The 144,179-nt window shown below is 36.3% G+C and overlaps 3 protein-coding genes and 1 long non-coding RNA gene across 9 annotated transcripts in view; 2 read left to right on the top strand and 2 right to left on the bottom strand.

Annotated features, from left to right (window-relative positions):
* Positions 1–11,075: 11,075 nt before the first annotated feature.
* Positions 11,076–84,797, bottom strand: LOC133522825 (transcription factor collier). Of its 6 annotated transcripts, none has more exons than XM_061858289.1 (16): positions 82,996–84,784; positions 79,465–79,600; positions 71,464–71,620; positions 67,371–67,434; positions 64,010–64,065; positions 54,882–54,955; positions 52,156–52,224; positions 25,503–25,584; positions 21,122–21,239; positions 15,783–15,940; positions 15,314–15,440; positions 14,270–14,361; positions 13,949–14,123; positions 13,378–13,509; positions 12,441–12,734; positions 11,076–12,087 (listed from the first exon to the last, which is right to left on the bottom strand). In XM_061858289.1, coding segments are annotated over exons 2-16 (1,728 nt in total). In that variant the 5' UTR covers positions 79,593–79,600; positions 82,996–84,784; the 3' UTR covers positions 11,076–12,085. The 6 variants fall into 6 exon arrangements, 5 of the variants coding, with proteins under 5 accessions (XP_061714273.1, XP_061714271.1, XP_061714274.1 ...); XM_061858287.1 differs by having other exon boundaries at positions 21,095–21,239; XM_061858290.1 differs by having other exon boundaries at positions 14,270–14,358; positions 82,996–84,783.
* On the bottom strand, positions 64,769–66,626 carry LOC133522826 (uncharacterized). Its single transcript, XR_009800134.1, has 3 exons — positions 66,513–66,626; positions 65,099–65,234; positions 64,769–65,016 (listed from the first exon to the last, which is right to left on the bottom strand). It is a non-coding gene; the product is annotated as an uncharacterized LOC133522826 (long non-coding RNA).
* A 16,431-nt stretch (positions 84,798–101,228) lies between the features above and the next one.
* LOC133522827 (glutamate receptor ionotropic, kainate 2-like) lies at positions 101,229–124,306 on the top strand. The gene is made up of 18 exons (XM_061858292.1): positions 101,229–101,716; positions 105,294–105,508; positions 106,323–106,511; positions 106,998–107,355; positions 108,219–108,325; positions 108,686–108,856; positions 109,231–109,425; positions 110,097–110,160; positions 111,295–111,407; positions 112,078–112,236; positions 113,112–113,311; positions 113,751–113,952; positions 114,566–114,651; positions 116,510–116,597; positions 116,796–116,844; positions 118,188–118,303; positions 118,579–118,869; positions 119,630–124,306. Exons 1-18 carry the CDS (start codon positions 101,638–101,640, stop codon positions 119,804–119,806), a joined length of 2,859 nt encoding a protein of 952 aa, XP_061714276.1. The 5' UTR covers positions 101,229–101,637; the 3' UTR covers positions 119,807–124,306.
* Positions 124,307–126,905: 2,599 nt separating this feature from the next.
* LOC133523122 (uncharacterized) overlaps positions 126,906–144,179 on the top strand; it is a 32,474-nt gene continuing 15,200 nt past the window's right edge. The window contains exons 1-3 of the mRNA XM_061858632.1: positions 126,906–127,320; positions 138,341–138,503; positions 141,351–141,470. Coding sequence (XP_061714616.1) covers positions 127,220–127,320; positions 138,341–138,503; positions 141,351–141,470 — 384 coding nt within the window. The 5' untranslated portion in view covers positions 126,906–127,219. The remainder of the gene's footprint in view (positions 127,321–138,340; positions 138,504–141,350; positions 141,471–144,179) is intronic.

Genomic DNA, 144,179 nt, shown 5'->3' on the forward strand with positions numbered 1-144,179 from the left:
GCCGTAGAATTGGTAAAATCACAACATTTTTTAAATTCTTATGATTATTTTGTAATAATAATACAAACTTTATTGGGACAGAACTATCATCACCGACAAAACAATACATTACAATAGACCTGACATTACCCTCCACAATAAAGCTGCAAAAACTGTGTATCTCATTGATGTAGCCATACCCAACACACATAACCTCACCCCAACTCACACTGAAAAGATCAGTAAGTACACAGATTTATCAATAGAGATAAAAGCCCAATGGCGAGTGAATACCGTAAAGACTATCCCAATAATAATTTCATCGACCGGTGTTATCCCTCGTACTCTACATGCCAGCCTCAAAACCCTCGACATACATCCACTCACCTACATCCTTCTTCAGAAAGCTGTCATAATGAACACATGTAGGATAGTACGCAAATTTTTAGTTTTAGAAAATTAGGGGAAAATATATCCTTCTATATTCGTTTGGCCAAAAGCCCGCGAATATGGAAGTAAAATCACCTCCATTTGGAGAGAAAAACAAATATTGGAAAATAATAATAATAATAATAATTCAGCCTATATACGTCCCACTGCTGGGCACAGGCCTCCTCTCATGCGCGAGAGGGCTCGGGCTATTTTGTAATAAGCCATATTAAATTTACTTATATTAATATATTGCAGTGTTCAGGAAGCAAAAAACTTCCAAATCATATGAAAATTTCAGGTTTTATAATAATGAAATGTTGTAAATTCAGGTCATTATATAAATAAATAAATATTTGGGGACAATCTTACACAGATCGACTAGCCCCAAACTAAGCAAAGCATGTGCTATGGGTACTAGGCTACAATTTATATAGAGTCTGTTCGGAAAGAGTCGTGGAATGTATTGGGCCCCATACATTTCACGACTCTTCTCTTTCCGCACAGAGTCTAAATGTTAAGTTCTAACATGAGCAGGATCTATTAAGGGGTTATCGAGTTGGCCCAAAAACAATTGATGAGGGGTCTTGCTATACTAGTCAATTCGTTTGCAAGTGTATGCGTTGCCGTAGCGTAGTGCCACAGTGGATTGTTGTCTGGTCAATGGTGGTGAAAACGCGGGAACTATGTTTTTTTGGGAATATATCTAACATTAGTTAGTATATTACTGGTTCGAATAGGCTGAAAATCCATATAGGGAACAGGAATCAATAATGGAAAAAGTTTTCCATCTTGAATTTATTCATTATTGATCTGATCATGTCAAAAATTATAACTGAGACCTAAAGGCCGCTCAATATAAATCCTTATTCAAAATTGGGTCATTAGAATTTCTGGATTTCTGGGCCGATCGTTGAAACTTGATATCTGTTAATCGAACAGGCCACCTGAACATTAAAATAGGCCATCTTCTTGAATGTCTACATTTCTTATTCAATCGCGTTATAAAATTTATTGACACCCTATGAATCCGCTCTATCCTCCAGAGTTCTAGAGGCAATCGTTTTCTTTTTGAATTAGGGAGTTTAGGGACCTATTTAGCGACATTAATAGTTTTTTTAAATGTTAAAACAATACGTGGTCGAAAGACTCATGGCGTTATTCATAAACGCATAACAAGCCTGAATTAGCTATGAATCGTTTGTCTTTATCTGTCATTTTACTTATGTACTTTTCAGAAAGAAAGGGATAAAATATAATTTAATGAATTCAGGCTCGAAATGTTTTAGGAATAAGCTTATTACTTATTATTTGTAGTGTCCTAAATAAGAGCGTGTCATGCGTTTGTGCGAGCTTTGTTGTGAAAACTATTATTGCAGATGACTACACATACTAAGATACTATGTATTGTTTAAAATTAAAATAAAACATATTACTGATAAAAAACCTACAATTGCTTACTGCAAAATTTTGTACACACCATAAAAACCAACTTCACGTCCAAAATTATCCAAATTACGCACTGCAAAATCGTTACTCGTTTCGATATATCGGTAATAGCTAATTAGTGGAAATCCTATAATCGTCCAGGTTAGAAAATTAGCCACGAGGGTCCAATTTGCGGCCACCACGATTAGACCCATAAAACTGGATGCGATCTTGATAAGGTACGCGCGAAAACCGACCAATGGGGTATCTATGTACGATGGGTACTCATTGCGTTGTTGAATTTATAGCTGAAGCGATATCGATACGTGATCATTCCCATTGATACCCCGGGTTCTAACGAGTCTAGTCTGTAGAAAAAACCAGTGTAAAGTGACCGAGATTCGTAAGAACTTCCCGAAGGAAAAGAGCGCTCGTATACTAGTTTTCCCGAGTGATCATCTCATGGGAACTAGGCTAAGGAAATGATCCCTGGAACCAGTCAAACGGAATTGCCTAAAATTGATGTCAAGAAAAGAAAACTTTTCGCGTTTGCGATCCTTGAATTACGGCATCAATTTAGCATTGTTGAAAATTTTGGTTTCTGCATAATATCCGTCTTATAAACTGATATATCAATAATATGTTTAGCTTTAAAAAACGATATTTTGTTTCGCTTAATACGGTACGATTTTGAAATTTGATTTCAGTACCACCTTATCATACTGAGAATAATATGAGATCTCTAACGGATTTCATATTCGATTGTCACTGTGCCACGGTTAAGGTACGAAATGGTACAAATATCAAATTTCTTGGCTGTATCTAACTTGTATCTATCTTGTATGACTATATGTGGATCAGACCTCAGATCATAACCTCAATCACTCAGCATAATTTGAAGCAAGTAACTACATATTACGTAAACTGCGTTTCGCTCCGCAAGTAACCTGCGCCTAAAATGTAAAACACCAGTACATGCCCATGCCCATTTAACATGAATTCCAGACATTCATCTAAATTTAAAATGTTCCCACTACGCTCGTATGATTTTTGAAACTAACTTTTGTCTGCTGGCCGTCCCGTCGAGGCGTTAGTTTAGAAAAGTCCATACCGCAATCAGAGATATGTAAATATATAAGAATGTCAATCTCGATTAAATCAGAGAGATATATTAAAAGCAATGTCATCTATATTGTACTAGACAACTATACGTATATATACGTACATACGTACTTAGAAATTAATTAAAAGGCACCACTAGCGACATCTGCTGTAAGAGTGTTTGTTACACTTCTTAAACGGCTGCCGGAGTTCCAATTCCAAGTCATGTTGGAAATTAACTAGCAACGATGCGCTATCCCATACTAAATAAATTTTGTATCAAGCAGAAATGTCTGCAAAAGGCAGCCAGTATAGACATGAAAGCGCGACGTCACTAAGTAGTAAGTTGTTTACAAGTGTTAAATTAGAAGAAGTTTTGTTTTTATTTCTGTGCTCTAAATCTATATTTCTAATAATAGCATGTTCTATGAAAGTTGAATATGGTGAAAAAGTCCTTACTATTTACCTGTCCCTGTCGCAACGAACTGGGTTTTATTAGCGTCTATCCATATTCAAATAGTCTGTTTTTGTTTCCAACAAGTTATATTCACAACACGACGGGCCTATATTATATTAGTACCTACTAATACCGGGAACCGGGATATTTCGATAATTATTTTTAGAAAAACAACACTTTCACATTATCGTAGCCATATATAGTGCTTTTCATCAGAGAAGGGTCCTTATGCTACATGTGCATATTGAAGACTTTTCTGATGGAAAGCCATACGTCGAAAAGTTGTTAAAAAACCTCGGATTCCAGACACTAAATCGATACTGAGCCCTAGTCTAACGTTGCGCTACTTTGGATGCTGACTGTACCTGTTAAAATCTTAAGGGACCCACTGATTACCAGAGGGCCTACCGCGAACCACGATAGGCTTGTTGCCTCTCTGTCGCAATAGTAAATTCGTACGTAAGTGTGACAGTATGTACCTGTACCTATGTAGTTGTTAGAATAGGAGCGATGTGACATAAAATAGGTAGTAGAAGTAGTTTGGAAGAGCCAAAATGCGCGGGTACTTGTAATCAAATGAAAGTTAGTAACAAATATATAAAAAAGTCGTATTATTTAGTATCTAAATGATATTACGCTACGACCGTTTTACATATTTTCTTATGACTATATGGGCTGTATAGGCTTAGGAATGAGGGAAATTACAATTCGATATGCGTTGACAATTTTCCTATTCAAGTAGTAAAAAAAAATAAAAAATTATAGGACTTTATTACACAAATTGACTAAGTCCCACGGTAAGCTCAATAAGGCTTGTGTTGAGGGTACTTAGTAAGTAACAAATTTCAATCATTATAAGTTAATAAATGAAACATTGTACTATTTTTTCCAATAAAGCATCAATTTCTAATTTGTTTCCTTTTCTATCCGATATCTTAAGAAAACTAGATACATGTCCCAATGGTCTGCTATGCTGACGCTAAATAATCAATCGACAAAATAAAAAATAAAATAAAATATCAAAAAATATTCATACGTACATATGCTCGACGTGCATCAATTCAGCAAGACCACATGACGAGTGAAGTATCAAAACACCCCAACTTGTTATACTTTATTGCGCATGTTCTGTGTGTAGGTATGTGTATGGATCAGACAGTGAGACGCAAAACAAAGTGCTACAATTAAGTCGCGAGCCGCTCGGGCAGAGTTCAACAGTTTTTCCCTCGTAATTCTATTACATTATTAACTTACACCGTGTAAAAGAAGTAGGGGTGGGATGAGTCGATATTTGTTTACCTTTTTTATTAATATTCAATTTTGTAATTTTACATGTAACATAAACCTGGTTTTTCTTTTTAACAAAGCATTTACACTACATTTAGTACACTATTGTGTGTATTTATTGTATTGTTGTAATTTTAAACTATACTTAACGTAAAACCCCCTACTACCATACCTAATGCCAAAAAAATCTATGTCATGCCAAACATGCCTTACATCATTTGATACTCCTCAAACTGCTGCTCCTATTTCTATATCATATATAGCTAAGAACCACCGCAAGGAAACTCGCCTTCACGTAAAAAAAAACGCATCAAAATCGATACATCCATTGGAGAGCCACAGTGCCGCAAACAGAGATATTCGCGTCAACACCCCTCTTTTTGCGTCGGGGGTTAAAAACAGTGAGTACAATCGAATTTTGCGGGTATTTCTTTCGATTCGATCGGAAAGACTGACTGAACTGAGATTTTTTTCACCTTTTACCACTGGGAACAGTGGGAACAACTGAAAAAAAATCCCACTAGTTACCACCAAGGTGTTGGTGGTTGATTGGCTGGGATTTAGTTTTATAATGTTCAATATTGATAAAAAAAAACCTATACAAATAATAAATGCAAAGATTTCACGCAAAATAAATATTTGTCTCTAGTGGGTAAAATAGTAGTATCTTTCATATATAAATTCTTGACTGAACTGTCAAATCGAAGTTCGTTATTTCCATATTATTTATTTGGAATCTCTTTCGTTTTGTACTTGTGTTTTATTGTGATAAGCTTTAGCTTAGCTAATTAGAACTTAAACCTAAATTGTTACAATATAGGTACCTTAAGTAAACATTAGTGAAAAAGTGATGAAGAAAGATTTAATATCTTTCTTGTTGTGTTTTTCCGTCTAAAATATTCTTACTCTTGCGGTAAAAAAATATATTTATTCGTGCTATAAATATATTTTTTTACCGCATCACAATATTAACAACTCGTGCTATTGATTTCCTTGCTACGCTCAAGATTCTAAATCAGATTAATTCGCCACGCATGTGAATCCATTATAGGATATTTTGCTTGCATGGGCCTCAAAATAAGCACACAAAGAAATATCGAACTTTGCCCTCTTGTTGCACTAATAAGTATTTTCTAGAATATCTTACATTCAAAACAAGTTTCCCGAATCTATCGAATACAAATTTATCGAATTCACACCAGCTGTAAACGATGAAAATTTGAATATACCTACTCGTAATCTAACTTATTTGCCTCTACTATAATCAATAAAGATAGGCAGATTAATGTCGGGCGCGTTTTCGGCCTACTATCTCAAAACGTGCAGTACAGAGAGTACTTATCTGGATATCATCACGTTATTTTGATTTTCTGTTGAATAAAGGCGAGTCTGTTAAATTTACCGGGATGAAAAGAATTACTCTGCGCACTTTGTATAAATTAAATAGTTGACGATCGTTATATAAATTCATATATATTAGCGTAAGACTGCATCGTCCGTCCAGTGGCGCCCTCAATAGTAGAATGTGTTTTCTAATAAACCAATCAATTTTTGTTTAATCCAGTATATTAATGTTGTTGTCCTACTCATTACATAATAGCTCATAGAACCTAAATTTTATTAAGTCATACCGTATGGTAAAGTTGCCACGTTTGACGGTACGATATAAAAGCCTTAAACAGGATAAAAATATACAAACGTTTTCTTATTCTATCGATACATTCATCGACACTCCGCCGCCCTAGCGCTGCGGCGGGCGCCGTCTCCGCGCAAAGATCGCTAGCTGAAAACTTTTAATACTTTAACTCGACTCACTCAATTTCGCCAACGCTTCGTTGACACGGTGCGATATCGCTTTAAAACTGTTATACGACTAGCCTAAACTTTATTTCAATACTTTTATAATGTTTTCGACGAATAATTATGAAACTCAACAAGAGCTTAATACTTACTTACATACGTTCCAATGCTGGTGAATAAGATTGACGGGGATTTAGTTTCCTTACGAATCGAAAATTATTATTATTTACTAACTACGTTGTTGAACTCATGCGAATATCATATATCAAGTGTAATTTAGAGCACAGGTCATCATATAATGGACATGTCAACTAACAAAGTTTTAAAATATGTATGTCACTTTATTGCACATAAACAAATTAACATAAAAGAGACAAAAAATATGATATGTACAAAGGCGAACTTATCCCTAAAAGGGATCTATTCCAGCTAACCTTTGAGAAAATGCGAAAGGATCAAACACTAACAGGTGAAAGACAAATCAATATGAACAGCAGCAATATGAGAATATTGGACACACATAAAAGTAGGACGAGAGCAATAAATAGTAAGTAATAAATAAAATAAATATGAAGGCTTTTACAAGCATAACGAATCAACGAGGTCTCAGATGTCAATAGCCGTTGAGACATTTGGCAGACCGTGTCAACGATATAGACAATCAGATATACGAACATCTAAATAGTTATCCAGACCTCTTTATCAATGAAGTAAATTAATAAAATGCGTTAAAAAACTACACGCTTCAAAAACGTTCAAACTTAAAAACCTTGAAAAATGGCAAATGTAGAAACAAAATAAACCCCCATCACGACACGACAAATTGATGTCATCCATCCCTTTCTCGCTAACAGTCGCAACATATCACACGCGCACGTCCTCGACATTTTTCCTCTATATATTATTAATACATAAGTACACTCGGACGTACTACTTCCACTCGCGAAAATAGATCGCGCCATCCTTTTCCATATTGTTGGGTCTAGTTTTCCCAAGCGACCGTGCCCCGAGGGTAAAACTCCCAAGGGTCGGTATTGACTCTACTATAGAAGGAAAGTTATCTGTACACCTATTGTCGGCCACCCCCTGCCTCCTTCCACCCCTTCTTTCTTACGCGTTTTACGTTGTATGTTTGCGAAGGCTCACGGGCTTAAATTAGACGTGTCTGATATCTGTATTGCGATGAACACTTGTTGAACTCAATTCTATTGTTTATAAATTTGATTTAATTCAATAAACGACATGCCCTGTTATATTTTCAGAGACTGAATGTCTTTCTTTGGAGAGTCCCGGCAAACTCGACCGAATTTCGCCCTCCCATACAAACGGAGTTTCGTTCTCATTTTAAAACTACGTTGGATTGTCTTTGCACATACAATGACATGAGGTATAACTAGTCCTAAAAAAAAAATAAAAAAAAAATTGTCCTGTAATTAGTTTATATAGCTTTATTTTATAAAACAAACGAAATATAGCAAAAACAAGTTTTGTATGAAAAACTTAAATTCGCTGTATTGTTTAACTTTGTTATCTGAAGCTACATAAACTAATTATAGGACACAAATTAATTAAATAGGTATAGGTAGGTATAGGATTATCCTATTGTAATACAAAGTTTCAGAGCAATCTAGCTGGTTGTTTTAAAACGCGAGCGTATCTACGTTTGTATGGAGAACCGAGCTTGCTTGAGACCCTAAGTCTACGTTACGAAGTTTTTCTTCACTATTCTACCACCTTACTAAACTATGTTATAACTTTCATTAATGTTAGGAACGTGAAAGAAAATTCTATTAAGAAAAGCTCACCTGAATTTGCTTCATGTTTACATAGTACAAATGAATTCAGAATTCAGATAAATGAAGGGTTCAAATAAACATTCAGATTTTATAAAATTTGATATGTACACCATAATAATCTCTGTGAATCGCACTTCCACTGATATATTTGTGTTAGAGTGTTAAGAGTCTGCAGCACGCTCGGTTCTCCATACAAACGTAGTTAGACTTTCATCTTATAACGACCAGGGATATTGCTCTGAAACTTTGTAAAACAACACGATAAGATATATAAATAGTTTATGTAGCTTCAGTTAAAAAAAAATTAACGAATTGAAGTTTTTGCTCTATTTCTTTTGTTTTATAAGTTGGAGCTATATAAAATAATTACAGGCATAAATAATTAATAACTAGATATACCTCATGTCATTGTATGTGCAAAGTATCATTCATTACAACCCAACACGTAGTTTTGAAATGAGAACGAAACTCCGTTTGTAGGGTGAAATTAGGCCGAGTTTGCTGCGGACTCTTAAAATTAATATTATGTTGAAACTTTATCTTATTTTTCACTCTGAATACCGCGACTAACGGTTTTCATACGGACGTTTTTCAATAATCTATAGATTGTTTGGTAGCAAGCAAGGTAATAATAATTCTTTGTAACGAATGATATCAATTGTTAAAAATTGTTCAACATATTTATATGAATTGTAAAATATACTTCTACTTACCTGCAAACCCTCATAATATTTAATCTCAATATGAAGACCCATCGGCCATCAAATAAAGCTTTACTTTTTATTAAAGTACTCTTGTATTCCAAATGATAAGATTTTTATCCTTAACATCCACCGACATTGTAAAGCTAGTTCCACACCGGACGCTAATTTGGTAATGCGCGACATCGCCACGCGACGGGCACGTGCCGCGGCCACGCGACGCTGACGCTACAGGCCGATTTGTTCACTTTACTTGTTTATCACAAAAGGACAGACAAATATGAACGGGATGACAATCCCGCCCTGTTGTAGTATGATATAGGGCTAGGTACTTTGTTGAACTTATTATTATTGCGATGAGTAACCTCATAACCTGTAGGGCTAAGGGCTGTTGGGGTGGGCTCTTTATCATTTGCCACGTAAGTAAGTAAGTGCGAAAGTGACGGGCATAGTGACAAGCGATAAAAATGGAACCATGCTGCCACTGCTGGAGTGAATCAAAGGACGGTAGACAACGAACGAACAATAATTATTGTTTATTACTTTTCTATAAATGCATCATTTATTGGTGGCCAGTATTAATTGGAGTTTATGAAACCTCTTTACATTGTCTACATAACCTAGTTGTAAAGAAACGGAAAAATTAGCCTCTATGTTAAGTACTTACCTATTTTAGTTAATTTGGTTTTATTTTTAGGTGGTGCGGTAAATTGATTTTGTGTTGAATTGCTCTTTTTAAGAATGTAGTAACCTGAATTATGGTAACGCCATAAGTTCTAACAACAATAAAGAAGAAAACAAGAACTGAATTTATGAATAAGCTAACAATAAGATGACTCCTACCAAATACGCCACAACATCCGGCGCGGCGCGTGCACCACACACGGCGACAAACTACTCATTAACAATATTGTTCCGTAATCTAGTTACATTCCGGCCGGTGTGCGCGTGGCCTTATCGAATTTCAATTAACTTGAAACGTTAATCTATGATTAACTTTTGATTGTGATGGTAGAAAAAATGGGCTTCTATTGCTATCTAATGCCTACCGACCTTTATGACCTTAACAGGTACCATTTTAATAGCCTCTTAAGACTAGTAATAGGTACACTTTTATACAGGTACATACTCACGGAGCTGACCGTTTAAAAATGTTCAATATTTTCCTAATATATTTTAATTCCTTCTGTATCCATTTCACAAAAAAAAAATTGAACGTCCATTTATTTATCACACCCCTAATTCAATGCTAAATTATCATAATTTCTATTTATGAACAAAGAGACTCGGAGCCATTTTAATGCTAATACACAAGTAATACGATCCCCATTCTTTAGTAGTACAATTAGGAGTAGAGATAAACCTGTGCATTATCTAGTTAGAGACACAATGCACCCTTGTGCACAAAAATTGTTAGTATAATATTTCAAGGGGGCCGAATGTACCATATGGGAGATATGCTTTAAAATGACGCGAGACTGTGATGGATGGGTTGGTGTTTTGAATTATATGGGCCATTAAAATTATGTTTTGTTTATAATAATTCTTATTATAAAATGACAACGCTGTCCACCCAGCAAACACCGCTTAAAGAAGAAGAGGAATAGGACTGTTAAATTATAATAATTGAACAGTTCAATCAAATATTTGTAAATACCTACACATAATAAACAAAGAACGCGTTCAGAGTGTCGTTTGACTTGGCCTTGGCTTTGGTCAAACGTAAATTAATCTTACACAATTACCTACAAAATTTGACATTTCTGCAAGCTGACTTGACCTGTCAGTCAAATACCTTTATAACCAATTTGCTAAGCATGATGTAACATAACTAGTGAAGATCCGTGTAAGAAAAGAAACATTTTTTGGCGCGATTTTTTTTCTTTGATGTAGGTCCTCCAAGTCAGCCAACCCTCCATACAAAGGCCAAAAAATTTTCATCTCAAAAAATGCTTTTTCGATTTTTTCCTAATAAGAACTTGATACTGATTATGCCCTACAACGGATCCCCAATATTTTTTTTACACCTATTGCATGGGATGCTTTTAATGATATAATTGTGTGCTACATCTATTTATATGTGTTTGAATAAAACCATTGTGTAAGTATAGATAACTTTAATTTTGTATTTCGTGATAATTTGTCTCCTGAACGATTACAATGTACAAATCTTACTCGATACAGATAAACAATATACGTGACTACTTATTTCTTATTCGGAAAGAAAATCCATGAAAATCTCCCACACTGCAGGAGCTCTAAAGGAAAATTATATTTTTCGTATACATTGTCCTCAACTTAGACTTTTTCGTTGTTTTTTTTTTTTACCGCTCCGTAATTCCATTATGTGGATACATTAGCAAACAGGATATGTTTTGTTTCGATTTATAGATATGATCAACATTCATGTAGGTTTACTCAGTAGACAATTTTTGTTGTATATTTTTTCTCGCAGAATACTTTTTTTTTTAACGACGAGACTGTTTGCATTAATAAACGATTAGAAAAATGTCACGAAATAAACCTACCGAATAGTATTTTAAGATTTACTCACGAAGTCACATTCACAAAACCTAAAGCCATGAATTGAAATTAGTTCTAATAATAAGAAAATTTATACATGGATTACAGCAAAATTTACAACGTTTCTTACAATAAATATATCACAGATGTTACAAAAACAAGACATACGATACAATCTTTCTGGTATTCTGGATGCGGTGCCCGAGACTTGAGCAGGTTATTGACTTAATTTTACTTCGGGCATCTGTTTTTATTTATATAAAATCTACATTGTTTTTTCTGATCTAGCAAAGAAACTAATAAGTGTGAGTTGATTATTCTACTATTTACATATAATATACAATTTTATTTACAAAAGTCCTCGATTGAAATCAATTTACAGATTACTATTTGGGTATAACAAGTACGCGATGTAACAGGCGACGTTACAAATATGGACCATTATTTACGTTACAGGGTGCGTTTTAGTATTACAGGTTGGGTTACTTGGAGGCTAGTTGCGCCTGTTGCGCGTACTGTTGCGCGCTACACGTCGGCAGCGAGAAGGGGTTTACACTAAAAGGCGATGATACTAGACCTCCCATTCCTGTGGACAATAACATAGAATATAAAAATTACCCGAGATATGTATCTAACAACTTATACATGAGTACAACTTATACACATACACTTCCAGACCATCTCTTTAAACAAACCATATTATAAACCTTGATACGGGGGCACACAAATATATTTTATGTTCGCATCAACAACGAAACAGACAAGGTAATTCAACTTGTAACAGATACCCAATTGTGATTAGGTCACACAGGTCTCTTAGAGTACAACCAGAAAAGCATTACAAGATAAGGAAAAACTAATGTAACAAGAGCAAAATAAAAACCAAGCAAACAAATAATACAAGACAAAAAGCGAATAAAATAAAATAAAACTACTAACACTGAACGGCGAGATGTTGCCAGTTCTGATGATGTTGAAAATTGGCGGCGCGCGGCGGACTCTGCCTGACGACCGCAAAGGCGCTCCTTAGCTTAGTCTCTTTACTCTCCTCCCCTTTCATATCGCTCGCGGTGCATTTTGTATGAGTGTTTGCCGGACAGTCAGCCGAGCTTTTTGAATTCTCGTTTCTTTCACTGTAATGCCCGCTATCTTTCGTGTTATACGCGTTATAGTGGTGATGGTCAGATGATAAATGTCCATTCAGGTTCGCCGGATGATACGGGCCCAGGGACACTGGACGGGATAAAAACAGGGGTTAACACAAAGCGTCGTAGTCAAACAAGCGTGCAAGCGTGGCGAATGTGAACTTAAAGGCTGTGTTGACTCAGTGAGCCCTGAATGACACCTTGGCTAGATCTACTATGTGATAAAATAATTCAAACTCATTGTAGGCAACATTTGTGGTAAGAATTAGTTAACCTTATCTTGCACAAATTATATTTACGATAATACATAGGTACTGTACACTGTAGTGTACACTGTATTATTTTTAACATAATTTAACTAGTATGAAATAACAAAAAAAATAGAACAAGAAAAGAAATTAAGAGACTGACATCAAGCAGCAGAGAAAAGTTAGTCACTGACTATACAAATTTACTTAAGTTACTCACCCAAGTGCTGCCTGAAGAATGCAACATGACCAGGCCCATAGACCCTAGTTTTGCAGAGAGGTGAGATCAGTAGAACTTACGTAATATATTAACTATTCGTTGCAGGTGGTGTTGAAGAATAACTTTGGTGACGAAAGGAAAATCATAACCTTTTTGGAGCGTAAATACTCTTGACCTAGGCAGCGCGGTGCAGATCGGTCGTGATGAGAAGTAGCGTTACAACTACGATTGGTGAGAGAGTCATTGCGTCACATGATACTCACTCGAGGTAGTGTTGAAGAGCGACGTCGGCGGTGCGGGGTAGTGCTGAGGGTGCGGGTAGGACGCGGCGTGGGGGGTAGACGCGGCCGAGCAGTACCGTGGAGACACCGACCCGCCGCTCCTCGCGTACTCCTCTAAAAGAAAAAGCCTGGGGTCAACACGAAATTATCGTTAGGCTTCTGTTGTACTCGCCAACGAGGTTAAACAAAATATTAAATATGAATATAATGATATACTAAATTTATAAAGTGGTAGTAGATACCAGGATTTGCTATAAACCATAAGAAGGTAACAGATTTATAGTTTTGAGATTGAGTTGTCATATATTATACGGTATTGTACATAGCAAATCGTCAATAAATGGAAGACTGAAAGACTGAAAACTCAACTAAGGAGCTGGAGGTAACTACTCCAACAAAAGTTACTCCATTACATAGTAAATGTAATTTAGCAAAAATCGCTTCAATTATGCAAGGTTCATATTGAAATCTGATATTACTTTGATTGTGGATTTTTTCATTGCAACCATCTTCACAATGAAAGTTCTAAGTTATATAAAAACCGATTTCTCACCTTCAGTCCACTGCGATGCTGCCGTATCCTGGACGCTAACAGCTAGCTGGCCCGTGTAGGAATTGAAAGGCATGCTGGCTGGTGGCGACCGAGGAGCGCCCAGACCGAGCTGGTTGTTTCTGGGCATGGAGTATAACGCTTCTGCTAAGTCTGCTGCTCTTTTTAGGATTATTTCCTGGGGAAAAATTAGTGTTTAGAGTGCTGATGAAACAATGCAATTTTCTTATTTATTGGAAATGCTCATGTTTTAGACTTTTATTGTGTAATATTCTTCGATAATAAACTTTATAATATTTCCAAAACATGTTTTTGTTAACATACCTTCGGTAACTTCTCCGGGTCGCCAGGATGCCTCGGTATGAGCTTCTGTAGCCTCTGAAACCCGTAATCTATCGTCGGTTCGTTCAGCGCTGCTATGCGGAACAAGAAAAACAGAATCAATCATTAGTTAGCCCACTACCAAATGAAAGCCTAATTGATGGATCGTGCAAGATTGCGTTAGAGTTGCCGAATTACTGTTTTTTGGTGAAGATTTTTGTTTTGCTAAAATTGGGAAAGTATTTATTTGTATGCCGTTGATTGATGGGGCGAAGGTTTGGATGTATACACCGTAGGCTGGTAAGACCCGACAGATTTTAATCACGCATTCTTGAGGCTATAAGGAGCAAAAAAAATTATGTGAGTTTTGGTCAAGTTCTACAATAAAAATGCTGAAAAATATATGTTTTGCGTTTTCTGCTCACGGTATTTCTTTTTACATCTTGGCGAAAAAAACATTAAACAAATAAGTAATGTTTGTTTTTATTTACAGATAAAAATTCCGAGTTTCCTTTACAACGTCACTGTCTGTCAGTAGGTATGTCTAAACCAAGTCACATAGTGGCAGGATCGCAGCCAAAAGGCGTTTTTCACCACGTTATTACAGAAACAATTTTTTACAAGAACTGTCATTATCTTAAAAACAAGACCGATTTCAGAAAAAATTGTATGACATTTAGGTCTCAAAATACAGTCAATAATACACCTTTAAAATCTGGCGGGTTTTACCAGCCTTGTATATTTAGACTGTACAGTACAAGAATATGTTTTCAAGCTTATCGATGCTCGGGATGGATAATATTTTCCTAATATATTTAAATATTTCCTTAAGAACACACAGCTCAATATATTAAGGCTTAACCAGAAGATCTAATGCAGATATATTAAAAGAGTGGAAGTATCCTTAATACCCACAAACTGAAGGAGCTTCAGAATCGACTGATCTTAAGCAAATCTATTAAGTAAAAGGGATATAGTCAGAATAAACAGCACTGATTATATATGTCTAAGCAGGAGATCAGAGGACATAAAGTGTGAATTACTCACAAACATAAACGAATCTTCCCGGCGCCCCCTTACAGAACTGCTTGCTCTTGTACGATAGCGTCACTTCCACGACGCCAGGTATGTGTCTCGGCGGCGTCTGCACCCGGATCGCGTGCGACGTTATTAACTGATGAAGATAATTTTATCGTCAATATTATGGAAAATATAGCTAAGTAGCATCGTAAAAAATGCTTATGATTAGGGGAAGCGATACTGAAGACTTAGCATTAACTAAGAAAATAAAGTACAAGCTTAAACTTATTGGAACTAATATGTTAAATTGTTAATTATGAGGCTTTTCATATTATGTAATATGACATTCATGTGTTCCCCAATGCCTTGTTTTGGTTGCTAACCAATTTTAATAATGGTGAAGAGTTTTTATCTTATAGCGTTAATATTAGGCGTTAAAGTTTCAACGTTACCAAATTTATGCTATGCAACACATTTTAAGGCTAAAAAAGCTCACCTCACTCCAAACCAGCATCGTCCCGAAAACGACCTGCAATCCATCGAAGAAGTTGTCCCCTACGATGATGACCGTTGAGCCGCCTGACGTCCACCCCTCACTGGGTGAAATCGCTTTTATGCACGGAGTCGCCACAGGCAGCGGGGGATATAGACCCGCTGTGGAATAATTATACTTGGTAAATAATAATCAAAATTGTTAAAGTGGGATAAAGTTAAGGTTGGATAGGTATTGATGGAATACTTGGAATGTAAGAAAAAATATTGAAGTTGATCACTTAGTAGTTTTTTTTAGTATTAGGAAGAATGTAAGTGATTTTGTTGTGTATTTTTATAAAAACAAAATACTTTTGAAAAATTAGTCACAGCAAATATGTTACAATTATATTTTGCTTTCATAACATAAGTAATATAAACTTTGTATTAAAGCGATTTTCAATATTAAGACACTTTAAGATTGTTTACGTTTTTCGGTTTTTTCTAATGCTTAAAAAACTAAGTTTATCTATAGATGGTTAACATTTTGTTTCATACCAACATATTTGACAAAGTATTTTATTTAAATATTTTCAAGGCAAGAAAAAAACGAATCTATAAATTATAGTTCTGTATGAATAAATATGTGTAAGTCTCAGATCATAGAAAGTACTAGATGGCTGACGGAGGCGTGGCGCGTGTCGCCGCGACATGGCCACATCGTGGCCATACCGGCCCGCCATAAGACAGTAGCAAATTAGCTGTCATTGAACAATGTGCGCGTCAATTTTATTGAAATGCCGAATTATAGCGTTATTTTGTGTCGAAATAGGAGTGCATCCAAAAACTATAAGTTACATACCACATGTGAGTACATTTTTTTTCACGTATTAGTCAATAAAACCACACATTTTAACAAATAAATCCAGTGACATATGATTTTTCTGAGTCAGACCATGTCGTCATACAAACGCGTGGCAATTTGTCTATGCATTCTACATTGACGCTTTGGCATGGAAAACTATTTTAGTGTCCTAAGCAACGGCGCAATGCATTAAACCGCTAACGATATTCACAGGGGCATTATTGTTTCTTGGTACGACCGCCAACCGCTGCCTTCACTGACGCCGCGAAATAGAGTGGTGCTCGTGCATATAATTGATCTTTGAGCGTTATCGATAAAAATGTTTGGATATAGTGTGTATCAAAGTAATTATTTTTCAAGTAAAATTTAACAATTATTTTATATGCACCTAATGTTTAATTTAATACTTATTAATTTGGATTAAAAATCGAATAAGTACGCCAAAAAATAAACTGATTTAATTAAGTACAATTTATTTATAACATTATAGTTTATACCTATAAGTATATTTTATTTGAAGCGCTGGTGGCCTAGCGGTAAGAGCGTGCGACTTGCAATCCAGAGGTCGCGGGTTCAAACCCCGGCTCGTACCAATGAGTTTTTCGGAACTTATGTACGAAATATCATTTGATATTTACCAGTCGCTTTTCGGTGAAGGAAAACATCGTGAGGAAACCGGACGAATCCCCACAAAGCCTAGTTTTACCCTCTGGGTTGGAAGGTCAGATAGCAGTCGCTTTCGTAAAAACTAGTGCCTACGCCAAATCTTAGGATTAGTTGTCAAGCGGACCCTAGGCTCCCATGAGCCGTGGCAATATGCCGGGACAACGCAAGGAAGAAGGAAGTATATTTTATTCAGGTTCTTAGCTACGATTCGAATAACTGCACTAGGTATAATCAAATATGTTCATGATTGCAATTTTTTTCAGTTTCCCGAAAAATCCGAGTATAAAAAGAAAAATGGATAAATGCTACATGTAGAGGCCCTAACTGGTTTCCAAGCGAGAAAAGTGTTATTTGTTTGGATCATTTTCATTTATATAACGATAGAATATAAATATGTTTAAAATATACTTAGTCGATCCAAAAGTTCTATCAGAAAGATTTTTACTGATAATTATGATTACTCTTTTCTTATTATTCGTACATATGATTTAAAAGCTTATTTTAATGGTGCATTATACTTACAATATAATTTACTATAACTTGCTTTCGCAGTTCTTCATAACTCTATGTAACATGCTGGAATTGCTTTCGATTGGTGACGAAATATGCTATAATAAACTGAAACTATTTTTTTTTAATGAAACACTGATTTTTACTCCGTTTTGTGAAGTAGAATCCAGACGAGCGCTCGCGTCTAACGACAATCCCAAAGTAAACAATTTAAACAAACATTACATCAAATAATGACTAAAATTTAAACCAATTTGATTAGTTTAGCATAAACAAGTTTTCGCATCATGGTACATGTTTTTTTTTTTTTAATTAAAAGCTTTGTATTACATTTTATCAGTAAAAACCTTTGTGAGAGAACTTATGGATTAACTAATATACCTTACACGTACCTTAAAATTCTTAGCTCGCAAATAAGGTCAAAAATTTAAAGGAATATAAATTAAATCTATGGCAATTATTACTTAAAACAAAAATTTCAAAACTCTTAAGGTCATGTTCAGAATATGTAAAATATCGATAGTTCTATCGAATTGTCCTCACTCTAGTGCCGCCGCTCTAGGCTCCTACACCGCGCGGTTTGGCCAATCACAGCGCGTGAGTTGGTTGTCTGGCCACGCCTTTAATGATGTAGTGGGGGACAGTTGGAGACAGCGAGACTCGTTGAAATTATGCTTCGTTATAAATCTCCTTACTTCTTATATCTATGGTGTAAGTATATCAATGATTTAATCCTAATACCATCCGTTTGTGAACAAATTATTGTTAAGTTTTAGAGCCACCCAACACTAGCCTCTTTTGAGTGTTGGCGTCTAGTCAACTCTACGGCCGCTGCTGCTCGCCGCTACGTTGGCGCAACTGCGCAACAAAAAATATTGACCTTAAATATATTTTCAGTATATTTAAGGGAGTAAAAGAAAGCATAAAATTATATACCATTAAAACTACGATCAACCTAACTAACCCTTCCTGAATTTTAGAAACATTTTAAAGTATTTAAACTCCTTTCCAAACTAAGCAGGAGCATAGGCTGAATGTAAGTACTACAGTACGTCTTACAACTTAAAAGTTGAATAAACGCCAGACCACTAAAACTCATTCCGTCCTATTTGAACGTTTATCTTTGACTGTTTCAGAAAAAGGACAATTGCAGACCGTAAAAGTTGGTTTTACACTGTTGACAAGGACTGAGACACGGTGCAGTGATAATTGAAAACAAGATGTAACCCTACGTGTTAAAGTTAAAGATTGCATGTTATTTAATGGTTGTTATGCCATTGTTGACGTTGTAGTTGGAATGCAAGAAGGTTGTTGCGAGGGGGATACGCGCCGTAAGACAAGGGGGAGAAATCTTGCGAACAAAACGGCGCGGTAATAAAGACGAGAAGAGAAAGTGAATTTAAGGGGACGAAAGAAGATTACGCCCGAGGTTCTTTTTTTAATTTGACTAATAATAAAATCTCTATGTACATCACATGTATGTTGTACATAATATTTGGGAAATGGTATGCATTACGAGTATTAAGACGCATTTTCTGGCTACCGTATAAAATTATAGTCGCGTTTATATAAGTAACAGAAATATCTATTATTATTATTTATTATTTTTAATTAATAAATTAAAAATCAATGAAGCGGCAAAATGCACAATGCATGGTTAAGTATTAATAAAACCTTATAAAGATAACTGATTGATAATGTCGGTTTGCGCAAAATGTTCAAACTGATGTTACTTTATTTATAAGTTTGCTTGGCTGGCATGGGCTTTTTACTCTGGTTTACAAAGTTGAAATTCATCAATTGAACAATGTAAAGGTCATTCTAAACTTGATTTTGGTTTAGCTATTCTTACAGGATACTCAAAAGTAGTCCTAGGCGTTAGCCTGCGATGGGACCTTAAACCAAACTCGAACAAAGATCAAATTAGACAGAAAACTGGCAAGTCTTTACCGAATACATTAAAGGGGGAAACAAAGCGTGAAATTCCGAAGGTTCCGTAGTAAAGCTAACAGAAAGTACTTGTGCAAATTTTCTCGTTCGCACCGCGTAATCCCTTCGAGTCGGTTTCACGCCGTCTGGCCTCTTGGAAACTTTACACGCAAACACAACGTGGAGAGGATTCTTTATATCGCTTTCATTAACACATTTTTTATTTGTTTTACGTCTATTCACAATATCAGATGATAAATACATCCCACGATAAATAGAATATTATAGGATAATATGTATGCTCTTAATGATTATTTATGCATTTGCTACATGAATATCCTCTATTACTGTATCATGTTCATATCATATCATCGACAGGAACCAATAACTGACAATTTTATTTTTATCCGAGAAAATAAAGATAGGCAACCGATATGGAGCTGCAGTATTTCCATAAGAAATCAGATTATTTTATCGGATAAAAAATAAGTTTCCTGTAGGTCACTGGTCTCACAACGTTAATTCGTCATCAAATGTACTATTTGAAGTCGAAGGAAATTAATTACTTAAGTAAATAATTTGCTATAGGTACCGTCTAAGAGTTTGTCTTTTTGGGAGTTGGCATGTCGTTTTTGGCCTTAAATATCTAAAATCAGAGACGCAGAAGCTCACAAAACATTTATTTGTTTATCTTTATAAAATAGTCACAAGAAAGTATTATCACATCATAAAAATTATAACATTTATAACTAAAAGAAAAATAACGACATCATTCTTGTTACAATGTTTTCGCAAACCCTAACCTAATTCATTACTCCAAAACGTTGTATCTGAAAGTTTTTTTTTTCAGAGCATAATTCCGCACTAAATTATCCCTACTTGCTTCATGCTCGCTTCAACACCCCTACCTCCTCCCACCAACTTCTTTGCGAAATGTCTACTTTGATTCCTTGCATACAAATGACTAACTTTATATTATGAATTTTACACTGTTCTGTTTGATCGACTGTGAGTTCATTTAAATTACATATTGACTAGGTATAAGGGTCTTTTGTTTCACTTCATGCGTTTTCTAAGCCAAAAAAAATTGTAGACGTTCGGTCTTCATTTCATTTTTAAGAACATGTTATTTTTTTATTATTAGTGATCACTGCACCACGAAAGGATTTTTAAATGAATATTTCGAAAAATCTGCAATGAAATATGATTATAATTTAATATTATTCATTTTTGTACCTATTCTGATAACAACTTTTTAGTATTCACTTTTCCAAAAGCACTATAAAAATATAACTGGCCAGTATTTAAAACTTGGCAGTTTAATTACTGGTCACAAATTAAATAAAAAATAAAAAACAAAAACGTACAAGTGGTGTCGGATGCGGCGTCAATACCTTCAGTCGGGTCGAGCCGCTTGGCGCGCCGGCCGTGCTTGCTGTTGTTGTGGACGAACATGTTGTCCGATATCGCCAGCAGCGGACCGTCGACCATCACTTGCGTTGATATTACCACCTGGAAGAAAATGCTGATTTAATGAAAATACACATATCGTTGGCTAAGAGTGTCAACCAGCCAATTCCATTTTAGAAAACAGAAATTTGTACCTATTTTTATACTCATTAAAATTAAAAATAAATAAATTTCTAAAATAGATTCAGCAGGTTTACACTTTTAACCGACGATGTACACTGTGGGCTGGTAAAATCCGACAGATTTTAACCACACAGCCTGAGGTCATAAGCATCAATAAATGTTATACGAGTTTTGGTCAAATACGGCAAAAAATAAATTGCGTTTTCTGCATAGGACACCAATAAGTAAAGCTTTTTTCTTTACAGATAAAAATTGCGAGCTTTCTTTAAAATTTTAATGTGACAGTATGTATGTGTCTAAACAAAGTCACATAGTGGCAGCGTCATAGTCAAAAAAGTGTTTTTCACTAAGTTATTACAGAAACAAAATTTCACAGAGTTGACATTATCTCTAAAACAAGACCGATTTCAGAAAACTATGTGTGACATTTTAGTCTCTAAATGCGGTCAAGAATACATCTTTAAAATCTGTCGGGTTTTACCAGCCCACGGTGTATAAAAAATAGGTGTATGAAACACTCTTTACAAAAACGGTCAATTAGGTGGGCTTTCAGGGGATATATTCGATATTGTTTATTGAAACCTCGTGACATCGTTCTTTATGATGAAATTTCGAATATTTTAAACATGCCCATTTAAACCTATTTACGACTCAAAAACGTAACCAATTGTTAATTGCGTTGAACTATACGCTAATTGCGTTTCAATTCTTTGATTATAAAATTAACTTGATTATTTCAGATGGACATTACACCAAAGTATACTTATTAATTATGTAAACATTTGCATCTCCCATTCTTATTTTTCTACCAACATTTATTTCAAACTGAAGTTCAAGATCACAAAAACTACAGTGAACCAAAAATAAAACCCTCGATTGAGTGCGACCGTCGTCTATTTATCACACACCTACACACACATACACGCGGGGCCCGAAAGGGAGAGTCCCTTGGGAGGAGGAGCCAGTGTCTCGGGGCCCAAATGGACGAACTCTTCCAATAGATATGCACTTCCTTGCATCGTGAGGCGGTGTGCGTGCGTTTTGATAGACGGCCAATCGATATGTTTATGTAGTGGATTGTATTGGGGAGGCTTTTAAGTTTGGGTAATGGTAGGTTCACATAATATATACTTACCTACACATCGCATTAATTTCATAATGCTTGAAAATTCAGATGAAACCGTTTTAAAAAAGTTCGTTGACATCAGATATACGATTTATAACTGTTACTTTCTAATAAAATTAATACTAAAGGTGGTTTTCAAACATTTTCTTTCCTACCTATATTAACTGCCTAAACGTATAATATGTACACGTTTGTAACTTTTACACATTAGGATTTCATTTCTAACTGGTGCATTTCCATTCTTACCAAAAATACCTTTCCAGTTCCACACATTATATACATGTATTCTAGACAATCTTACCCTTGAAACGTTGGGGTACGACCACTGAATTATTCAATGACACACAGAAAGCCCATATATACACATAACCATCACACTACTACCAACTATATGTGTATTGTAGTAAGTTCTATATTTGTACAAAGTTTCCGAAGAGGGCACGTAAGACAAATATGTCTTAGCGAACTGAAGCAAATTTGTACTCATAAGTAACTGACTGCACCTTCACCGTGCCGCGTTAGGGGTGTCACTAATTAGTTTCTGCAACTTTAAGTTGGTAACTATGAAATATTATGATTTATTTGCTTTAACGCTCTATGCACTCAATTAAAAGTTAGCAACAAAGGATTTTAGAAAGGGTAATAAACAAGCACTCGTGCAAAGAACAAATAACCAATTATAAAAAATAAGCGAGCACGGTCGGGTTGTAAGTAAATAAATAAACTCGTATAAATAAATTTAATTTCATCCCTCCCCCAAATTGGAGCCGCTTCAAATATTCAAGAGTCGTGAACGCAACCCTTCCTACTCGTACAGTTAAGGGCGATGCTATTGTATGTGACAAGTGAAGAGCGGGCGAGTCAGTACCGTCTTGTATCGTGTGGTACACACTGTCAAATTACAAGCGATTAATTAAACAATATATGTTTTAGTTACCTATAAAATAATATTTTTCATCAATGATTCATCAGACAAAAAGATTGCTCTGTTATACCTCACCTTCAAAACTTTATAGACAAAAGAGCATATTCAAAAATTAACGTACATAGTCTATTGTGCTCGGGGCAAGACAAAAAGTATGCGGATGCCATACAAGTGTTTGTCTTGACCAGGTGACAGTCTTACCTCATCTTACATTATAAAAGAAAGCACGTATGTACCTACCACATTACCAATTACGCACCAATTATACTTCCAGGCTAACATAACTCATATTGAACACTTTTCTTCTTTACAGACAGAAAACTAAATCTGGAAATAAAAAGCTACGTTTTATGTTGATATTTATATGGAAACTAAGGCATCGTTAGCAGACAGTAGTCATTTACTTACAACAAATGAGACTTTCGAAGATTTATCAAATCCAAGCCGCGAAAGCTCGTGACTTAAGACGACTCGAAGCAGACAGTCGTGTAGGAACGCGGCAATTTTTCCTGACGTCTGGTAAACAAGCGACCATTTACCCGTCTACCGTGAATAATTATCGCTCCAGACCTTGGAATCGTGCGTGCCGCAAACTTGGAACCTATTTATTCACTATTTTCTCTAGTTCTCTACTTTCACTAAATTTAAAACGTGACCTCATCCTCTGGACAAAAACTGATGAATCCCATGTCAAGTTACCTCTCGATACTAAATGTTAAAGTAAAGATATTATTTAAATACCTACGTTTTATATGGGTAACATTTTTTCATCACTAAACTACATTAAAAGGTTGCATACTGCATCGGTTGTTTTAACTTGTGTAATTGTGTATAGGTGGGTGTATCACTCGCAACTTAAAACAAAAAAAAGGGGCCAAGTGCGAGTCGGACTCGCCCATGAAGGGTTCCGTACATTTATGACGTATTAAAAAAAAATACTTACTAAATCTCGTTCAAACCAATTTTCGGTGGAAGTTTGCATGGTAATGTATATCATATATATTTTTTAGATTTTTCATTCTGTTATTTTAGAAGTTACAGGGGGCGGGACACACATTTTTTCACTTTGGAAGCGTCTCTCGCGCAAACTATTCAGTTTAGAAAAAAATGATATTAGGAACCTAAATATCATTTTTGAAGACCTATCCACACGTATGGGTTTGATAAAAAAAATTTTTTTTAATTTTATGACGTGTTAACAAAAAACTACTTACTAGATCTCGTTCAAACCAATTTTCGGTGAAAGTTTGCATGGTAATGTATATCATATATTTTTTTTAGATTTTTCATTCTGTTATTTTAGAAGTTACAGGGGGGGGGACACAATTTTTTTCACTTTGGAAGCATCTCTCGCGCAAACTATTCAGTTTAGAAAAAAATGGTATTAGAAACCTAAATATCATTTTTGAAGACCTATCCCCTAACCCCACACGTATGGGTTTGATGAAAAAAGATTTTTTGAGTTTCAGTTCTAAGTATGGGGAACCCCCAAAATTTATTGTTTTTTTTCTATTTTTGTGTAAAAATCCTAATGGGGTTCATAGAATACATCTACTTACCAAGTTTGAACAGTATAGCTCTTATAGTTTCGGAAAAAAATGGCGGTGACATAATCGGACAGACAGACGGACATGACGAATCTAAAAGGGTTCCGTTTTTTGCCATTTGGCTACGGAACCCTAAAAAGTATATGAAAAAGAAATTACCCCAATGGGCGCAAATACTTTTTGGTGGCAGTTTACCAAATCGGTAGCTATATTTAGAATCCTGTAAGTCAAAATGGCAAAAACGGAAATCTTATAGTTTCGTCTTGTCTGTCTGTCCGCTCGTCCGTCCATCTGTTTGTAAAACTTTAAGTTATATTTTAATGAAATTTAGAACGTAGATGTATTTTGTAAGTCACTATCCAATACATAGTTCAGCAGTTAAAACTAAAAAAAATGATATTTTTTTTATGTGTACTCCATACATGTTCCTTTTATAGAATTATAGGTCTTTAGAAATAATATTAGGGTTGCTAAGTGCGTTTTTTGATTTAGTGAATATGTGTGAAACGATGATTATGACGAGATGATGATTATGATTATGATGTGTGACGAGGATTATGTAGGTATGATAATTGATAACTTACTTGAAATCTTCTCATATCTCTAGGGTTGCCGGCATTCTTCAAACAATTTTGATTGCACTTTAAAAAAAACTTCAGGAAAAATCTGAAATAAAGGAAATCAAATTAGCAGTTGCACAATTGTGAATAAAATAGTTGAGTAAACGCTGGTGGTTCGGGTTATGGGTATGCAGACCTTGAATAGAATACTACCAAATATTTAGCTAAAAGAATGCCCTTTTATGTTTATTACAAATCAAATTAGTCAAAAACTCAGGATTCATAATTTAATTTTGAAAATTAAATTGTACAGATAATTACTTGCGAGGTAAATTGGCAACTGCAAAAATCGACAACAATTTAGATAAATTATGAAATATTTTAGATTGTTTCCAATCTTAGCCAAACTCGGCGACCGTTGCACAAAGTTCATATATTTTTTTGATCTTCATAATAGCACGTCATGAATAGTTTCTCGGAACACCGGAGGTGCGAAGCGATAAAACTATGTCACCTAATGGCAGCACAGCTGTTTCCACTTTACACCGTACACCCATATTAGGCATTAATTTGTTTCTGCTGTTCACAAATTTGGTTACCGCCTTCCGTTCAGTTTTTGCTCCATTAACACCAATAGTGTCATCTTAATAGCCACTTCAACTGCTTTGTTACTACGAGGAGATTTTAGAATTACGTCCATACACTTGGTTGTTATTTATACACTTAGTTATTGTTTTGCGGCTTGTGACAAGAAATACTTTTATTTTTTGACCCCAGTATTTTGGTTTCGCAAATTTCGGCAATAATAAGTCAGGCGTGCATTTATTTCTGTTTCTTATTTTAATAGCTTCATTCAGTAAATAAAAATAACTCAAGCTAGTACTGATACTGGTATCATCTAGCAGATACACAAGGTTTTTAAAACACCATTACACAATACAAACAGGATTATACAGTCAAAGAACAAACGGAATTTAACTCTCGCCAGTGAAAACTTGGAAACGAAATCAAACAATTTCGATACGAAAGTCGATTGGAACTATCGGCGTATCGGATTACACACAATAGCGGAACTTTACCACATTATATTTAAATTTGATTCACTCGAAAGTACTCCTTATTTGTAAGCAGATAAGGGTGTATGGAGGTGTATTGTTAAGTTTGGTGCGTAACGTTGAGCGTACGATCAGGCAGGCGATCGCGATGAATGCTTCAGCGGAAATATTTTACATGGCCGCGGGCAACGCCGCTGCCGAATATTGTTGTGCCAACAGATGGGTGCATATAGAGCTGGTGCAACGCCTTCGAGTGTGATATTAGCGGCTACTAATTTAATACATTCATGTCCAAATACTTGAGATATTTTCGAGTACTCCCTTTCTCAGGCAGCACTTCAATATTAGATTATAAGGATCACCGCACCTGATGTTTCTGCTATGTTTTAAGTGAATCTTAAAAATCAACCCGTAAAATAAAGTTTTAATTACTGGTAATGTACCTAATCATTTAGCTTCAATTTAAATTACGCAACTTCATATCCTAAACGCGACGCAGATTCCGCAACGTCGTATGTTATATGTATAGGTAAGCGTTTTTGTCACGAGTTTGATCAATATCTTTGTATAAATAACGGGTGGTCATAACTGCTCCTAGTATTCCCCAAAAAACGAACCAGATATGAACCGTGTAGTATTTGCTCCGCCCGCGGCGGCACATCTGTGCGCATTATTTATGTTAAACACCTTATGTCACAATATCGCGAGTTAGAGTTTACGTACTGCGATGACAAGTAAAAATAAAGACTTCGATATATCGAGACGTTCAGTCTCTATGTATACAAAGTTCGTGACAAATGCCGGTATGACGGTAAATTATTATACATCACATCACGTTAAAAACCTCTGTTCTCTATGAATTCGTTCTGACACCTTACCAAATACTATCCAATTATACACCTACATACAATTAAGTATAGTCCAAAAGGTAATATATATGTCTATATATATATATATAATAAATAAATAAATATTATAGGACATTATTACACAAATTGACTAAGTCCCACAGTAAGCTCAATAAGGCTTGTGTTGTGGGTAACTAAGTAAATATTCTTTATTGCACCAACAATTATACATTTTACATACATGTAAAACTACAAATGAATTTTAAAGGAAAATAGAACCAGGTAACAACAGGCGGTCTTATCGCTAAAAAGCGATCTCAACTTACACAACTTACGGCGGTACTTTGACAACGATATATATAATATATAAATAATTATAAATACTTAAATACATAGAAAAAACCGATGACTCAGGAACAAATATCCATGCTCATCACACGAATAAATGCCCTTACCAGGATTTGAACCCGGGACCATCAGCTTCGTAGGCAGGGTCACTACCCACTAGGCCAAACCGGTCGTCAAAATATATTTGTTTAAAGTTTGACAGTAATCACATAGACCCATTGATTATGGAACGGAACCTTTTACAGATCAAAGAAAATCAGATGGTCGTCAGTACGATTCGTGCAACTTCTCATATGAGTTCATATGTTGAAGTTGAAGATTTGAGCAAAACACAAAATATAAGGAGCTACGTCGCTAGATGGTGTGTGGCCGCTTCATCTACCATAAAAACCTCTTTTTTATTTATTTTTTTAGTCTAGAGAATCACGACTACCTAATTTTCTTGCCTTGATTTGACCTCAAATATGGCTATTTGACCCATCGTCGCCGACTTCAGCGCTTGATGTAATTAACTATAACTTATTACTTAGCAGCTTAAAAAAATGCATTTTTTCTTTTCAATTAAAGACATTAGATTCGAAGATAGACAGTTCTTATTACTTCATTGTCTCTAGTACTGTCAAGCGACACCGGCGGAATGAATGGAGATTTTATTTAGAATGTGCGGAGTGAATGAACGGAGTTGAAAAGCGCCGAGCTTTTGAACTGGCTACGATTATCTTTATGTGGAATGTATGAGATTTTCAGGTATATAATGTCAGTATAGATATCGTTTTTTTAACGTAACGCAAAAACCGCTTGTTATGTGTGTCCATCTATAGTACTGTAGGTATTCTTATTGAAACGGTTCTTAAAGAGTACAGTCAGCATCAAAAGTAGCGGATCAAATAACGTTTCATAAGTATCTACCATTCTGTAACAGCTTAATAAAAAGGGATGTCTTTAATATAGAACAACAAAGACTGTAAAAGATATACTATTGAACGCGAATTTTAGAAATTAATCTATATTTGGAAAAGTTATCCAGAATGTCAGATACTTTTGGCGCGTTGTTTCATCCGCTACTTTTGATGCTGACTGTACATACATATTTCTACTTATTGTTTAAAACATTTCGTACATGTCGGTAATCCATGTTTCCAGTGTTCATAGGTAATGAATAAAGTAGATAAAAGACCCAGTAAAGATCTTAATGAGTGGTGATTCGGTTGATTTGTTGATGTCGTTAAACTGTGTTAATTCCAAAAAAGTAAAAGACACGACTTTGAAAATAGCTTCCTATACATTCCTGAGGTACTCTAACCTCCCTACATAATACCTACATCGCTCTCAAACAATAAACGGTTGTTGATAAGGAGCTACTGGTATAAATAATACTTAGTAACAACAGATAGAAGTTTTGCCAGAAACATCACAAATCTTTATGAACTTTCATTTAAAAACGCAAAATATCACTGCACCTTGCACTTACAAAGAGCGGCGGACCATAAAAATGGAATCGAAAAAATCCAGTTAAGTCCACCATTAATATCTTAGAGGGTCACCGACAGGACATCCCTCAGTACGTGGTGACCACTAAGTCCAAGCCCTATATTGCCAAAAGCAACTGAGCCTCCAAATTAAACAAGCTTGTGTAACTGTGATCCCCAGTTAAATAGCAAGTATACGTAAAAAGAGACTAGCATATACTGGTTTTGGTAAGTCGAATGCTTGCGAGGCGATGGTAATAATAGTTTAAGAGTAACGGCGAGGGCGGTAAGTGATATCTATGGCAGCCTTGATTTTAATAAGAAGGCTCTAAGCATGGAAAGGGGATACTGAAATATTGGGCCGAGGACACGGATAAAAAATGTATTGCAGGTCCACTTGGCGGAATCTGGTACGTACTACGTAAGTACTTACGTTATTAGTTACGTTGGAACGTTTGGTTTACATTTTTAGGTTTCATTTAACATTTCAAAAATATTTGTAACCTCAGAAGTCCCAATGTGCATTACAATGTACACTCTGATGAATCTAATTAGAGCCTCGCATAAACGGAATAAAGTAGCATATCTTTTATTTCCTTGCTTTTTCATTACTATACGACAAGGTCCAAATTAAAAATAGGATAGTGGACCTTACGAGGTTAAAATTAAAACGCACTACGGCTCGATTCGAAGAATGATTAAGACACCTATAAGATTTTGGAAAGATCTTTAAAAGATCGATTACTAAACGGCATGTTAAAATTGACGTTTAATTCGATTCCGCTGGGATCCCATTCAAAAGTCTATCTACGATATTTCTAACGTCAAAGTGACATTGGTTGCCCAAATCGAGCTGCTTCTGTCAATTATACAACATACAAACGATATCTAAATGAGAACTTATCTAAACCAGAACTTATCGTTATCGTATCTCATTCTTCGAATGGGGACGCTAGATGTTTCCTCTTTGAGCTCAAAGACAAATAGCCACTTATCCATAATGTAATAGGTTCACTTACTACAATGAAACAACCTCAAACTCACATATTTCTAACAAGATATTAATCAAGCAATCGCACGATATGCAACATCTTTTTACAAAGCTTTAGTTTCTGACATCAACCCTCTGTCTCACATAAACCTAATTAGGATCTGTTTACCTACAACAACAACATCTGTTTACCTACGTAAAGTAATAAACTAATTCATATGTTCTTCTTTATCTGCTAGAGGCGCATTCACACGAGCGACGCGACAGGCGTTAATTTATTCGACTCCGCTCGCAATTTACGATTGTCTGCACACCCCCTAATGTCTACACCTCTCACGGGTGACGTCATAAAGTTGTGATTTAAAATTAGTTATACTATTTTAGTATTCATTTTACACTATTATTTCTCAAGGAAGAATTGAATATCAGTGTGGTACAAATACAATGCCTTTTCTTTCTTTCTCTCCGTCTTAATCTCGTAAGTTTAAAAAAGTCTGTAGAAACGTATTTATATATATGCAAGACCAGTAGGTTTCTATTCCAGTAAACTATTCTACAGAGCGCTAACAATATTCAGACGTAACGTGTTCACTTTCACTTTCCATAAAAACTAAAGCCTGCCCTAGACCGGGGAGCGAATCAAACCATCCCCAATAAAAGTACGCGAATATTTACCTATCGCATCAAGAACAGAGAGGGAACTCCATTTTCCTCGTAAAAACTACCCCCACTTTTCAACCCTCGCGTGTGTTATCATGTGCCTGCTCTATGAATGCTATGAAATAGAAAATATAGCGTGTAAGTATGACGCATTTATTCAATAACATATACTACCTACTTATACCGTACAACCTTCATTTTAATATTGGTAAAATGAATTCATGATGATTTCTGATATATTTATCTGTTTTTGTCAAAATTTAAATGTCGAACTAAAAAGAAATAGTAAGATACTCGTACCTATGTACTTACACAAACATTCCTACTTACCTAGAGTCCTCAGATAGTATGTACTTAGTAAGTGCTATAAATCCTCATTTAAGCCACTATAAAAATCATAATGGATCTGAAACGAAACCTACTAGAATATTTCATCCAAACATCTTTCGCTCGTAACTAAACGTGGCCAAATCTTAAAAACGTCCGACATTCAAGATAATGTTCCTCTCCGCATCAACATCTTACCACGTCGCACTACTCGATGGAAAAAATCCACTAAGGCAGTATAGTGGCGAGGAGGTTGCCCTCTTTCGAGACCAGCGAGGAGGAAGGGGCGCCACCCGCACCCTAGCGACATTCTATGTTTATTTGCATGATTTGCATCGGACATTCCTTGAGCGAGCAAAAAGTTGACTTACGGTATTTTGGTGTGGTGGCCTTTAACGTTTTATTATGATTTGTGTTTTTCCAGCGTTATGATCAATAAAAAAATTGTATGGGCACTCATTTTATTCTTATGTTCTCATTTTATTGACAATTACTATAACAACGCTATTTTACCATATTGAATGGTTACTTAAGAGTAGTGTCAATCAAGTGGCGAATACTGACTATCAACATCAACGTGCCAATCGTTTACGCTCCGTAGCGAACGAAACACAACTGTCACTATCGCACTAATATGGAAGAGTAATAGAGAGAGATGACTGCGCTACGCTACGGAGCGTTAACGATTGGCATGTTGGCTAAGTACCCAGGACGATATTTAGTAAAATTACTTTAAAACAAACTTGTTTTAGATAATCTAACGTTCATAGAAGCTAAACGCACGTGCGGCTAAAAATAGTCGCCGCAAAATATCAATTTCACCTGAAATTCGGAAAAACCGCATCGTGGAACATTCGCGCACTGACAACGGTCTCTTATAACTTTTCCCTTTTAACCTTTCCCCTCCAGCTCCCCGGGGAGGCGGTCCCGGGGGACGCCCTCCCGCGCCACCACTCAATACCGACACGGCATGCTCGTTCCAAAGACTAGACAGGTGGAATGCTAGAATGGACTTTCGCTCAACATATTTGATTGTTTTTATTGTGCTCGAATTGAAGTTAGATTTATTTGTAAGTAGTTGGTGAAAAGACTCGTCACAAATAGGTACTGCATATAAATGCATACAAAAAAAAATGTTAGATTGTTCTGATAATGTTCATATAATTCACTAAATTACTCATTAACATCTTACACCATTATAAAAACTTCACTTGAATTAACACTTAACAGGCTTAAAGTACGAACTGTTAGAAAAAGAAAAATATTGAGGCTTTCTTATTATAGTTATTCAGTATCGTATATAGGTACAGTTACTTTACATATTAACTTTTGAACATCCGAATCACAAGGAATTTTTTTCACTAACGTTTCATTCTTTATAAAATCCACTTTGTTTGATATACTTACTTATTAATTTCTCTTGTCTAATGTATTGGGACCGTGCGAAGTGTATGGTGGGGGTAAGTAAAGCGATCCCAGGGCATAAGGTGGTAAAAATTAGTACTAACTGCGGATAGTGTCTTTAACCTTTCGTACAAGTTATATGGCTCGAAAAGAAACTTTAATTTACGATTACTCCTGAAATATACATTTAAATTGTATGGTGTAAGAGACCGTCGTAATCTGTATGAAATGCTCAATATAACTAACTTTAAATTGATAATTATTAATGCTGTATCTGTGTAAATAGTTTTGCAAATGCCACATACTATGTGATCTTTTTCTAGAAGTTAAGAATGGGTATCGTAAATTATCCTTAAAAGATAGACATTCAACATCGCGGACTTTTTTGTAGACCCATGAAAGAGAGAAAACCCCACCATACATTGTGTTGTTATAACTCAAACGGATTAGGCAGCATTTTTGATTAAAGCTCCTAGCCAGCGTTATTTTTCCAACAAAATCTTATCAAGTTATATAGGTATATTTTGTATCAGAAACCTTCCTCAAGAATCACTCTATTGATATATGAAAGTCGTATGAAAATCTGTTCAGTAATTTTTAGTTTTGGAGTAGTTTTATAAGATGTAGTCCATTGACGTTTTCCCCTAGACTTGCGGACGCTAGGTTGACAGTCATGCACATAGCGAATCCATTACAGTGTCCTGTAAAGTACACTATTTACCTCAGTAAATCATACGATATAATGTTTTTCCAACGGTTCGGCAACACAAACATCACGCGGTACTACCGCTCTGCTCGCTGGTCTAACATCGATTGACAGTAAGACCGGAAGTGTCAGTGAAGTCACCATGACGTAAGTGCTCGAGACGTCTATACACTAGAGATACATAAAGAGTAATGATGTTCAACTAATTTATCTGGGAGAAACTACAAATGTTTCGCTATTTAAACTCTGACAGAAACTACCAGTCTGACAAGTGCTAGTCTTTGAGCGCATGCGACGGGCCTATAACAGGCCCAGTTTTCGACTTTGTTTTTCCGCGTGCGTCCATAGCCAAACGTTAATATTTCAGTATGTACCAAATTCAAGGGTTAACTGCCCCGTCTCATTGGCACTGCAAATAGACACTGTACTTTCTAACGTGCATTACTGAAACCTTTTATTGATATGATGTTTTGGCCATATTCACATTTAATTATAATATATATGACATGCAAAAATAAAAACGATACCTTTTACTTTGTTCTTTAGGCATCTTTCCATATCATAGTTTGGAAAGTTGCATTTACCTATATTTCAGGCCTCGATATTATCATTCGTTAATAAAATTCTAGATTCCATTTGGCACCTATGATTTATTAGAATTGGACCGCTAAAAAACAGCACATGTCTGCGATATCTAGGAGTCACCAAAAATAATTTTAGTTTTCAGAGTTATATGCCTATAGAACTATAACTTCTACGTATTCTAAAAATGTGAGTGTCCATTCGGTCAAATATCAGTTCTATAGAATTAATGTAAAGACCCTGCTCACACACATACATAGTAAATATGAGTCACAATCACAATGGTAGTTTTTGGACGCGTTCGGAGGTCGTAGCGCGACGCAGCCCGTCGCCATGGCAACGCGATAAAACCTCGCCTTTCATAGCCGCCAGTACACTCGAGGATATCAAAGGCTTTATGTTATTTTTTAGGAATCGACCGTGATAGGCCAAAGTGTTGTTTTCATAAAGATTACAAAACTTTGGTCCAAAGAAGTCTGCGTCAGGTGTATTGATATTTGATATAATTTTATTGTAAGATAAATTGGCGGAGTATTTACCTATAGTATAATTCAGAGTCATTATACTTAGAGGTAGAGGCTTAGGTTAAGAAGTTGTATAATTTTGTCAGCTACCAATTAATAAAACAACAACAAATTTGTCTTTCACCTCTGCAACCGCTGGTTAAAAAAATATGCCGTAAACCATCAGAAATACGCCACATTTGAGGGAAAAATTCATCTGAAATTTATCCCGTATACTTGAAAGATACTCTTTCGAATCTAAAAGCGCTTGCTCGGGTCGGAGTAGTTTCCAATTGACAATATACCTACAGCCAACATCGGGCAATCGCTCGCGGGCCGTAAGCCTTTCCCCGCCGCAGAATTCAGATAAAATAATGTTCTGTAGGTACTCAGGAATTGTGTTCTTTAAGCTTGTCTGATTATGGTTGAAGTTTCAAGCTTATGTTTACGTGGCTTTTTTAAAACCTTCCTTATGGTGAAAGCAGATACGTACGCGCAATCGAGCTAAATCAATGACATAAAACTCGATAATACTATTTTAGGACCTAAGAACCATCACCAGTCATACTACCCACAGATAACAAAAAATATAAGAATTCGAATTGTTCTCAAATAATCAATAAGTTTCATTTTCAAATAAATTTATTTATTGAAATTTTACTAGTAGGTAGGTAAGTATGCGATTCCCACACAAAACACGTCCCGCGTCCCACAATTTGCCTGTGTAGGCACCTAATACAGCAACGCAGCAGAAACTTGCTAAATAAAAATTCCACATTTGCATTTAAGACACACACCAGGCACTATCAAGCCGACCTCTTTCCAGCACAATCAACATACAAAGACAAGGGGCTACATAAGCTACATTACGCGGGCATCACTTCATTGTGGGCACCGCTCTAATTGTAACTACACTCTTGGGCGCCATCAGCCGCTCAGCGCTCCGGCGGGTAGGCGTGTGCCACTAATCTTCGACCCCTACATACCAATACTCCACCGAAAAACTACAATCAAACTTACACTCTAACTATATCAACGTAAAGCTCAATTTTAAGTAAAGCTACCTGGTAGTATTTGCAAACGTAGCGAGGGGTTAACACACACTATCAACTCATTAAATTGCATCGCCTTTTTAATGAGTCTGAAAGTGAACAAAGGATATTGCGCGATTACATTAAGTACGTAGTTGTAGCTAGGTGAAGTTTGCTTTCAAGCGTTTGTGTTCCGATAGAGTGGTTTCATTTACTTCGAGCTATCGACGTGTGTGCTTCTAATCCAATAGCTCTTTCTGATCTAACCTAAGATCGGATATACCCAAATAAGATAATATACTTAATAGACTAATTTTAGTTTTAAGATAATTTTACGGTTTCACTCACGTGTTTTTTAGTCACTCGCGCAACATGTTTCGTGGTCCTGTTGGTGCTTGAAAATGAAGACCTAGGCTCTCCGAAACATGTCACGCGAGTGACTAAAAACACGTAATGTTAGTATTACTCACACAATAGTTTAAATCCGATAATTGTAGTTTCTTAGTTTGTTGAATCAAAGCTGAAGTTTAGGTTAGGATAAGAATCATCCGAAGACAAATTATCAACACGGATCTGCTGAAAAAATGTTTTGTTCACTTACCATTTTAGACAAGTATTTTAATAGTTAGTAGTGTTTTGGTTTAACCTGCAAGTCTTATTCATTGGTTGTCCATTCATTAACAAATCCGTGAGATCACTAACATTAACCAGCAACTATTATTGCCTTGAATCTAACATAATTTAAAGCTGTCCACGTGTAAAACTACCTGCGCCACATAACCTAAGTAAGCAGCAACATACATATTGCAGACTACCCTCATATTTACGCGCCGAATATGCTATAAAGTGATATCACGTGATCGTTTCCCGGGTAATAGTTATAAATTACCCGGGTAGTTTATAAAAGCCGGTTAACCCGAGGTAAGCGGACAAGGAGTATAATTTATTATTGGGAAATTCGCGGGTGTATGAAAATACGCAGTTTGGGATGTGCTATGGAGATTATATTATTTACGTATATCGATTATTTACACAATGGAAACTTGTTGAGTAGCCGAAGAACAAATTTGTATTGAACATGTTATTTAATGTTACTGTCGTTATATTATATTACCGTCGTATAATGCATGGACTTCAAAGTAAATCGAAATACATTTTCATTCCTTAAAATGTCAAGCCAAGAAGTAATAAGTACGGATTAAATACGTACGCGATTTTAAAGCTAGTCGATGCAAAATTAATTTTCAAAATACATAGCTTAAGAGATTGAGATCAGTGAGATTGTACTCGTAGAGAAATTGCGTAACTTACAAAAAAGAAAACAAACTTTATATCTAATTCTTTTAAAGAAATCGCTGGAAAGGTGAAAAAAGAAACAGTACCTAGATGTTATTTCAGTAAGAGTAGCTGTAGTGTATTTATATATATATGTACAGATGTTCTGAGTTAACCAGATACCTGTAAGTCCTGCAACGTTAGCAACGTTAGATAAAGTAATGGGCATTTTGTCATTACATATTGGCGTGTGGAGTAAGAAATATGCCGGCTGCAGCACTGTATCATCTCGGCCAGCCCTCGGCGGGGAGTTATTATACCGAGACGTACAGTCTGCTAAGATATACATAAAAGATGAATTTCTGTATACTATCCGTTCGAACTCTAAAAAAATATCTAAATGATTAGCTTTTATTTAACTTGCAATGTACCTATGTATGTTTGTACTGGTCAAATCTAGCAAGTTAAATTTGACCCACTACCGACTTCCAATAAAGCTGAAAATGTGCATACATATGTAAGTCGGGTAACAATGAAATACCTACTATGGTATCATCAAGCTGATAGGAAGTGGCCATAGAAACTCTGTGGTAAAACAACACAACCTAATTGTGCTTGAGGTGTTTAGAATTTTCTCGATAAGCACTAATTAATATAAGCCTGATAAGCCTGTGGAATGAAAAGTACAGTCACCGATAAAATCTTGTACCAAATAATACAATTTTGCCAAAAACTTATTATCAGGTTAACTTAGACATCAAATGGGCTGTTCTATGTCATTGAAACAAAAGTAAATACTGCGTTGGCTCGTGAAATATCGGTTTTAGGTTTAAATTAATATCGATTGTCAGTATTTCTTTTTTGCATCATACCCTACATTGCAACTTATTAATGTCTAATTAACTATCCTAATGACGGGGACATATATTTTGTTTATACATATTACATATAAAATATAAGTATTAGGGGTCCCTAGTAGAGTGAAAATATATTTTACCTAGTGTTTAATCACTGATAACTCTGATAAATAAACACTAAAAACATATTATTAAGATGTTTTTTATAAAAATATTATATGTTATAACACAATTTTTTTACATACCTAAATACCTAGAAGAAATTGTACCTAAATAATTGTAGATGCGATTGTACGTCGTTTCATATTCGAAAACCCCGCGGTATATTTATCACAAAACTTTCAAGGTGACTGAGCTCCTTGCGATCCGGAAATTATTTTAAAAGAGAACTTCAGTTTGACCCAATTTGGTAATACCGATTTGGTCATCAAAGTCATCTTTAAACACAAAGTATCACTAATTTGATTTATATTAAAGCAATAGTTAAATATATCAAACATATTATATATTTTTTTGGTTTATCTTGACCTATATTAAACATGCATGGAATCGATTTCCTATCTGTATGCGTCCTTTAAAAATTATGGTATTAAATAATTAAACGTATTAAATACCTGTCTATTTTTAACTGTATGGTGCACAATAAAGAATATTTACTTACTCACTTATTTATTTGGTTTTAGCATAGTTACTAGAGCGGTTTGTGAATTTCGTACAAGGCATTGATTTTTTGTTCATTTTCATATAGGTCAAAAATTTTAATATATATTAGCAGATTGTTTTGCTCCGTACAAATTAATTTAGAAAGTATATTCATCAGTGAATATAAAAAATACCAAATTCTTAGGTATATTTCATAAACTAAAGATGTTTTTATTTGTAAGTTTTTAACCATAGAGACTATACATCTATTATTAATTATCATTTATTATTGTATTGTAGTAATTATTTATTTTAAGATTATTATAATGTAATGTTTACCCAGGTATATTGGCTGTTGTATTTATAAATGTTGTTATGTATTTTTCATGTCACTATATGATGTTACTATAAATGTTGTATTGACTTGTAAAAGAGCCCTTGAGGCCTACTTGCAGAATAAATTTTTGAATTTTGAATTAAGGGATGATGTCTCCCGGTAAGCAAAATCTTTGCCTGTATTGGGAGACACCGCTCTTCCTTGGTTATTGAAAATGCGAAAGGAAAACTTGAACCTTACAGAAACATGCGAAGGCTTTACGACGGAAACAATCTATATGGAGCCTGTTCTCGAGCGGAATAAATAGACACAATAACCGGTAACAAAACGTTGAAACAAAAACCAACGTGAGCAACACGCCGAAACCAGAACATAAACGTTATATCGGCGATCCAGCCAAACTGCTCTATCAAAATATAACGACCGCGATAAACCCGATGGAAAAGAAAGCAAACGTTTCCATCGAATTTCCAAAGATCGTACAATAAATGCATCCTCTTCTTACCATTATAAAATTCCTATTTCTATCTTTCTCGCGCTAGTGTTTCCTGTTTTATGGGAGAGTCGATAATATTCGGACCGCGCCGCGAGATATGAGTGCTAAATATTTTATGATGTCCAAAGTGTCGATGTTGACTAGGCTGCATCGCCCATCCATCTTTTTATAAAATATAATCCTTGACTTAGGAGTTGTATAAAACCGGGGCCCTACTTTACAAATTCACAAGTTTAAGCAATTACTAATAATGTGGTATGCTCGCACTAACCAATAGCATGCAGTGTTCTGACGCGAGTCTTCTGAATCTAAATTTGAAGAACTTGACTCGCTTATACTTTGCGCTTAAAAAACTTCCGAGTCTTGTAAGTCTCGAATCGAGTCCATTATTGCTTACATTAAGGTGCAGTAGGTTCAACCAGTACAGTTTTAAAAAAATCGTAGTGTTTTTTGCCAAAAATTTTATTAGAAATTTTGAGGCCTTTCTCTAGTAACTTTATCGGTACAAAACTTCATTTATTGGGTTTCGTTCTATAGAAAAAAAACACGAACATTAGGTCTATAACCAAACCTTAAATGTTTGTAACAATTTTTGCACAAAAGTTAAAACTATGAAAACTGCTTCTATAAATGTGAAATTTTATTTTTAATCGAACTCATCGATTACCTACTTTTATTTTGTGAAACTGAAAACGTACAAAAAAACTAAACCAGCCATCTCGCTCACGCTTACGATCAGTGAGAGTGAGAGAAAAACCTGGACTCACGGGGCCTTAAGCGCAACTTAAAAGAATTCGAGACTTCGGATAAAAACTTCGTCAGAAAATTTGTAGGTTTATATCTTCGAGTAAATAAACACTAAGAAAGATAGGCGCTATTGAATTATGTGTACCTAACTCATAATTGGCATGTGGAGACGATGCTTTTTAGAAAGCTTTTGTCCACTTTTTCAGAGATCTCTTTAAAGGACTTAAGTATTTACAAAAGACTCGGGTCCCGATAAGAACTTTAGTTTCGACTTAATGACAAGATTGTGAAAAAAAATTGCCTAATCTTAAAGCTGACAACTGAAAGGACTTTCGTCTTAACCAACACTAATGGCAACAGATCTTTTGATTTTTAAGCACAAAGCAAAGGTCATATTAGGTATTGAAAATTCGTTTACTTCGCACAATAAAAAGTATGTGGCCTCTATAAAAATCGATCAACTTAATTACAACTCAGTTTTTTGTCACGTTTGTCTCTTACAAACGGTCTTGTCGTAATGCCATTAATCTTAGAAGGCTGGCAGCGCAGCAAACGACCTCCCGTTAAGACCCTCCATGGGCTGGGTGCCCTGTAATATGCTTGTGTACCCCAAACGACGCATAACTAAACACCGCGTCCGTACAAGCCAAACACGACCTTCCACTAATTGCTATTAGTGTCATTAACGCATAAACCTTGGTTGTTTTTCCAACCTTTGGTGCCGGATACAAATGGAAAATAAGAAAATAAAGGAATCCCAGTGCGAGAAAAAAATACGTAAGATGTATTTTCTCGAAGAGAAGCGTGTCGGTGGCATTGTTAAATATATCGTCCAATCAGTATCCGTGGAACGAGAAGGAATTAGCGTTTGAGAGCGCACGGAAGCCGAGTCCTGGTCCACCCTTTTATGCGGTGTAATAAAAAAGGTTATTTGAATTTGGAAGAAGAATTAAAAAAGAAAATGAATTCCGCACTAATTTAAGCAGAGCGAGTTCCTCGACGATTTTAGGGGGGATCGAGACGATTTAATGAATCATGCATTTAAGTTGAAAGTCTGTCTCTACGCTTTTAGATTCTTATTGCTTACCCGTAATGGTTTGACAAAAGGCCTTAGTTCAAAAATCCACATAATGAGACGGACGGTAGTCAATAAGCTTACAAGCTAAATCCATCGTACACATATAACAAAATTATGTGGTTTCGTTACGTGTAGTGGAATGCATGATAATGATAACTGTCACACTCATTTAAATATATGTCTTTCTGATGTCAGCGTACTTTCGAATGGTATTACGTCTGACAAAAATATACTAAACATGATGTAGATTTATATAAGTACAGTCACCTACAATAATATGTTATTCTTCGAAGGCTGCAAAAAAATGTGACACTCTTTTATGCGGCCTTCGCTGTGTAATATGTAAGTATCTGTATTAGGTATTTATATTGTTTAAATTATTATATTCTGCAGACCTGTTATATATTTCAATACCTTTCAATAACAGAATACTGTTAAGGTGTAAGTAGAGTTAAAAGCGTTTTACAGGTCCCTAAAAAACTAATCACAGATAAGCGACCTCTCGTCCCTCATTGATCCTCCATCGGAAAGGTTACTAAGGCACTTCGTCTTCATTCGGGAATCCCTTTAAGGAACGTATCAGTTGTAATGAAAGCTAATTCTTTCATTAGCCGCCGTGACAACGGGAGAAATTGTAAGGCAAACGAGAACAAACGTCGACAGTTGTACCTACGTATGTGCGTTATAGGTTTTTAGTGTAGAGAAAAAATGTTGAGATACGATCTTTAGTTACTTAGAAGATTAGTAAAATCTAAAAAAATTAAATAAAATCAAGTTTATTTCATTTCAAATTGTATTGAAATTACACCTGCTCCAGTTTGTCTCAGAGACTGCGGAAAACAAGAATTAAATGTAGTACCTACATGGTGTATTAGGGCCTAGCCAATATGACAATCGTATATCGACAATCGCCAAACGAAAATGATCGGGATCATAGATGCTACGAAAAGTCACGTGACTATTTTCAAACATTATTTTAGTTTCGATAGCTGTTTTCTATCAATGTGACAAATAAGGTTCAATAACAGAGGTATCTAATCTATACATATTTTAAAAGCTAAACAAGAGATCTCAACCAAAATTCCCAACCAAAACTCACCCTCACTTAGCTGTTAACTTATCTAAATGCAATAACGTAGATACTTTCATTTTATACATTTTCTACTGCAGCACAACCAATACATTCCATTTATCAATAATATAAATCGAAATCCGATCTGACAAGGCGTTAATGGGAGCTCAATGCAATTTAAGATACCCCTGTTGGTATTAACCGAATTTCTTTTGCAGTCCCGTATTGACATCGAAATAAATCGATACATTTTATTGTTGTACTGTACGAGAGTGTCACGTAACTTAGAAGGGGAAAGTGTTACATTTTATAATGTCAATCACTTTCGTTTGTGTTTTTGTCCTTAGCTTAATGCTTAAAACTCGAAAGACATTTCACTATCAGAACTAAGATAAGGATGATACCAATGTTAATGATGATATTGACGATACTTCGAATATCAGGTAAATTATGAATAAAACAAAATTATAAGATAATATTTTTTGTAAATATTCTAAGCCGAAAAAAATAAAACAAAATTTTAAGATAATATGTTTTGTAACTATTCTATAATATAATAATTCAGCCTATATACGTCCCACTGCTGGGCACAGGCCTCCTCTCATGTGCAAGAGGGCTCGGGCTATAGTCCCCACGCTAGCCCAATGCGGATTGGGGACTTCACATATTCTTCACTTTGAATTTCTTCGCAGATGTGTGCAGGTTTCCTCACGATGTTTTCTTTTACCGAAAAGCTAGTGGTAAATATCAAATGACATTTCGTACATAAGTTCCAAAAAACTCATTGGTACGAGCCAGGATTTGAACCCACGACCTCCGGATTGAAAGTCGGACGTCATATCCACTCGGCCACCACCGCTTTTTAAGTAAGTAAATATTCTAAGCCGCAAAAAATGTTCACAATTTAATCGAGATAAAGGGATCTATGGTACATAATCTAGCAAATGAGAATTCATTTCAATGGAAATTATTTAGGATTGTCTAAGCGAATAAAATATAACTTATATTTACCGCTTTTTCCATCCGTCAACTTTCGTAACAGCCACTCTACGATATACGTTGTACACCCTACGTGATGCGAGGTGGCATTTTAAAGTGAAAATTGAATTTGCAAGCGACAATCGAAGACGCTGCCATCAAAGGCAACCCCTGCACATGTATGCCAAAACGGGTTTTCTTCGAGAGAAAGTTAAAAAGTATACTTTCCATTGAACTCCTGTTGCATAAATACTTCAAAACACTTTTATTTGCCTCACTCTTATTCGAGATAAATGAAATTAATATTAAATATTTCATATTAAACAAACCAATTAAATATCTCATATTCAACAAGTCATTTCATTCCTCCAATTTAACTAACCTAATTCTCGGCTTAAAAATAATATTCTCGAAAATAATTAAATTCCAATTCGGATTCTAATATTGGGTAGACCTCGACAAAATGACTCCAAATTAGCGACATACCTATCTATTAAGAAGAGGACGTCTCGAGCCCATTTAATTAGTGACGGGGTTTTATCATCCGCCCTCTTTGCTTCTGTTCGTTGAAAATTTCAAATCTAATACCGCCATATTGGCAAAGCTTAAATTGGATGTAATGACAAAATTTCCAGTTTATAATAAAAAATCGTTTCCGGAGATTTGTTCCTGATTCTTGGGTAGTTAATAAAGGTATTTCTGATGTTTGTGAAAGTTAAACGGAATTCATGCGTGCCATCTTTGAAGACAAACACGCGTAGCAGTTGGCAGTAAAACAAACTAACGTTAATTGTTGCTTTTATGATGGCTTCGCGTGAGGCGGGTCGGATGGCAAACAAATTGTTACTGTGGCTTCGCCAGTATTTAGAAGTACTATTTCATAGGATACGGTACTCGTATTTTATTTGTCATTTTTGTGTTCGTCGTCGACAAGCTAAATTGATATTTTAGGCTTCATATTGCTGTAATTTTAATACTTTACTTTTTGAGTTTTTATTGTAACATTTTCTTGTTAACAAAATCTTTATACCATCAAATTAGATGTGGAGGTACCTATTTACATAATTCAAGCAAAGTTTATGTAATGGAAATAAATAATATGTAATAATCTTTACCTTCAATTTAAGTTCAATATATCAATCATTGTTTCATGACTGATAAAAAAACTGTTTAGACAAACATAAAAAAACATGGTAGTTCGTTTTCATATTCATTAACTTAATGACAACGGTATCATTATTATCTAACCGCAAAAAGCAAAACATCACTTAAATTCAATTTATACGAGTGGCCCATTCAATTAGTTATCTAGATTTGGATGTAATCATGCCTTTTTGCTTGATTGATGGTCTACAATCTTCTTCAATTTACGTCCCTCTAATTGTGGTTTATAAATGCACTTGCATTTAAATTACTATTTTGCCCGTTAAGTAAGAATCACATTTACGAGGGTCCTCACAAAAACTGCAAAAATGTTAAAGGTTAATAAAACTTCTTTGAGAGATTAAGTTCAAGTTGGATTTTAGAAATACGCGTATATTATTTTGAATATTCCAGCGCTAAATAATATGCAGTGCTCCATAATTCGCACACCCATTACCAAAGCCAAAGCGATTCCCGACCAAACAGCAGCGTAATAGGAATTTAGCAGATGTTCCGAAACACACCTACAAGAGCATATGCAGCCCCAGCGGAGCTCAAGACGTCAGCGCGTTTAAACGCCAATTAATTATTAAGGGACAGAGCTCCTTCCTTTGCTCTTTGACGGCGACTGTACAACAATGTGGCTAGCTCTCGTGATTGCCTGCTTTGTAAATTGCATTAGCGTGGTCCGCTTGTGTTTCCGTTTATTTATATACCACTTGCGTTGGTTATGGCGCACGACATCCGAACTTGTGCTCAAATGTGAATAATTACTGTTAATTACATGCATCACTAAAACATATTCTTTGTCACCGTTAAAGTTAATGTATGATAATGTTTATGTTACACCCATGAATGTATTATGATTTACTCTATACTAAAATACCTGCAAGAACTGCATCATTCCCTAGAGAGTCAATAAGTCCAGAAATCTTTCACGAAGCGCGTCCACATTCTTTTAAGTCCGTATTATAAGGGGCAGTAGAATTGCTCCATAGATTTGAATCAACACCAGGATCGGGCTAGTTGCAATTCATCATTATTATTCCAGACAATTTATCAAGCGGTTGGCTCGGCTCGCCGCCCCGATCGCACATTCTAACGAGATGGTGAATTTTCACCGAATAATTTGCGAACCGACGAATCACGTATTGGAATCGGAAATGAGGTCGGAATGGAGATAGAAGAGCTGAACATGGTGATGCCATAAAAGGAACTTTGAGAGGAAGGTCACTCGAGGAAAGAATATGCGTACTGAAATATAATTATACACTATATACTATTCCTTACAGTATATATAATACTTGTAAATAAAAAAAATACAAAGACCTAAGTACCAACTTCAAGGTTGTCTGGAACATATCGCTCTTTAGGGATAAGACCGCCTATTGCCTACCATAGTTTAATTTATATGCTTCATTTGTGTGTACCGTTTTTTTGTTATTGGTCTGTAATAAATAATATATTTGTAATGTATTGTTAATACAATACAAATATACTTAATATATTTGTGCAGTTTGTATAATTTCTGCGTAAATAGATACTTATATCACAGAAAAAAAAACAACCTCGAAAGCCCACAGTTTCCCTTGAATTGTCAAAAAGATCTGTTAATTTATAGTAACATGTTTACATACGTTTGACCATATATACTTTTTTAAATAAAAATGAAATAAAGATTTTTATTCTTTTTTTTCCTGAATTTTAAAGGTTCTGGAAAAAATAATAATTTTGATAACATTCCCTTTTTTAAGAGGAGTGGGAAGGAAGGTACTGTTTTAAATGAAATATATTAGGAATATTAGTATGACATTTTGCTTCGTCAGTGGAGCGTGCAGCGAGGGTCGATACGATTACCGAGGCTTATTACTGCGACTTTATCATATTTCAATTTACGATCGTCACCCGGACTTATCGAGTAGAAAAATCAGAGGGCTGAGTACCTCCGCCGATATAAATCAGCAATGAGACGTCTCATTACTGCCGCTTTGATTTATTGACCTAAGGTCAGATTTCTAGTGCCCTTAAATATGCAGCTCTTAAAACAAAATTTATAAATACTAAAAGTTACAGATGTACGAATTTTAAGTCGAGCATTAGATAAGTCGAGTCGACGGCAAGAAAATGCTTGGTTGGAGGGAATAAGAAAACGGTCATAGTTGTTAAGTCTTACACAGTTTCTGTCGCTATCTCGTGGATAAGAAGCCTAATCACCGCCGTCGCGTCTGTATCGGGCCGGCGAGCGCGCGGGCGTTCCCCAGGGTAAGCTTTTGGGACCAGTATTCTTTTTTTGGTTTACATTACGTTGTAAGTGTGCCGAATTACTTTGCGTCCCGGTTTTTATACGGAAATTTGTGATTTGTCTTTACGATTTCGAGATAGTGTATTTGTGTTATACGTCCTATTTACATTCTTTTGCTGTAAATTTATTGTATTAAAAAATGTGCAAAAAACGCATCCACATAGTAAATTTAGTTCTTTGTAGACTAATTTATCCCTAAATTATAATACAGTCAATAAAATATAAAATATTTTCCTTGTAGAATTAAAAAAGGTATTATTAAAGCCTTTTCTACGAAAAGAAACCCCAAGGCTATTAATAAAGCGACTATGAACTTATCGAAACTTTCCCGTGTAACTGCACCGGGTCGCGCACCAACAAACTTGCTGCAAACTATTTGTAATAGGAATTTATTGTTCTTGTTATACGTTAACACTGCAAATTTATTACAGAATGAAAATCGAATTTGCTTTCTTTAATTATGAGTGTTAGTTTACTTCATTATTTGCTAATTAAATCAGAATAATCGTTATTGTGGCGTTCTTTTTAGGGTATGATAAATGCCATTTACTAAATGGCTTTTGTACTTGTACACAAAATTCTTATTAATATAAAAAAAAAATATTTGGCATTTAGAGTACTTATCATAAAAACAAATACAGACAAACCAAAAAAACGATCTCATTAAAGTTTATCATTTGCATAATCAATATAATCATATTAGCCTACGATGTTTTAGAAAGTGTCTATAAATTCGCAAAACTCTTCATCTTAACTTTGACTCACTACATCTCCATCGTAAAATCGCAAACCTTTTAAGCGCTCTTGGTATCTATGTAAAAATAACCTAATGGAGAAATCGGCCCCTTATAAAAGAATTTATTTGGCGAAAAGGCGCAGCGGCGGCGGGCGTATCTAATGAGATAATATAATAGCCGTGATTCTCGGCAGCGCCGTTCGCGGGACCGAAAATTACCGGAAAACTGCAGGCAAAGAAGCGAGCTTCTGCAAAATAGCAAGCGTTTTATTTAAAAGAGTTTCAGTATCTACATCTCATTTTTAGATCAATGCAAATTGGTAGTTAACGGGAAACAGGATCGGCGTAAACTTTAGTGGTGCTATTGCTAAGAGACGGTTCGTCGTTTTTATATCCGATGAGGCCTAAAACGGAAATAAAACTTTAAACAGTCGACTCCTTACACTGTCTTCAGTTACTAATAGTCCAATACCAGAAACCAATGGTCCAATATGAAAAAAAGTTACGTAAACATTACATTAAATAAATTAGGTGCAGCCTAATACATAGAACCGCACTACCTACTAGGTATCTAGGTATTATAAGGATTAACATCTTCAACCAACATTTTCAACTATAAAACTAAAATGATCGATTTCATGTCTATCAAATACCAAGCGCAGGAGGGTCATATCGAATTGGAAATTGATTTTGTTGCTCCCGAAATAGGGTGTAAAGATCCCATTGTAATATAGATGTCAGCCATATGTCGAGCCATGTTTGCCCCTTTAGCGTCGACCTCTAGAAATGTTACCAATTTTATTTTCACATCAAAAATAACAAAGGCCTTAGAATACATCAATACCTTTATTTTTATGTCCCAATTCTTTTAGATTTTTTCAAATGCATAGGTTATGTACCTACCTTATAAACGCATGCATGGAGAAAGTATAATAGCTTATACCCATTACATATGCTATGATCACTATGAAGTATTGTTAGTTACAAGGTTGGTTTTAATGTCATCGTCAAAAGTCCTCAATGTTTATACATATTTATTAACAAATACCAATAAATAGTGCTCGGAACTAACCAACAAAAAACGATTGTGGACTGAGTTCCCATCCACCCCATCAATCTAGGTATGATTGACTAACTATAAAGCATGGAATACTTTTAATCCTTTAATAGCTATTCCAGTCACAATATGTTTAACACAACAATTCGGTTTAGTACCAGTCCCCTCGTTTTACAGTCAAACAGAAACATCTTAATCATTACGCTTCATAAAATTCTTAAGTGATTGCCTGGGGGACGGTTGCGTGGCTGCGAATTGATTTTGAAAGTCCTTCTTTTAATGTAATCCAAACCCCTTGAACACGCAATTGTCATTAAAATTATCAAAATGAACTAGTCGATTCTCCTGCACATTCTCACACACACTCTTCACAAGCTCAAGGAGCTTCAGGACATGTGAGCGGGTGAATACGTCTTTTTTGACAGAATCACAGCCAAATAAATTAAATTTAAAAATAAAAACAAATGAAAGAAAACACATAACCAAGAAAAATCTTGCCTTAAAAAGCGGTCACATTTTTCACCTAACAGGAATACAAATTGGAAAAAAATTACACAGCTGAAATACAGCATCGCATAAGTTAATAGTAGTCGGCCGCGGGCGCGAGCAGAGATAATGAAATTGTGTACAGAGGCGCAACGAGCCGCGCGTGTCTCGGCCAAAAATCCACTTAACAAATTGCTGCTGATTCGAAGGGTTCTGGATTGTTGGCCGCTTTTACCGTTACGTCAATTATACCGTGTTATCGATACCGAACGCGTCTGTTAAACTGTTTTGTTTCGCGCGTCCGGCGTGTATCAAATTTGGATTCATGGTTTTTTTTTTTAATGATAGAGGAGGCAAACGAGCAGACGGTTCACCTGATGGTAAGCGATTACCGCCGCCCATGGACACCTGCAACACCAGAGGGGTTGTAAGTGCGTTGCCGACCTTTAAGATGGGACGCCAGTTCTCGCTAGTTCATCTCTTTGGGGATGTTTTTTCAGGATTAGTTATATATATCGTATAAAATGTGATTGTTTTTCCAACGTTATAAGTCAGTAACTGTAACATAATTAAATAACATACATTAAGGGACGATATCTTACATTCCTTTTAAAGTACCATGTTTTTCATATAATGTAATAGCAGCAGTAGGTATGCTACAATTTAATTTACTAAAACCATGTTATGACGCATGCATAAAATAATTAAACCATCAAAAAAGTATCATGTCGCCGGGGCGGCGTATAAAAAAAGAGGATGATAGCAGCAAATTGCGAAAAACACGACTGTAATGAATTCGGCGCGGCGTTTCGCACGCAATTGCACAATTTCAATTATCACATTAGTACGCGAGTGTACAGGGCGCGGCCTGATGGATTATACAGGGGTACATTAGTGGCTTCTGACCGTGATAGTACCTTGCAATTGTCATTCAATTAATGCAAACTAGCGTGGGTATTGACGTGAAGAACTCCCACGTAAACAACGTGAAAGCTACGCCACCGTCAGCACTTCCAATGCATATTCAACGAAAAAAATCGATTGTAATCTCACACGTTTGAACCGCAGTTTAATTTACATCAAACGTTGAATCAAGTTTATTAGCTGTTAGGAAATTTCCACGATTAACTTCATGCCTCGCCGAAAAGCAAAGGAAAGTTCGCTCACAAAGGCTGCCGTTCATTTTTTTGTTTCCAAGGTAGGAAAAATTTGAATGGAGCGAATTACAAAAACCGACGAACGGATCCGTAGGGTTGTCCCGATGTAAATACCATTTATCTAAAAAAAATTTACACGAAAAATATCATGACTATAGATTTTATTGGCAGAAGTACAGAATTACTTAATATTCCGTTCCGTTGTTTACATTTTTTTTATATGTATTTCAGCAAACAAATTATTACCTACCTTCACAAATTACGATATTTGTCGAACTGCATAGTGTTTAACATCTAATAAGACATGGGGATATCAATTAAAAGGTACACAGATATAAGTACGTAAGTATTTTTACAGTACATATGGTACTTTACCGCACTAGTGCGATAATTAGCACATTACGTAACTAGATATGTCGAAAATTTAAAGGGCCATACGTACTGTAATACGTGGTCCCTACCTACAATACATGTGCCAATGGGTAATTCACAACTCGTGTCGATTTGATTTAACATATTGGCTCGCACTCGCTCGCACTTGTATCGTAATGTAATATTACAGCACATATGGTGCTACTTTACCGCACGTGTGCGAAAATTAGCATATTACATTACTATGTCGAACATTTAAAGGGCCATATGTACTGTAAAACGTTGTAAGATACATGTGCGAATAGGTAATTCGCAAATCGTGTCGATTTAAAACACTCCCTTCGGTCGTGTTTTGATTTATCGCCACTCGTTTCGAATTTCCTATTTTTCGCACTTGTATCGTAATGTACTATTATAACATTTTCTACCATCAATTCCTTCTACATTAACTTGTTCGCAACCCTACATTTTGAATATCGAACGACGTACGATCGGGAGACGCCTATCTCTATTGAATTCCCGAAAAAGGACCAAAAATAAAGGCACGTCCCGACAGCACCTACCAATAGTTCAATTCTATTGAAATTTCGATATTTGTCAGTCTGAGTAGCTCGTGGGCATTAATCTAAATATTCGAAATTCAAATTTATGAATGACGCAGCGTGAGTACGTGGGGTATTTTAGATGGCTTTTGTTTTTATTTCGGCAGCTAATTAAAGGGCGTATTTTAGTGATATTTTCTGAATTTGATTTTGATTGAATATGGAGCCAGCCGCAGAAGTAGCTAAGCGAACGGGGTGCTCAAAATGGCCTGCTCACGACCCTCTTGTAATAAAGAATAGGTTTTAACCATTTAATTAATGCTACCATATATACCATATAGATAGAGATAGAAATACTTAGCAACTTTCACTGCTAATAATATCATAAATAATCAGTTCTTCAAATTCAAAATCTAAAATGTATTCTGCAAGTATACCTTAAAGGCTCTTACAGGAGTCACATAAAATGTATAGTGACATCATAAAGTAACGTGAACAATACTCTGCAGCAAAATTATATTCGTTTTTAAAAGTACTTCCGTAATTTGTTTCAAATTTTCATTTCCACATTTTTCAGAGATTCGCAAAAAAGTGGCAAATGAGATAGATACCTACTGCATTTCATTGTACTCAAATCATGATTGAGTGGTGTAATGAAGGTAAACTTTTGCCCCGCAGACTTCGAGGCAACAAAAATAGCCAAAGTGCAAAGCGAACCGAACACAAAGTTACCGAATCGGGGAAATGCATTTGCCTGAGTTTTGAGATTGATTATCATTTATGTACACGTTTAATTTCACACCTTTCGTTTTGTAATTTATAGAGGAAGCAAAATGATAAATGTATGTATAACGTTTTGTTTTGAATTAAATAGTGGTCTTTATTGGGAATATATAAACCTAGTCTTATTAAGGCTTCTCAATACAAACGTAGGCCCTATTTTGCTCCCTGGGTATTGACATTACAGAAAATATTTTTATAAGTACAATTTAACGTAAAGGGACCATGTCACTTTGGTTTGGTTTGTTTTTTTTCGTTTTTTTTTTATAATTATTTTAAGACAGGAAATTTTTAATTCTATATGGATTTTGTTTTTCGCTAATGCAGCTATAAGGAATAAACATCTATGTACTTACATAATTTTATAAAAATATTTTCTACAATTTCAGTATCCAGAGAGTATGTTATATTACTATATTTATTGCACCAACGGTTGGCTGGTGATTTCCAAATTGTACTAAGCTCGTTCCTTAAAAATTGCTAAATGATTTGTTACATAATATCGTCCTGAAATTACATTCTACCTTTCGGCCCGGTTCGAATTTTAAGACACGTCACATATTTGCTAAAGATACGCTCCATATAGTAATCTTTAGAAAATTTTTGACGTATCCTAAAGTTCGAATCAGGCCGTTTAGCCTTTTTGATACAAACATCTTTGTTATAAGGTCTAGAATAAAGTTTGTAAACACTTACCTATCTATAATAACAGGATCTGATGGAGTCTCGTTTCTGTTGCCACAACTCTTCTTGTCACAACACCGACTGAAATAAAGCGTACATTTTAGAACATCGTAAGTTAGTTGACGACAAAATAGTTTAACTGTACATTTGTGATTGACATAGAGTATATGTAATTTGTTTTTCATCCTCCATCCTTATCTTATTAATCATAAAATCACATAAATAATACCTACTCGCAGTACTTATTGGATCGTGCTAATGTTGACAAGTTTCAATAGTCGAATTTAAATTGTCGTAGACATACTATCGTGAAACTAATTTTACGGTTTAAACTCACGTGTTTTTAGTCATTCGCGCGCCATTTTTAGGGTTCCGTAGCCAAATGGCAAAAAATGGAACCCTTATAGATTCGTCATGTCCGTCTGTCTGTCCGATTATGTCACAGCCACTTTTTTCCGAAACTATAAGAGCTATACTGTTCAAACTTGGTAAGTAGATATATTCTATGAACCGCATTAAGATTTTTACACAAAAATAGAAAAAAAAAACAATAAATTTTGGGGGGTTCCCCATACTTAGAACTGAAACTCAAAAAACCCATACGTGTGGGGTATCTATGGATATGTCTTTAAAAATGTTATTTAGGTTCATAATACCTATCATTTTTTTCTAAACTGAATAGTTTGCGCGAGAGACACTTCCAAAGTGAAAAAATGTGTGTCCCCGCCCTGTAACTTCTAAAATAACAGAATGAAAAATTAAAAAAATATATATGATATACATTACCATGCAAACTTCCACCGAAAATTGGTTTGAACGAGATCTAGTAAACAGTTTTTTTTAATACGTCATAAATGGTACGGAACCCTTCATGGGCGAGTCCGACTCGCACTTGGCAGCTTTTTGGAAAGCAGCGTTCACGACTGCCGTGCTTTCGCGTATATCGCGCGAGTGACTAAAAACACGTGAGTTTAAACCGTAAAATTAGTTTAATGTTGACAAGTTTGTTTATGTTAAGATAAAATCAAAGTACCAATAAAAATCTGCCATTATTCATTGAAATATGAATATTAAATTAAAAAAAAATCATTATTTAACGTACATACCTACGTTGCTCGATTGTTATTCCATTTAGGGAATATTTATTTTGATATCGTATGATTTGTTTGTTTCAATGGGTCAAAATGGGTTTTTGTTATTGATCTCTAGCGCATAACATAACCAGCTAGTTCGTTTCTACATAGGTATTTTTATACAAACTTTAATCTTCGTCGTCTTTTCCCACGTCTTTGCTATTCTGCTCTGAAGGGAAGAAAATCAATAATATTTGTGCCGAAGGGTTCCGTATCATTTACAGTGCTCCCAGTATAATGCGTTGCGAGTGAAAAGGTTACGTTGCCTTTAAATTAAATAAAATCCCGCGTAAATGCTGTTTGATCGAGATTTTAGGGATAAGAAAGTTCTCGCAACCGTTGCTGAATGAAAGCTTAAAGGACTATATAAAACTAAAAGTCAGACTTAGCAATAGTCACAACCTGTTTGGTTAAAATAATTATGTATTAATGAACCAACTAAACACCTTATTTTTTCGGCGTTTTAAGGAAGAAGAGTAATGTAATTGGAAGTACACAATTGGTACATCAAAGTTTGTGTGATTCAATGACAACTAGTAATAAACTTACGAACTAAAATGATTTTGTGTCATAATACGCAGTTTTGTTCCGTTCTTAAAAGTTTTTGAATGGTTGTGACATTAAATCACAAAAATTAATTCAATTTGCATAATTAACATTCACACAGTATTTAGATACACCATGCCAATGTGTATTAAAGAAAAATAAGCCATTACAGAACGTGGATATACAAAAACAATGTCCAGAAGCCTACTCCACACAATGTTTGCGTTGTGTACATTGCGCGCCCTACCGGGCCTCCTTGACGCGAAGGGCAAAGACATTGAAAGGACAGACTCCCCCGAGACTCCTCCCCTGAAGACGTGCGGACGGGACGCACATATCTCGCAGAAAGAGTGCACAATATTGCGTCTAAGGTGGAATAAAATTTTAATTGCTCACACAGATGCAGCTTTGTGTCGATACGATACTATTCCACGCACACGTCGTTTTAACGGCGAGACGCAGTGCCGGCCGCATATTCCCTATGCTTAACTAGCGCAACTCTCAAACGATCTAGTGTAACTATGACCTAAGATCCGTTGCTAATGTGTAATAGCAGAGCGCGCTTATTCTAGTTCGCGCGAGGATTCGACTCGACGCAAGGTAGGCGATAGAAATAAAAGCCTATGACCGGAAAAACAACCGCAAAACAAATGGTTAAATTAATAACGACTCTCACTTCGCTGTTTTGGTGAAGTTCGAATTAAGGATTTGAAGTTAGTTCTCGGTGTTAAGATTGGTTAATTTTTATTTAAGTTGGGTCACTACTATTGTTTTATTAGCTTTTGTTTTAATCAGTAGGTAAATGCATAAAAAAAAACAAAACAATCCGTTAAGTCTGGATTTAAATTCAATATAAGTGTCTTATGCATTGTTGATATAGTAAAATGCTTGATGTGTGGTATCAATAGCAGGTTAGTCTGAACGATGACAAGCAGAAAATACAAAGTTTATGACAAATGAACGTTATGACAGTTCTACGAACTGAAGTTTTTTTCCTTCAGAATGTTTGAACACATAGATAATCGGAAATAATAATTTGGGGAGGTTCTAGGTTCTTACCTGCACATAACTTCGTGTGTTAGTAGAACTCTGCACATCTCGGGGTTTTTGTCCTGACCTTCATACACTATTGGCTGTAACAAAGAAAATTTATCTTAAAATCTAATTTTGTTAAGATAACATAAAATCATAACAACTTAGTATATAAACGGTCTTAAGTAAATAACTTTTAAACATTATTGAAAATGTACTATGTTTCCTAATATTTAATTTCCAAACTAGTACAAAGTTATCTGTAAGCAAAAGTGTTTTTATGTCATAGGAAAAGGAAAGAGGTATTTTTATTACAACTTTGTACCAACGAGTAACATTTCAATATATTTGTAGAATAGTTACATAGATTTCTAGAATACGCGACTAACGTAACTTTTATATAGATTTCGAATCTTAAAATATATAGGATTCTACTATTATAAAATATGTTCTGTGGAAAATAGTATATCTTCACGCTCGAATGAGTTATCTAATTAAAAATCAGCGGCAAGATAAGATTTTTCATCTTCATCAAGTTATTATTTTTGCTAATTTATGTACCCCTTCCGCATAATCGCGAGGCGTTATCTGCGAGCCGGATTAACATGCGCCCGCTACTTCATACAAATACCTATTTATTTTACTAAATACTATTTATCTAAATAAATTTTATTGAAATTTGGCCAAAAAGTTGGTTCCAATATAAAAACTCTTGAACTATATAATTATAAGTAAAAATTAACAAATAAAATATAAATTAGTATGCAAACTCTACTGCCTGAAAATGTGAAATACCACATAGGTTAAAAAGAAAACTGGTAAATTCGGTAAAGTGATATAAATAGGTAATCAACACACTCGTGACATGCAGGTAGTAGGCATATAGGAATTAATAATTTTTAAGGTTTAATTATAATCATAAATATTCGAATGTAGGTATCTACTCAAAATAATCAGGATTCTATTAGACAGTTCAAAAAGTTGTTTATTGTAAGTTCATAAGTATATGGTATTCAAGCGATTGCGGCCCATAAAATCTTGGAAAGACTCTTTGTATGACTGTTCTCTAACCATAAATTAAGAAGTTTTTAACCAGTTATACTTGAAATTTTACCCATAATTGAGTTGAGTAGCATACCAGTAGTTCAGGGCGCCCCACTGCGCTGGCACATTAATATCTAATCAGTGCGTTAGGGGACTAATCCGACCTACACGATATGGACCAAATGTGCAATGTTATTTTTAGGGTTGAACTGCCCTGCAGGGCTAGCACACTATTTATCGTTCACACAAACCATTTTTGTCGTGCCGTATAAAAAGAAACTTTAGAACGATACCTAGGTATTAAGTCGCAAATTACTACCCATTGTCATGAATAAGTAAACACTAACGTTTTATACGAAACGACATTCGTTTATTTCTATACCTACTTTTCTTGTCATTGATATTATTACATAATAAATTGGGTAGGAAACGTATGTTAAAATTGGTGAATTTCGCTAACTTAGGTTAGTATTAATAAGGTTTAATCATTTTCAGATATAGGTATTTTACTTAATATTTTATAAATTATGAAGTAAAATAAAAACCTACGTATAAAACGTAATGGAACAAAGTTAAACGTACTCGTACAAATGAAGGGATGTTTACAAAAACAATATAACTGACTACACTGATTGACACCTGAAACGATTAACAATGTTCTTAAAAAAGTGTCAACCGCTCTAAGCAGTTATGTAGTTTTTGTAAACATCCCTTCAATTACTACAACGTGCTACCCTAAGTTTTGAAGACGCCACAGCCTCTGAGTTGACTAGTTACAGTTTAGTAATCCATCCCTAATACCACCACCATTACCATGATATAACGCCCTAAATCCGAAGCATCATTTTTTCGTCCAACAAAATATTTAATTGAATATGAAATGACGGGGTATTAGTCTTTTGTGTCGGGATTTCGTAGGATTTTGTACTCGTGGGGTCTTATAATAGGTATTCAAGGGTCAGAAAAAAGTATTTAAGCATAGCTAGCATTAGGGGTCGGACTTAAGGTTAGGGGGCATCAGGTGCGCGGCAGATGAGGTACGATTGGAATCATAATACGTTTAGATTTAAATAGAACTGTTATTAGATTTAAATGCGTCTTTACAACCTGAGACGTCGTTGCGAAATCATGTCAACTAGTTTATAGGAAGTTAAATTGTATATGACAGCTACAATATAATATTATAAACTATATGACACATCTTAATAAGAAAAAACAATACAAATTAAAATATACTTTAAACGTCAACCGAAATTATACTAAAGGTTCGCGATTTATAAAAACTAATTCAAATAACGCATTTTGTTTTATTTTAAAAGTCGCTAAACATACTCCTTAGAGTATTGTCGCGAAGTATCCTTTAGCCAAAACCACGTCATTGCCGCAATATAAATGAAACCAGTGGCATAGTTGTACCGTTTCAAGTTGATTCCCTCAACTCCTGTGGGATGCCGCACTGGGCATGCCCGTCGCATGGGATTCAATCTCTGGGGAATTTGGGGGGATTTAAAAAAAAATGGACAGTGGTGCCCACTACTGTTCTCGAGGGCATTCAATATTAAGTATTATGCATATTCATAATTTAGATTAACATTATGATTAGTTTATTATTAAGCAAATATAATCTATAATCTAAGTGAGATTAAAGATTGTATTTAATGTATTTTGCTTACACGACCTATATAATACTAGGGCAATTGACTCGTGTAATTACGAGTATCAAATTCACTTTTGTTGGTGGAGGCTAGTTAGACTTGCCTTTTACCTTGTCTGATCATAAATCCTATGATTTTAAAGTTATTTAATTAAGCTTTATATATTTAAAAAATAGACTTATAATTCATAAAAAAATGCCGAATGATATTTCTTTGTTGTCAACCCTCGCCTCATTATTTTTCAAGGATCTAAGGAATCTAGGTCTAAAGAAGCGGTAGATGTAGTTAACATAGTGGTGTAAGACAATAATTATCTTATCGTTTATTTTATTGTTTTGTGTAGAGATGCAACGAATATTCGGCCATTATACGGTATTCGGCCTATTCGGCCACAATTTCACTATTCGGCCGAATACCGAATAGTGGCATAGTATTCGTCCAAGTACCGAATAGTACGTTAACACTTAGATAACGGCAAACGAGGGGTATAAAAAGTAACAAACTACAAGTGAGACTACCTGTATATTCATAGATAGTAATACAAAAAGATGAGAAAAATAATACAAAATATTTTTTACACACACGACGAAATCTAACGCACCGCAATGTCGTGCAGAATAAGCGCAATTTCTATCAAAGACTGCCTACAGCGAGAAATAGATACAGCACGCGCGCGTTCGATTTTACTTCATTTTAGGTGAAACTTCTTGCCGATTATTCGGCTATTCGGCCGATGGCTCCGCCGAATATTTGGTATTCGGTATTCTGCCAAGTCACTATTCGTTGCATCTCTAGTTTTGTGAGAAGACCCAGATAAAAGGTTCACTGAACTCAATTTTTGCGAAAATAGGTCCATTTTAGTGAAGGCACGACCCAGTATAACTATGTATACCCTATTAATTAGAAGCTTATGTTTAACGTACTTGGAATACCACATTCCAGGTTAAAAAATACATTGTTCAAGCTCATACTTATAAGACGAAACTCCTATGCCCAAAACATGAATAAATATGGTTTAATTTTTCAAGTTTAATGAGGCAACTTGCCGACTCTCGGCAAGCCAAAATTTGAACTTATGGATATTTTTTATGCAGACCTTAGAGAAGAAGGCTAGCCCTACGCGACACATAACAGTTAATTTGTTACAGAAAATTTTAGAAGCTATAGGATCGAAATTGCCGACAATGTCGGGTAAAAAAATTTGGTCCGTATTTTTCAGGCGCCTGGGTCGTTCATTAAAAAGCACGCATTAACGCAAGGGATGCCAACATTGAAAAATTCAATACAATACAATACAAATCCTCTTTATTGCACAACCTCTGAAAATAATGTACATGGAAACATAAAAAACATGATGATGATGATGATTCGTATTTTTTTTATATATTTACTATTTAATTTAATAGCTTTTGATTCATATAGGTAGTTGTATTGTACAATTTACGTAGTAGAATTTATGGCTAGCCTAGTATAATGTACATGTAGTCGCTATATTGCTGCAAGAAATGATAAACATGACTCTGACCTGATTTGGAAAAAGCAACTACGAGTACGAGTTAGTGTCACCTAGACGTTGTTCTTCCGTTGCTCGACTAAGAAAACTTGTAAACGACACGACATGTAGACAAAGACAACATTGGCGTGCACCGCCATATATTTTTGAAATGTTCAAAAATAAACTTTTATTTGCCTGGATGCAACGTTGTTCTCAATTTATGGACAAACAAGAAATAAAAACTGAGGCAGCGGCAAGACGTAGTGTGCACCAAACAACGTGGGGCGTGATTTACATGAACGACAACGCACCGAGACTTTTAAATTGAAGACAATATTACGCTTCCGCGCGATGCTAGTACGACTTATTTACATTTGTCATATTGTCTCCGTTTAGTTTTAGAAATGGGAGATAAATAATCTAGAATACTGAAGTAAAATAAGACAATCATGTATTTTTTTAACCCATAATATACCCAGAACTAAATTTACCTTCTTGAGATTACAGGCGCATTTTAATGTTTTCAGTGGGTCTAAAATGACGCAATGGGCGTACATGGGTTAAGAAATAGTCAATAGTAGTCAGTCGAAATACCATTTACATTCTCTGAAGAGTAATTCGTTGTTTCCATAAGGATTTTTAAATACTATTTACATAGATTTACTACTTTTTGCTTTATAACTTTTTTTTTTGTAAATGTGATACGATATTTTACCAACGGAAATCAATAGGTTTTGGCAAAGTTGATAAACGACAAATTTAAACCAATTATTTAACTAGTTATTTATTGACTCAAAAGCACTAATCAATGATTCCTATCATCCACACAATTATATACCAACTTCACTATACTATAATTATCGCTGTAAAGAATGTTCTCTACCACCCCAGCATCCGAAAGTCATTTTCCCAACAAAAAGCTTCAAATTAATATGTTGTATGAACATAGTTAAGTAAACATAATCAGTCGGCCACGTGCGCCGCGCACGCCTCGCCATTCAGCTCGTATGGGATTTGCCCGAATCTCATTCCAGTGAGTCACAATCTTAAGACTAAATTCAAACAGAGGGTAGTAGATTGATGTTTTAGATATTGATATGATAGTGATTTAGTATGGGAACACAAATAATCCGGTTATTTAAGTTAGATTGGGGTAGGTTAGATCGGAAAGGATACAATTATGCAAAACGCTTGGTCTTTCTTTTACAAACATACTCACGTATTTTCTTTACTTAAAACCATTTTTTTCTAATAGCATGGTTTTTTTGTGTCCTTTAAGTACGTATGACGGTCTTTTAGAAAGCTCAAGGGGTCAATTCAAAGATTTTGATAAAAAAAAATTTCAACCAGGTGTAGGCTCCAACATCGTTCTTTTTAATTTTAACTTAACCAATTTATAATTTCGATATACTATCTCCGATAAACCAATCCATGTTAAGCGTTTTGCTTAGCAGAACAGCTTACATGAACACACACTAATATCACATTTTTCCTAAACTAGAGTTGCGTGTCCCGTTGGCATGCACCAGCATTAGCTGATTGCCGTGTGCCCTCGGCCTAACGTTTTAATACAATTAAATCGTCCTCTATTATCTAGACGCCATCTTGAAATCGCTATTTTTGTGGAACGACTGTCTTGCGTGTCGGTGACAAAGTGGTACAGTTATGTTGGTGTAATTATTAATCGGTGTAGCTTTTAACCTAACTTAGTGTCGCTTTAGTGCTTTCAATGAGTGATATTTACGTAATCTTATTTAGTCATGTGTTATTGTGAATGCTTGCCTATTTGTTATGTAAATTTTTTTGTTATGTTATTTTAAAAACTTTCATGTGTACAATATTTCCTGAAATAAGTAATAAGACTGTAAGTTATGGAGGAGCGGGGCATCCTGATACAGGTTCATTCACCTAAAAGAAAGTCCCAACCACTGATGGCAATTTGTAAACCATTATTAATTTTTCAAAATAGCTGAACTGTTCAGAAAAAAGGTAAACACATCATGTGTAACTTAAATAGCTAATAGCATATTTACTTTATATCCTACCAATGATCTCCTAAGGGCATATCCCTGGAAATGAGGAATTTAAACTTGTAGGTATAGGTTTGATTACGTGAACAAAGTGGTCTATTTATGAAAATGTGCAATTGAATACTGACGTTGCTTTGGGCTTCAGTGCGAAAATTGAAAACATTCGTTATTGATTCTTAAATTTCGGGAACAGAAAAATTAGAATCTAATTCTCTATGTAGGTAAATATTATAGGACGACTGGACGACGACAGGTCCACAGATAATATTTAGATATATATAAATACTTACATTCAAAACATCCATAACTAAGGCACAGATATTTGTTATTAAACACGCAGTTAAATGCCCTTACCAGAATTCGGTCCCAGGACCTCCTGCTTTGTACGTAGGTTCAGTAACAACTAGGCTAATACGGCGTTGAAATATAAGAAACTTTTTCGTACACGCAGTAAACTCACGCCTAAACCCAATCTTACCGAAGTCGGCTGCACCTCGCACGAAACGCTGCACCAACTAGAAACGTACGTAATTCTTGTTTAACGTTCGTAAGTTAATTATGTTGGCGGCATAAATCTCTAGTAATTGGGTTCTGGTTACGCAACTCTGAGAGGTAGGACGTGCTGAAATTATATATGTGGACGAAGTTTCATGATCTTTACGCTTAATTTGCTTATGAATTTACGTACGTGAAAATTGTAAGGGCATGTTTCTAGTAATATATGTACCTACATATACCGGGTGGGGCCTGTGACACGAACAAATAATTAAAACAAAGATTGTACTCCTCGAACGATGACACTTTTTTTCAGTCACTTTAAAAACAATTAAGTACTTAGATTTATTAAAGGAACAGGAAATAGTAATATTTGATTTTATCCCATTACTTTGTAGGTACAAGTACGGATTTGTAGAATAGGCCCTTTATTGCTTTATTTAGTGTACATTATAGACAGATGTAAAATATTTCCTGTTAGTTATGTAACATTGCAATCGGCTTTGAAGTAAAAAGATACATTTTCAATTAAGATTGTATCGTCTGAACATATACTTATCATCACCATATTTCACAAGTTTTCAATTGGAATTCTCAAATAAAGTACTATAAATCTTTAAATGAATAAACCCTTCTCCAGCTGTCAGTCAAACTATACTCTCACGCATCAAATTCTATCGATTGTATAAAGTTGCAACACGAGATGATAATGATGGTCCGTGGCCAAGGGTACAATTCCATATTGCTTCATCAAAGTGCGGGACATTACATTTGACATATATCTACTTTAACTTTCAATAATAGTTAAAACATACACATTTGTTTATCTGTAGAATGTCGAGTTAACTATTGCCTGACGTACTTATTACTTTCAATTACTTCATGCAATATAAAGAATTGATTCGACCTAATTAATGAAAATGAAATCCGTCCAAAGAGGGTTTGCGATCCGGATCCGAGATGTAAGAATCTATCCGAATCCACGTATCTTCCCATACATTTCAGTGCCCCTAGTGTAAATTTAGCCGATAGCGAAACGTGACGTACGCGTTTGCGTTAAGTCTCATTTTGTATGGGTTTTTTAACAGCGCGCCAAGCGGGACGTTTTGGAAAGTCAAAAATCTCATACAAAATGACACTTAACGCAAACGCGTACGTAACGTTTCGCTGTCGAAAATATTTACACTAGGGGTACTGATCCGTCGTGCAAACTCTACGCCCGAAGGAGGAAGAAACCTGCATTAAGAAAAATTAATTACTGTCACTGATTATTTAGAGATTATTGAGAGGTGATATTTAAATAAATAAATATTATAGGACTTTATTACACAAATTGACTAAGTCCTACAGTAAGCTCAATAGATTTAATAAATATGTCATAATTCCGCTTTTTGTACTATAAGATTGTTTTTCTTTTGTTCAATAAAGATTAAATAAATAAATAAATAAATATGTTGTTTGGTTAGTTATATTGCTATTCGTCACAAAAAGATACAAAATAATCGGGCAAATGACGAACAGAGAGTAAAAAAACTCGAATACCGCTCTGTCACTTAAATTTGTGACGAGCTGTCGACTCTCACGCCTCAAATTCTATCGAATATAAAATTGCAACCGGAGATAGTGGTAATGATGGCAGCGTGGGGATTAGGTCTAATCGGGCGACGGCGATGACAATCTGAGCGCCACGTGGCGCGCGCGTGGCGCCAAATGTTGGGCCAGTTTGGCACCCGGGCACTCTGGGCAGTGGGAGGGTTGAGCGGTTTAGTGCAATTGGTTTTTGGTATCCTGTGTTAAATTAAATCGGAATACGTTGTTTTAATCTTATTGTAATTATTTGGAGTAAAGTTTCATAAACAAAGTACATTAAAGGAATATTTTCATTATACAGGTTGGGCTAATAAGAAGAAAGTTGGCAAATATACGTGGGACATAATGTCTGACAAATGTCCAACACTGACAGCAGCCCTTATCATCGCAATTTACAGCATATTTGCGCACATTTTCGGCGTCATCGTCATTGGTATCGTCATAGTAAATTTGTGTCGGATGTTCGATCTTAACTGTTTAAATTTCATCAGCTTATCAGCGTAGAAACGTTATTTTAGATAGCCCCACAGAAATAAGTCATGTGCTGCAAAATTTGGCGAATTTCGGTGCAAATCACTGTTACTGTTTCTCGAAATTAATCGAGCAAAAAACGTGTGTTAAAAACACAAACCTTTGAGAAAATTGCTTGCTTACATTTCGCAGAAATTATCTTCCGTGTATGATTGCCAACCCTAAATAATATATTTATAAAAAAAATAATTAATAATTTTTCCACTTAACATAGTTAAAATTTAATTCATTCGGTAAAATAGCCAACTTTTACTTAAATAATGTTAATAATGTGAGAAAAGATTGATGTATATTAATAATGTGAGAAAATGTTACCTGTTTGGTCACAGAGTCTATTAGTCGAACAAATATGTCTTGCTCTTGTCTGATACCTGTAAAGAAAAATAGTAATGCAATGCAATAGCAACTGTGGGCATATTAAACTTGCTGGCACTAAAGCAACTGTGGATATACCACAATCAATTGTAAACTTTAAATTGAACTACGTAAAGTCCATTTTGATGTGTTTATTGACACGCTTGGTAATTGGCAGTTATTGCTTGCAACTTGAAATAACGGGATCAATCTAATATCAGTCGTAATTCCATAACATAAAGTCCATTTAAGTGTTGTACTAAATGAAACAAGTAGCACGTAGCCGGCTGCGCGTTTGCTACGGCGTAGCCCTCGTAGCAGTGTAGAGACATTGCACAATTTGTTAACCTCCTGAAATTGCCTGCACTAGTCGTTTCCTCTCTGCATTTTTCACGCGACAAGAATTAAAATAGACGTAAAATGCTCTTAGAACAAGTTGTCCGCAAACAATTGAGTTTACTAAGTAATACAAACAAAAACATAATGTTCATTCGAAGATAGTTTTTTTTTTATTATTTAAAAGTGGATAAAACGTAAATACATATGTGAAAAATAGGAAAAAATAAATACAATAATTAACTGAATACTAACGTTAACTGCGGTTCTATATTAATTCAAATTCAATAAAATCCGATACACAGAATCCTTTTAGTAGGTATGACTTTTGCACTTGCGCCAATACTTGTACAAGCATCTAAATGCATAATAGTCGATAACTAAATCACAGATTTGTTAGATGAGTTTCCCAAACGCAGTTATTCCTTGCAGCTAATTTTCTTTTCGCATTTTTTCCCGAAAGCGATTATCCTAAACACTTTTTTTCTCTGCAGCTTATTTTTACAGTCGCTTTGCTTCTGATTCCGATTTTTTTTTGTCTGAATTTTAACCTGCAGTTAATTTTTCCTCTGCAGCTTATTTTTACAGTCGCTTTGCTTCTGTTTCTGATATTTTTTTGTCTGAATTTTAACCTGCAGTAAATTTTTCCTCTGCAGCTTATGTTTACAGTCGCTTTGCTTCTGTTTCTGATATTTTTTTTGTCTGACTTTTAACCTGCAGTTAATTTATAAATTATTTTTGTTTCGTTTTGTGTTTTTTTCTGTTTTTTCACCCGTAGCCATATTTCCTAATAGTTTTCTCACTGTTCCGTTTTTTCGTCTTGTCGTGTTATTTTAATGTCCGCGGCCAGCTACCAGAGGGGAGAAGGGGGGGGGGGGGGGGGGATATATTATATATAATTTGAAAAAAGTCGAATTTGTATTTATGTAAAAATAATCATAATATTTTAAAAAAATTGTGTAGCACCCATATTAATCTTTTAATGTAAGGTACACTCGGCTAATTCCGAAAATCGAGATATTCCGAAAATTACTAATATCACTAATATTCTACTAAACGCGGCTACATTATTTGCTCAGATTAGTGAGCGAGTGAAAAATTCCCGCTTTTTTGACATATCTTATTTATCCGCAATATATATAATAGATTTATCTTTATTTTTTATGAAATCTGTTTTTTGCTCCTAATTATTACAATAATAAAATAAAACCGGCCAAGAGCATGTCGGGCCATGCTCAGTGTAGGGATCCGTAGTTACTCTTCCGTCACAATAAGCTAAACTGGAGCTTAAAGTATAGTAAATTGTTAACCAAGGGATGAAACGGTACCTTTCACCCGAGTTAAACAAATAGGCAAATTTGCATAATCAGTACCTAATGAAAGTAAGTCTTTTTACTAAGAAGGGGAAACTTTTTGCGATAGCTCAAAAACAGCTAAACTGATCATATCCGCTATAGTTTTCATTTAATGTCTTTTTTAAGCTCTACTTCCAAGATTTTTTTCATATTTTTTGGACCTATGGTTCAAATTTAGAGGGGGGGGGGACACATTTTTTTTTCTTTAGGAGCAATTATCTCCGAATATATTCACTTTATCAAGAAATGTTTGTTGAAGACCCCTATTAGTTTTGAAAGACCTTTCCAACGATATCCCACACTGTAGGGTTGAAGCAAAAAAAAAAAGTTCATCCCCACCCTAAGTATAGGGGAGGTACCCTAAAAAAAAAAATTTTTAGATTTTATTGTACGACTTTGTCGGCTTTATTGATTTATATATCCATGCCAAATTTCAGCTTTCTAGCACTAACGACCACGGAGCAAAGCCTCGGACAGACAGACAGACAGACGGACATGGCGAAACTATGAGGGTTCCTAGTTGACTACGGAACCCTAAAAACGCGTTTGTAAACAAATTCGAGCATGTTAAAAATTGTTTTAGGGAAATATTGCGAGCAACAAATATACTACAGAGTAATAAAACGAATGTAAAAAAACGCGTTTGTAAACAAATTCAAGCATGTAAAAAATTCGTTTTGGAAAATATTGCGAGCAAAAAACTGTACTACAGAGTAATAAAACGAAAGTGAAAAAATGCGTTTGTGAACAAATGCGATCATAAAAGTCGCTACCGAGAAATAGTAAGACAGGGAAATTAAAAAAGTGGGAAAATTTGCGACTGTGAATAACGGCGAAAAGAAAATTAGCTGCAAGGAATAACTGCGTTTGGGAAACTCATCTAACAAATCAAATCACATCATGCAGATATCATTCTGATGTCAGTATACGTTTAAATTTGCCTGTTAATCAATTTCATGATAATGTTATAAAGATGTCTCATAATACATTTTTAACTAACATGTTGTGACCTAGTTTTGGATGGGACGATTTTGTTTAATATGTTCTATTTTTTTCTGAACTTCCGAGAACAGGCAATACAAACTAAACTAGATCACATTATCTTCAGATACTCTATTCTTGGCAGCAAACATAGTCTAAGAGGCTAAGACGCAATCATCATTCATAGGCCAAGAGACCGTCTGTTCAGTGCCAATTTTCCATTATCCCGCTCTAAAGGCAAGACGGCAAATATTTACAATGCGACCGACGTCTGTATTGTCTTCGACATCTATCTAACACCAAGCTATCCCATGCAGCTACCTACAACCTTATGACAATAAACATAAAGTTCAAATGGAATTGCTGGAGGTCGCTTAAGATTTGGCAGAGCATCTAATACCACAATATCTCATGCAGGTCTCAACACCCGTATTTCAATGGTATAGAGTTAAAATTGGGTTGAAAGCGATCATATGACATTTGGCTGGTTTGTGTGCAGTCGGACTATGACATTATGAATAAGTGACGTGTAACTTGTCTCACTGGATTTGAGAAACTGAATCTTGTGTGTGTTTATTTGTCAATGGTTCTAAGATCAATAGGTTCAATGATGATTTATGAAAGATCGTGTAGAACTTTGTCGTACTCACCATTAGCGTAAAGTAATTGTAGCCTATATTGGATGCCGTTGTTTGTCTTTTGGCCTTCGGCTTCCTGAAAACATAAACGTTATTAAGGAATACGTACAAAATAACTACTAAAAGATGTAGATAAAAGTCTCATTTTACAACGATATAAAACTATAAACAGACTAATTAAGAACCTCCTCTAGAAAGAATAATAATGATCAGCGTCATAAAATTTTATTGAATTATCCGGTATTGAGGTGTTGTTTGACATTTCAATCAATCAATAATATCATTTATATGAAAGAATACTCAATTATAGTTACATGATGTTCTTGTAGAATATTTATTGTACAGTATTCTATCGTAATTAAACAATGCGCAAATTTTATAGTACAATAATTTTCAGTCTATCACATGTGTTAGACTACATATAAATGTTAATATAAACAAAGACACTTATTTTCTATTTAGAGAAAACATAGTCGTAAAGCAACTTATACTTTTGAAACCACAATGAGAAGCGACACGATTCAGATTGACATCCATAAGACAGGACATTTTAGCTCATGATGGGATTAAATATCTATAAAGTACTTGTATATCCAATAGGGGGTGCTTGGCGAAATAAATTTCATATTACATAGAATTTAAACAGTGATATGTAGAATTTAAATGAGATCAATGATATAAATTGTTGGAAAATTTGATTTTCGATCATGTCTCCTAAATCACTCTATATTAGTCATTGTGTATTAGGAATATACAGATATATTCCTCGCTTGATGTCTTCAAAAATCACATTTTCGTAGTTTGACAGATGATATCAGAAATCAATGGAGCATCAATCAGGCTGCGCATGACAGTTGACCATTGTGCGCGTGAGTTTAATATGTAATTACGGCGTGGACTGTATGGGATCAAGGTTTTATTAAATGCTGTATCATCTATATCAAGTTTTTATCCACAAATCTGATGAAATACAGCAGTAGAGAAGCAAACATAACGACATAAACCATAACGAACAACAAAAATGCCTACATGATTTTACTCCTATCATCATTTTTTTTATTGCAGGTTTACAATTAGATACACGTGTACCTAGTTGCTTTTCATTATGCGTGCCTACACCATGTGTTTTTTCTTAAATGTTTAAGTACTTTGTAAACAAATTTGGCACTAAAAGAATAAGATCTAATTCTAAACTTCGAGGTCAAAATGAAAATGATACAAACTGTCATATTTTTCTCGAATCGGTTTCGATTCCATAGTAAACGTTGTTCGACGTATGTGACGGACTCTAAATAACGTTTATAAAAACACCCTGAATATATGTGTATCCATTCATGAGACCCATATAGGGTACATAAATAAATATTATAGAACTTTCTGACACAGATGGACTCAGTACCTGAATATAGGCTGATTTTGTTATGTCTTACCATGGTACTCTGAGGGGGGAATAACAACTTCTACTGTGGAGCCAACCCCGAGATCGCAAAAAAAATCTGCTGTTATATATCGAATTATTGACAAGGTTCGCCGAAATGTATGGGACAGCCGATTTCTTATTTTGACGTTTTCGGGGTTGGCCCCATAGTAAAAGTTGTACAGTATGACCTACATCTTCACCCACTAATCACTAGAGGAGGCCTTCGAGTAGCGAGGTAGCGAGGGGTTCTTACAATATTAGATATAAATATTTAAAGCAACGTTTGAATGTAGGATTATTTCGTAGAAATAAGTTTAGTTAAATTTGTGTAATTAGTTGTAAAAGATAAGACTTTTCTAGCATTAGGCAACCTAAAAAGAAGACATTCATGCAAGCCAATATTTGAAAAGCTTAACATTCTTCCTTTGCCCTCTATGTAAATTTCGGAAATGTGCATATTTGTCAAAAACACCCAGAATTATTTAAAAAGGTGGTTGAGAGTAATCCATCTGGCCGAAGCAATAGTTTACACAAATTAATTGGATGTAAAAGCCAAACTGCTTTTTATCGTAATAATGTAATGGGAATGGCAATCATACTGTATAATAAGATACCGTCTTGTATAGCTGTTCTTCCAATAAATCAGTTCCAAAAAGCACTCCATAAATGGCTAGACAAAAAATAAATACTCAGTATCCGAATTTCTTACATGTGAAGCCAATGAGTGTTAACTGGACATGGACAAAACAATGTGTACAGCAAATACGAGTACCTATTAGTACTCGTAGTACTAGGTAATGTTATGAACGTAAATACTAAGTATTGCGTTTGTATTGTAAATAGACAATGTATAATAATGTTATAATAGTTTAGTTTTATGTAAATATGTAATTAAACTTTTGCGTGCCTAAATTAAGGTACAAATAATATTATTGATACTGAATAACTTTGTAATCCACCAACTACACATAATGTTTGGCAAAATAAATGATTTACTTTACTTTACTGTTTAATTATTTATTTATTTATTATTTACCCCTCAGAGTATGGTCAGACATAACAAAATTACTTTGTATACATACAACGTGTCCCAAAACTCAACGATAAGCCGGCACCAGAGGATGGAGCTGCTTATGATTAGTCGAGAAAAAATAAGGAAAAAAATATATCTCAATTATTTTAGAAATTACAGAAAAAAAATGAAATTTTAACGACCATGTCTACAAATATTCAAATATTACTGTTTTTTATTTTGTTTTTGGAAACTTCAGTAGCCCTGCTATCTAACACAGTTCTTAAAAATACCAAAATACATGTAGTTTTTACACAAAAAATAATCAAAATTCATTTTGTCCCTACAATTTTGAAAGGTTGTTTCTTACAGTCCACTTTCAATCATCATGGTGTAAAAAAATAGTATCGACACCACTATGGCAATTATTTTCAAAAGTTGACGCAACTAACCAAGATTCCAAAATGGTATAATACTTTGGGAAACCTAGTCACAACAAAAAACAACGAATTTTTAAACAAGAACCGACATTTTTAAATGTTGATATTAATCACTTTTGAAAAGGGTTGTTGTTGCAAGTTTTAAAATTTCAATGGAAAATGTGGGTAGTTAATACAATTTTCAAGTCAGTACACTCTGATCCTTTGTTCGCCGTATTAGAAGACGTGCCTTTACGTGATTTACAAAACATGTGGTTTCAAAATGATGGTTGCCCAGCTCACTATGCCCGTGCAGTGCGAGAATACTTAAACCAAGAGTATCCAGGGCGTTGGATCGGGCGACTTGGTCCTATCTTGTGGCCACCCCGTTCGCCCGACCTGAACCCCCTGGACTTCTTCTACTGGGGCTGTCTTAAAGACAAAATCTACTCAAAACCCATAGCAACATTGGACGAGCTTCGCCAAAAAATCACACAAGCTGCGGATCATATCAATGGTAGAAGATATGCACGACAGATAAAACGATCATTTCTAAGGCGATGTCATGTCTGTATTAATGCCGGTGGCAGGCAATTTGAACATTTACTGCAGTATTAATAATGTAGTAAATGAATTAAAAAAAAAGGAAAAAAAATTGTACCATTTCTTTGCATTTATTCAACATTTTTCAACAACAAAAATCCTTTTTTGGGTACAGTAAAAGTGATTACCGCCAACATTAAATAATGTCGATTCTTGTTTAAAAATTCGTTGTTTTTTTTTGTGACTAGGTTTCCTAAAGTATTATACCATTTTGGAATCTTGGTTAGTTGCGTCAACTTTTGAAAATAATTGCCATAGTGGTGTCGATACTATTTTTTTACACCATGATGATTGAAAGTGGACTGTAAGAAAAAATCTTTCAAAATTGTAGGGACAAAATGAATTTTGATTATTTTTTGTGTAAAAACTACATGTATTATGGTATTTTTAAGAACTGTGTTAGATAGCAGGGCTACTTAAGTTTCCAAAAACAAAAAAAAAAAACAGTAATATTTGAATATTTGTGACATGGTCGTTAAAAATACCATTAGGGATGTCGATTTTCGATGAATTTCATTTTTTTTCTGTAATTTCTAAAATAATTGAGATATTTTTTTTTCCTTATTTTTTCTCGACTAATCATAAGCAGCTCCATCCTCTGGTGCCGGCTTATCGTTGAGTTTTGGGACACGTTGTATATTGAATATGTACCTGGTCCTTCTCAATGAAGCCGATGAAGGCGGTGCGCTCGATTTCGACAGGCTGTCCGGAGCGGTCGTAGAGCGCCACCACGAAGTGGAAGAAGTTGCTCTTGCGCAGGTTGCTCGGCGGCTGCTTCTCGAAGTGTGCGCGCCCGACGCCCACGGTACTATACGTAAAGAACATAGTTACAACTATCACTTCTCTTCTTAACCGACTATTTTATTTTCTTAAGTATTATCATTCAGTCAAGTAAAGTACATTCTTCGCGCGCCAGTGCCGCCATTAGGGATCAATTCAAAAACTAAGCAAATCGGGCGTTGCATTCCTAGATTTTTCAGGTTATTTATTACTTATAAGTTAGAGACTGAAGTGTTTATTTATAGCTGTAAGGAACACATAAGCTACTCTTACATTTATATAATATATATACCTACTTTTAGATAAATATAACCACTATCCTATCCTCGGTGGTATCTACATTCCTCGTTTGCTTAATTTGTGTTTTATATATTTTAATAATATGATATATCAAAGTTTAAAAAACCTCACGTGCATTTGTTTTCACATTTTGGTTTTGGTGCATTTGAATCTATCATGGTAAACTCGAGCTTTTCCCGATTAAAAACTAAATAGTATTTAAATCTGACAGTTAGGTACCTAGTAAATGAAAATTTAATTTACCTACCACTTCATGTTGACCTAGTGCACTTTATACTGAATGATTAGTTCGGACCCGGGTACGTCCTTAAACTACGTCCAAAAGAGAGGTATGGGCATTGTGAACGTCATCTCGCTTTGTATGGTAGGGCACAGCCAGTTGATATCATTCCAGATCTAGAGCAGAACCCAACTGGGGAAGTACCTCCACCTTACAGAAAACAGCAGCCAAATAACACTAGACCCTACTCATAGTGTTGTGTTCCTGACGATGAGTAAGGTTGCCAGAGCTCAACGAGGGGGGACGGGGTTAGGGTCGGCAACGCGCATGTAACACCTCTGGAGTTGCAGGCGTTCATAGGCTACGGAGACTGCTTACCATCAGGCGGGCCGGATGCTTGTTTGCCACCGATGTGGTATTAAAAAAAAATTAAATAAAAAATATAAAGGTAAATCTCAACAAAGATTGACAAAAGACTCGCGCCCGTTAACAAAAAAGCCCGATGGTACCTAATCGCGTAACATCATGCCGAAACTGGTTGCGATAAATAAAACAATGGAGTGTCGCGTGCGAGAGTATAAAATGGCAATCGCGAAACCAATTTGTTTACGCAAATTCTGCAGCGGGGAGAGATGAATGGGCGACCATAGCGTAATACGGTACGGTAATGCTCCGATAGTGCGGATACGCTAGGTACCATCGATGAGATACGTATTTAATATTTAAAATTAATTTTAAGAAATTTTAGAGTTTTATGTTTAGAAGAAATCAGAATCAAAACCCATATGAGTATATCGATTTAAGTTAATTGATTCGATACAAATGTAAACGTATCTATTTGTATACGAAAAATGCCTATTTGTGCTAGGGGTGAGAAAAACATTTTCACGTCAGCAGCTGGAACAAGGGTAATTTGCTGCTTAAAAACAGTGAGCAAAATCGCATTTTGCTCACTGAGTGAGACAAAATAACATTCAAGTGACCTTCATATTCGAATGTCATTTCAACGTGCGGGGCCTAATACAAGTTCGAAGTATTTGAATTCTATTGTCTTTGTCCCTTTCACGTCATTAGCAAAAAGAAAGAGACAAAAAGTGCATACGTAATTCAACGATATATTGACTGTTTATAATAGACCCCCGAAATAAGTCAGACCGCATCGTTCCAAAACACCCTACGAGTCTTCATTCGTAATAATTAATTAATGAAATAAAAGTTTAAAATTCAATAAAAACACCATATTTTACGTATTTTATTATACAAACAAAACAATGAACTTATACAAATTTACGCAATTGTTACGCAGTTAATAATTCTACTTAACTACTTTTAACGATTTCTACTATAGTTGACAAATAGTAGTATCCGCAATTCGGACCGTATCTTACAAAGTTTTTTTTTCCAAAAAAAAGTTGTCGATTGAACTGTCAATTGATGTTCGTTAATTCATTATTTTCGTATTATTTTATTGAAATTTCTTTCATTTTGTTTTATTGCGGTAATTAAAGTTAATTGTTAGAATACCTTCAGAAAACATGAGTGAAATAGTGACCCGTCCGTCTGGATTAAATTTTTTCAGGTTTTATTTTTTGATGGCTGACTGACGTGAAAATTTTTGTGTACTATACGAGATGAAAGTTATTTACATCTGGTGCGCTTTTGAGTTCCTTACTACGCTCAAGATTGACTCGCTACGCTCGTGAATCTATTATAGAATCTTTCGCTTGCATGGGACTCAAAAAAAGCACTCGAAGAAATATCAAATTTTGCTCTCTTGTTGTACAAATAACTATTTATTAAAATGTCATGTGTTTATACTTTACATGGACATATTGTGTTACGATTTTTTAATTTTTGTTATAGGTAATTTAAAGACAAGTGTCTTTAAACACTCGTGTGCCGAGAAGTGAGTCATTTGAGGCCTAACAATGATGATGTTGGATTTTATACCTTGCTTCCAACAAGATAGTATTGAACTTAGAAAATAAAGAGTGTAATGTTCATATTCTACAAAATTCACCATGGAAAGTACTCTAAATGTATTAAATTTGTAATCCTTATAATTTATAGGTACTATTTATAACATTTCTATAACTTACTCGTACTATTTCTGTTTGTCCCTGTAGATGACCTCAGTGAGATATAAGACTAATGATGTGGTGTATTATTTATTGCACATATACACTTGTGGGCTTTAGGAATAAGCTAAAATATCCCTTACCTGCTTCAAATAAGGTCTCAGTTAAAAACATTGGTCCCTCTATTAAGACCGAGACCCCGTGTCGATATCGAGGTGTGCGGCGCAATTCTGTATGTCATCACACTATTTTGTGTTATCGATATTTTAGTTAAATTGCACATAAATCTTACCAAAGAATTTATATACGTAGGTAGTTTGTTCTATTCAAAAAATAAACAAAATCGAAATGTGAATTGATTCGCAAAATAAAATATTAAACAATTTATATGTATAGGTAAGTATTGTGTACCTACTCAGTATCAGGACAACTAGACATTTTGTATGAATATTTCTACACCGTGTTTTTTTTGATTTGCGTTAATTTCGAGGGTGCATTCCTGAGCTTAAATAAAGTAATTTTCTCAAAGACACCGATATTCTAATTAACTCCATTTCGGAGATAATCAATCATAAATTTTTATATTATAAGGCCCTTACGAGCGTGTACACTTGCCTTAGAGCCTGTTTACTTATTGATTAGTGTTTAGTGCGAGTACATACATTTGCTACTAAACGTACGTACTATCTCGGACGATCGATGTTAGAAATGACATTGATATATCACAGTTTTCAATTGTTTGGTTGAGTTAAATGTAATGCCCATGTTACAACAACGCTATATGCAACATTTAGTTACTTTTTATTAATATAAAAATTGTAAAAAAAAAAACAAAAATTTTTTTTTTTTTTTAAATTATCTGTGCCATTTAGTTTCCTTAAACGTACTTACCGAAACCCCGGAGTTAACGCAATTCAATAAAAACACGGTGTATAGATCATTTCTCAGTATTTTACCAAATCATTACCAATAGCTCGGTAAAATTATAATACAACGCAAACAAAGTCCCCAAAATATGCGCAGTAACGGTAACTCAATAAATCATTTTTAAAAGGATTATAATCTATCCCATTGTCTTTCTTAGCGTTTTACAGCCCTGCGGTCTATGAATACGGGTGTCTATTGACAAATAGAACGTTCACTGTTGAGGGAATGCAGAATTTATGACCATAATATTTTCGGGCATCCGAAAACGTGTGGCGGTGTTTTTTGCCTCTCAGCTGCGGTAGTGAGCTGTTTTTGTAAATAGTACCAAGTAAACTCTTGTGAGATCTAGATTTAAGTTTGTATAAGCGTGACGAATTTAAAATTAGTAAAGGTATTTAGTGAATACAGTGAAATACATACCATCTGTCTTGATTTACCTAAAGAGTTATATATATTGATATACACAGATATAAATTAAAGTATGATCTAAAACTTGACGATTTGTTTTAAATTTGTACTTGTAGATACATATTTTTGCGACCATTTCTATTAAAGCGTTAATTTAAAATTTGAGCTTATTTTACTCGAGTAGCTGTTTAATTAATCAACATGACCGATTCTCCACTCCTACTCAACCTAATCGACGCCAGTTGTTTTTTAAACTAGCGTTCAAGTAGACCAATGCAATTTATTAAAAGCTTCTAATAGCGAAGTTAATGATCCGAGCTGGTTACAAATGACGCTGTCATCGCGCCCTGCGTGATCACTGATGATAGCGATAATCACTTTGATTGTTCAACTTATTAAAAATATTGAGTGCCAGTGGAGTGCCATGTGGTGTTTTATTGAAACATAAGTTAAATTGATTATTTTGATTTAATTAAGATTCGAAACTTGTATCGTCGAATGCGAAGATTTCATTGTTAAAGACGATCAAATAAGAAACATGTTTTAAACATATCTAATAATTAGTGTAGGTTAAGTCTCGGGTCCTTTGTGTCCTGTGCTTTAAGACTGGACTCAGTTTTCGCACTCTTATAATTAAGTTGAAATTCGTGATTTTCTATTCAAAATGCATTTTCTTCATTTAAAATTTATGGGTTAGTTATCTAATAACGCATATTTTCTTTACTGTTAGTCATAAATTAGTCTACAAAATAGTCGTCGAAGTCTTTATTCGGAGGCTCGAGCCCTATTGAGTTGCGCTATAAAGAGACTCAATAAAGGACTAGACACGAGACTTAAAAGACTCGAATTTTTTTAAAGCTCAAATCTCTCGAGTCCCTATTACCCTAGACCAACAAACACTATTAATAATTATTTTTACAGAAACCGCCATTGATTCAAATTAAGTAATAAAATATTTAAATTAAGTACAGATAGAATAACAAACACTTGAACATCAAGAGCGCGACAGATGGGGCGGTTGCTCTGTGCACACAATGCGCGCTAATTCCAGCATCAATAGATACGTCATATTATACGCTAACTGTACCAAATGCTCACTCTTGTTGCACAAATACGTTATTTTTGGGGGTTGTTGGGAAAACAAATGTGTTCTTAGTTATGGGCGCGATGGAAAATTAAATAAATATTGTTATGCGGCATAGGAGTAGCCCATATCTAATTGCAGATACTGACTCGTACTGCAAAATTATTGTTTTTTCTATATTATATTTATAACTGAATAGATTACTCAATAAAAGATGCATTTTCTGAAAATAAAATACTTAACATAGAAACAGAGAAGAGAAATATATGTACTTCTTTTTCTGCAATTTTAAAAAATAACTATGTATTCAAATTATGTATTGTAAATTCATATACGGTAATGATATTTTTCTCGGGAATATATTTTTATTCAGTTTACTTACTGTTTAGTACTATTGTATTCACTTTATTTCCGAGATTCTAAAAATCGCAATAATTCTTACTTATTCTTTTTATTTCTTAAAAAAAATCAAGTCAACTGTACAGAACAATACAACCAACACGTTTAGCTTTTGATACAATAACAGACCGTCCCCAAAAAAGCGGGACACCGGTGTCCCCCTCGCATGATTAATGGCGCCCTCTATGAATACGCACTTGTTACTGTTCATTATCGCACGCTCGCCCCTGATTGGTCGATAATGAAGTCATTGTTGCATCGGCAGGTCGGTAGCAGGTTGAATAATGACGGGAAAATAATGGTTTTACGAAGTATATGATTTTTGGGATTCTTGTTAGTGTTTGTTTAGTTTGCAAAAATGGTAGGAGGGTTTTCGATTGGACTAAGTTTCTTGGGTCGGTTTAGAATATTACTTCTCCACCAACTCTGCCTACGCTAACTAGATGTTTATTTGAAAATAGGGAACATGGCCCCATGATTTCCATTATACTTAAATACTTAATGTAGTTTAGATATAGTTTTTTATAACTCAATCTGTCTTTATTTCTAGCAATGCAATTGTTTGCCAGAAAATTCTAAGTGCATTTTGGTAACGTTAATATATTTATAAAAATAATTATTTATAACTCAAATATTTATATATATTTCTTGAATTTATCTTGTAAATTGACATTTTTAATATCGCCCACCTACATTAGGAAATATCAACTATTTATTATGAAATTCACAATGTTATGGGAAATGCTCCATAGGTTTTATTCCAGTACATAAATATAAATTCTAAACGGATGGCATCGTTATTTATAAACATAGGCTTAAATAATCATAGAGTCCCCTTGTTAATCCCATGCAGCTATTTAATGTCACACAGACATTTGGTGCCGTTTGCTCACTTTGCGGCTCTAATACGATTTGCCGTAACAACATTATTGCGATGCTCTTTTCGGTAGCTAAAAGGTTAATGACAAATGTAAATATAGAGGGATATTAAACCTTTATTATATTATGGAAAATCTTAAGCTGTAGAAGTAATACTGTTATAACTTCTGATTAAAAAAAAACTACTGCAAGCAGAATAGTTATCTGTACAACAAGAGAGCAAAGTTTGATATTTCTTCGAGTGCTTGTTTTGAGTCCCGTGCAAGCAAAAGATCCTAATTTAGAATCTTGAGCGTAGTAAGGGACTCAAAAGCGCACGAGATGTAAATAACTTTGATCTCGTGTAGTACACAAAAATTTTCTCCTCAGTCAGCCATCAAAAAATACAACCTGAAAAAATGTAATCCGTCTTCATCACTATTTCACTCATGTTTTCTGAAGGTATTCTAATAATTAACTTTAATTACCGCAATAAAACAAAACGAAAGAAATTGCAATAAAATAAAACGAAAATAATAAATTAACTAACATCAATTGACAGTACATTCGACAATTTTTTTTTGTAAAAAAAAAACTGTAAGATATGGTCCGAATTGCGGATACTACTAAGTATTTGTCAACTATAGTAGAGATCGTTATAAGTAGTTAAGTAGAATTATTTACTGCGTAACAATTGCGTAAATTTGTGTTGTTATTTGTATTGTTTTGATCGAAGCGCTGGTGGCCTAACGGTAAGACTAACTTATGTACGAAATATCATTTGATATTTACCAGTCGCTTTTCGGTGAAGGAAAACATCGTGAGGAAACCGGACTAATCCTAACAAGGCCTAGTTTACCCTCTGGGTTGGAAGGTCAGATGGCAGTCGCTTTCGTAAAAACTAGTGCCTACGCCAAATCTTGGGATTAGTTGTCAAACGGACCCCAGCCTCCCATGAGCCGTGGCAACCGACCCCACCTAAAGTGGGATGGAGCAAGGAAGAAGAAGAAGAAGAAGATTTGTATTGTTTTGATTGTATAATAAAATACGTAAAATATGGTGTTTTTATTAAATTTTAAACTTTTATTTCATTTATTAATTTATTACGAGTGAAGACTCGTAGGGTGTTTTGGAACGATGCTGTCTGACTTATTTCGAGGGTCTATTACAAACCGTCAATATACCGTTGAATTACGTAAGGCCCCGTACGTTGAAATGACATTCGAATATAAAGGTCACTTGAATGTTATTTTGTCTCACTCAGTGAGCAAAATGCGATTTTGCTCACTGTTTTTAAGTAGAAAATGACCCTTGTTCGAGCTGCTGACGTGAAAAATAATATACAAAGTTACATTATGGTCACAAACGCAAAAACGTAAAGCGTAAAGCGCTTATATAAGCGCTGACTGTAGGAAATATCAAGGTTAGTGGTTCTAACATAACCCTCTAGTATGACTTACGTTCTTGCGCGCTTTACGTTTTTGCTGGCGTATATACACGGGAAAACTCAAACTACCTTCATTACTTTTTACCTTCCGTGTCGTCAGATAAAGTTAGTAGGATTTTCTGGCCACCTCTTAGCCTAAAGAAGGACTTACTTGGTGTTGTCAACTAGTGAGCTGGGCGTCATCCAAGCGCGCGTGAGTGGCTCTTCTTTGAGCGAGGTGACGGGGCCGCGCGGCTGCGCGTGCAGCCCGCCCGCGTCCTGGTGGTGCAGGCCGAACATCAGGCCTCCTGCATGAGTTATAAATATAAATATCGGACAATCTAACATAAATTGACCTAGTCCCATAGTAAGATCAATAAAGCCTATGGTGTAGGTACTACACGATGATATACAATTCATAGACGTGTATAAATACTTATACATAGTAAACTACAAGTACTGGGATTTGGGACCCTATACCAACTAGGCTATAATATTTTTCACATAGCTTGGGTTCGGTGACAGCTGTCATATCAATACAATTTCTAACCTTAAAATGCCAAATTGTATTGAGATGACAGCTGTCACCGAACCCAAGCTATTTGAAAAATATTATACGAAGGCAGTTTAGTTACTTACGGCCCGATTCGAACTTTAAGTCAAACATTTCCTAATTAAATAAATTTGATTATCTAATTAATTGCATATGTTAGTGTTAAAAGTGACGTTTTTGTTTGAAGAAACGTCACTTTTGACACTGACATATCTAATACACAGTCTTCCGGTTTGAGCGCCATCTTAATAGTTATCATCGTGATTAATCGCTATGTTTTTTGCTCATTAATATTGTTTAAAGCGTAATATCGATAGATTATTATACAGTTAACTAATGTGGTAGTATGCAGTGGATGGAAAATTAACCTTGAATCGCGTTTAATCACCGTTTTGGAGTCAACGACCGGTAGTCCATATGCTACTTGTAAAAGCCAGCTATCGCTTTGCAAGAGCTAATAAAATCACCGCAAACTGTTTTGTACTAACCGTACAATTTTAGTCGTATTTAAAGCTCCTATTACCTTGATACTGGCAAAATAGTCCCACTGGACTGAAGCCATAATTTTAAAAGAATGAATGAATCAATACCTAATCCGTATCGTATTTCAAACGTTTGACGTATCTTAAAGTTCAAATCGGGTTGCAAGACTGGATTAGTAAAAGGCTCAATAGGATTCGTAGTGACTACGTTTAAATATGTAAGTAGGTACCTACACTAAGATGGGCCAACTAAAGAGAAAAAAATAGTTCAACCAAGAACATGTTTACTGTGACTGCTGCAATTTTTTGGTTCATAGTAACAATTTGTGTGGTCCTCCTGCTCAGCTGGTGTATCAAAAGATAGTCATTTACACCAAATCAGATAACATTTCAAACAAAATTCTTATAAATTAAGGTTGTACTAAATTAAGAGGAAACTCAGACGGATTGTTTTTGCACAATAATCCGCAAACATGCCGCTTTCCGGATGCACAGGGTATGGAATACAATATACAATACCAACAGCTCGGTGATGGAGTTGGGACAAGCCAATTAAATTTTTCTGGTTGAGAATACATCATTTTTCGAGTTACATCGCCCCAAAATATTGTTTTAGAATATCTGGTACCATCTATAGTAACTATGGCGTTTAGTCATTTTAATTGAAATTAATGTATTTTATATTTTGATTGAATAGTTTAGTAATGTTTTAACATGTACTAACAAAAATATGGATTTGGTCTAAGTCTGAAATAAATATTAATCATTTATATTATATTTTCTAAGTCACATATTGCTATTTTTTTTATAGTGTTTTAAATTTAAAAATTTGCTAATTGTATCTTACAAAACTTTTCATACAATTTTTTAATATAATACTCAATAACTGATTTGTAAACTACTTAGTTTAAGATTCATTAAGCAATTACTTTCATAGGCATGTTGTGTTTCCCTGTTATTGGGTGAATACTCGAGCAATTTGTTTTTATTGTCATATTTTTAATAAGTTTAAATATGTACTACACCTGTTGGCAAAGCATAATAAATGAAATAAAATATACACACCTACGTTAGTATTCATCGGCTCATAATCGGAGTGATAATCTTGGTTGAAATAATAGTACATTACGATACAAGTGCGAAAAATAGGAAATTCGAATCGAGTGGCGATAAATTAAAACACGACCGAAGGGACTTTTTAAATCGACACGAGTTGCGAATTACCTATTCGCACATGTATCGTACAATGTTTTACAGTACATATGGCCCTTTAAATGTTCGACATAGTAACGTAATATGCTAATTTTCGCACTAGTGCGGTAAAGTAGCACCATATGTACTGTAAAGATTATTTCGATGTAAGATTAGTATGTTTATACTTATTAAATTTATTGTTCTCACTTATTTAAAATTACGTTAAAAAATCGCGGTTATTCGTCTGCCGTGGTGGGCGGTTGATTTCATCGGACAAAAAAAAAGTGCCAAAGTACGAGTAGCTGGGTTCTAAAATCTAGTATTTTTTGTATTTTTAACAGCTATTTGTCCGTAACATACCATTTAAACTTTATGAATACAAATCATGAGTGATTATGTTTAAATGCAATAAAATAAATAAGTTATGTATTACCCAATAATCAGTTTTTAAAAAAATACACCGAAAATTTGCATTATAAAATCTTCTTTATATAAAATTGTGGCTCTTACTCTAAATGTAGTACCTACCTGACACATGAAATAAAACCAAATTTATAATTAACACAACAATTACATCAAATACATTGTAAGAATACACTTAAAAATAAAATAAAAATCAAAGTTTATAATGTGAAAAACATTTTTTTCAGACTCAACCTAAAAATAGTGTTAAATGCAAAACTAAAAATAGCGCTAAAACTCACTACGTACTTTGTTTAAACAAATAAATATGACATTGTAGAATAGTTAAGCAAAAATACCAATCATTTTTTATATAAATCTCAATTTCATTAAAATTAAAAATATATGTCTATAATAAAGCCGTTATAATTTTAAAACGTATAATATAATGTAATGCAATGTAAATTGCAAAGTAAGATGTCAATTTAAGAAAAAGTACTAAGCAAATAAATAAAGAAACTTTAGTCCACTGACTTCGACAACAATAAAACAAAACTTTAAACAGATTAATTGTTATAAAATTAAAAATCTAAATGATATACAGGAGTTGGCTATATATTTTCTAAGAAACGTAAAATAAAATAACAGAATAAATATTTTCTACACAGATGTGTATGTTACATACTTAAATAAAATTAATCAGGTAAGTAACTCTACTAAATTATGGGTCTAGCGTGTTGAAAATGAACTTTTACCTTCTCCATGTTGCAAAATAAATAAGGTCATAAACTGAATTTAAAACTGAGGAGCAAATTAAGTCAAACATAAAAGAAATACCACCACAATTTGAAAAATAATCAAATAAATTAGTAGGTGTTTAGTCTCTCATAGTTTTAATGTCTTAAACTTAATGAATTAATATAGTTTGGTGTTACTGGTGTACAGTATTAAATCAATATAAAAAACGAAGACAAAAATAAGGAATAAAAAGTATAAAACTTTCAGTCTTACTAACACTGCAAAACAAAAAAAGTATCGTAACAAGTATAACGTGGAAATTTAAGGAAAATACCTGAAGACCTCGGCGCGGCCGGCGGGTACAGCTTCCGTCCCCATCCCACCGGGTCGAGCTCGAGCGGCGGCCACGGCGAGCCCGAGTACCCGCCCGCCGCCGCGTTCAGCTCGTCCGACCGAATCGCGAACCGGCCCGAACCACCCGCGAACACTCCCGGACCCGCACGAACGGTTAGCGCGCCGCTTTTGAATTGCGAATCGAATCTTTTTGAATTTGCGAACGGATTCTTTGCGAGACAAGTTTAAAATTAAGAGTATATGTTTTTACGTGGTTGGGAATTTTTATAATGTCCGTTGCATAATTCTTCAAACTTCAATAAAAATTTAGAAAACCCGAAATATTGCTTAAATTCTAATCCAAAAACACTTAGAAAAGATAGAGAATATTGCACGTGAGCCCAAAATAGCTAGTGTAAAGTTTGCAAATGACAGCTAGGATTCGTTATCGTATGTGCGCTAGGGGATCGAGTCCCGGTTGTACGGGCGATCCCGCTGTGGATTTGCGGAACACTAACAAGCGTCGCGGGAGAGCGCCGAGTGCCTGCCGCGGAGCCCCCGTCCCCCTGGGGGAGGCGCCCAGGGGACACGCCCTCGCCTTACGAGCGGGACGGCGCGACTGCCCTAGGTGGCGCCACATTTCTATATCAATTGGAAATTCGAAATACTAATCAAGTATTGTTTTTTGATATAAAAACGAGCTAGTATTTATTATTTTGTTATTAAAAGATTTGTAAGGTTTATTCGCGTGCGATGCGAGCGTTGCCGAGTTGTCTAATGGAAGGTCGGTACGAGGTTTCCCTTAGAGACCGCGCGGCGGCGCGTGGGTAAGGGATGCCTTTAGAGGTGAGACGCACAGCATCTCTCTGGACCAGCCGCCCGGGGACGGCCCTCGAGGATCACTTATTAAGCCACGTTAGACTGACGATGATGAAATTTCACTGGGAATTGACTTTAACTACTCGTGAGATGAGGTTTTGTTGCCTCATTTGATATGATGTGATTAAGTATGCTGTAATATCGTAAAAACAAATCCCAAATCTTATATCGCTAACGTAACATCAAAAACGAAACAGATTCTATTTTTATTAGCAATTTGCCAGTACTTCAAAAATTTCCAATATTTCCTAGTTGTGTAGTTACCTACTTAAACCGTGTTTTATAACGAGATCAACACCAGCCAACCAGTCAGTTTCAAAAGCTAAAACTGAAAGCAAATTTACCATGTACGATTTCCGTCAAAGGTGATGTCACCGTCACGGTAGTCATGGAAATATGGAGATTCAATGTTTCGTTTAGCAGAGTAGTTTAGTAAAAAATAAAACAATAAGGTAGAATTGCGCAGAGCATTGTCTTCCCATCACGCATTATTTACTTGTTAATACTTATATTGTTCTTGTACAGTCAGCTGCAGAGAAAAGGTACCCCCATGTATACAAATTTATATGACTGTACAACAGATTCTAATTTCAAACAGGTTTTCATTGGCTGTTACAGTTATTACATGGATGTTTTTTTTAATAACCTGTAATAATTTACTGGGTGAATATATAGCTCATACTGAGCAACTTTTGCTATAGGACCAACCCCGAAATCGAAAAAAAAAATTGACTCTCCCATACCAAATCTCAACAACAGTGCAGCCAAAATGTATGAAATAGATAAAAAAAATCGCGATTTTGGGGTTGGTCCTATAGTAAAAGTTGCTTAGTATAGCCTATATATTAACCCCGTACATTTTGAAGTTGACTAAAAAAACAGGTGGTGGGGCAATATCAGCGACGAGTAAAAGCGAATGCAATAGTGATTGCATAGGTATTTTTATACACATATGTAAGGAACAAAAGACCATTTCCACAGCAAGGACCCACCAAATTAAATAATTTAAGTTTGTTTTAATACCACGTCGGAGGCATCAGGTCAGGCCACAGGAGGTCGAAGAGCTGGCAGCTTCCTCGCTCAACGCATCAGTCTTACGATCTAGCGAGGAAATGCTGCCAGCGTCTTCGGTGCTATCTATGCCGGAGGGGCCATTTTTAGATGTATTTAGGTACTTTAATTAGTATTATTTTAGATTTAGTTTAGTCATGTTTTAGTTTACTTATTTTATTATTTATATTATAATGTTATCCGTCACAATATACCTGATCGAGCAAATAGTACCTTAATGTTATATTTCTAAATAAACAAATTTAAAACCTCAATGATTATACATCAGTACCTAAATAGCCCAGTTTGGCCTGATCTGCATATTATGACTAAATCAAGTGTTATATGCATTAACAATCTGTCGGACTGCGTAAGTATAATATATGTAAGTAGATATTTTCTTTTGACGAAGATGTTTAAAGAGCCAAGTATTTATGATAATGATGGTGTTACCATAATATTTTAAATATAAAAGGCGCATCATGATTTTTATTTGAAAATATAAATAATCACCACCGATATCAAAATACCCTTTCCCCAACAATTCCCAAATTTCCAACATCAGTAACAAACTTGGGTCTCCTGAGTGCTGGGCGGTCTGGAGGGACCGCCCCGCCACGCCCACCTCTGGCCACGCCCACTCGCTGTGCCTAGAGAATACGGTACAAGACGTATTGAGAATTCTATATTAGGGCTTTAATTTATAACAAAATATGAAGCAGACGGTGCTTTCTAAAATATAATTACATTGTACATTATTTATACAAACTTTATGTATTTTAAGGAGAATTTATAACTAGTAGCGATGTAGCGTATAACTTGAGTTTCACTGGGTTCACTGTTTTAAATGATAAATCAGAAGTTAATTAAGAGGGATTTTTTGTTTTGAAAATTAAAAAAAAAGAAACCTATATACCTAGTTTTTCATTGTGTCAATAACACACTAAAAGTCATGGAGAATGGAAAATATTTAGAAGTGGAAAAACGTTTTCTCCTTTTATATGGACTATCACGTGGTATACCCTCTTAATGGCTTTTGGAAAAATATGAAGAAAATAGTTTAAATATGAAGAAAATAGTTTAAATATGAAGAAAATAGTTTAAATATAAAGAAAATAATTTTAAAAATTTAATTAAAAAATAAGTATTCATTTCTTTCAATATCCGACTGACCAGAATCGAGATAAAAGATTGAAGAACCGATAGCCGTTTGTCTTATAATGTAGGAGTAACGACTCAAAACTTGTCAAAAAGCGATGAAAACCGCGGGGAGCCCTTTAACTGTTGGAAATATATTTTCCATTTTCTTGATATGTTAACTTGCATGCCCTACGTCCAAAATGAATAAAATGACAGCAAAATATTTTTATTCTTTGCAATACAGCACAAAATTAAAATTTTGGCTTAAAAATAAATTAATTTCCATATACAGGTTTTTTTGGGTTCGAGGAAAATATATTTACCCTCCACGACTCATATTGCACAAATAATTACTATACCAGGTCGGGCCTGCAACGGGAGCAAAAACCTAAACTGTAAGCTTTGTACTGGATCCCTTTGTTTGACATAATTATTGAAATTCATAATATTATGATTGTCAGATTATCTTGTCATAATTCTGAAACCGTTAACTTCTCGGGATTATCGTAAGGTTATCCTATAGATACTAACGGAGTTGATAGCAGTCGCCGTGGCCGAATCGGCCGTGTAGTTATTATATTATACTAACGTATCTAAAAAGAAGGTAGGTTTGTTTTATAGCAATCCTGAAAAGTTACGCGTTTCTAAGAAAAATAAAATTATGACTGACGAAAATGCTGACAAACAATTCATTATGACTTAAAACTTTATGGGAAACAATAGACACCCAAGCTGTACTCCTCAAACTGAGCAACATTAATTGTTCAGCGACTTTGAAGTTTAGGTATTCTAAGACGCAAACTCACATCATCACAACGTAATGATGGCGTACTCACATTGAAGATAATATTAATTTTGTATGAAAAATAGGAAATCTAAAAACTTAATAATTTTTAAAAGCTATTGAACAAAAGTGTCACCGTTTGAGGAGTATAATGAATTCCATTCATAATGTGTCCATGCAATGTTATAGCTTGCTGTACCAACCGGGGTCTCACGCTTAATTGTATAGGCCAACCTGTAGATACTATCACTAGAATCGCACCAAGCTAACTCTGCATGGTATTGACAATGACAAAGCGTGGCCATGTCACCACTAATGTCGAATTCATATTAAAATATATCGTTTATAATGACACTCTACACGTTGTTCTATTAAAGTCGGTGTAAAGCTAGTTTACGGCCCAATTTGAACTTCATTAAAGGTAGGAGTTCAATAACGTCAATCATTAAAGGTAGGAGAAAAGAGAAAAATGACGTTTCTTTTTAAAAAAACGTCAATTTTTTCACTGGCATATCTAATCCATATCGTATCGTATCTTAAGGAAATTTCTCCTCTCCACCCCATCCACCGATAGGTACTTACACCTAGACTTGGCACTGTTTCAATGTTCACGAAAATATTTTTTTGATCGAACAAACCAAAATAATTAAATGTAACTGTTCCAATAGAAGAAAATAATACTTCAATAAATTAAAGAAGCTTTTAAAATGCCTTCGATGGTAGGAGACAATGGTAGGTGTTCTTTTAATAATATTTGGTTTCAACCATTCGAAAAAATTACATGAATAAAAAATTTAAATTTAAATTAGGTTTTTCTATACAGCGGATGAACTGGCCAGAGAAGGTTAAGAAACACCCGAGCCTATCATACCCCTACCAATATCTTACATACACAACCAGCTAGATATATGATATCACACACAAATGGACACATGCAGGCAGACCAAAGATGATTTACCGGAACCAAACTACAAGCTCACCAAAATACTACTGAAAACACCTAGAGACCAACTACGTAAAATAGTAGGATTAATTACAGGACACAACACACTTAACAAACACCTACACAATATGGGTAAAACAGACAGCCCCATGTGCAGAGCGTGCATGGAAGAAGAGGAAACAATTAAACACATTCTCCTAGACTGCAAACAGGTAGAAGTATACAGGAACAAATACCTAAGGACTCCGTGTACACTAAAGGAGGCAGTTAGCAACCTGAAGACACTGCTAGGCTTCGTGAAGGAGCTGGGGTAGTTAGAGTAGCGCTACCTCGATTTCACGAAAAATAGGCACGGCACAATGGTTGTCGATTTGCGGAAAATGCCCAGAAGCACTAAGTTTTTCTTTTTCTTCAACCTAGCGCTTTCCCGAATATTTTTAGCTCCATAAGATAATATTAAACAAGTGTAAAATATTAAATGGTGGTCCATCCACGCCATGCAATATTATGAAACGAATATGATGAAATCTCAGACATGATCAGAAATTTTCATTCACCATTCGCCATTTCAATCCAATAGTTTACCTACTTGAAGTGTAATTATTGAAACCGGATATTCTTTCGTACCTATAAAAAAAAATAAGGCTTGTGTTGGGGTTACTTAGACAACGATATATATATAATACATAAATACTTAAAATACATAGATAACACCCATGACTCAGGAACAAATATTCGTGCTCATCACACAAATGAATGCCCTTACCAGGATTTGAACCCGGAACCATCGGCTTCATAGGCAGGGTCACTACCTACTAGGCCAGACAAGTCATCAAAACCTATAATACAGGTGGAAGTAAAAAAATATGAATATCCGCTTTTTTATACTATGTCGGTGGCAAACAAGCATACCTGATAGTATACAGTCTCCGTAGCCTATGGAAACCTGCAACTTCAGAAGTGTTACATGCACGTTGCCGACCCTAACACTCCGCACCTTCGTTGAGCGCAATTAGGTTTTCAATGATTTTATTTCAAGTAACTATTGGATCGAAATGGCTAATAGTGTTAGAAAATGAAATTTCTGATTAATTCTGAGACTTCATCCTATTCTTTTGGGAAATTCTAAGCATAACACATTACTAACAGTGAGCAAGTACCTAAGTACCTGACAGCCTATAAATAATTAAGTCTACAGGCGTAATTTCCCCTCGGACCACCGCTTAGGCATCTGATCTGATTACTATACCGATCTAGATCCATTGTTCCCATTAAGGTACCGGAAACCGATTGCGCATGCTAACTCGACGTTGTGAAATAGAAATAGAAAATATTTGTTTGGCGTAATAGAAAACACATAAATACAACAAAGTTATAAATTAAATTATAACGGTCTACTACTGCTTACGAATATGGATGTCCTTGGTTTGAATCCCGGTAAGGGCATTTATTTGTGTGTCCATCAGATATTTGTTATGAATGTCTTCTATGGACATAAGTTTGTATTTACTTATTTAAATATGTACCTATATCCACTATATTGTCACCTAGTATCTAGTACACTGTTTACTTAGTCTACGGCTAGGTCAATGTGTGTAAAATATCCTTAAGTATTTTTTATTTAATTTATACATATCTATACCAAATATTAGGATGCCGCTCAACATAAGTCGTATCAGTAAGTGAATAAACAAAAAAAATCCAAATAAATGATAGTGGGTTGTCCAAAAAGATTTCCTCTATAGGTATCTAATTTGTTATCGTCCCTTCTATGTTAGTATGAAAAGAAATCCCTTTAACTCCCCATACCCGTGACCCCGTCCCATCTTCATTTTAATTCGAAACCTTAAGTCAGCTTTAAATTACGCTTTTTGCTGCCCTTATAACACCCCTGACGCCTGTACGGACTTAAGGGCTACCAAGTACTTTTTCTGGCAGTGTCAAGAAACATCGTCCTGCCTTTAGCGGCACCCCAGGGGGCCTTTTCAGACCCTTAACATTTACGACGTTCCGATTGCTTTTCTATGAAGGCCCAGGAAATGTCCAACGCGACAGATGAGACCGGAAGCTGATCAGGGTTTGATTAGTGCGAACATTATATTTCACGGTTAGTATTTTTTTAGTTGCATTTGAAGTGGTTTTGACAAGAAGTGCGGAAATAAAAACAAACGACGGCGCTACCACGATACGCAGATGTTTGTTTTTATTTGCAAAAAGGTGTGAACTCTTGTGGCTTTTGAACATCTGACGGTCTTAATTAAGCAGCTTGCTCTTTATGCGTTTTCAAAGAATTAGTGAATAGGTATACTAGGTAGTTAGTCGTTGCAGTTTTGACATTCTTATTCACGGGCCGTTTTACCTATCTATATTCAACTATTATCCAAATAACTAAAATAAATTATTTTGTAGACGATTAACTATATAATCTGAGAAGCCTTGGAAATATTGTTGCATTGTTGACTTAAACGTCAATCAAATCAACTCCCGCTCTTCTACTTTGAGGTTAATATCCTGCTGTGACCAACAAATCAACAAAAGAGCAAACAATTTGACAAAACACCCCAAGCAGAACAGTGACTTTGTGGTCAAAATTACGAGTAAGTAGCGATAAAAGGTAGTAAGGGGTTTGACAGCTTGTCAAACTTTTAACAGGATGGAAGATGCCGACATCGTTTAGAAATGAATCCGTAAGGTACCTTTGGAAATCGCCGCATGGTTATGATATCTTAATTACAGATATCGGGATTAAAATTGCAAAGATATTTCTTCAAAGGGTTTTTTAAAGATCTTTTAAGTTGGCATAAAACCGACCAAGTACGTGTCGGGCCACGCAATGCATGGTTCCGTACCTTCATACGATATGAAAAAGCCATGTTTTTTTTTCACTTTTACTGTCCCCTAAGTATTATTTTACATTACATTATTATATATATTTTAACTTTAAACTAAGTAACGACTCACAACATTCACCTATGTTCTAAATCTCATAAAAATATAGCTTATCGTTTTTGTTGCGTTCGTTGCGGACAGACGGACGGACGGAGAGATAGACAGATATAACGAAACTATAAGGATCTCGTTATTGCCATTTTGGAACTATGGAACACTAAAGATAAAATTGGTAGGGACAATGCAACTACTTCTTATCTTGGGATACTCGCGTAACGTGATTTTAGTTGTTAGATTACGTATGTTATTACTTAAACACTTGGAACATGCCTGTAATTGGCCACATATTTTGTACAAATTAGACATTCCTATATTTTTTTGTCGATAATACTAAATATAATAATACCATCAAAAAACTATATGGATATTATTTAAACACGAAAAGCAATTAAATTCACTAACGAAAATTGTACTCTAATAGTCAGACTAACGGACAGGGCGCAAAAAGACTAGCACTATGAAATATGTCAGTTACGCGAAGTGTAAAAACGTTCATACCGCGTGGTAAAAAATTAAAATTCCCTGAAAGCATCAGGGGTGCTGCTCTAAATGCTTGCCGAACGCGAGACTATGAAAAACCAGTAAGCGTTATGACTCCGCGATCATACAGATGTCCAAACGACTACACGACACCATTACGTCATGTTTTGTCAAAAATGGGTTTTTCGAAATAAACGATAAAAGGTTCGAAATAAACGGAATAAGATTCCGTATTTTTTTCCATTATCCATGCAGTTATCTGTCACGGAATGATTAGTGTATTAATGACATTAATGATTAGTAGACAAAAGTGTATACTCTAGGTCCCAGCGCGCATAAGTTTTTTTGCAGAAATTGCGAAGGGTCTGGTTAACGTAACTGGTGACCGAAGAGCTAGCGGCTTGCTATACAACTAGAAAATGCCGCCAGCATCCTTGATACAATGCCTCAAGGACCTTTTTTAGATTTAAGCTAGTTATAGTAATCATCTGTATACATTCATTATGTATATTGTTATTGTAAATAGAATGCTTTTCAGAGTAAATTGTATAAGTAAAAAAGCATTATACACGTTTTCTTTATTGGAATCAAAATATCTCATTATTCAGAATTTAAACAACATACGGCTTTTTTTAAACACTGAGAAACATCCGCTAAGTTTCTATAAGTATGACTATGTTAGTCCCATGTAGATATTTGCTCCCTAGAACAATGGTAGGTAGTATCGATGGATACAAGTAAAAGAAAAATCACCATTCAAATTGGCACTGTGAGGTCACAGTACACTAGTCAGCCTGAACGTCGTACCCGAATACGCTTGGCAAGCAATAGCAATGTACAGTCAGGATAATGGTGTGGGAACGGTGGCGGTTGAGGTGGAATATTTTGTGTATGATGAAGCGGCGTAACAAGTCGTAATGCGTTTAGTTGTTGCCCTTCTGTGGGCCAATGAATACACTGCTACAGACAGTGACTGGTGTTGTCTGAACCGATTTTGTAAAACCTAATCTTAGTAGTTAAATAAGCAAAATGTCATTACACTTGTTCGAAAAAGATCATATTTCATGCAGGTGTACTGAAAGACAAAGGCCTATATTGTTCACGTGGGAGTTACGGATTGTGAAAAGGCTGTAACTCCCAAGAGAGTTACAGCTTTTTTTTTATTTGTGTCACTAATTCATACAAACTAAGTAGCCATAAATAAATTTGTCTTTTATAATTTATTTAAGTAAAAAAATATTTAATTTGATTAATTTAATAGCTGTTTAAAATATTTATACACAATTTTCAATCGTGGCTGAATGCCAGATAGATCTGCGCCTTCGATGCCTAACCTTTCAAAAATGACAATAAGGCTTGAAATGGCAACGTATGTAAGAATTATTTCCCTCAAAATTTACTTTTTTCTTCGCAAGTGTGATGACTAACATTGTAACCTGCGGTTGTCGTACTCGTACATGTAAACTTTACTCGAAAGTGTGAAGGTTATAGCACGACTATTAACGACGACTTGAGGTTGTTCTTGGCGTTCAAAAGGTTAAAAATGGTTCGGCCATTTATCTCAAATCTATTGAACCCTTATCACACTTTTATTTCTTATTGTGACAAAAGTATGTGATATGATGTGGCATTTTACGCTTTACGGCCACAACATACGAACAGTTTCGATGCCAAATGTAGATATTTCACCCACAGTACTCTTTTAAATAATGTGTCGCCTATACTTTTTCCACTCTTCATATTCCATCCGCGAGCTTTATTATTACTTATTCAATATTCTAGATTGGCCGCCGTAATGCAGCAAAAAAAACGCGGAAACCCGCCCAAATGGATTTGCCTTCCAGTAACTAATTCAGGTTCACTCCGGGTACTTACCTGCCAGGTTATGATGGTAATAATATCAGCGTTACGGTTTGTTTCACTGAAATTGGGATCAAAATAATTTTAAAGAAATACAAAATATCTAATCTACCACCACCAACCAGTAGATTTCAGTATTTAAAACAAAAATAACAGAATTTATGTTTTGTATGGGCAGGTAAAAAAATACGGTCAAATTGATAACCTCCTTTTTTTAACTCGGTTGTTCTAATCCAAATAAATATTATACTATATTTACTGATTTTGTTTAGTTACTTTTCTGTAGAATAGTTTCTTTTGTTCTCTTATTTAACCAAACTCAAGATGTAAGTACCCTGCCACTTATGATGTTTATACCCGCGACGAAACCGTAACAAGTTAAGTATAAACGATAAAAGTAGAGATTGTTTGTTTGTGCATTTTAATTAATGATCCTAAGTGTCTCTGAAAAGATCAATCAATTTAAGTTGCTATTTTCTGTAAACATCTTATGATACTCCATTAATGGTTTTGAACTAGACAGGTAAGCGTTAATCCACTAAAGGCTCGATTCAAACTTTAAGATACGTCAAATATTGGTCTAGATACAATATGGATTGGATAAGTCAGTGTTATAAGTGACATTTCTTCAAACAAAAACCTCACTTTTGACACTGACATATCCAATCCATATCGTAATAACCTAATATTTGACTTATATTAAAGTTCCAATCGGACTGTATAGATCAACAATAAGTCACATCTCAACATGTAAGACTGATTTACTCAGCTTTTTTTATGTTTATTTAAAGACAAAGGATTGTTAAAATTTTCAGCGAGTAAATTAAAAGGAAGCATGGTAACACTTATAATAATAAAAACAAATCATTAATATGAAAATGAAAAATTTTATACACGAAAAAAGCATAATAAGCATTGGCGATATATGAACTTTAACAGTTTTACTAGCCATTAAAAATACCAGCCCCTTAAACTACAGAAATAAGCACTTGTGCGCAAATTCGCCATATGACTCGCGTGTCAGGCCGATCATTTATCACGCGAGATGTGACATCTGAATTTATTGTGTAAAAAACAAACAATGCCCCGGGCCGGACTAGTGCCCCTGGATAACAATCTTGCTCATCCTGTACTTACAGCTTGTACAGATTACACTAATTTAGAGACTACTAATAATAGTTAAACACGGTTTGACGCAAACTTGAATTTGAACAATAAGTGTCTAATGTTTTCGGTAGGTACCTTCAGATACGCTTTCTATTTGACGTAACTCATTGCTAAATCTCTCCTCTTTGGGGAAAACTATTTTTTGATTTATAATTTCACTAGGCAATGTTCGCTTTACAGTTACTTCTTTATAACTCAACTAATTTACATACATTTTTATTTTATGCATTTGGTTTGAATGTATTATTAAGAAGCAATTTTTTTTATCGAGATGGTTTTGACACGTGGAAAGAATAAGTGAAAGAAGGCTAATAAAGAGAGTGTATAAGGGAGATGTAGAAGAGGGAGCTGGAAGGGGTAGACCTCGGCGAATTTTCTCTGATCAATTTGAGGAAATTCTGAAAAAGGCCTGGTCAAGAGCATCCTCAACCAGCGAACGTGTATAAAGGATGTTATGAAAGTAAAGGAAGCGAACAAGATATATCAAGATCGTAGCAAGTGGAAATCTGTGTTCTCTACTAACCCCTCCGGGAAATAGGCGTGATTATATGTATGTATGTATATTTTACATGCAAAAAATCATGTGGAATATTATATCTATCTAAAGTCTAAGAAAAAAATTGTCATCTTTTTGTGTCACTGTTTGTCTCTACTCTCCCTTACTCTGTGAAAATTTGTTCAAAACAGGGACGGGGCAGGGGTGCGATACAATAGGAGATAGCAATTTGATATTCAGGCCACATTTTTAATAAGCACCGACATTCTGCCCAGCGTAATGGGCCAGTTGGGCCCACTGCTAAATAGTTTTTTATGCCATTAGCAGCCATTTCTGACGGTCAAGCGGCTAGTCTAGTGCTTAGCATATGTTTGTCTTGGGTATCGTTCCTTCGGAAGTGTACTAATGTATTTAATATCAATTTATTCGGTAGAATAGAGTAGGTATATATCCTACTACGTATAATAATAACCTTTAGTTACATTGCGAAACCAGTTTGAACTTTGAATATGTTGCGTGAGAATATGGTAAAGAATTAAATGGCAAGTTTACCTAGGTACTGTCGCTATCCGTGGTGGGGCAGGTAAGTCTGTATAAAATCTAGACTGAATACCCTTTTACCCAAACTTGAGCAACTTGATTGAAATTTAGATATAATGATTTGTTACTTCAAATAAAAAGAATATAAAGTATAGCAGATTGGTGCATATATTTTATTGGTTTATTTATCAATTAACGCCGTAAAGAAATATATATATTCAATCAGCATGGCACGAATATCACGAGGAGTCACTTGTTTCGTAACGAGCTATTGTTACGCATCTGTTACGCTCGAGTGCTTTTTTTATGTTTTTTCACTACGTTTTATAGATATTCGCATAACACAACTGGGGCATAATGACACTGGGGTTGTACCGTACTTATTATAATATTTACTGTCTTTTTTAGCATTATGCTTTTAGCGGCAAACTGCGTCAGGTAACGCACGTTACTACGTACCTGTGTATTTAATAACATACTAAATTCATTTAGTTAAATTTATAACTAATGTATTCTTAACCATTTGAATCTCAAATGGCACAACTCAAATAAAAGGGTAAGTAGATATCTAAAATTTGTATTGTATTGAAGTTTCCGAATTACAAGAAATATAATAAATTGTAGCCTTACCACGAGTTTGATATTGACATATTCGCTAGCGTGTGCGTAACTGTGAGGTACTGGTTGTTTAAGGCTTATCTACCTATGGCGTATACATCTAGGTTTCTATTAAATACTATCCATTAGTAATTGCGTTATTTCAAGTTAATAGTACTTATTTGTCTAAATTTTAAAACGACCAATTAGGTACCGTAAACATAATACCTAATAATTATTTAAGTCTTATTAAGAGAAAAATTATAGCTCCCTACATCATTACTCTAGCTTGTCTCAGCCTAACCAAATCCCATCTGAACTAAGACAATACAACTTAGGCTGAACTTAGCACAACTTAACGGAACATCGTATCACTTAATTAGTATTGCGGTAGTAACTTGTTAAACTTAGTAGACCTAATTAGAGCGTCTTGTACTTGTCTAGTAGGGGGCTAAGTTTGGACTTGGAGGGATTGGCGTGAGAAGATAAATATATATACAATACCGGCCAATCGTATATCACCTCCATGTTTTTACTGCTTTAAGTAGTCTAGTTGTATTACTTAGTGCGAGCGATGAGAAAACTTGGTTTCGTGATACCTTCGTCTTCTTCCAAGCCTCATTTTTGTTAAGACAAACATAATCAAAACTTAATACTTCATATTTATAAAAAAAAATACCTGTATTAAAGGCAGCCCATAATGTAGTAATTACCTATCAACAATAAAGTTTAAGAATAGCATAATATGTAGTAAATGTTTTTAGAGTTCTACTGTTTGCAGTCAAATTTCCGATAAAAATTGACCAACTGAAACAAAAGACGAGTGTCAAGGGAAGCATGTTTTTTTATCACCGGCCAATGTGGATGGATTGGCAAAATAGACTTCTGACTCTGGTCTTCTATTATGTACTTAAGAACTTCAAGACCGCGGGGTCTTGAAGTTCTTAAGTACATAGTAACCCACGGGGGTCCAGGGTCTGTGCGTACCCGGGATTGCTGATATGATGTTTTTAATTTTATTATTTTTAAGTTTTAACAAATAAAGTAATCGATGATTCTATCACGAAATTAAATTACGCATTTTTAGAAGCAATCTTCATTTTTTTTTCATACCACGACGGTGGCAAGCAAGCATACGGCCCGCCTGATGGTAAGCAGTCACCGTAGTCTATGGACGCCTGCAACTCCAGAGGTGTTACATGCGCGTTGCCGACCCTTTAAAAATCTGTACACTCCTTTTTTGAAGAACCTATATTTTCAGCTTTTGTGCAAAAATGGTGTCAAATTAAATATGCACTAAGACATATGTTCGTATTTTTTTCTATCGAGCCAAAATCAAGGAACCAGGTTTCGAATCAATAAAGTTACTAAAGAAAGGCCTTAAAATTGCTAATTAAACTTTACCATATTGTGATCTAAAATAGCGCTACGATTTTTCAAAAACTCTGCTGGCTGTACCTACTGCACCTTAAAAATATAATTTACATAAATTTTAAATAACAAAACAGTAACAAACAAAATATCGATCGTGTAATAATTATTTTACGAACAGAGACGCTCACTCTAAAGTAATTCGTGGGTAATATCCGGCCTCCGACTATTGTATTTAATTAATCTGTATTCTCAAAGCCGTTCTCGTCTTGTTAAGATTTCGCTGTTCCACCTTGACTACACAAGGTGCTGTTTCACAGCCAGAAATTATGAGTTCGCTCTCTAAGTTGTGCTAAAAAGTATGGACATTTTTATCACCCACTAAAACGAGCCCAAACTACCCACTAGGGCATGGGTAGGATCATCAACCGACCTTACCCGATGATTTGATTAAAGATAGACATACAGACAGGACTGGTAACGTAGGCAAATGTTTGTACCAAGATAATCCTCAATTTAACGGTAAGCTAAGTTAGAGCTACCTCCTGTATTCCAGTATTTTTCTAATAAAAGCCTAAACACAAATGAAAGCATTATTTTCCGTGCATTCCAAGACATCAGTACCCCTAGTGTAAATATTTTCGACAGCGAAACGTGACGTACGCGTTTGCGTTAAGTGTCATTTTGTATGAGATTTTTGACTTTCCAAAACGTCCCGCTTGGCGCGCTGTTCAAAAACCCATACAAAATGAGACTTAACGCAAACGCGTACGTCACGTTTCGAAATCGAATTTATTTACACTAGGGGTACAGTTCAATGCTATCATTCTATTTAAACTATTCTATTTTCGAATGTTGTGAACACTAAAACCGCCTAGTGTGTTCGTGTATCTTGGAAACTATCGGAAGTTATAAGTTATGGAGCGACTTCCGGCCTGCTTCCTCGTACCTGATGTTTAATTCAAGGACCTTAGGCATCCTTACTTAAGATCGAGGAAGTTACTTAGACGAATTATTGAATGTGCAAATACGTAGTACTTTGCATAGATCTTATGTGTGCCGGTGACTTCATCTGCGTAGTAAGTACTCGTTTATTGCACTTGCATACAAAATTACAAACTGCCAGTTGTATACAGTTCATAATATTTGAATGATTTAATGATTTGTTTTGTATGGAGCAGGGATTTAAAAGTAAAGGCATAACAAAATAACTTCTTGACTCAAGTCGCAAAAATATTTGTACGCAAAAAAAGGATGATAGTGTGCCATGGTACATTTGCAAATTTTTGAAAATTATTCAGGATAAATCCTAATCGGGTAATTTAATTTCGCAGAATACTTTAACGTCCCGTAAAAGCATATACGCTTTGTAAAATCCAATACAAAACCTCCTCCTTTTATGAAGTTGAAGTCGGTTAAAAATAACGCTTTAAAAGAGAAAGCTTCCTCAACTACTGAAAATTCCGCCAAATAAAATATTTATTTTTACAATATAAACTTATGACCAGATATAACCTATTACATTATAATTATGGGGAGCTCACTACGCCGGACCAAATAATATTATAAAAATTGTCTTAATATATATCAATAACTAGACTTATATTTATATTTCAGGAGAATGAAATTTTGAACAAAAGTACCATTAGCAAAATCTTCATATCTTCACTTCTGGGACATAGGGGCCATAGGGTTGATTTACACGCACTGGTTAGAAGTCAGCTTGATGCCTTGTCGTTAGAGTCCACTTACACCTTAATTCTAGAGCAAATAAAAAAAAACATTCCTGGTTTATTCTTCAGATTTGTCTAAATTAGGTTACGTTACCATATCACACATGTTCTTTTATAGTTTATTCTGATAAATGTCTTTATTCTAATGTAATTGTGGTTATTTATATGGTGCCTCATTGTAAGTAGTTAATTTGAATTATATTTTATTATTTTCCTAATACATTAGAATTTTAAAATCGTTATCATTAATATTTACGTGAATTGGAATAATTTATAGACATTGTATTTTAATTTATAATAATTTTGTAATTAATTATGCCTAAATTGAACTTAATGTGACAGTGTATGATTAATACCAAATAAAATCTATCTATCTATCTATCTAAATTCCGTCAACCCATAGTAAATGTATGGCAAAGTTGACGGAGTTAAATCTGACCACAGTCTTATATTTTGAGAATTTCCTCATAAGATTCTTGTAAAAAAAAATTGGTTAAGTACCTATTACATATCCCTGTGTCCAACGAAATTTTTACTGGGATGCCTATAAAGTGCATCAACAAATTGGTGACTATCGCTTGTCACATACTGCGTGGTGAGTCCGACTACCTGGAGCTTGAGGCTAGTCTTACGGCTATACGTTCCAAATGTGCCAAGAATTTGCGTAAATATGGGCGACTGTGTGCCCTGAATGTCTAAGGTTTTGCGAACCGGTCCAGCATCTGTGCTCGATGTCACCTGCATTTTCTGCTGTTATACAGTATGTAATGTAACAGAACAAAAGGCAAAGAAAGAGACCCATTAATATGTAGGTCATACTGAGCAACTTTTACTATGGGATAAACCCTGCAATTGCGAAAAAAAAATAGGCTGTTTCATACATTTTGCTGGTTGTAATTTTCTATGGGGGAGACACTTTTTTTTCGCAATTTCTGGGCTGGTCCCATAGTAAGTTGCTAGCATATGTGTGTATAGGCTATTTTATTTAATAACTACATTAACTAGTTTAATAACTACGAGGAATGACGAGCCCTTTCGATCCTAATAGGAGAAAAATACTGTCCCACAATTTAAAAATAAAATACTTTAATAAAAAACATGTTTTTTTTCCTATTAGGATAAAAAGGGCTTGTGATTATGGGTAGAATAAAGTTAAATTAAAAAAAAAAGTGTAGTGTACGGCCGCGGATTTTAATTATTGACCCATCTACGGTTTAAGCTAATTTGGTTGTCAATACTAACGATATGACATCTCCAAAGTAAAGTGAACCCTAAATGGCTCAACAATTAAAGTCCATGACTGTACAGTCAAGTATAAAAATATGGGTGTACACATGTCATCTTACTCAAAAATATGTCCCATAGCATCTTATTCCAGTGTAATAAGAGCGTAGTACCATATTTATGAGACGATTTATTCGATACATATTATTGCACTTGACTGTAGAACTTTAAATAAAATGGCCTGAATATATATAGTTTATTATGCAATGCTTAATTTCTTAATGTATTGACTTCTCTTTAATACTGTGTAAATAAATATAGTATTACTAAAATATATTTGATATTGTTGTAAATATATTTAAACATATAAAACAACCTTTTGAATCTCACAAAACACCAAGCAAACTCCATCTAACGGTTTCAAGCATCTTTATTTTGCGATGTTACGTAACTAAATTTGTTTTAAGCCCAAGGCGCTCTACAAAAGGTGAATGGTTGAAGAAAAACCCGATAGATGGTGCTATGTAGCTTGTACAACATTGTTAGACGACCGTTGGCTTACTTACATAATACTTGTTTTAGTTATATGTAAGTGTTACAGAAAACCAATAGAGGGGGCTGTACATATATTTCAAATAGAAGGCTTCTATATCCGTACTTCTATATATTATCAAAGAGAATTTGAAATAGAGGTGTATTGTCAAAGAAAACTTTGTAGCGACGTACTGCCATCTTTCTCTACATAATTAATAGTTTTAGAACGCCATTTGACTTTGATCCTTATTATTTTACTGATATGAGTTAAATTTGTTAAATATCAAAAAGTGGCGCCATCTAATAGATCAAAGGCTAAAGATGTGTCGAAAGATGGCAGTAAATTTACGTCACTACAAGGTTTTCGTTGACATTACACCTCTATTTCAAATTCTCTTTGATATAATAGGTATTTGAAACCGCAAGTTATTGTACCTCTATATGTATTGTATATTAATGTAACAATTCCTCATTACTTATTTAAGCTACTGATGATGTTTTCTAATTGAGATTCAGGCTACACTAGTGGCGTCGATAATTTCAATGGCGAGTAGCCTTGATATCCAGTCGTTCCTAGACCAGACTAAACAGTTTGTTCACAAACATTCGGTCAATGATTAACGGTCTAGTTATGTCGGTAACGTCCTCAAACGTCGCGTCGGGTTCAAAATAGCTCATAAGCGGGTCGCGCGCACGTGCTCTGCCGGCGCAGACGTGTGTATGTTTCCATTAAACAGCACAAATTTTACACAACTCTTTACCAAACATTACCTTGAAAATACAATAAAAGGGAAACTTTTCGTTATTTCAAATTGCTTAATTGATAAAACTATCTCAATATGTCTCTAAAGTGATAATGATTAATTATTTTGGTGTGTGATTGTGATGTTTTTAAAATGTGTATAATTCGTGTATGGAATGTGTGGTTGCTGGTGTTGCTGTTGCACGGAGGAGACACAGCGACAATAAAAATCGGTTAGTTGTTTTTGTTGGTATATTTTAATGCTTGAAAGCAAGGCGCTGGAAGGCATTAAGATTACATTTTCAGATATTGTTAACCCTTAACAGGGCAGAGATATGAATTTTGAAATAAGACAAGTTCAGTGAGTGATTTAGATATTTAATGTAACCACAATTAACATGGTAGTAAAAAAATATTTTTCAGGAAACTAGTTTTCATGAAAATCGGGGTGGTAACTATATGACCGTTACCTCTTAATAATTTTTAGGAAGTGGTAAGTATTTTACCGTTGCCCGATCGTGCTACATGAGGAAATGCTGTCTTCAGACTGGTGAAGCGTTTTCTATCAGTTTTTGAAATATTTTACATATAAACGCTTCATAAATGTCTTGGTTTCTGTAAAACGGATCTGAAGAGCAATATAAGTTGCAATCAGGTAGTGGATTGAGTCCCGTCAAAATGAGTATACCAGGGAACGCGATTATTTCGGTTTTGTTTGTAGTAACCCAATGCCAAGCATTCTTTTGTATGGCGTAAATGTTTGTTTGTTCTGCAATAAGTTCGCAGGCCGCGTCAGGAAAAAAATATATTTAAAGAAATCGTCAAGTTGTGTTTTGTAAGTAAATGCCACAATTTTTTGAAATGGCAGTGGTCTAATAAACTTGGGTATGCGATGTACTGGTAAATCTGAGGACCATTCTTGAGCTGGTTCTATACGAAGAAACTTAGTTTCATCCATGTCTTGAGGTATGTTTTAATTGATGACCGGGGGCAGTGTCTGCATTGAACGTAGAAGGGAACTAGGCACAACTTTACTTTGTAATTTAATTAAAAAAAAAACAATTATTACTCGTGGTATTTCCTTGCTGTACTGAGTATCAGTTGTCTCAGTGGCGCTAGATGAAGCAATAGGGGTAGGCATATTATTTAAGGGGGTAACAGGTCTTGCGATTTTTGCAGTTTCCATGGTTACGTTGTCAACTAATTCCAAAATATCTTCAGAAGACTGATTAAGAATTTTGTGGAGTATATCTAGTATTTTGTGGGGTATATCTAGTATTTTGTGGGGTATTTTCGCTTGTTGCCATATCGTCTACCTCTAGATAATCATCTCTGGTATCAACAAAATGCTCTTTGTCAACCTCAGAACTCAAATTTTTTGATAATTCTCGCATAACTTAGTTATCTCAATTATACTCTTTAACAAAATGAGAAATATATCACATATCATCATTTGACTCGCGTTCAGGGTTGAAAAGATTATTATTAAGTATTTCTTGAATATCTTTATCATTTTACTCCTTTTATCTAGACATATTTACTGAAAACAAGAAAATAAAAATTAATATTTTTTATTTGATCCGTACTTTTATGACCGTAACGGGCACTGGTAAAATATTTACCACCAACTTTGAGCTATCATGCTAATTCGTGGGAATATGTATTTTAGAGTGAATGGCATTTCATTAGCTAGATAAAATAACTAATTATTCCATAAAAATAACAAAAACCACCTATCGGAATCTTTTTAGAACACTTTGATTACAAATATTCTCTAAACACTATAAAAATCGTTCGACTTTCAAATTCTCTGCTTAGCAGGTACAGAACCTACGTATGACACTTCACAGTGTTGCCAACATATTTTTTATGATTAGCAGGTTATGTTTGCGTTCATAAACCTCTTAAACCACCAGATAATTCAAATTGCATTTAATCTGTGCTTGACAGAAAGAAGTGGTAAGTATATGACCGGTGCCCTATTAAGGGGAACACAGGATGCGATGATTTGGTGTGTTCCCAGTTGTCCCCGCCGGGAACAGATGGGAATAGGCGCTGCATATAAATCATTCCCATCTGTCCCCACTTCGTGTATGGTGGCTGTCACGTGGGGCCCACAAATGGGAATATCACAATGATTGCGCTAGCATCACCAGAGAGCAATTAATGTTTCAACATGACACAGGTGGACTTAAATCAACTGACTACTAGACCTTTCCATACTATTGTGATGATATTGAAACATTTTATAGATAAACTTGCAGGAAATGCCGTAATGGAGCTGTAAAAATATCTGCCATCCGAGAATTTCCTTGGCTACCACAAATGCTCGCTAAATAAACAAACATTGGCACAAAGTTAAAACACAGATTAAAGGCAAAGTGTTTGAACTGATTTAGACGCATTAAGACGTTAGGGGGTTCTAACCTTTAATAACTATATTTCTATAAATACCATTACACTCATTGGGTTAGACAGTTTTTTTTATTTTATGTAATGGGCTGCAAACGAGCAGATGAGTCGCCTGATGGGAAGCAGTCATCGCCGCCCATGGACATAAGCAACATCGGAGGAGCCACTTATGCGTTGCCAACCTTTGAGAACCCTAAAAACCTGCTTCTTGAAGAACCCCATGTCATAGTTTTCTTTATTTATTTTACAATGACATGGCGCATTTAAGCAGTATATGTAGGATCATTCGTATATCTAAGTACATTACACCATTACACATATTCTGTGTTCCATACTTTGCATTGTAATTACTCATGCACATACCTAGTATCCATAAGTACTCTGGTCTCCCGGAAAAACTTCACCAGCAAGCTTGCTTTAATAACTCGAGTATTTATAGTAATAAATATAGTGAAAGAATTTAATTTTCGTACCATTTCGTACCTGGTCACAGTGACAATCAATATGAAAGTCGCTAGAGGACCTCATGCGCCTCATACTAAACTCCTTGACCGTACGTACTTTTGCAGTAATAAGTTATAATGTTAGTATGCAAGGATTAATTTAATATGACGGGTATGATGGTAAAAAAATAACTATTAGATTTATAATTTCCCTGTATTACATGAATAGGCAATATTTATTTATTTATTTAATCTTTATTGCACAATACATGAAGGGTACAAATGGCGGACTTAATGCCTTAAGGCATTCTCTACCAGTCAACCAATAGGTTAAGACAGAAAGATTAACTAGGTGCAGTGTCTTTAATAGGGATTCAAAGATTCCAATTGTATCTTTAATGTATAATTGGGTACTTATCTTATACCAACCAATTGATTACGTGACAGCGTGAAAGACAGTGCCCATCACTTTCATTTCCGCGGTGTTTTCAATTGTACGCCTACCATGAGAATTGGAATAAGATAACTTGAAGAGTACAATAAAGATAAAGATTATTTTCCAAGTAGGCATATTACAATGCGCTTATGAACGTCAAATAAAGCTACGCCGGCACTTACCCTACATCTCTAACCCGAGAAGATTTAAATCCCTCCTAAATTGTAGGGGGGTATCCCAATATGGGACCGGCAAGAAACTCGGCGGGACACATCTTTACAAAACATGTTGTAGGTACTTTCTTCTAGAAATTTGATGCATTAGATTGCTAATGCAGGACGTTATCATTGTCAAACATCATAATCGCTTATTTTATAGTATGCTCGCGAAATTAGTTTTTGCTTAACAACAGTTTTGAATATAGAATCTGTAAGCTCGTTGACATTTTTTGGTATCTTGTTATAGAATTTTATACAATAATTATGAATGCACATTTTAAAGTTGCTAGTATTTTTGCAGGAGTGGTAGCTCCGACACCACAGGATGGCTACCTTCTGGCGGCGGCAGCAGAAGCTGCTCTCTCGAAACTGGACGATTTCATGACTGAAAAGAAAAAGGAAGAGACTCACATTCTGTCTGAACAAGAACCTGCTGAAGAATTTAAGTGGGAAGTCACGGTGGCTTCTGTCGAGCCCAATGAACCAGTTTCCATGCCTGATCAAGTCTGTGCACAGGTATATCGTATTTTCTAAAATTTAATGTTCAGTAAACGTCTAAAATATCGATACGCATAAAGGGCAAAAAAAAATACACTAATACTAATATCTTAACAGTTAGGTTGTGTAAATATCGTCTGGTGACAAGCAAAACTCACTAATAACTATAAAAATAATTAAACAAAAATCAACCTTATTTTAGTAGTAATATGGTTCATTATGGCTATGAAATTGTGGTGTTAATTAGTGAGTTTTGCTTGTCACCTGATACTACACTCTCCATATTTTACATCTTGTTATCTGAATAGTTAACACTGATTGCACTCAAATTGACGTTGCAATTGCAAGTAGAAAAAAAAATGGTACATAATTAATAATTTTTAAATTAATTCATATTCCTCGTCAGTATTGTAGATGCCTTAAATATGCGAGAATAACAAAATGGCGTTAACTTACAAAATACATTACAAAATATGTGCCTCATCTTTAACTATTTGTTTGAATTTGTGCCTATCATGGCATTGGAAAATATCGAGATAGATTTATTTACAGACTTTTCTATTTCCGCGACTCATTAAATTATAGGTGCTATGGTAAGTACATTCCACACCAATACTAATGGAAGTGGTTAAATATATTTACAATGTATTTTGAATTGAAATAAATATTATGAAAAGACACGGCAATCACTTCTTAATTTGTTAGATATCTCCATTCTTCTGTTTTTTTTAAACTAGGTTGTATAATACAATTCAGCACCAAACAAAATCAGGTTCAAATTTGCATTGGCAATTTATGAATGAAATACTTTTGTCATGCTTTAACGTTCCAGGTAGCCAGCGGCGTGTCAGCCATCGTGGCATACGGCAAGCCTGACGAGATCGAGCTGACGGCTGAAGCCGCGGCGCGCAGCGGCGTCCCGCTGCTGCTGGTCGCGCCAGCCGCGCTCACCGTACCGCCGGAGACCTTAGAACAGTGGGAAGCTGTGCATATGTATCCGCATAGTAGTATTTTGATGAAGGTAGCAATTTTCATTAACTGTATTGCCAATAATAATGTTGGCAAGTATAAATAAAAGTATAAGTAATGTCTTTTCCGTATGAAAAAACATAGGAAGTTATTTTCAGGGTTCCGTACCCAAATGATAACGCGACCCTAAGACTCAGCTGTCCGTCCGTCTGTCTCTCTGTCTGTCTGTCCGTCTGTCATCAGGCTGTATCTCATAAACGGTGATAGTTAGACAGTTGAAATTTTCACAGATGATGTTATTCTGTTGTCGCTACAACAACAAATACTAAAGACAGTATAAAATATTTAACGGGGCTCCCATACAACAAACGTGATTTTTATGCCGTTTTTATAGGTGGTACGGAACCCTTCGTGCGCGAGTCGGACTTGCACTTAGCCGGTTTTTAAATCTTTAATAAGGTGTATGTACTCGTAATACCTACTTTAACTTTATTAAAAACTGTAGCTTCTGTAAACAATACCTATCTGTGTATTTCAGATGTGCGCTACACTTTGTCAAGCTAAGGGTTGGCTCAGCGCCATCCTTTTGCACGACGGTCCAGTGGGGGCCCAGCTGGTGCAGGGTATTGCCGACCAGGGCGCCCAAACAGAGGTGCTAGCACGACGACTACCAGCAGAAGACGACCAGGATGGCCTGAGGAACTTACTGGTCATACTTAAGAAAGCAGAACATACTAAGTTCATAGTCTGGTGTGATGAAAAATGTTGCGACCGAGTGCTCGCCCAGGCGCAAAAAGTTGGCTTGTTGTCTGAAAGACATGCCTATATCCTACTTGCACTGGACTTACATACGATAGATTTGGAGCCGTACAGTCATGGGGATGCTAATATTACTGGTCAGTTTGATTTTTTTATACCACGACGGTGGCAAACAAGCATACGGCCCGCCTGATGGTAAGCAGTCACCGTAGCCTATGGACGCCTGCAACAACAGAGGCATTACATGCAAGTTGCCGACCCTTTAAAAACCTGTACCCTTTAATAATAACTGTCGAGAACATGACCCCTTTCTGCACAGAAATTTGTACCTGCCTAACATCGAATACCACTGTTACCGTCAAAAATATGTGTTTTACCGTGAATTAAATCTTTGCATCCTCATATTTAATATTTTCTTGATGTATACAGGTGGCCCAATAATACGTTGACAAATAATTTTTCGTTTCTCTTGCTCTGAAAGCGGGTCATTGTTGTTCTATGATGTGTGCAAAAAGTGATACGTTTCTGCACTAGAGTATTTTCCATTCCAAGTACGTGATTTATTTATTTTTTACAATAAGCTGTTAAAATATTGTTTTTAAATGGATTTGTTGGCCAATTTTCATTCTGATATTTAACTCCATATTCCATGAATAACAATACTTTTACATACATTGTTAATTGAAAATACTCTTAAGAAGTACTATGTAACTTTACTTTCCTCGTATTCGAAATGAAAGGCACCATTTCAGTCCAGACTATTAGCGCTCTCACTATTTTATACTTACACATCTATAAAATTACAATCATTTAAGTAACTAAAATACCTAATCTTCAAAATATTCCTTTCTAGCTTTATCTCACAAACGCAAACGATCCACGTATTTTTGGAACATCCTGTAGTTTAAAATATTTTCAGAATATTTTAAAAAATAACCCCAATAAATCGAACAAGATTACTGGTACGATATATTCACTCTATCTCTGCGATATGTTCCAGGATTGCAGTTATTTGATCACACCGGAGAAGATGACATCATGGATAGATGGCATGAGAAATATATATCGCGATTCAAAGATGCGATTAATGAGGAAGAGATGGAAAAGGTACCCATTTTTAATAAAACAATCCTAAACGAAATACATAAATAAATACTACTAATATTCGAACCAAATATAACTATTCTTTGTCAATTACAGAAATATGTGTGATTAAAACGAATAGGCTTAAAAATCCCTAAATAACCTAGGCCTTCATTTCATTTAGGTTTCAGATGCTAAAATGTTGTATTTCTAATATTAGAGATGGCGCTACTGTCAACGTCAAAACATCATCAGCTCCGAGTTTTTTACGTTGATTAAAAATATTATTCTGCGGAGTTTTCGCTATGAGCTTAACTAAGAAGAGTGCTTTATTACTTGGTGACATTATTATCTCGTAGTGAAAGTATGTTTCTAATATTTCAGATAGATCAGATACGAAACGCAGCACCAACCTCGCTTATTCTTACATACGACGTAGTCTTTGAAGCGGCTCAAAGGTTGAGAAACTTCGATATACAATTAGACACCAGCGAGGAGTGCCAGCCTTACAACTACCATATTTACGCCGACACTCTCATCAACCACCTTCGTTCGGTAAGCAATCAACATTTTTCTAAATTAAGCAATAAATAAGCTTGTGTAAGAAATGAATAAGCTTGTGTTCACTCTATACATTAATTAAAATCCTTTTATAATAGTTTAAAGCGAGCTTTGCGAAAACTTATTTGTAATAAGATTTAAGCGAGTTTTAAACATATTAATAATACGTTTTACCCAGAAATATATGTCTAACTCATTACCTATTTATGAAGTAAGGAAACCGTTGTATGAAGTCGGCACAGCTTACTTAACTATTTATCTATGCTAAAGCTTTACATGGTTGAAAATATTTATTTACTTGAAATTGCGAATTACAATTCATACTAATATTAAGTATGAACAATACTAATATGAACAATGTTCCATAGAGCGAATGGGACGGTCTAGCAGGCCAGCGGCACGCCGGTTGGCTGCGGGTTGGTGAGCTCACGCGCGGCGGGCGACTCGAGTTCATCGGGATGTGGGACGTTAACGAAGTAAAATGGGACCGTCGTGCTACCACCGTTACAACACTTGCGCCCGGCGTCATGACCAACCAAACCTTTAATATACTCATCGCTATTGTACGTATTGCTAAATAAAGAGAGCCGTGAGCCTTATCGACTTACTACTACTATATTCCACTACTATATGTGACTACTATATTTCATTTTGATTTTATAACCTTACCGGAGAGCTCGCTAGATTTTGGTAATAAATAAGTACCTAAAGGGCTTTATAAGGGTGCCATATCATAATAGTATTATACACCAATAGTGGTCAAACATAAGTAGTAAGTATAATTTACGAGACCTTCTGGAAGAACAAACCTCTTTTTCCTTATTTGACTTAAATGACTTACAATGTTATCACTTTTGAGTGACTGACTTATACATAAGTAACTCGCAAGATGGAGCCATAACACGAAAAATTGATTGATTGAATTCTCAAGAGATTATGTAAGAAGATAGATAGAATACTCTTTATTGGCACACCTCAGTAAAAAGATACAAGAAAAATAAACAATTGATTAAATGTAGAAGTTATAAATGAGTGTTATTGTTACGAGACGTTCTTCAAGAAATAGGTAATCAGAATGAGAATCTGTCACCATGCACCGTGAGTGTGGCATTTAGTCTACTTTAGTGACGAATCCCCTAGTGCTAAAACAGGGATTGGGGGGAGGAGAATCTTACATTAAGTATTTTTTTCTGTCTGTCGTATATTGTTAAAGATGGCAACTGAAATGTTTCAGATAAAACCGTACGTGATGATGAAAGAATCTACTGTGAGACTTAGTGACAATGATCGTTACGAAGGTAAACATTATTAATATTTTTACAAAGTAGGTAAATAGGTATACTCACAGATTGTGTAATGTGTATACAGCAATGATATACTTAAGAATACAGGTTGGAAAAAAATAATGGGCCCTGGAGGGAAATGGCCTTAACACCTTATTCTAGCTCATTTTACTTAAAGGTAACATTCTTTTATTTTTAAAAAGAAAGAAAACTGCGTTCAAAGATGTTTACTATCTGGGGGCATGGTAGAGTACCCGCCAAGATAAGCAAAGCGAAGCGCAAGGGCACTACCTACTTACTATATATATAACTTGGGATTCTATTGATATCAGATATGAATAGAATCTCAAGTATGAGTGCTATGCAATTTAATTTTTTTATGCTTCGTAAGTCCACTATTGACATTATATTCCGAGAATTTAGTTTACTATTTTTTATAGATTCTATAAAACCCGAATTTCGTCACTGACTGGCTGACTCACTCACTCACTAATGATCATCAAAACCCTTAGGGTACTTCCTGAAGTTCTAGGAAGCTGAAATTTGGTAAGTAGGTTAGTATTAGTACACAAACAAAAAAAAATTCATTAACTTGTATTGTTTGCCCCTATGGATGTAAAAAGGGGGGTGAAATTTTGTATGGGGAATCAATAACCGCTGAACCTTTTTTACAATGTGTTTATATGTGTTTTGTATTATTTTTTACATGTGTTTTTATATTTTACTTTTATATGCATATTGTAAAAAACTTCAGTCTAAGAAGTAAGAGAAATAAAGGAATAATAATAAAACTTTGATCTTGAGTAGAACCTCGGGGAGGTCTCTCGGGGCTCCGAGCTGTTTGCCCTGTATGGGGCCACTCCGCTGCATTCCAGCACCACACTAGAAAGACTGTCTCTTCTGTCTCCATGCATCCTCGGCATATGTTTGACAAATAGTTAGCTCCAGGGCCCATTATTTTTTCCACACAGTATATAGATGCGGCCGGGGACTTCTCAATCTTCTCATACACCTTTAAATTTCTTCGCGGTTGTACCCTGTAATAGATATGTCTAATGACTTGCTTGTGCAAATGAGATGACAATTATTTCGATTAACAACACTGTTTAAAACTTAGCTTCATAATAATATCCACTGTTTATCGTACAGGGTTTTGTATAGAGCTAATCGAGAAACTGGCGGAACAGCTGAAGTTCAACTACACGTTCATTGAGCACGACAGCAACTACACCAAGATGTTGTTAGCCCTCAATCAACCAAATGTAAGTAAATCCATAGCAGCCTTTATCAACCTCTGGAAGTAGAACTTTTTCGTAGTTTGTTATGTGCCTATCCTACAGGCCAATTCGAGTTTTAGTTATTAAACCTCATTCCAATATGATACTGATATAATACTGATATGATACTGATATGATACTGACATGATACTGACATGATACTGATAATATACTGACATGATACTGATATGGTACTGATATGATATTGATATGATACTGATATGCTACTGATATGATACAGATCCGATGCTGATTTGTCAGTGTCAAAAGTTAAGTTTTTGGTTGAAGATAGACATAATGCGCAATTCAGCAGGTCCTCTAAAGAGATCGGAACCATCTCCTATTGGAATAATGTCAGATCAGTTCACATTATATTGTTGGAATTTGCCTGTTAGTCCCTCTCATACCATTACGACTTAATTTACTCAATTATGCATACACAGCATATAGCATTGGAACTTATGTTCGAAATATCATTTGATATTTACCAGTCGCTTTTCGGTGAAGGAAAGCATCGTGAGGAAACCGGACTAATCCCAACAAGGCCTAGTTTACCCTCTGGGTTTGAAGGTCAGATGGCAGTCGCTTTCGTAAAAACTGATCAATAATCATTTATCACAAAATATAATGATTTGCATTGCATTTTGCGTTACAGATGGACTTCGCCATTACTGATCTGACCATAACGGCAGAACGCGAACGTCAGGTGGACTTTACCACCCCGTTCATGAACCTGGGCATCAGCATAGTTTACAAGAAACCTAGAGCGCCGGACCCAAAGCTCTTCGCATTCATGTTGCCCTTTTCTACAGGAGTGAGTACTTGAAAAAAAACACTGACATAAAGTCATTAAATCATACGCTTTTATTGCAGAAATTCCTTTACATGCAAAACACTCTTCGATTTTTTTTTATGTGGCGTTCCTATAGGGGCTGTTCCTATAGTCTGCCATCTTGTGGTCGGAATCGGAATTATAAACATGTACATTTACACGTCACGTGTTTTCTTGTGCATAGTGGGTTCTGCCATCTTGTGGGCTACATCGGAACAATAAACATCACATTTACGGACGGCTCCTGTGCTGCCTCCTACAGTTCATGCACGTGTAAGAATAATAAGATAAAATGGATGTCCGAGTAGATAAAAGCAAACTCTGCTGCTATATAAACAAGCAATTGAAACAGAATTAATAGTCGATATTACCTAAAATTCTCAATACTGCTTAACAACACTAAGTTAATTATATAAATTAGGCATGATTTGTAATAAAGTTATTTATTTACCTTGATTCAGAATTATTTGAAACTGCTAAATCAATCACTAGATGCTATTTGGGTTACTAGTATGATAAATTCAATAATGAACAAATATAATTGAAAATAAAACCTTTTTATTAAAGTTACTAATTTTATAAAGTTCAGGCCGCGTAGCCAACGTGCATATCGTTCACGCTCCGTGAATAACGAAACGCAACTGTCACAGTCGCACTAATAAGGAAGAGTAATAGAGAGAGATAGCTATGATACGCTACGGAGCGTGAACGATTGTAACGTTGGCTACGCGGCCTGTACTATTTTTTTTAAGTTCAAAGTTGAGAAAACGATAAGTCATTAAAAACATACGAGAAAACAAAGAGTTGTTACCGATCGAAGATAGGATAGGGATCCTAAGTATAAAAAAATGTTGTAGGTGTGGTTCTGTCTCGGCGTGGCATACGTCGGCACCTCGTTAGTTTTGTTCGTGGTGGGCAGGTTATGTCCAGATGAGTGGCAGAATCCATACCCTTGCGTAGAGGAACCACAAGCACTGGAAAACCAATTCACACTCGCCAATGCTCTGTGGTTCAACTTGGGCGCTGTTTTGCTGCAGGGATCAGAAATTGCTCCAACGTAAGTAAAGTAAAGACTATAAAAAAGAAATAATAAACGAAACAATAAAGAAATAATAATAAAGAAGGCTATAAGAAAGTAATAATAAAGACTATCATTATGCATGGTGACTCAAAGGAGAAGGATTTTAAATACGGTTTCATGAGGTCAAAAGGAGCAAAATCGGCTAAAAATATTTTGTTTCCTTGTAGATTTATTAATGCTTTGTTAAGTATTTACAGAATGAATATTACATTCTATTTACTCGTAAAACTATAACTTAAAACCAAAGAAAATTTGAAATAGAAGTGGATGGTCAAATAAAATTTTGTAGCCACAGTAAATTTACTGCCATCTTTCGACACATGATTAAAACTTTTAGAATTTTGAAATGAACTTTTATTTCGAGCATTATCATATAGTGCACTGAAAACTAACGTTGAAATTGTGACTATAACAGAGCGTACGGGTCGCGCGCCGTGGCCAGCGCATGGTGGCTGTTTGCCCTGGTCATCACCAGCTCCTACACAGCAAACCTGGCCACCCTGCTCGCCAGGAAGAGCAACAACGAGGACTTCACTAACATCAATGAACTGGCTAACAACGACAAAGGCATCACCTACGGCGCCAAGGAGGGTGGTGCTACTTACAAGTTCTTTAATGTAAATATATTGGTGTGACAAGTCTTTCCTCAATTCTGTAACCGATTTCGTAGCTTCGTAGAATACATTTTCAAAGCGGTATTCTAATTTTAAGATTTGTTCTGATATTGACTTGATACAGACGTTCGCGCTGATTTAAGCTCGCGAACTAAATGTTGTGCCATGGTCGTATCATAACAATATCAAAACTTTAACAAATAGTAAAATCGTTTCACAATTTCCTTCGCTTTTTAATTTGCCTACTTATGTTTTTATCTTTTTACAATCTTTTATTTAATTTTTAATGTAACTTATGTTTGTCAAATCTTGCAAGTTAAATTTGACCCACTTCCTAGTTTAGGAACGATGAAGTTGAAAATTTGCATACATATGTATATATGTAAGTCGGGTGACAATGCAATATTATGGTACCATCGAGCTGATCTGATGATGGAGACAGGAGGTGGCCATAGGAATTAACTCTGTGAAAACACAACAGAATCTAATTGTATTTGGGGTTGTTAGAATTATCTCGATGAGTATTAGACATTAGTTGGCCGTGGAAAGAAAATTACAGTCACCGATTAAAAGTTTGTTACAAAAATGATATTAAAAAAAAATCATTCTATTTCAGAATTCCCAAAACCCAATGTATAAGAAAATGTTCGATAATATGGAGAAGTGGAAAATGCCTGAAGATAATGATAAAGGTATGGAAAGGTACGTATCAATATTTAGTTATTCGATAAGTATATTATTATACGATGAAATACAGGTAAGTGTTTAGTGCCCATACATAGTAAGTTTGTATGTACTTGCACAAAACAAAATGTCTTCTGATGTGCATTTTACTTTAGTGTTTTACTTCTACTACTACCTTTTAAATAATAAGTAGGTCATACTCGTTCGCGTCTTTCTTGTAGACGTCGCACATTTAAGGGAATGTAAAGCTAATTTTTACGGGACATCTTTACAGGCAGCATATTTTTTTTTTTTCAGTACTTGAGGCTTAAATGAGAAAAACGGGAAATCTACGTACGTAGTCGCTAACTTTTATTATTTTATCCACAGAAATGACCTTTTTTCTAAAAATGTGTTTGACTCAAGTTAACCTTGTAGGTAACCTTTCAATCACAAAAAAATTATGGAACGCAAAGTGGCGCAACGCACAACCGAGAGTCAATGAACAGTCCTATCCTGTTTCATTTTATTGTAATTTAATATGTTAACGGCACCAATCATGGGACATTTAAGAGAAAATTTGGAGTATTTTTGATATTTCAACGACGTCTGTATAATACCGCTTTATGCTTTAAAAGTTGAATGTCCAATTCGTCCTCTATGTTTTCTATGTATTTAATGAAAGCTACAGAAATTGGTTTCACTATTATTAACCAATTAAAACTATGATTTTATGCTCCAGTCATGGGATGTATGGTGCCATTAATTTTCAAACTAAGAAATATCAATGAAAAATTAAACTTAAGCAGCTCTTTGGCTCTTGTTTATGGTAAAATGTTGCCAGTGATTACTGATGGTAAAAACTTGTTTTACAGGATTTGTCCATACCATCCCATTACTGGTGCCTGTTCCATTATAGGGGTGTTTACTATAGACACGAATAACATAAATCTAGTGAAGTTTGAGTTTAACAAAATATGTAGGTCGTGTAGGCAAGAACTTTAAAAAAACCGGTCAACTGCGAGTTCGTTTATCTCGCGCACCGAGGGTTCCGTACAAACTTTGAATTTTCTCATGTAACAATAATCACGAAAGACTTTTTACCAGAAGCATAATTGTGTACAGCGCCATCTATGGACAAATTGGCTAACAAATTTGCGCGATCTGCATGTATGTTGGTTTTTCAGGGATTTATCATGCGAACCAATTTCAATAATATATGTTTTCAGTTATTTATAATTTCAACTATAATAAACACCCCAAATGGAATTATATTGCAAATTAAATTATAAAATGTTTTTTGTTATTAACAAAAAAGTTATCAATATAGAGGTATGATTTTATCTTTCCTGTAGTCTTTATGATAATGTTATTACAATGTAAAAATATCATAATTTTTCATACGTAAACTTCGGAGATGAGGGGGGAATGGTATTTTTTTCACATATTTTCTTCATAAGTTTTTTTTTTTTCACTGTGAAAAAAAAAATTGTTTTGTAATGTTCAATTTGAGCTCTTTCAAATGATACCCCACTTGACCTAGTAACTAGACTTTAAAATTTTGCCCCCTCTTTATATTGGGCATTTTCCATAATTAATATAAAAAAAATTACACTTCCTATATGTCTGGGTTAGCGTTGTTCCTTATTATTCCAAATTTCAAATCGATAGCTTAAGGACTTTTCGAGATATTTAGCAATGTGACAGACGGACGGACGGACGGACAGAGACGCACCATAAGGGTTCCTTTTGTACCTTTTCAGTACGAAACCCTAAAAAAGGAGTTTATGAAACATTTCGTCCGGTTTTATACTTAATTTTCTTGAACTAGTAGAAGGTACGTTTTTGTCTATGGTGGAATAAAGGCACTAATTAATTAAGTTTTTTTTGTTTACAGAGCGAAGGACGAAAAAAATCTATTTGCGTTTTTTATGGAGTCCACTTCTATAGAATATTACGTTGAAAGAGATTGCAATATCACACAGGTAATTACAGTTTCGCATAATTCTTATTGTTTGTTTAAAATGTGTGCATATGATTTAATTCTTGGCATATTTTGTTGCAAATGTGTCTTATGTTATTTTGTATTTAGACTATAAACAAAACTTAATAAAACAAAACATGACATGAGCGCCAAGTTTACGAACTCTCTATTCATTTTAATAAATATATCAATTATGCAGATTGGCGGCTTATTAGACAGCAAAGGTTACGGCATTGCAATGAAGAAAGGTAAGGGAACTTCTTTGTCTATTTTCATTTAATTATTTGTTGTTTCAATCATTCAGGCCAATTCTTACAATAACTATAATGATATACTGATTTAACATGGATCTGACATCATTCCAATATGAGATGGTTCCAATTTCCTTTAGAGGACCTGCTGAATTGCGCATTATATCAACCATCAACCAAAAACGTCACTTTTAACACTGACAGATCAGTATGATATCAGTATCATATTGGAATGAGATTTAATAACTAAAACTCGGATTGAACTGTTAGTGATGCTACTGATGCTAGTTCGATACAACATGAATTAAAACTAAGACCACTATTCTTACATAACAAAATAATAGACAGAGTAAAATGCTAGTTGTTGGTTAAATGAAAACTGGGAATCAAATAAGGAAATCCGGACGAGAATTGAAATAGCCAGAAACACTACTTGTAACTAACAGAAAAATAAACCTAAACCTGAGGTGGCGAATGGTTAAATGTTACATCATCTGAAAGCTCTCGAAAAATAATTCAGTCAACAAACTAAGGGCTTATGAAATGTGGATTTATGGATACTTATGGATACTCAAAATTAAATCGACTGATAGAATAACTAATATCAGAGTTTTGGAAATCATGAATAAAGATGTAGAAGTAGTATCAACCATGAAGGAAAGGAAAGTAGCTTATTTTGGACATATATATATATTACAGAAACAATAAATACAACCTACTGAAATTAATAAGTGAAGGAACAATTTAAGGGAAGCCTGGTCGTGGTAGAAGGCCCGCACATCATGGACTAAAATATAAGAGACTGGTTAAAAGTGCGGGTTTAGTGACTGTGGAGGCCGATGCGTGAGCGACACGACCTCCCACATCTTTGGCAGAGAAAGCTCATGCCACCTGAGGTTCCAGTCCTTGTGCTATCTAATGTATTAAACCAGGCTTGGTCCCATAGCCTTCTCCCCTCCACAACACGCTTGCGCCATCCCTGACGGTCTTCAGCTAAGGTTTCCCAGGCATGGCGGTCGATTTCAAATGGTGACATGTCTCGCTTAACACAATCTTTAAAGTGCAGCATCGGTCTTCCAACGTTCCTTTTAGCATACGCAACTGCACCAAGCAAGACACGTCGAAGTATTCTAGAGGGTTCCAACCAGTGCACATGCCCCAGCCACCCGGCAAGACTGGGTAGCTGCGCTTTTTACTACACATGACTTGTTGTTAAAAAGTAAACGCACTTAATTGAAGTCAAAAGTAAATTATTGTCCTATAAAATCGCTAATCGCCCTCATAAACCGCCAACAATGTAGTTCAATGGTTATATGAAGAATTTTCTTGCATATTTCCAGACTCTCCCTACCGGCAAGCGCTTAATCTGGCGCTGCTAAAACTTCAGGAGTCAGGAGACCTGCGCAGCATGAAGCATAAGTGGTGGATAGAGAAACATGGAGGAGGCGCATGTAATGTAGGTTCCTAATCTACCGATATTCAATATGTCCTATTATATTAAGGTAAACTTAAAGAAGCTTGATTGTGCTTATATTTGTTTGTGTCTAATGCACTAATACCCATACAAAGATTCGTAACCAGCACTGTCACATCTCACAATCACACTGCGCCATCATTTAGTTGTCTGGAAAAGATCTCTTTTAAAATATTTTTTTCTTTTTTTTTTTCTTCTCAAAATACTATTGTTTTCCGTTCATATCTTTTATTTACCTCTAAACTTTCAACTTACAGGATGATGAGGGATTCGAGAGCGAGAAGCTGAAAATAAAGAACTTCATAGGTCTATTCGCGGTACTCGGAGTGGGTTGCGTGCTCGGTATCATCATCTCTCTAGTAGACCTGATGCTCGCAGCTCGCAAAAAGGACCGGGACCCTGATGCATCGTACTGGAAACGGCTATCAGATGAATTGCGCTTCGTCTTCAACTTCCAGCTGTCAGAGAAGCCAGTACAGGGTCCGCTTTTACCTCCGCCGTCTCCTGAGCCAGAACGTGCTGAAGAGGTTCAGGAAGAACACGAACAGGTAAAATGTTGCATAGCTGTATGTATCTTTACCTGACAAAACTGGCCGAACAAAAGGGCTGCTGCTGCCGTTTTCAGCTAAAGCCTGTTTGTGAAGGAGATACCATTTTTAAGATGTTTCATATACAAGTACAACAAGGATTAATCTAATTAAAAATCAGTGACCACAAATTGTCTCTCGCTTGGGCACTCTTCTTCCTCCTGCCCTTATCCCACGTCATGTGGGGTCGGCACAACATGTTCTTCTCTTCCATTCTCCTCTATCTTTCGTCACCTCAGCACTCACTCCTTTCTTTCTCATATCCTCTTTCACACAATCCATCCATCGTTTTTTAGGTCTACCATCCGCTCTCCGTCCATCAACATTCATTCCTAACATTCTTTTTCCTATATGGCATTCATCCCTCCTCATTAAATGCCCATACCACGCTAACCTACCACTCCTTATCTTCTCTGCTACCGGTGCTACTTTCAAACTTCCCCTTATATACTCATTCTTAATGGGCACTATGGCCTATAAAATATAAGAGTATAAGCTTCCTAATAATTTCACTTGTTTACGTATTAGGGTCAACTACCCTAATACGTACACTATTGTATTAGCCTAAACTATTGTAGGAGTAGTAGCACCACTGCTACTTGAAAAATTAGATTTTTGGGGCTAACCATTGGACGGGACCAAGTTTATTATGTTTACTCTATTACCGCTTCAACAATGCAAGGTACTGAAATTCTTTTGTTAAACGGGGGTTAAATTACAGGAGGTAGAAGAGGAGCGTGAGGACAACGAGTCGCGCATGCGCTCCATGTCGTTCCAATCGAACGCACCACGGCGCCGACGTTCGTCTCTCCATAATGCAAGCGTGCGCCTCGCGCGGCACGCTCACCGCGACTCGCAACGCAGTCGGGCTAGCCGGAGACACAACGGAGACGTCTAGCCGAGGAAAAAGGATCATCGTTCAGTCAGAGTCAGGATTGTAGGAAACCTTCTTGCAGTTAAAGCGAGTGTGCGTCCTACGCGCACGCGCACTGCGCTTCATAACACAGTGCACTTCATAGCCGAAGACACAATGGAGACGTCTAACTGATTAAATAGGGTCTTTGTTCAATTAGAGTTAGGATTTTAGGGAATATTCTTGCAGTTAAAAGAGCGTGCGTTTCGCGTTGTACGCGTACGTACCGCGAATCTCAGCGCAGTCGGGCTAGCTGGAGACACATCGGAGACATCTAGCGGAGAAAAGAGGATCTACTTTAAATTAGAATAGGATTGTAAGGAACCTTCTTGCAGTTAAAGCGAGTGTGCGTCTCGCGCAGCTCGCGCATAGTTGCAGCGCAGTCGAGCTAGTTGGAGATACAGCAGAGACGTCTAACCGAGGAAATGGGATCTTTGTTCAATTATTTAGGATTTTAGGGAATCTTCTTGCAGCTAAAGCGAATGTACATCTCGCGCGGCACGCGTACCGCTATTTGCAGAGTATAGTTCATGTCATCCTCGATAACGTGACGGGCAGATTTGTCAAATCTAACCTTTAATAACATATGATAATACGAGTCAATGCACACGGTTTGTGAATGACATGATATAGTTGGGAGTTATTCTACAGTTTAGGGTTCTTCAAAAGGTTTCTAAAGAACCACGTCCCACGAGCAATATGCTTGTTTACCACCGACGTAGTATAAAAAAGTTAAGTTTGCGTTCATCTCGTACGCCATGCACACCGCGATTCGCAGACTGGCCACCCGAAGACACAACGCAAACGTCTAGTCGAGAATTTATGATCTTTGTTTAGGTCGAAAGAGGACGACCACGCGAAATCGCTTTCCATTTACTCATTTTCCTCTCTGGATGTTAATATTATTGAAAATATTTTGTCACAGTTTGATGAATATCAAACACAGTAGTAGTAGTAGTAAACTCTTTGTTATACAAAAATACATATTAAAAGTAATATACAATTAGTACGAAGTACAAAGGCGAACTTATCCCTTTGAGGGATCTCTTCCAGTCAACCTTGGAGTAGATGAGAGGAGAGAGTGAAAAGAGGGTGACAAATGCAGCAAAATGTACAACAAGGTACCAGAAAGACAAAGGATATAAATACATACATACTTTAAAAGATAAACATATATTACAACAAAAAGGAATGGGGAAAATACACAAAAAATTGGAAAGAAGTAGAAAAATATAAAGCAACTATACAATAGAAATATATATACTAATCAGTCAGATAACCATAGCATCTTTAACCTCCCCTTGAGCGACGCAACCGATTGCGCCCGTCTGAGCGAGACAGGCAACTCATTCCACAGCTTCACTGAGCGCACTGCGAACTGCGAAGGACTTGTGGTATCCACGAGATTTGTGAGGGGGGATGGCAAGTGATAAATTCGCGCTAGACCGCCTTCTGCGTTCTGGGCACTGCGTTCAGCCAGAAAATGAAATTTTTGAGAGAAGAAGGTGTAAAGAGAAGAGAAAGAGTGTGAAGATCTCTACGGCAGCGGATTGGAGCCAATTAAGTTTTTGACGGTAGAAAGACATATGATCGTACTTCCGTAGGCCGAAAATGAATCTTATACAGACACAGTTATGCCCCTTCGTTTGATTTTTTCAAATGTTTAATTATTATGAGTTAGGTAGGTAGTTACCATTTTGTATGAAAGGGTATAGCCGGGTAAGCATGGTCAAACTGCCCTTAGCGAAAAACAAATTTCGTTTTTCTGGATTATTAACCTATACCTTTACTTCTTTTCGCTCCTAGTTCTTATACTTAACTATCAATAAAAAAAGCTAATGAAGAGGCATAGGTATAGTTAATATCAATGATTGTAAAAGTAAAGATAGGCCCGTTCGTATAATTCTGATGATTATTGTCCGAGAGATCTAAGTTCACACATTTCACAGTTGTCTGTTGAAGTTTGTAGTGATGAGGCTAAGACGTATCGTTTGTCAAATCTAGCGATTATAAACGAATTATTCGAATCGATTTTACAGTCGATTTTTGCATGTTTGTATTATTAACCAACGTTTTTTTTCACATTGTTATTCATTTTATTGTAATTTTGTTTTTGTTTTAAATGTCTCGTTTATTATTATATAATCGTTTTGTCAACTTACGGAAATGTCATATTAATCGAAATGACAGACTCGACCAAAACACTGTTTAAAAAAGAAAAAACATAATAGTTAACTGTTTGCGTGATAAAAAATATAAAAACTAAGTTCTAATTATAAAAAAATCATCGTATGTTATGTTTCAGAAAAGTGAAATATTGTTTTTAAGTAGTTGATAAACCCTACTATTATTACGGGATTTTATTTATAATTTCAATGGATCATTTACGAGACTAGTCTAGATATCTCGGACAATTGCTTGCATTTGTGTACTCACCAGTGTGCTGGCTCCGTTCTTGGTGCCCGTACGGCCCGTCTTTACGAAGTAATATAATAAGTCAATGGTTAAATGGTACTTAAAATTATGTAATAATATTTTCCATAATGTCAGTGTCCGGAGAGGAAACTGGGGACTACGAGTACGTTCGGAAGGAGAGACGTTCGTCAAAACTAGGATTTAGGAAACCTTGCCGTTAAAGCGAGAGTTCACCTCGCTCGCTTCTCGTTCCACATATCTTGGGGGGTGTGTAATGCTTAATATAATTATAAAAAAACTATTATACATTTGTTATAATGTCATTTGATATATTAATATACGTTATAATGTAATTTTTATTATACGTTTCTTTAGTTATATTGTTATTTCATCTAAACTGTCATTGATATAATGCCGATTGTAATATAATTTTAAAATAATATATATGATTTATAATTGTTTTTGTGATATAATATTTTTGTATAACGTAATACTTTATACAATTTTATCATGTATAAATACATGTTTTGTCTAATATCTTTTGTCATATTTAATTTCAGGATAACGTAAAGTTTCACATGATTTTTATAAAAAGTAGCGCACGGTGGTGTCATCATGGTTCCATTTTTGTCACCTGTCACTATGCCCGTCACTTTCGCACTTACATACTTGTTAGAACGTGACAGGTATGGTGACAAATGACAAAGAGCCTACCATCTTAGCCCTACAGGCCGTATAAATAAGTACAGATTATCATCCCACCTCACCCAACCTAACTTATTTTTTCAAGGTTTTAGATTCTGCGGAGGCCGTAGCTCTAACCTTACCTAGATCACTTTTTTGCTAGGTATTTTATTACCATTATACTTACCAATAATAACATTATATATGCCGTTAATTAGGTATTACGGTGGTATGCCATTTATTACGCTATTCAAAATAACGATATATCAAACTATATTATATGAAAAGTAATTATAAAAAATGTAGTGTGGGTACATCTTAGGGCGGTCTCACTATCCAAAGGTACAACAGAGACATCTTGTCAAGAAGATATTTATTTATTTTAAACTTTACTGCACATAAAGAAGTACAATAGGCGGACTTAATGCCTCTAGGCATTCTCTATCAGTCAACCATAGAGCAAAAGTGCATTTAACCAACTGAAGACGCCTTGTCTGTAATTGTCTGTAAAAACCGTGCCAATTTTTGCGGGGGAGGGGCACGTCAAATGTATGCCAGATAAACGTCATACTCGCGTCATACAAAAAGTATGAGTGCATGGTCATTTTAATTCCATTCATAATGTGCCCCTGTAATTTAGCAGCTCGCTCTACATCTCGCGTCATGGGCGTCGCCAAGAGGGGTACCCCCCCCCCCCCTAAAAATATAATTTCTAACTCTAACCACCGGCCATATGAATAGCACATCAGCTTGCAACGCCTTTGTCTCGCGTGACACTAGCATCACATCTCTCAGCTTAGTCTATTTTTCCCCATCTCGTAAGGCAGACGGGATAGGATAAAACCTTGGTTTTAATTTTATTAGAGTTAGAGTTATTGTAGGGAACGTTAATTTAGTTTACACGTACTTGAATAAGAGAACTTTAGCTGAGGAAATATGGTGATACTTATATCATTCTACTCTACCACGACGTCTATTATCCTCGTAAGGCCCACCATACAAAATTTTCCTATTTTTAATTTGAACTTTCTAGTATAGTGAATTGGGGTGAATGTAGTTTGTTGGAGAAAGTAATGAAACAAAAGAAATGCGATTCTATTTGATTTTTTGTGAATAAAAAAACATTAATAAATTTTTGGGAACTGATGAAGTTAAAGTGACGTCACGAAGTTTGTGACCACCCCCTCCCGCTTGTCACAACATGTCACATTTTCTTGACCCCCTCCCTCCCCCTACACGTGTGATACAATTAATGGATGACGCCTAATCAATTTAAGTTTTTTTTTTTATATTCCTAGATATGATTTTGAATACTAAGTAATGTCATGCTGAATTTTAATAGAAAAAATCATCTATTAAACAAAATAAAATAAACTGTTACAATGACACTGTGTTATATTTAATCCTCCTCCTTTGTTATAGTGATTGAATATAAATTATAAAAAAAACCGGTCAGGTGCGAGTTCGTTTTACTCGCGCCCCGAGGGTTCCGTACAAAGTTTGAATTATCTCATGTAGCTATAACGGCGAAAGACTTGATAAGAAGTACCTATACTAAGTATAATTGTGTACAACGCCATCTATTTACATTTTCCTCCATATTTTTTTTTTTGTAATGTACGATTTGAGCTCTTTAAAATGATACCCCACTTGACCTAGTCACTAGACTTTGAAATTTTGCCCCCTCTTAATTCATATATTGGCAAAGATATTGGTAATTTTCCATAGTAAATAAAAATAATACTTTCAATGTGTCTGCGTTGGCGTTGTTAATAACTATTCCAAATTTCAAATCAACAGCTTAAGTGGTTCTCGATATATTTATTATTCTGGCTGTTACAGACAGACAGACAGACGGACGGACGGACGAACAGAGTCTCACCCGGTTCCATTTGTACCTTTTTGGTACGGAGCCCTAATAACGACCGGTTCTCCATACAAATGTATCTCCCATTTTCTTCTATGGATATTGACACTATGGAAAATAATTTTACATAATTTGATGTACAGTCACGTCTGAAAATATCGATACGAAAAAAATGCCAAAAAATATAATATATACACTACCTTAATATATGGGCAATAAAGTCGTGTATACATATTTTTGGCACTTTTTTTCGTATCGATATTTTTAGACGTGACCGCATATTAATCATAGCTATGTTCCTTCGTTTAATTTTTTTTTGATTTCTTAATTATTGTACAAAATACGTGACAATAACGAGTTACATGTTACTATTTATTGTTTATTTATTTCTACTTTCGTAAAAAATCACTCGAAGAGGCATAGCTGTGGTAGATGTACCTTGGATGTACCTACATCAAATTGTCTCAAAATACTCTCATCCCACTTGTTTTTATGGTAGAGGATGCAAACGAGCAGACGAAACACCTGATGGTAAGCGATTACTGCCGCCCTTAGACACCTGCAATACCATATGGGTTGTAAGTGCGTTTGAAGGTGGTATCGGTCCGGAAATATCGCAGGCTACAGTATATTGCACAATATAATAAATAAAGTACAAATGGCGAACTTAATGACTAAAGGCATTCTCTGCCAGTCGACTCGCCCACCGAGGGTTCCGTACTTTTTAGTATTTCTTGTTATAGCGGCAACAGAAATACGTTAGCTGTGAAAATTTCAACTGTCAAGACGGACAGACGGACGGACAGCGGAGTGTTAGTAATAGGGTCCCATTTTACCCTTTGGGTACTGAACCCTAAAAACAGGATAAGGAACTTAAAACAATCTTAATCGTCTTCTGCCAAGTTGCTGGCTCGAATACTAAAAGTAAGAATACATACTTAATATATCGATAATAAACTATCGACATTTCGTACAGTAATAATTAAACTAAGGTTTAACTATAACGCTTTGATTCTTTATAAGTCACGATTTTATCGTCACGACACATAATGAAACGAAGGGATAGTTCGGATTATAAATAATAATACATAAATTATAAAATATGTATTATCCATTAGCACTTCTAGAGTCAGACCAAGCAAGCTAATTTGGCAACGATTTTGATAACCAAGCCAAGCCTGTGCAAGTGTTAAGTACCTAAACGTCATAATTTCATAGAATTTTGACGTTTAAAATAACACATGCACTGTCTGGGCTGTCAACATCGCTGCCAACTTATCTGGGTCTGAGTCTAGGATGTTTTATTTTTAGTGTAAATATCTAAGCTTCAATTAATCACTATTCCGTTCCACTGTGTAGCGCTTATCGATATATAACATGATTAAAATTGACCGGTCCCATCCACAGCATGTTTACGCACACATACACGACAGTGTAACCACCAAAACAGCTACGGCTTGAGTATTCAATTCTGTATTGAGAACAGACAACATTGGGGCCTTGGTTTTCTTTACCTACGTTTCAAAAAAGACATCAACATGTAGAAAGTAAAATCTTCTTACCGTCAACCGACGTGTCTATATGACAGAATTGGGACACAATGTCATTATTGATAGTTTATTCTACACTCCACACATCAGGTCTTTTATTTGGAAATTATATTATATAAAATGTTTAAATTATGTACAGAGTGTTAACTATACTGAGCTTAGTGAATCTATTCATGCCGCTGGCAGAGTCAAAATATACAAATACCGAAGATCCAGGAACGTCTACAAGTAAAAATGAAGATATCGTGTTTCGGATTGTTAACGGAGTACCTGCAAAATTAGGTGCGATCCCTTACCAGGTAAAGACTTTTAAAACGACATTTAACAAGATAATCGGTCCTTATTTACCTTTATTACGCTTAGAACATACTGCGATTAATTTGTTGCGGTTTCAGAATCGCAAGTGTGACGTACGGCATGCTTCATTAGCGCACGCACTTACAAGACATTAGACTGAACACGCAAGAAATTAATCGCAGTGCGTTCTAAGCCTTACTCATATTTCCCTCATGTAATTTCAAACACAATTTTGTATTGTTTATGAGTATACAATTGTATTTATAATCAATAGACTATTATTTGATAAGTAGAATAATCTAATACATATTGCGATTTTATAAAATAATAATTAAAAGAGTTTTTTTATTTAAATATATGTTACAATAAATATTCGTCAGTATTCGATACCGACTGTAGCGAAGCGTCTCCGTATCTAATAAATTTAATCAGTTTTAAGCAACGCAAAGACAGACGCAAGACATAAGTCTATCCCTACAGCTCACAGAGTCACTAGTGTATACAAAGTGTCCTGATACTACCGATGACAATGATGGCTGTATTTTAAAGGTATCGCTGAAAGCACCCATCGGTAGAAACAATTACATGAGCTTTTGCGGCGGTTCTGTGATCGCGGTAAACAAGGTTCTGACAGCGGCGCATTGTGTCACAGATGATGGAAATATATGCGATAAATTGTGTAAGACGTAAGTTGATATAAGTATGCAGTACACCAAAAATTCGCCACTAGCTCAGCGCCGCCGCCGCCTCAATTTTATCCATACTTTTTAGAAAAGTTCATCTAACTAAAAACATTTTCATGTAAAATGTTGCCAAGACGAAACCATAAGGCTCGCACTGTCAAAAAGTTATCAGATCTCATGTAGAGCCAAACTTTTAACCCTACAAGCCCTAACTTCACAAACTCTCCACATCTTATTATTAGTCAAAATGTGTGGCTTGGCCGTTTCGTTACTACAAGAACTATTGCATTACGGAAAAGTAATGAACAGTGAATATATTTTTCCCGTTACGCCTATGTGATGGGAGCGAAACGGCCAAGCCACATATTTTGACTAAGGTGTAGAGTTTGTAAAGATAGGGTGTTACGGACAGCATGGACCCCTGCCGAGACGAATGCTCGGACGGTACAGACCCGGGCCGGAAAGAATTGCCTAACGCGTAAAACTAAATAAAATAGCTATAGGGTGCCTAGCTATAGGATAGGAATAAGTTGACACAAACACACTTTGTATGATTGACTTGTCGGTCGATTGACTAGAAACAGGATAAAATTGTGGTCGCTATGAAAATAGCGTTTTGTGTCAGCTTGTTACGTGACGTCATCACCGCGGGTGAGCGGCCGGTGCGATCGCTGCGGAAGCCGGAAGCGTACTGAGCGGCGCGGACCTCGGTGCGCGGTATTTATATGTTCGGGTCGAGGCGACCCAATTTCACCTGATTTCTCCCAAGTTAGGCTTTCCCCAGGGATCGTAGTGACCTGTATAGATAGAACATAGGATTAGCTATCCGTAGACACAAACATTGTAAGCATTGGGCCTAGAATTATCGAGATATTAAGACTTAAAGTTATTTTTGTATGGAGTTGAACTATCGATGAAGATAATTCTTATATTCATGAATATTTTCAGCTGAAACTGGTATAATAGGGTAGATCTTCGTAAATGCTTTCTAAAAAGGTACGGTTCATCACTGAAAACCTCAGGGTTCCCGAGATAAACCCGAAAAGGTGGTTAAATACGGGGAAAGTTCTACGCCCAATGCGAGAAAGAGATAGCACAAGAAAGAGAAGTCCACGTAACGAGGCCGTTCTCGAATTATCTGGAGTTACTTTCGAGACCTCGTATTCGCCCTATATAAGCAGGCGAGATACGGCCTGCGGACAGTGAGTTAGTACAGTCAGTTCAGTTCAGTTCAAGCGATCGGAAAACAAAAAGGAAAAGTGAGGAAAAAGTGAAAGTGCCCTAAAGTTGTGATCAGTATTAGTGGTAATAGTGGTTTTAGTGCTAGTTACGTGGACCGCTTAGTTATTTTACCTTAGTAAGTACTAGAATAACGTTATAGTGAAAATGCCTATAGTGTTAGTGTTTTAGTGCTTAAGTTTGGTGCCTAAGGTCTAGACTAAGTGTGTGCTAGTGCTAAATAAATAAGAGTCTAATTAAGTGGTGTTTGTTTGACGCTCCAACTACGTCCCACCGTGGGAGGAATTGGATTTCCGAACCAGCAGGCTCCGTAAATAAATATTAAACTGAGTTATCGCTGAGAGCTGACTCCAGGGTGTCCTCTGGCGGTTACAGTTTTTGGTCCTTCGAACCGGATCCTGAAATTCAGTGGGACCTAGTAAGTTTCAGTGAGTACAGTGAGTGTCTAATTAGATTCTTATTGGACTAATACTGAACAGTGGAAACTGTGTTGTGTGAATATTGTGTGTGACTGACGAACCGTGCAGTGAACTGTGTTGTGAACTGTGTTGTGAAGTGTTAATAATGTCGGGAAGTAACTCGAAAATGGGAGTTACAACAAGATCGCAGTCGGACCGCACCAGGAACGAGCGGGAACGTACGACCTCCACGGATACCACGGGTCGCGTATCAGAGGTCGCGGAGCGGGCAACGGACACGTCGGGAGGGTCTAGCCAGCGCACCGGGAGGCCGTTAACGACGGCTACCGGAAGGGAGTCGACGGCTAGCCCTCCATCTAGGGGGGAACACCGCGAGGACGTCGAGGGCACCGGGTCAAAGGCCATCGACGAGGAAGCAGAGGCGGGTTCCAAATCTTCGCCGCCGGTACTAGGGAAGGCTAAGGCCGAGGTACCACTGACAAAGGCCGTGAAGATAACTGTCCACAAGGGGCCTCCGCGTTCACCGTCTGTGATCGAGCGGTTTAATCAACGGCGGATTGAGCGACGCCGCGCCGAGCGCGAACAGTTGAGCGCGCAGTCAAGGAGAATGTCGCCCATTTCCGAGGGGGAGAGTAGGGCGGCGGAGGAGAGGCAAGAACCTCCGCGCACCACACCCCTACCTCCAGCACCCTCGCCTAAGAAAAACGCACGGAATGAAGGGTCGTCGGTCAAATCTGCATCATCAAGGGGTTCACACATCAGCAGTCTATGTTCAAGCAAAATAAAAGAGCTTCAATATATAAAAGAAAAAAAGAAACTGGAACTGAAGCTCAGGGAGCTCGCTCTGGAACGCGAGATGCTTGACATAGAATATAAGCACCGTCTTAACGTCGTGGTTAACGAATATGGGTCACTTTCGGACACCTCCGTGGCATCATCACGCGGGAGTAGCCCCAAGCGACGAGTACGAGCCGAACCCGAGAGCCGAGTCAGCGAGTGGCTTAATGACATTGGAGAGATCGTCGAGACGCCGCATCGCCCCCACGACGACCCGCCTCGCGTTCGCGTAGAGACGCTACCCGTGCCGACACGGGCCGAGCGCGCCCGATCGCCGCCGCGCGGGCCGCGAGCTGAGTACCGATCGCCGCCGCGCCAGCCACGGAAAGGGGATAGATCGCCGCCGCGCAGACCGCGCAATGAATATCGGGCGCCGTCACCGGTAGAGCCGCCGCGACGATCACAATACGAGTACCGTGCGCCGTCGCCCTTAGAGCCAGAGATGGGGCCGTCGCGACCACGCAACGAGTACATGGAGTCACGAACTGAACCACAAAGGGATTACTTCGCGTCAACGCCGTTCACTCCTCATACTAAACTAAGGTCGTCGGTAGAGCCGCCGCCGAGTGACGCGGCTACTGCATTTAATAGGCTCGCCGACCAATTAAGGGACGCCGTACGCACAACGCCGCCAAAACAATGCTACGAGCTGCCACCTTTCTCGGGCAACCCGAACGAGTGGTTATTATTTTATAATGCCTACAGCGAGTCAACTCGACGCTACAATTTTAGTGCATTCGAAATCATGGCAAGGCTTCGAAATTGTTTACGTGGGGATGCACGCCAATGCGTGCAACATCTATTATCAACGTCGACAAAGCCAGATTTAATAATGAAATTGTTGAAAAAGAACTTTGGAAGGATTGACCTTTTAGTCGATAAAGCGCTAGAAGAGCTTAAACGTCTGCCGCCTGTGGGTCCTAGTGCCATAGATTTAAATAACTTTGCTACAAAAGTCGTCAATATAGTAAGCACCTTGTGTGAACTGGATAGTAAAAATTACAGTAACAATCCTTTGTTGGTAAGAGAAATAACCGATCGTCTGAGTCCCCACTTACGAAGCAGATGGTGTGCATATGCCCAAGAAAATATAAAGAATGGTAAATGTGAGCTTATGCTCATGGCGGATTTTCTCATCGAGGAAAGCGACGCCGAGTTAGAGTTCTCACACGCTCGGCTACCTACAAGCAATATGAAGAGGAGGGAAACGGCAGCGAAGGAAACTGCCCGCCCATCAACGACGAGCCAACAAGTCCAGGGAAGTAGACGTCCACAGCGGGCGCAGTACCACGCCGAGCAGGCATACACGACGGGTAACGCCGAGGCGCGGCGTGTACCCTGCCTATGTTGCGGCGGTGGCCACAGAACCCCGGAGTGCAAGCGGATCTTGGCCATGGACATAGGAGCTAGATGGGACTGGGCCAGGAGTAACACAATATGCTTCAGATGCCTAAACAGCAAGCATAGAAAGACTAAGTGCCATGACAAACCTTGTGGAATCGACGGATGCACTTTTAGGCATCATAAGTTGCTGCACGAGGGAAAGGCGCAGGAAGTGACGCGTGAACGCCGGCCGCCACCAGTGTCCCGCGCGGCCGCACCCTCTTTGCAGCCCACCGCCAGCCTAGGGTCCGGACATACGCCGGCGGTTATAGCACAAGAGCCGGACACTGTTACGAACACTACGGAGTATGTGAATAACACAACCACGGTGTTCCTCAAAATGGTTCCCGTCACCGTAGAGGGTCCTAAGGGGAAGGTGGACACCTACGCTATGTTGGACGACGGGTGCACTATAAGCCTGATTCAGACAGACGTAGCGGACACCGTAGGAGCTACGGGACCTGCCACGCCGCTATGTCTCGCAGGCGTAAGCAATATGGAAGCAGAGCCTGAAATAAGCAGACAGGTGAAGGTGCGCGTATGCGGAAAGGGCTTGGAAACCGCATACGATCTCGTCTTCACGACGGTACGACGTATAGGCCTACGCACGCAACGGATGAATAAGAAAATCATGGAACTGGAACACTTCAAAAATATACCGACTGCGTGCTATGAAGAGGCTATACCTAAATTGCTTATCGGCATCGACCAATGGCCTGTGCTACTACCACAGGAAGCAATCGTCAGGGGTCTGGACGAGCCAGCGGCAGTGCTAACTGGGCTTGGCTGGGTGATCTTCGGGGGAAAACCACGGCTGGTTATTCCCAAGGAGGGCGAGGAACACCTGATGCTGCACTGCCGCGAGAGGGATGAGAACCTAGACTCCATGCTACGAGATTATTTCAACATAGATTCGCTGGGAATAAAAAACGTTACAAAGGTGGATCCGCAAGTCCAAAGGGCCATGGATATTTTGGACAGAACAATAAAGAAAATCAACGACAATGGACCACGCTATGAAGTAGGTCAGCTATGGCGGGACGACGAACCACGAATGCCACCGACCATACAAACTGCAATGTGTCGGTTAAGGAGTATCGAGAGAAAGATGGATCGGGATCCGGCATTCGCTGAGAGTTACAAGGAACAAATTGATAATTTATTAAAGAAAAAGTACGCCGAGCCACTGCAGGAGCCGCCAGATAGCAAGATAGCGTGGGTGTTGCCGCATTTTGCGGTAACTAATCCGAATAAACCGGGAAAGATAAGGCTAGTCTTCGACGCTGCGTGTCGCGTTCAAGGGAAATGCCTAAACGATTTTCTTTTAGAAGGACCGGATCTACTACAGTCAATTATAGGGATTCTCTTTCGGTTCCGCGAAGGGCAATTTGCAGTTGTGGCGGATCTACAGGAAATGTTCCTCCAAGTAAAAATGAGGGCCGAGGATCAACCGTCACAAATGTTCTTTTGGAGAGGGGACCGCCGGACAGGGAATCCGCAATTTTACAAAATGACGAGCATGCTTTTTGGTGCAGCAAGCTCACCATTCCTGGCCCATAGCGTCAGAAATAGAAACGCTATGGACAACGCTGATGAGTTCCCGGATGCTGTGGAAGACATCACACGTAATCATTACATGGACGATTACGTAGCCAGCTACCCGGATGAGAAGGAACTCTTACATCGTGCTACGCAAGTTGCGTCGTCTCACGCCAAGGGAGGGTTCCAGTTACGAGGGTGGACTTCAAACAGTGTGAAGCTACTCCAGCAGATCCCGACGGAGTTACACGCAAGTACACCGGCACAGCTCGGCAAAGGCAAGGAAAATAAGATCCTCGGGATGTACTGGAACCCTGAAACCGACCAGTTGGGTTTCAACACAACAATGATAAGGGTACCGGCCGAAGTGAAGGAAATGATACAGACGCCTACGAAGAGGCAAATGTTATCGGCCGTGATGTCAGTATATGACCCACTTGGGCTGTTAAGCCACTATACTATAACAGCAAAAGTTCAGCTGCAAAATCTGTGGGCCAAGAAGCTGGACTGGGACTCTCCACTGCCAGAAGAGGATAAGCGTGACTTTGAGGCCTGGCTGCGAGCTCTGGATAGCGTCGCGAAGCTCAGGATACCAAGATGCTATCTTTCAACGGGGGCAGTGGCGAGAAGGGAACTACACGTGTTCGTGGACGCCAGCACCAAAGCATACGCATGCGTGGCGTACTGGCGAGTAGCCTCAAATGGCGGGGAGGCCCAAGTGAGCCTAATCGCGGCAAAAAGTAAGGTTGGGCCAACGAGGCAACTCAGCATACCACGCATGGAACTTCAGTCGGCGCTCATCGGGTCAAGGCTACAGCAGACCATCCGGGAGGAGCACCGTCTGACACCAGATCAGGTCATCATGTGGACAGACTCAAGGACGGTGCTACACTGGGTCCGCAACGACGCAAAACGATACAGCGCCTATGTAGCCAACCGCTTAGGTGAAATAGCGGAACTGACAATACCAAAACAATGGCGCTGGGTTCCCACAAAAGAAAATCCGGCGGATGAAGCTACCCGCCCGGATAAAGATCGACAAGTGACCTTCGAAAGCCGATGGTACCAAGGACCAGACTTTCTTAAGCGCCCTGAGGAAGAATGGCCACAGGAAAACGTCAAGGCAAATATTGAAGAAGACCTTCCCGAGTATGAGGAGGTTGCCTGTGCTGCTCATGAGGAGCCAAAAGTCAACAAGGAGCCGATTCCAGACATCGAGCGATTCTCGGACTATAATCGTTTGGTGAACGCAACGGCACGAGTCTTCCAATTTCTCGATTGTCTCAGGAACCGACAACGACAACCACTGCAGGTCATACATAGGAAGAAGGCGGAGCATCTACTTTTCCAATATGCTCAACGCACAAGCTTCCCTGAGGAGTATCGGAATCTGTCTAAGGGCGAACCAGTCAGCCACAAAAGTCGACTGCATGAATTGGACCCAGTATTAGGCCCAGACGGACTGATACGTATGCGAGGACGGCTCAACGCAGCGCCAGTACTAGGGTTAGAGAAGCAGCCAATCATATTGGACGGGAGGCATCAAATAATTAGATTATTAATTGAACGCGCGCATAAGGAAGCTGGACATGCAAATAATGAACGAGTTGTGAATGATCTACGACAGCTCTACTGGATCATTCACCTACGGCCAACGGTGCGCATGGTGGCTGGCAAGTGCCGCCTATGCGTGTTAAGGAGAGCGCAACCAAAGGTGCCAGCAATGGGAGACTTACCGCTGGCTAGAATCCAGCCGTACAAGAGGCCATTCACGAACACGGCAGTGGATTTATTTGGACCATTAACAGTGACCATCGGACGAAGGCATGAAAAAAGATGGGTTGCATTGTTTACATGCTTAACGACGCGAGCCATACATCTGGAGATCGTCCATAGTCTCTCAACGGACTCGGCGATAATGGCTCTCAGGCGACTAGCGGCACGACGAGGATGGCCCGCAGTCATTTACAGCGACAATGCAACGAACTTCAGGGGAGCGGACGTCGAACTACGCAACGCCTACAAGGAGTGGTTACCAGCACTTCGAGAGTTCGGCGTACAACACAACGTCACATGGAAGTTTATTCCACCCGGTGCACCTAACCAAGGCGGAGCTTGGGAAAGATTAGTACGCTCCGTAAAGAACGCCCTAACAGCAACATTACACACAAAGGCACCCAAAGAAGAATTGTTGCTGACCATATTGGCAGAGGCAGAAAATACTGTCAACGCACGGCCACTGACCCATGTTTCAGTGGACCCGAGGGATGAGGAAGCGTTGACACCGGCTCATTTTCTCCTGGGAGGCTCAACGGGAGCTCCATCGACCGGACCGTGCGAGGAAGCGGACCGCAGGACTTGGCGGGCCAGCCAAGCTTTGGCCGACCACTTCTGGCGAAGATGGATACGGGAGTACCTGCCAACACTCGCACCACGCCAATCATCAAATAACAGGGTCAGGCCAATCCAGAAGGGCGACTATGTAATAATAGTGGACGGAAATCTGCCGCGCAATGTGTGGCCACGCGGCATCGTCACCCAGGTGTACCCAGGACCGGATGGTGGAATACGATCGGCTGACGTGCAAACCCGAGGAGGCGTGTTCCGGAGGCCCGTCACAAAGTTGGCTGTCCTACCGTTGCAACAGGAGCAGTCGCAGGAGCGTCAGCGGGGGCAGACTGTTACGGACAGCATGGACCCCTGCCGAGACGAATGCTCGGACGGTACAGACCCGGGCCGGAAAGAATTGCCTAACGCGTAAAACTAAATAAAATAGCTATAGGGTGCCTAGCTATAGGATAGGAATAAGTTGACACAAACACACTTTGTATGATTGACTTGTCGGTCGATTGACTAGAAACAGGATAAAATTGTGGTCGCTATGAAAATAGCGTTTTGTGTCAGCTTGTTACGTGACGTCATCACCGCGGGTGAGCGGCCGGTGCGATCGCTGCGGAAGCCGGAAGCGTACTGAGCGGCGCGGACCTCGGTGCGCGGTATTTATATGTTCGGGTCGAGGCGACCCAATTTCACCTGATTTCTCCCAAGTTAGGCTTTCCCCAGGGATCGTAGTGACCTGTATAGATAGAACATAGGATTAGCTATCCGTAGACACAAACATTGTAAGCATTGGGCCTAGAATTATCGAGATATTAAGACTTAAAGTTATTTTTGTATGGAGTTGAACTATCGATGAAGATAATTCTTATATTCATGAATATTTTCAGCTGAAACTGGTATAATAGGGTAGATCTTCGTAAATGCTTTCTAAAAAGGTACGGTTCATCACTGAAAACCTCAGGGTTCCCGAGATAAACCCGAAAAGGTGGTTAAATACGGGGAAAGTTCTACGCCCAATGCGAGAAAGAGATAGCACAAGAAAGAGAAGTCCACGTAACGAGGCCGTTCTCGAATTATCTGGAGTTACTTTCGAGACCTCGTATTCGCCCTATATAAGCAGGCGAGATACGGCCTGCGGACAGTGAGTTAGTACAGTCAGTTCAGTTCAGTTCAAGCGATCGGAAAACAAAAAGGAAAAGTGAGGAAAAAGTGAAAGTGCCCTAAAGTTGTGATCAGTATTAGTGGTAATAGTGGTTTTAGTGCTAGTTACGTGGACCGCTTAGTTATTTTACCTTAGTAAGTACTAGAATAACGTTATAGTGAAAGTGCCTATAGTGTTAGTGTTTAGTGCTTAAGTTTGGTGCCTAAGGTCTAGACTAAGTGTGTGCTAGTGCTAAATAAATAGGAATCTAATTAAGTGGTGTTTGTTTGACGCTCCAACTACGTCCCACCGTGGGAGGAATTGGATTTCCGAACCAGCAGGCTCCGTAAATAAATATTAAACTGAGTTATCGCTGAGAGCTGACTCCAGGGTGTCCTCTGGCGGTTACATAGGGCTTATAGAGTTAAAAGCTTTTGAGTCAACTTTTTGATAGTGCGAGCCTCATGGTTTCGTCTTGGCAACATTTTGCATGAAAATGTTTTTGGTGGGATTACACTTCTTTTTGTAAGTTGTTATTGTTATTGTCCTAAAGTACCCCAGAGGTGCAAAGGGCCTTCACAAGCTCACGCTACGCCTTCCAATCTTCAGCTCGCCTTCTGACTTCGCTCCAGCTCAAGTCGACCCGTGGGGGATGATCTTCTAAAAGTCCTGAAATATATATTTTATTATTTATAACAAGACTATTATATATTAAGAATATTATATTTTCAGACTTCTAGCATCAAAATTTGCGGAACCCTCATAAAAAAATTCATCCTTAGTTTAAAAGGTAAAAATCAAAAATTAAGAATTTTTTCTTGTTTGTGTATTAATACTAGCTTACGTACCAAATTTAAGCTTTCTAGGACTTTATAAACTATCCTAGGAGTTTTGATTATCATCAGTGAATGAGTGAGTGGATCAGTGACTAAATCGTTTTTTTTAGATATCAATAAAATCTAAACTATAAGAGCTATGGAATTTAAACGCTTTATGTTTAATAGGTCCACTATTGACATCATATCCCAATAATTTTGTTTATCTAGGATAATCCAAACCCAAGGTTAAAAAAAAACGACGAAGTGCTTCGAGAAAAGGTAGGTAGTGCCCGTGCGCTTCGCTTGGCTCGTCTTGGCGGGGCACTACCGTGCGCCCAGATACTATAATAGTACGGGCGGGGACCGTATGATCTACTACGTCATCTGACACAAGGATAAGTCCCATGGCGGACGTCCATAAAAGTGATGCTAAGTTTGAAAAAATTAGAATTGGCCGAAAACACGAAAGAAGCACCACTTCCGTTTACAAAAAAAAAGTGAAATTTACGTCATCTGATACAAAGATGAGACTGGTGGCAACAGATAGGAATTTATATGTACCTTCAAAAACCACTCGTCTGCCAGCTGCCAAATGGCCGAAAGTGCGTCTGCCTACTTAGTAGATCATACGGTCCCCGCCCGTACTTTATAACATGAAGTTATCAGCATGGGAACAGCATTGCCTCGCCTAGGTACAAGCCAAGCGGTGCGTTGATAACTCGCGGTAACCGCCAGCGCCGGCGTTGCGGGAACGGCAAATTCCAAGTGGAGCCGCTGTCACGTGATGTCAAGCAACACAAAAAATTTAATTTAAAACACAGTAACTTACATCTGCAAGGCGTAAAGTCGGTTCCGTTACGTGCTTACGTATGGTTGACGACTAATAGTTGAAGTCAAGTAAATGAGTAAGGTGGCGTGGCGCTAGTCTGGTGATTTTTGCTATGCTTAACCTATAAAGTACTTACAGATATGATCTCAAAAATCAAAGATTGATCGCATCTATACTTGACGCGGCGTATTTTAAAGCTCGAGGTTTTATTGTATTGGCAACTACTCAAAACTCAAACGTTCAAACACATTTTATACGTTGCCAAAGGTACAATACTAAACTCTAAACTAGAGACTTTGGTAAAGGTACAAGCTTGATCCAGTGATTTACATATTTAGAATTGAACCAAACTAAACAATAACAGCATCACCTTAGAGAAAAAAAAATCAGATTTGTGAGTCCAGCCCGATAACAAACATTATTTTCAATTCGCTCAAAAATCTGAATGAGAGACAAGAGAAATTATTTATTGGTACAGATATAAAATAAGAAGCTTAATGAAGTTGTTTGTCGTGGCGGGGACCCTACGCAACCGTGCAAGATACCAAAGAGACGATCAAGGTACTGAGCAGTGGAGAAGAATGACATATGTCACTGTACCGAATGGTTACTGGTTTCCTAAAAACGACATATCCGTAGCAGTAAGTGACTAAATTATTATGATAAAAGAACCAATTTGATCATAAACAAATTTTCTTTTAGCTCAAGAAAATGGGCAATCAGGGGAAATAATTCGTGTAGTTTTGTAAATTGGTACAATATACCTTTTGGTGTCCAGATGAACATACTAAAAGTCCTCGAGGGTTTTGTCGGCATTTTTAGGGTTCCATAGTCAACTAAGAACCCTTATAGTTTCGCCATGTCTGTCTGTCTGTCTATCCGCGGTTTTTCTGCATGATCTTTAGTGCTAGAGAGCTGAAATTTAGCACAAATACATAAATCAGTTACCCCAACAAAAACGTAAAATAAAAACCAGAAGAGATTTCTTTAAATGGATAGAAATGGGGATGATTTTCTTTCTCAGTTCAATCCTTTAGTGTGGAGTGTCGTTGGATAGGCCTTTAAAACTAATAAGGGTCTTCAATGACCACTTTTGACCACCACTGAACCATGGGTCCAAAAATTATCAAAAAAATCGTGAAAGTAAAGCTTAGTAAAGACTTTTAAGGAAAACTACAGCAAACCTGAACGGTGTAGCCGTTTTTGATTTTTGCAAAAACTCTATTTTGACGGACCGGTAACTACGGAACCCTACACTGAGCATGGCCCGACATGCTCTTGGCCATTTTTAGGGTTCCGTAGCCAAATGGCAAAAAACGGAAGCCTTATGGATTCGTCATGTTTGTCTGTCTGTCCGTCCGTATGTCACAGCCACTTTTTTCCGAAACTATAAGAACTATACTGTTAAAACTTGGTAAGTAGATGTATTCTATGAACCGCATTAAGATTTTTACACAAAAATAGAAAAATAAATCAAATATATGATGTACATTACCATGAAAACTTCCACCGAAAATTGGTTTGAACGAGATCTAGTAAGTAGTTTTTTTTAATACATCATAAATGGTACGGAACCCTTCATGGGCTAGTCCGACTCGCACTTGGCCGCTTTTGTTTTTGTTCAGAAGGTAACTAAGCTTGCTTACTCTCAACTAAAAATGTGAGTTACGATGAACAATTACGAAAAGACAACGTTTTCTTAAATCGTCTATTATTTATCTCTTTGTCACGTTAAACATCCTGTAGCTCCTAAACTATTGATCGTAGAGTGAAAATAAACATAACCAAGTTAGTAGGAAATTTTATATTAAGACTTTTGTCCGAAGTACTTATATTGTACTCAGCACAACCCCCACCCTCGAGGACTTTTAGTATGTTTATCTGGAGACCGACCACAAGGTATAACTATGTATACCAATTTTCAAAACTACACCAGACTATTTCTCACTATTCACACTACACAACACTATTCTATTATTCTTTTTTTGCACTATTTCTCCTTATTTTATTAATTTTCTTGAGCTATTTTATAAATTTTCATATTAAATTTATTCTATAGGTAATAAATGTCATCATCATTCGCTTGCTTTTGTCTGATTTACTTCCATAACTCTCATTTAATGTTGGCCAGTACTAGACGATTTACATTGCTTTGCTTTTATTCTTTAGGTGTAGGTAGGTTAACTCAAAAATTATTTTGAACAATTTTCGATTTACTAATCCACCAAACTGCGCAATAAAAAAGTTACAAAAATCATCATCAAACTCCGCTTATATATAGTTTTACAATAATTTTCAAAGGATTTTTTGTATAAAGCAATGTGGAAACGTTTGAAAGCGGCTTATCGTCGGCTAAAGTCGCAAATCTTCATTACCAAAAATTTTGTATGAAGACTTACTCGGTTTTTTTTTACATAATGTTAAGTATAGCCGTCACATCGTCTAATCTAAACTCAGAAAATATGGTGTTACGAGTTATTCTTAAGAAAATTGTAAAGCTATTGTTTGGGAAACATGGGAGTTAGGAGTTATGCTATAAAAAATTGACGAAAATCTTTTAATCCGAACAATTTATTGCAGACTTGTAAAATAATAAAAATACTTAAAATTTGTGAGTTTACAACTTAATTTACATTAGCGCCGAGGTTTTAGTGTTCCTTTTTTCCGCTTTGCTATTACTATAAATTCATACATCACCTCCCTTTTGCCCCCTAGTATTGTTGACCCTTTTCCCGCAATTATTTTTATTTATTATTTTCCTAATCGCTTTTTTTCTTTATTTTTGATCTCTTTTGTCTTGGAATATCCTCTTAATCCTTATCCTCTTATATACTTATCTTTCTGTGATAGTGCTTAAACAACTTGGTCGTGAGTTTAGAATGTTTAGGTATACTGCTAGAGAATGAATAATGAGAAGCAAACCTCGTATATCCAAATGCTATGGTCAACTCTACGAGTAGGTACTGAGCAGCGGGAGATTTGATTTTAAAATATAAACGGTTTTTTCTTGGGACCTATTTTATAGTTTTGCCATTTAGAATAGTGCTATCAAAAACAATCAAAACATGATTTAAAAAAAATGGAGTTACGAGGTTTGCGACTTTAGCGGACGTTATATTGTTATGAATAAGATGACTTGTAATAATATGAAGAATTGCCGTTCTTAATATTAATAAAATTAAATGCATCGTCATACATTTCCTTCTGAACCAGTCAAAGGCTTTGTACGCGTGGATTGGCCGATTATCAACCAATCAGAGCATAGAAATTATAAGTAATTTCATCCGGTTAAAATTGCAATAAAATACTAACAGCCCGATTCGAACTTAAAGATACGTCAAATATCAGGTCTAGATACGATATGGATCCGATATGTCAGTGTCAAAAGTAACGTTTCGTCATACGATTTTGACGTATCTTGAAGGTCGAATCGGGCCGTAAGTTTACATCCATACTAAAAGTTTGCATGAGCTTATGTTTTTTTACAGTATATAGATTTTCCATTTGTGTTTAACGCATATGTACAGCCTCTGCCTCTTGCCTCGCGTAATATAGAATACGGATCTATGGAGTGCCTTGCATCAGGCTGGGGAAGGATAAATAAACGAGTAAGTTAACGACACGACGAAACGAGTATTTAAAAATAATCATTTCATTCGGTTCATTTCATTTAGAAGTACGTGTAGACACGTGATGGAGCGATTTTTGCTCGCAAAGAAGATGGAACTTCTCGCTACCGCTTGCGTACTGAATACGATCTACTTAAAGTTTAATAGTGTTAGTCCTTCATATCGTATTAGACTGGCGTCATGTTACTATGCTTAACATTTATAGTACGAACAACAAGTATGTACAACTAAGCGTCGCATATACCATACAATTTAAATTTATAAAAAAAATCGTTACTCTCTATAGGATTGTTAAATCAGGTTCACTTAGAATAGAGAATAGAATAGAATAGAGAGCGTTTATTCGTGGCAAAATAAAAAAGAAAACAACAAGTAACATAACATAACATATAAGCCACGAAATGGTCCCGACTCAACATGGTGCTAGCCTGGCTGGGCTAGCGCTGGTCTTCCGTCGGGGCCATAGCACACGCCATGACGAATTTTTAGTAGCTATGGAACGTCATTCAGTAGATATCATAGCTATTAATGAGACGTGGCTTCGGGAAGGCGAGGATGCACGCGCGGCAGCGGCGTCGGTTTCTACCTCAAGCGTGGCATGAATGCGCGCCTGCTCGCGCACCCGATGGCGCCCTCTATTGAACAAATGTGGCCAAGTAACACTGTTAATGGGGTTAAGCTAGCTATTGGCACCGCATACAGGCCGCCGTGGCAAAATCCAGAGATTTTTATCAACGCTTTAAGCGACTCTGTATCTCATTTTTCTTCTTTTGAGCATATTGTCCTAATGGAAGACTTTAATAAAGATATATCAAAAATACAACATTCAAATACTAAAAAATTAAACGATTTTTTGTATTGTCATAATCTTAGTCAATATATAAATCAATCCACCCATTTTACAGACCATAGCGAAACATCGGTATATGTTATTTGTTCTAGCGTAAAAGTTACCGATATATATGTAGATTATATTCCAGACCTAAGTAGCCATGCGTTCTTCTTCTTCTTATCGTGTAAAGATGATCCAATTTCCTAAATTATGTTCGTCCAATGTTTAGCCACTTGTATTCCTCGGGGAGTTGCTTTAATGAGATCATCGGTAGTGCAGGTGACAGGGCATAGAGGACACTTGTCATGTGCTGTATCGTCTGATATGATCCGCAAGAACTTTCGGCGCTTGAATTCTCGGGAAAGATTTCCCATTTTATGAGATTTTGTTTTGATCGACCGACTCCCGCCCGTAAACGGTTCAAGGCCCGCCAAGTTTTCCACGTTTCAGTTCCTCCAGGGGGTAAGCGTTTGTTTGGAGTCATAAAAGCTGGCGAGCAACCGTACCGCTGGTTCCAGGCGGTGATTCTGGCTCCTTTTGAAGTTTGATTGTCGAGTGGTAGGTTGGTAACAAAGCTTTTCCTAGATTTTAGACTTCTCCGAGCTGGACTGTGGGTATGCAGCAATTGCCGTGTATAGTGAAGCTGTTTTTTTTTGTTTTATTGCAGTTGCTGCTTCTCTACTCACTGCCGGTGGAGCTATTCCTGCGAGGCAGTAAAGTTTCTTGATTGGGGTAGGTTTTAGACACCCAGTCATTAGACGATAGGTTTCATTTAGAGCAGTATCTACCTGGTGGGCGTGAGCAGAGTTCTTCCAGACAGGGCACGCATATTCTGCCGCCGAGTAACAGAGCGCAAGGCCAGTTGTGCGTAGTATGTGCGAGTGAGCACTCCATGTGCTACCCGTCATTCGTCGTAGGATGTTGTTTCTGGCTGCTACCTTCTGCTTGGTATCCTCGCAGTGCTTCTTAAACGTGCGAGCCCGATCAATTGTTACTCCAATTGATGGGTCGTCGATCAATTGGTTCTCAGCATAGTAAAGAGAAGGATTTCCCAAAGCCAAGCCAAGCCATGCGTTTATATCGTGTAAATTGGACATAACTAAGGCTAGAAATCCAACAAACTGTATAGTTTACCGTCCAATCAAAGACACAGATCTAGATCGTTTTAATTCTGATGTTACTAATATTGAATGGGAAAATGTTTTATCAGACGATGTTAATCAGTCCGTAATTACTTTTAACGCCTTTTTGCTAAATTTGTTTTACCGATATGCACCTTTAAAACGCATTGTATTCAAAAACCACTCGTTTCCATGGATTACATATGCCATCAAAAAACGAATGGCATAACGAGACGAAGCATATGCAAAGTACAAACAGAGCGGTCTGGATACTTACAAAATATATTATAAAGACATGAAAAAGGTAGTAATTGATGCAATATATGGTGAGAGGTCTGAATATTTAAATGAGTACATTTTATGTCAAGTAAAAAATCCTCGCTCTTTATGGAAACACGTTAAAAAAACATAGCTGACTTCAATAAAAACACTCTGAAATACCACAGCATCTATTAGACCCCAATGGCATAAATCACTTCTTTCTTGATGTTCCCGGCAAAAACAAAACTAGAATATCTGATTTAACATATTTCGAATTCAATAGACAGTGATGCATGCTTTAAACTTCAGCCAGTAACAGAAACTGCTATCAATATAATAATACGCTCTATTGGTACCCAGGCCCCGGGAAATGACTGCATATCCCTCGAAACCAATTAAGACAGACGTTTTCCCCGAAGCCTGGAAAAGTGCCGTGATAAGACCTATTCCTAAAGTTACTTCAACCACTAATTT

The sequence above is a fragment of the Cydia pomonella genome, chromosome 11, assembly GCF_033807575.1.
Source record: "Cydia pomonella isolate Wapato2018A chromosome 11, ilCydPomo1, whole genome shotgun sequence".
Taxonomy (NCBI): Eukaryota; Metazoa; Arthropoda; class Insecta; order Lepidoptera; family Tortricidae; genus Cydia; species Cydia pomonella.

Excerpts from the sequence above, each read along its gene's own strand:
- LOC133522827 (XM_061858292.1), top strand. The coding sequence starts at position 101,638 with ATGTGTATAATTCGTGTATGGAATGTGTGGTTGCTGGTGTTGCTGTTG. Across the intron at positions 105,509-106,322 it reads CTGATCAAGTCTGTGCACAG|GTAGCCAGCGGCGTGTCAGC; the intron begins GTATATCGTATT and ends TTAACGTTCCAG. Across the intron at positions 112,237-113,111 it reads TGTTGCCCTTTTCTACAGGA|GTGTGGTTCTGTCTCGGCGT; the intron begins GTGAGTACTTGA and ends AAAATGTTGTAG.
- LOC133522825 (XM_061858287.1), bottom strand. The coding sequence starts at position 79,592 with ATGTTCGGCCTGCACCACCAGGACGCGGGCGGGCTGCACGCGCAGCCG. Across the intron at positions 21,240-25,502 it reads GAGATATGAGAAGATTTCAA|GTGGTAATATCAACGCAAGT; the intron begins GTAAGTTATCAA and ends ATTTTCTTCCAG. Across the intron at positions 14,362-15,313 it reads GGGAAGATTCGTTTATGTTT|CAGCGCTGAACGAACCGACG; the intron begins GTGAGTAATTCA and ends TGTTCCGCATAG.